A 144,179-nucleotide genomic window follows, 5' to 3' on the forward strand; every position below is an offset into this window, starting at 1 on the left:
AGTGGCTGGTCCTCACAGGGTCCAATGACACCATTGTAGGCACCCCTCAGGATCACCAGACACATGCTGCAGTAGCCATGGTGGTGCCCTTCCCGGCGGCTCCCCCGAAGTAGGGAGACTGCCACAGCTAGCAGTCTGCCTGTCCTCAATTCTTGTTTTGTTAAAAAATTAGTTATGGTAAGAACTTACCTTTATTAACTCACTCTTCGAAGTCCCCAGGGAGACCTTGGCGTGTAGGTTGAATCTGGATCCCGGGCACCTCTCAGTTAAAGCTTTGCTCCCAGGATGCACTGGTCCATCCTCCCTTTAGCCTACCCCCAAGCCAGAGGCACCTCAGTTTGTAATTAGCCGGCGGAAAGAGAGAAGGAAGACTGGAACGCTCAAGAATCACATTCACAGAGGAGACTGGAAACTGGTGACCAGAAATATAGCCCATATGAAGCTAGGTGCGTCAGGGCGGGTGCCCTGTGGACCTTATGGACTTCGAAGAAAGTGTTAACCAAGGTAAGTTCTTACCATAACTCATTTTCTTCAGGGTCCATAGGCTCCACAGGGAGACCTTGGGGATGTCCCAAAGCAGTCCTTTTTAGGGTGGGGACGCTCCTGCGCCGAGAAGAATCCATTGCCCAAAGGAAGCATTCTGAGAGGCTATGGTATCAAATGCATAGAACCTTAGAAAGGTCTGAATGGAAGACCACGTGGCCGCCTTACAAAGCTGAACAGCCGAGCCGCCCACAGACTGAGTAGAATGAGCACTAACAGAAGCCGGAACAGGCAGACCTGCCTGTGTGTAAGCCTCTGAGATAGTCATATGAAGCCATCTGGCCAATGTTTGTTTATTGACTGGCCATCCCTTTCTGTGAAATCCATAGAGCACAAACAAGGAGTCCGATTTCCGAAGGGAACTGTTACGGTTCACAGAAATCCTGAGAGCGCGGACCACACCCAATGAGGCCTCACCAGCCGAGAGGTATGGTGACAGAAAGGCCAGTACTATAATATCCTGATTTATATGGAAATGAGAAACCATTTTAGGAAAAAACTCATGGCGAGTGCGAAGCACATTCCTGTCTTGATGAAATATCAGAAAGGGGGAGAGGGACGACGACAGGAGAGTGCCCCCAATTCTGACACCCTCCTAGCAAGTGCAATACCCAGAAGAAAAAAAAAAAATCTTCACTGTGAACCGCTTGAGTACTACAGAAACCAGGGGTCAAATGGAGGACCTTGGAGGTCACGAAGAACTACTGGCAAATCCCACGGAGCCACTGGAGGGACAAAGGGAGGTTGAATCCAGAGGACAGCCTGGAGGAAGGTGTGGACATCCGGCAGTGGAGCAAGTCTACGCTGGAACCAAATGGATAGAGCAGAGACATGCACTTTCAGTGAAGCCAGGTGAAGTCCAAGGTCCAATCCAGCTTAAAGGAAGGCCAGGACTCTGGAAATCCTAACACTTGAGGATCGTAGCTTCTGGTATGACACCATTGGAAATATGTACGCCACACTCTGTGGTAGATCCGAGCAGAGGCTGGCTTACACACTCTGAGCATAGTGCTGACTAGAGCAACAGAATCCTTTTGACCTCAGGAGAGATGTCTCAAGAGCCACACCGTCAAAGACAACCCATGTCCGGGTAAAGACAAGAACCTTGAGACAACAGGTCCGGATGTTGAGACAGCAGGAACGGAGTGTCCATAGAGAGACTCCGAAGATCTGAGTACCAGTGAAGTCTGGGCCACGCTGGAGTCACCAGCAGGACAGTGCCGTCATCTTTTCTGAACTGCCAAAGAACTCGAGGAAGAAGGGGGACTGCAGGGAATAGGTACGCAAACTGTAAGGGTCCACTTCACTGATGCATCTTACAAAGGTTGCCTCGGTATCTCATGTGCTGGACCCGTAAACTAGCAGCTCGTGATTGTGTGGGTAGGTCATGAGGTCCACCTCTAAGAGGCCCCATCCGTGCACTAGGAGTTGAAACGCCTCTTGGAGAAGCGACCATTACCCGGGATGCACGTTGTGACGGCTGAGGAAGTCTGCTTCCCAATTGAGAACTCCTGGAAGGAACACTGCAGAGATGGCCAGGAGGTGAACCTCGGTCCATGTTAGAATGCGTGACTTGCCATTGCTGCCCGACTTAGAGTGCCTCCTTGATGGTCGATGTAAACCACTTTTGTGGCAATGTCAACCTGAACCTGTACAGGTTTCTGTGAAGTATGTGCTGGGCCAGGTTGAGACCCTGTAGACAGCGCGAAGTTCCAATATGTTGATTGGCAGTGTTGATTCGACTGATGTCCAACGGTTCTAAAAGGAGTGCGGACCGGTCACTGCGCTCCCGCCCCGGAGACTGGCATCCGTTGTTAGGATTACCCAGTCCGGGATCCAAAAGGGGCGACTCTTGGTTAGATGAGATGTCTGTAGTCACCAAGATAGAGACAGACGCACCGCTGGAGAGAGCACCATCGTCTGCACTTTGAACCGATGGAGTAACCCCGCTCCACCTGGAGAGGCTCGGCCTTTGCAAAGGCCTGGGAATTTAACTGAGCATAATCCACCATGTTGAAGGTGGACACCATGGATCTTATAACCTGCAATGCGGAGTGGATCATCACTCGGCAACTGGAGACATCTGCGCACTCATAGTTGAAGTGTGGAGATCTTGTCTGATGTCAGAAAGATTCTCTGATCCTGGTGAATCCAGCAGGGCTCCCAGATGAATCACTCTGAGGGATTCAGGGAGGACTTTTTCCAGTTGATTAACCATCCGTGCTTGTGCAGCAAAGCAATGGTTAACTGCAGATGGCAGTGAAGCACTTCTGGGGATCCTGCTAGGAGCAGGAGGTCATACAGATATGGCAAGTCGGACACCCTGACCACGTAGGTGGGCCGCCATGATAGCCATAATTTTGGTAAACACCTATGGAGCTGTGGATAGTCCAAAGGGCAGAGCCTAAAATTGGAAGTGTTGCTATATAGCAAACTGAATATATTGCTGAAGTGAAGGCACTATAGGTACGCATCCTGAATATGCAGAGATACCATGAGGTTCCCAGGCTCCATAGCTAGGATGATGAAGCATAGTGTTTCCATCCTGAACTTGAGTACCGAGGAATTTGGTCAAGAATTTGAGGATAGGCTGATGAGACCCATTCGGCTTCTGAACTAGAAAGATTAGAACCAGTCCCTCACTGAGATAGTGGGACTGGCACAATTCCCCCTGCTTGCAGCAAGTACTGTATTGTAAGGCATTGTTCAGGTCTGGAGGATCTGTGTAGAAAAACTGATGGGGAGGCAGTCTGAGAAATGGGAGGGCAAACCTGTGAGAGACCACTTCCCTTACCCAAGCATTCGTGGTGGTTCGACACCAGCACTGGGCAAACTGAAGAAGACTGTCTCCCACTCTGGGTTTTGAAGCAGGGCATCTAGTGTTCCTTTTTAAGCTTTCCTTGAGGACGAAAGGACTTAAATGTAGTCCGAGGCCTAATACGTACCCTGACGAAACCGCCATCACCCGCAGCGGAGAAACACGCAAGGCAGTGAGTCCCAACCTCGGTCCTCAAGGCACACTAACAGTCCTGGTTTTATTGATATCCATGATTGTGCACAGATGGTTAAATCAAAATAACTGAGGTACTAATTAAGTCACCTATGCTCAAGTATGGCTATCCCTAAAACCTGGACTGTTAGTGTGCCTTGAGGACTTTGGTTGGGAACCCCTGACATACTACAAGCTGGTCTTTTTTATTCTGCCAAATAATGAGTGTTCTAGTTAAGCACCGGGGGTCTATGCATGAGACCATCTAAACCAGCCTGTTAAGGCAGAGCAGCATCGCAAGTGACGACTGTGGAGCTCCGTCTGATTCCAACTGACAGATCAGGATACTCTCTGTAACAGCCGGTCGGCGGTAAGATATTACCATTGAGACCGATTTATGAGAACCAGTCTCTAACTCATGCACATGGACAGTGATATACTGTAGATCATTGGGGCCAGAATGTGTCAAGGAACACCAAAATAGGTTATACTGATTACCTGCTACAAATTCTTGACACGAATTGATGTTTTGATACCAAGTACCAACTTCAAAGACAGCATACTAATACATCCTGAAGTGTGTGATTATAAGCCACAGTATTACTGGCGATCTAATTAAATTATTTACCTGGATGACAGACTATATTGTGGAACCTTATTTATTGATGGCACATCTATGAGACACCTTCTGCAGGGGTGTATCTAATATGCTCATCTAAGCGTTATCTATGCTATTTAGAACCAGCCTGTATTGTATGTTTATTACCCTTTTTTAGTTTAATGTGTCTTATATTATGTAATAAATTGTTACTTTTATGCCTAGCGCTCCTTGTCTGGTTTAGTCAGAATCACAAGCAATATTGTTGGTTAACCAGGACATATCCATTCCATTTACTGACTAGACCCAGGCTTTTTTCATTTAATTAAGGTGCATAGTACAGGTACATCACGTTTAGGAGCAGCTTTTTTCTAAGACATGTTTTTTTAAGTAAAACATTCCATGTGCGCCTGAATATTATATGTGAACATATATATACATTTTATTGTATCTGCCTAATAGTAGTTGCTGAAGGCAGAAATTTAGTTGCTGATGCTGCCAACATGGTTACAAACTTGTCAGGATCTGAGCCAAACAAGATCTCCCCATTGTAGGGTAACCATTCTAGGCCTTTCTTGGAATCCGCATCTGCCTTCCATGAGCGTAAGCCACAGGGTACGGCGGGTAGACACAGACACAACTCTGGAGGTTAGGAGGCTTCTCCAATATAGGAAGCTGCATCTTGAATGTGAGCAACAAAAGATGTCTGAATCCTAGAAGCATCTGAAGGGGGAACAAAAAAAAAAAAAAAAGTCTTCAAGTGAGTCAGCCCAGCTCTCTATAGCTTTAGCCACCCACGCAATAGCCATGGTTGGACGGGCAACATCCCCTGAAAGAGTATATCGATTTCAGGCAAGCTTCCACTTTCCTTCCCGTAGGATCCCTCAAGGAAGTAACCCTGGGAATAGGCAACTTACTGCTTTTAATTAAACGCGTAACATATGAATCCACCGCAGGGGTGTTTCCCATTTTGCACAATGAGCCACAGGAAGAGAGTAACGTGAGGTTAGTATGAAACCTCTTACCAGGCTGCAGCCATGAGTTCAGCTAGATGACCCGATAAAGGGAATTCTGCTGAAGCTACTTTGTCGTTTAAACAGAGGGTGCTTGGATTTAGGGGCTGGCTCGACACCTATTAATAAGAAGGATCTGACAGCTCGCACCAAAGGCAGGAATAACAATTTCTGACCGACTCATCCTCATCCGGAGGGGAGTCAGGGTTAGAAAGATCAGCATCTGTGACGATAACACAGGACGTGTAAAGGATTTACTGGGTAGAGGTTTCCCACCTTGCAACATGGTTTGATGTAGCCATCAGAATCTGTACCGAGTTAGAGAGCAAGTCTACCCATGGTGGGGGTACAGGAGATACCTGTATCTCCTGAACCTGATGTGACAACACCAAAGGGGGCATTACGACCTGCTGTGATAACTCCCTCGGGGGAATTACAGCCGGATCCGCTAGGCAGTCCAAAATAGTGGCCAGTACATGAACAAAGGAGCCCAGGATATAGGGGTGCTATATATATATATTCACCCCCATCAAATCCTCCTCACTTAAGCCTGCAGCCCATAACCTGCCTGATAGCTGTATGGGGACAGATGCCTGTTAAAACTCCTGCCTTTGCTAGACATAGCTGCAGAGTAAATGGCACACAATATGGCACTGGGTATAATGCAACCACTGTGTATGTAAGATACTAGTAGGAAGCAATATACTGGTCCTGTCTTATGCCTGGGTAAGCTGCAGGAGCACACAGCCCAAATATGGCACAGTGCAACGAATGTATGTGACAAAACCTCACAAACACTTAATCCGGTTTTCCTGTGCCTCACATTTATACAACTATTACCTGTGTGTTAAGGTAATAGTCCGAGAAAAAAAACACTGGTCCTGACTTGATGCTTGGATAAGCTGCAGGAGCCCACTGTCTATGTATGCTACACACTGGTCCTGTCTGACACTTTGGTAAGCTGTCCTTTGCCTAAATATGGCACAGTGCAGCACATAACAGTATGTGTCTGACCTAACAATTATTATCTTTTATATATGTGAGGTAAAAGAACCAACTTAATTACACCTGTATTAGGGCAGAATAAGAGGCAAAGTTTACATATATGCTGACAGTTAGGAAACAAAGACACAGAAAGGCAGTGCTAGCATAAGACACATACAATGCAGAAAGTATACTGCAAAGTAGCATTACAATCACCTGCCCAGATTCAGTGTCTGGGAAAGGCTATAGTGCTGCATACATCAACCCAAGGGAGAGGTATGCAGGGGGCAGGGGGACTGGACCACACGCTGGCCTGAGAGATCTGCGTTTAACCACCAGAGAAAATGGCCATCGGAGACCTCAGAGGGGGAGTGGCCACAGGAGGAAACGGCTCAGCAAAGCCAGAACGCAGTGGAAAGGCGTGCTGAGCTGTGGAGCCGCTACAACAGGGAAGTCTGACTCTGGCTGAATATTAACCCCTGGGACGCTGGCTTCCCGCGCCGATACTATCCCTGTTGGTCTAGTGGAAGTGCAGGGTTTGGGAGCCTGCGTCCACTTAAGCGCCTCCGGTCTGTCCCGAGACCGGAGGCAATGACTCGCCTTATCATAAACTAAAATAGCTTTGGGGCTACTAAGTAGCCCCTCTGCGTTAACAGTGATTCGACTCTGGCCGGGCACCAACTCAAACTGAGATGCCTCTGGCTCGGGGTAGAGGGAGGATGGACCAGTGCATCCTGGGAGCAAAGCTTTGACTGCGTGGTGCCCGGGATCCAGATCCAACCTACATCCCAAGGTCTCCCTGTGGAGTCTATGGACACTGAAGAAGAAAAATACAAATGAAAAAATATATGAAAAAGGCTGGAGACAGCCTGATGTGCTACTGGCTCTCTCTACATTATCTACATTATCTACACTGGGGCTGATGGGGCATAGAGAGGGAGGAGCCAGTCATACTTCTAAATTATTTAAAGTGCCAGGCTCTACACCAATGTCTTGAGCCCCAGTGTCCCCTAATGGATGAAGGAGAAAAATAAACGCTTCTGGCTCCAAGTGCCCAGCGCACATCCTGCTCTGGGGACTGTGGCAGGTGGGGAGTTTGACTGGGGCGGTACACCTGTCAAACTGTAATGCAGGCGTCCTAAGGCAAACTCAGGGAGGACAGAAACCTCTCGTGGAGCAGAAGGGCAAAGAATGGAAATATAGAAAGGAAAAATGGTAGGATAATTTAAACTATGTAATACAATTAGAGAAACTGACAGATGAGTAAGGAGGGCAGGAAGAATGGGATGACTGCTGAAGAGAGAGAAGGAAACAGACAGGAGCGAGAAAACCCAAGGCAGCATCTAGTATGCAGTAGGCTGCTGGATTAAGGCTGACCTGCTCTATGGTTATAGAGCAGTAGATAGAACTGCTATGCAAATGTATTCTGCAAAATATGCTGCCTTATAAAAAGTAGAATGTAATAAGTAGGTAGGGCTTTATTTTGACAGGTAAAGAAAGATGCAAGTGATCATTTATTTATAAGTAATTTATTGTTTCAACTACAGTTTGAGAAAGAAAAATAGTCCTTTTACATGAAAGCGAATACCAGAGCAATGACGCCCAGTTTCAGAAAGAGCTTGCGCTTAATGAACCTCAGATTAATCACAGGCCAATTACTTTTTTCACCTTGATGGCAGATCAGGAGCTTTCACAATGGCAAGAAGCCCATCATCCAGGATTAGCTACACTGCAGCTGAGCATTACACAGCCTGCATCTTAGCAAACTACACTAGTGTCATACACTGCTTTATGTACAACATTCTGCCCTATAATCTAGGAGGCTGAAACCAGAACTCATCGAGACCAGTTCCACCACTGGCAAAGAAACCAAAGGGGGGAAATAAAATAAAAATTAAATCATCTTCAACCATAAATACTGCAGATAGTGATACAAAGCAATGTGTGCACAATATGGAGAGGCAGGTGTGATTAGACAGCTCTGCTCATTTTGTGTGAACCATAGAGGTACTAAACAGTAGTTTCTGCTGCTTCTTCTTCCTCTTCCCGCCTTTTTCACCTTGGGGAAAAAATAAAATGAAAGTGAGGTACAGGAAGCCAAGGCTACTGCATACACAAATCCCGAGCGGACCCCCTACCTGACGGAGGAGGAGTAGGAAGTGCTGTGTCCAGCTTCAGAAAGGCCACTTCCATGGCTTCACTAAAGGAGTTCTGAAAGCTCGGTACTGGGACTCTCTCAGAGCAGTCACTCTCCCCATCACTGTCCACAGGTGCTGTGCTCTGAACAGGATTTTCTGTAGAGGAACATAAACTTCAATACCGTGCCTGTCTGGGAGAAGACAGACAGACACACACACACACACCATATTTACCTTTCTGTACTGCAGCTTTGGGTCGTGATTCTGCCTTTGCTTTGCCAACTCTTAGCATCTATAAAACAGAAACCAATTAGAGGAACCATTTAAAGATGTTCAAAATGGACTAAAATGACAAGATTGGCAATTTCAGTAAAATTTACTATACAGTACGATGTTATGTGTACAAGTGCTTTGCACTCACTTCCTGAGCATGGAGGCAGCTGTGACTAATTAGAGCACCAGTAGTCTGCAGCAGTACGAATGTGACTGTAGTGACTAATTAGAGCACCAGTAGTCTGCAGCAGTACGAATGTGACTGTAGTGACTAATTAGAGCACCAGTAGTCTGCAGCAGTATGAATGTGACTGTAGTGACTAATTAGAGCACCAATAGTCTGCAGCACTACGGATGTGACTGTATGACTAATTAGAGCACCAGTAGCCTGCAGCAGTACGAATGTGACTGTAGTGACTAATTAGAGCACCAGTAGCCTGCAGCAGTACGAATGTGACTGTAGTGACTAATTAGAGCACCAGTAGCCTGCAGCAGTACGAATGTGACTGTAGTGACTAATTAGAGCACCAGTAGTCTGCAGCAGTACGAATGTGACTGTAGTGACTAATTAGAGCACCAGTAGTCTGCAGCAGTACGAATGTGACTGTAGTGACTAATTAGAGCACCAGTAGCCTGCAGCAGTATGAATGTGACTGTAGTGACTAATTAGAGCACCAATAGTCTGCAGCACTACGAATGTGACTGTAGTGACTAATTAGAGCACCAGTAGTCTGCAGCAGTATGAATGTGACTGTAGTGAGTAATTAGAGCACCAGTAGCCTGCAGCAGTACGAATGTGACTGTAGTGACTAATTAGAGCACCAATAGTCTGCAGCAGTACGAATGTGACTGTAGTGACTAATTAGAGCACCAATAGTCTGCAGCAGTACGAATGTGACTGTAGTGACTAATTCTGTACCTGTGAAATCTTACTTTAAAGAGCACCTGTCACTTACAGCGCCGAGTCTTCCATTGTGTGCAAAGAGACATCTATAAGAACTCAGCTCATCAATTCGTTAGGAATACAAGACATTACAGAGACATGACATTCATGAAGCAATAGTAGGGTTATTTACATGTACAGCTGCACTCACTGTAGAATAGTGTTAATATACTAACAGGCTGGTGTCCAGTGTACCAGACAAGCCTCTTTACTGCATATGTTCCACACTGCTTATCCACACTGGGAGAGGGTGGGAGGCACCAAAACATATTTCTCTATTTTCTATATTAGGCTTTCAATAAAATAATCAGATTAGTTTCACATCAGTTTACTGGTGTTAAACTATCACATTCTGATGATCTAAGCTCCCACCCACATAACCATTTTCACCGTGTAATGCCATGCCCTCTTTAAGGATCAAGACAAACCACTATTCCTCATAACTTATATCCTCTACATTAACCTCATTCATGAACCAATGAGAAAATCAAGAGAACTAACCTGAGCAAATGAGGGAAATCTGGTGTCGTCCTCTAGTGGGGTTTCAATTGGGCTTTCTGCACCATGACTAATAATTGATCCTATGCAAAGTAAGAGTGACATTAGACAGGAAGTTCCAGCACTATGCTCCAGTACTTATCAGACCAGTATAAGCAATACTCACCAGCCTGAGACGCTGGGCTGCAGCTCAGAGGAGATGGTGATGAGCTTTGTGCATCTGCAGCAGACATGAAAGAAAGGGAACCAGGAAATGTTGGCTCTGTGGTGGTGGAACTGACTGCAGGAAACTGCTGAAAGTTTTCCAGTGCAATATGCACTTCAGGGTCTGTGGATGGTGTTTAAATGAAAGGATAATGGTAAGTAAACAGTCGATCAAGTGACACACACAAAAGATGACCTAAAGCAATGTGCATGGAGAGCAGCACCGTGTTTTATTTAGCTGGTCACTATGTAGCAAATTTACATTTCTCATATGTATGAAGGTTTCCACAGGAGGCGTTGGTGGTGGCTTTTACAACATTGCCCGGCAATGGGGTCCACATGACCTATGACGCTCAGACTTGGCACAGAGTAATTGGTTTTAATTAACTTTTCGTCTGCAACATTTGTTCATTTTGTATTGTAGCCAATTTATATATAATTAGTGTGTGGATGTGACAGAAGACAGAACACTTGAACCAAGATGTGTGTGTGACTGATGCCTGATCTTACATTTTCCCTGCTTTTTGTTCTCCTCTATCTCAATCCTTTTCTCCCTGCGACGCTCATCTCGAGCCTTCCTCTGACGCAGCCTTTTTCTCTTCTCCACTTCATCTGAAGTTTTAAAATATATACAGGCATACATGAAAAGCAAAGTGACAAGTGGTAGAGTTCAAAGTAACACCATCTCTTTTAGGGGGAGATGTATCAAGCATTAGAGAGAAATTGGAGACGTTACACAAGGCAACCAATCAGCTTCTAGCTGGCAATTTCAAATACTGTGCCAGATTAATGGCAGTTAGACGCGGATTGGTTGCTTTAGCTCTCTCCAAGGCTTGATACATCTCCCCCTTAAGGCGGGTATCCACTAGGCGATTTTGACAGGCGACTGCACGATAACGACGTCGTTATCGTGCAATCGCTCTCAAATCGGGCATGTAAATTACAAAAACGACCAGCGATGCACGTGCCCGTTGGTTGTTTTAGCCATCTATCATCACCCGTACATGCTGGTCAACCTGATGATCCCGTCAGGTTCAGCATGTACGGGGATGATGGATGTGCCTGGACTGAACGTTCAGACTAGGCACATCACTAGACATACAAACGACAGCACGATTGCAAGGTCGTAATCGTGCTCTCATTTCTAGGTCTACGATACGCAGCATTAGTCTGACACACACACATTAAAATTACACAAATATAGACCCTTAAAAAAGCATAATAAAAAAAAACCCACATAACTTCACTGGAGCTGGCAAGGTTTGTGAAGCTGGGTACACACTAGGTGATATCGGCCCGATAGGTCATTTCCGGTCGAATCAGACCGACATATCGACCAGATCGGCGTCTGTGTACGGGCAATCTGCAGGCACCCGCATGCGCTATAGTCCGGTCGGCCATGCTGCACGGTCGACATCGCATGGGGCGCCGTGCAAGGTAATGAAAGACAAAACGTTCCAATGTTCATTACATCGTCCTGACGTGTACCCGCGGTAACGATGGTCCAGCCTGTTGCCCACCATATTTTCTGGCTACACATCGCTTAGTGTGTACTCAGCACTAGGGTCCAAGGAGTGGGCGCTTTTTTTTTTTTTTAATAAATTGCTCGGTCCATCATCAAGGCCTCTCTCTCCAAGCATCCAACTGAGAAGCTCACAGGCAATGGGCATTGACAATTTTCTTATTTGGCACTATATACAAACCCACCAGAAACTTTTGAGTGTAATTTTAAAAAAGCTCAATGTGATTATTATACACATAAAGGAAGACATTCACAGTTGGTGGGGGAGGGTAAGTTAGAATATGCTTTGCTATCGGTGAGGCCAGAGCTGTGCTACAGTCTTATATAAATAGGTACAAATTGTGTTGCGCGATTCAGGGCAGGTTACTTAACAGACAGCAAAATGCATCTACGTAGTGACAAAGCAATTTTGGAAAATAACACCATCTGCTTTCATTTATTAGATACAAAGGATGTCTAGTATAGATATTTAGCTTTTTATTCAATGGATCCTAAACCCAGTGACATTAGACAGTGCAGTGGGACAGTATACAGCGTAGCTCCCGTTTGTCTATATTGAAGCTGTGGTCACACTTGTTAGTAGAGTGTAGCCAAAGACATGAAGTAATATTTAAGAAATAAAAATCCCCTTTAGGACCATAGGGAATAATATTCCCAAAAAGTGAATAAATCCTGTAAGCAGCACTATCGACACTGCACCACCTACACAATTATAGCAAACGTACATATTTTAACTGAATTTTCAGTTCGATTGGCAATTGCCTATATAAACAGAAAGTTTAATCATTCTAACTCACCAGCAAAATATTCCAGAGTTTCCACTGACACCGCAGGTGGTCCAAGTGCCATCTCACAGATGCTGAATTCACATGTAAGAGGCAGATGGCATAGGTAACGATGACGTCTGCGCACGTCCTGCAAAACCAAAAATCACTACATCATTCTGACAAAAATCAAAGGTCTTATTTTTCTGCCATCTGTATAAACATTAACTCACTTCAGACACTGTGAAGCCATCAATTTCTACCACTGTAGCAGTGATGGTTTCTGGACAGCGCTCAAGACTGCCATATTCATGGACCAAGCAGCGCACATTCACTGGGTGTAGGTACACGTGCTGCCCATCCACAGCTGTAAGCAGAAGAGCACGAGTTATATTCAATTATAGACAACAAAAAGATTTCCATACTAAGAAACCAGCACACACATGCACCTTGGTAGAAGTAGTAGTAATGAGGATTTGTAAGTGGCCCACAGTTTGGCGGTACAGGCTCCTGTTGACTGTGTGAAGCACAGATGGCAGCTTCTTCTGGTGCTGAATCACTACCTTCAGCAGTCACAGGTTCCACACTTGATGGACTTACTGCTGGACACAACCCTTCAGCTGGCAAATCAATGACCTCATCATCAAAAGCTGAGAGGTACTGTACAACCTAATAGAATTGAAAGGGCTGTAGTTAGCCGTATGATGTACATGGCATAGAACTGATCTACCGTGTTCTAGTTTCAAAGTGGTGATTTCATAGCTGCAATTAATATAAATAAAGAGTCTGTTATTAAAATGCTGGTCAGTATCAGTGGGTACAACAAAATAAATTAAGACCCAAAATAGCAGCTACAAAGTATGACATCCCAATGGAGAGTATTCACTGGCATTGCATTTGAGTTTGAAACTCGCATGAAGGAACATCAGCAATATCTTTCCTTGTGTTGAGAGGGCCCTTGGAGGTAATATTAAATGGAGAAGTCTATTTGAATAACTACAAATATAACTTCACAAGTGGGTATGAGATAACTGGGAAACAACAGTTTCCATTTTCAGGATTAATAAACAAATTGTACTATAAAAGCACAAAATTGATTCTAGTGCCTATTGAACATATAAAATACTGGCGCTTACATTACGGTCCAATCCCGGAATGCTCTCTTCAAAATTTGTCTCCAACTTTAAAGCCTCTATAGATCCTGCAACTGCTGCAACATCTTTCTTACAGGGCACTTGGAGGCTATCCTGGCGATCCTGTGAATGCAGAACATGTGAAACTCAGACTTTTACAGTAAAAACAACAAAACTCACATTGCCAATAGTTTCAATAGACTCAAATAAGTGAGGCTGTGTGTCACAAAGTAGCAATAGACTCACCGCTGCAAATAAGTGAGGCTGTGTCACAAAGTAGCAATAGACTCACCGCTGCAAATAAGTGAGGCTGTGTGTCACAAAGTAGCAATAGACTCACCACTGCAAATAAGTGAGGCTGTGTGTCACAAAGTAGCAATAGACTCACCACTGCAAATAAGTGAGGCTGTGTGTCACAAAGTAGCAATAGACTCACAGCTGCAAATAAGTGAGGCTGTGTGTCACAAAGTAGCAATAGACTCACCACTGCAAATAAGTGAGGCTGTGTCACAAAGTAGCAATAGACTCACCGCTGCAAATAAGTGAGGCTGTGTGTCACAAAGTAGCAATAGACTCACCGCTGCAAATAAGTGAGGCTGTGTGTCACAAAGTAGCAATAGACTCGCTGATGTTTGTTCGCAGCCCCATATGGCTGAGCACAAATATCAGCAAATCAGGGGTAAAACCAGGCTGCCACTGAAAGGCAATTTGCCCTCTCACAGCTAAGTGAAATGACACCTCCCAGTTTACATCACATCCTAATGACTCTACAGCCAATGTAAACCTCTGGTACAATTACAGCACTCACAGCTCTGGCAAACACAGTAATTACACTTTCCCTATAGAACACAATGTTAGGACTATCTTGCATTTTGCCAACCTTCAATTCCTGGATAGCTGCTTCTATGAAACAGGCCTCAGGTGATTCCCCTTCCACACTGTATTGCTCCAGCAGTGCTGCTTTCTCTTTAACAATCACTTGTTTCAAGATCTGGTCTCTGGAAGCCAGAAGAAGCTTGGAGAACAAAGTATGTTCCTCATCTACAAAAACACAATTATATAAACTCATCAATGTCAAATATAAACATTCCCTGTAATGTATGCAAATGATTTGCGCAATAGCCGCTGTTTGGTGACAGCCACAATTGCAGTCACTGAAGCTGGGTACACACAGACGATGTCTGCACGATCTGTCGTTTCCAGCCGAATTCGGGACATATCGGTCGCATTGCTCAGTGTGTACGGCCAATATGCACGCTCCCGCGGACGCTTGTGCGTCGTCCGTTCAGTCGTGCTGCACTCCCAACCGGACATTTTTGCAAGCGGCCCCATTGCAGGTAATGAAGGACGGAACAAGGTATTGTTCCATCGTTCATTACCTCATTCTCATGTGTACCCAGTATTAGATATGTCGACCCGTCATATAGGCTGGATACACATCGCTCAGTGTGTACCCAGCTTTAGACTTATGGGCAAACTAAACAATCTTAGGCCTGGATAACCAGAAGAAGCATTCTCTCCAAACACCTTAATATTGCTTAAAGAAACATTTAGGGAGACATTCAGCAAAAGACCAAAATAACCATGGAACATATACAGAATATTGTGGAGGCCTTGGGGGAATCCAGAGACCTAATAACTGGAAGGTTGATTTGAGTTGTTATCGCTGTGTAATAAATGGCTGTCATTGGGGATTGTATGTACCCCCATCCAGCACCACCCACCACAAGAGAGGATAACAAGAGATATGGTAAGAACTTACCTTTGTTATCTCTGTTTCTACGAAGTCCATAGGGTCCACAGGGTTGACCTTGGGGTATAGGTTGGGAACCAAATCCAGGCACCATGCAGCTAAAGCTTTTAGCTCCCAGGATGCACTTGGGTCCACTCTCCCTATAACCCCACCCCCAAGCCAGAGGCACCTCAGTTTGTAAGTAGCCAAAGGCCGGATGAGGAGAAAAAAAGAGAGAGAAAACTGGAACACTCGATAACCATACTCACAGAAATGGGAGACGGAAAACCGGTGACCAGCCACACAGCCCATTTGAAGCCAGGTGCGTCAGGGCGGGCGCCCTGTGGACCCTATGGACTTCGTAGAAACAGAGATAACAAAGGTAAGTTCTTACCATATCTCTTGTTTTCTACTTCAGGGTCCATAGGGGGTCCACAGGGTTGACCTTGGGGATGTCCCAAAGCAGTTCAACCAAGGGAGGGGACGCTCCTGTGCTGAGAGGAGAATCCGCCGCCAAAAAGGAAGCATCCGCAGAGGCAAAGAAAACCAATGCCTAGAACCTTAAAAAGGTGTGGACAGAAGACCACGTGGCCATCTAGCAAGGCAAAACAGCCAAGGCGCCACAGCGAGCCACCCACGAGGGTTACATGGCCCGAGAAAAAACAAGCATGAACAACAGAAAGGCCTACCCAAGGGTAGGCCCCTGAAGAAGACATACGAGGCCGTCCAGCCAACATTTGGCCATAGGCCGGCCATCCTTTCCTGTTAAAACCAGAAATCTCAGACCACCAATAAGGAGTCTGATTTCCGTCAGGAACTTGAACGGATCACATAAATCCACAGAGGCCGGACCACAGTCAATGAGGCCACACCAGCCGAGAGGACTGGGGACTGAATGGCCTCACCATAAGTTCCAGAATAATATGGAACCTAAAAATCACTAAGAAGAAACACAGGGTGAGAGCAACTCACACCCTGACAAGATGCCCTCCAGAAGAGGGAGCCACATGAGAACGCTCCCAATTCCGACACTCACCTGGGTGATATAAACTCCCTGAGAGAAAGAGAGAAAGCCAAAGCAATAGACCATGTAATGGCTATCACAACCAGCGGTTCCATTAACTTTCCCCGGAGTCAACGAAGAACCACTACTAACTCCCAAGGAGCCCCTAGGGAGGATAAATGGAAGCATAATCCAGAAAAACACTCCTGATGAACTGGATACCAGAGTGGAGCAATTCCATATCTTAATCATACTGACAGTGTAGAGATCTGCACTGTCAGGAAGGCCAGGCCGAGGGTGAAACCCAAGCCAGCCGGAAGGAATGCCAGAATATCTGGAAATCCTGGACACCAGAGGATCGTATCGACAGGTATAATACCATAAGAATTATGGCTGCCACAGTTTGGGGTAGGTCCCAGCAAAAGCTGATCCATGTGCTCTAATCATTCCAACGATGACAAAGCCAGGGAAGCCGTAAGACCACTGTAGGGACACAGTCAAAGACAAACGACCCAGGTCCAAGGCAAACCCCAGGACCCTGAGACAACAGGTCTGGGCAGTGAAGCATCAGGAATGGAGTATCGATGGAGAGACTCCGAAAAACCAAGTACCCCTGACATCTGGGGCAATTAGGAGCCACCAGCAGGAAATCATCTCTGTCTCGATTGAAACACTTCCCTCGAGGAAGAATGGAGACTGGAGAACACAGGTACGCAAATTGGAAGAACCACTTCACCGACAGAGTGTCACTGAAGGTTGCTTCAGAATCCCAAGAGTTGGACTGTAACACCATAGTGTGATAGAGTCAGAAGGCCATGAGTGTCACCTCAGGAGGGCCCCCCCCCCCCTGCTCACCAGGAGATGAAACCTCTCTTGGGGAAGAGACTAGTCCCCGGGATGCACGTCGTGACGGCTGAGGACTCCCGCTTCCCAATGGATAGCACCTGAAATGAACACTGTCGAGATGGTCGGGAGGAGACCCTCAGACAATTTCCGAATATATGACATACCTGACATTGGCACCCAACGAACAGTATTGCTAAAAAGGAAGCCACTGTTCTGACCCTGTCGGACTGAACTTTTTCAGGTTCACCGGGAAACAAGGGCTATGCCAGAGTGAAGGCCCAAGACAGGCTAAAGTTCCAACAAGTTAATTGACAGGGTGGAATCGACAGACATCCAACTGCACTGAAACGGATGCGAACCAGACACTGTCCTTAGCAAAGAATACCCTGGACGAGATGGTCATAGTCACCCGAAAAGGGACCGACTTGCCTCCGGGGAGAGCATTATCGTTTGAATAGTGATCAGACAGAAAAAAAACTTGTTCCATCTGGAGATAAGCCAATTATGGAAAGGCCTGGAATGGAACTAAGCCCATTCCACCCTTCCAAAGGCAGACACTGAATAGTGGACCATGCATCCCAGAGTGTAAAGACATATGTCGACTGCGCAGACATCCATGTACTCCTAATGGAAGAGTGGAGATGCCGTCTTACGCCAGAAGAATTCTCAGATTCTGAGAATCCAGCAGGGCTCCTAGGTGAAGAATACCCAGAGCGGGATGCAGGAAGGACTTTTTCCCCATTGATTAAACGTCTGCACCCTGAAGAAGCCACGGTCATCCTGACCTGGCTGTAGAGAACCCCGGCGATCCTGCTAAGAGCAGGAGGCCGTCCAGGTACAGGAGCATTGGGATATACTGAACAGAAGAACTGTCAGAAAATCCAAAACGCTGGTAAACCCCCGTGGGGCTGAGAACAGTCCCAACAGGCAGAGCCCGAAAAACCATAAGTGCTGTGATACAGCAAACCTCAGTCCATGCTAAGGCAAGGTCTCTGTAAGTACCCGTAGGCACGCGTCCTGTATATCCAGTGATACCATAAAGTCCCCAATTCCAAACATAGTATGATGGAGCATAGGGATTGCCTCCTGAGCCCAGGTAGCTTTAGGAACTGGTTCAGGGAATTGAGACAGAGAATAGGCCAAAGAGGACCATTCAGCCACCGCACCAGAAAGAAAGCAGAACAACCAGTCCCTCGCTGAGAAAGTGGGGATGGCCCAATTAGCTCCGCTTACCGCAACAACTGTATAGCTTTCTGGATTCGTAAGGCCCTGTTCCGAATAAGGGCCTGCGTACCATCACATGGAAATAGGCCGCCTGAGCAAAGAGAGGGCGGACCCTCCTACCCACGTAGCCGCGGCAACTAGACACTAGTACCGGGCAAACTGAGAAATCGCCATCTCCCAGTGGTAGGCCTGTCTCGTCAGGCTGACGATATATCCGTAGGTTCAGAAGCAGGATCGGCTGGCAGTCCAGGCCTGCTCGGAACTGGATATGTCGGCCCTTGTAAAGGCCGACAGTCTATGAAGAAACAGACCTTTAGGCTGACCCAGAGGACAAAAAGACTTAATAGTCTGAGGCCCCGTAGTGAGCATAGCTGACGGCGGGAAATTTGTACTGCCACTGTCAAGGTCAGGACCCAACAAGATCTACCCTATAGATGGTATCTGCACCTCTGCATTCCCAGAGCGCAGCCATAGGGTATTACGGAGGATACCGTCGCAGCCGGAACTCTGAAAGTTAGGAGACTGGTATCCAATATAGGCATTTCCACCTATGACAACTGCATATATTACGTGAGCGACCAAATACATTTGAACCCCAGACGTGTTGGAGGGGAAAAAACATTACAAATGCATCAGCTCAGTATGCAATAGTATTAACCAACCATGCTATAGCCATGGTAGGATGGGTAACAACCCCTGAAAGCGAGTATACTGATTTCAGGCAGAGCTACCACCTACGGATCAGAAGAATCCGACCACGCAGGAATGGGATGCGTAGTAACGTCTGTAATCCGACGAGTAACACGCCCATCCACCCCAGGAGGGGCTCATGATGACCCTCAGGGAATTTGGGACAGGAGACCAAACACTATTGTAATACCTCATATCTGGCAACATGCGATCCACCCGCTAGTCAGCAACAGGGGACCCAGAAGGCACGTAATACTGAGGGTGTATGATACAGGTGCAGAATGGACCTGCTACCAGCCCTAAAAACAGGGATAATAATACTTGAGATAGGCTTCCCCCCGTGTAAGAGGGAAAGAGCCCAAAACAGTATCCAGTTCACGGTAGAGCCAAGTGGGAAGTAACCACAGGGCGTCAACCACGCCAATTTGCGTTTCATAGAAAAACGACATCCACCCAGGGTGGCTGTTGTGGTAATCCCTGCAAGGGGCATGACAGACTATTGTGGCACCAGGGGGAATTCATATACTCGAAAAACCCCTGTAGGGAGCGGTAGTCTGTGTCACAGGCGAAGAGTGCAAGAAACTGCGAGATACCCTGAGATGAAAAAGGGCAGTATGGTGAAGTAACCCCAAGTGAGGTACAACAATGGGGCCCGCCCGGCGATCCGCAATTAAGAGGATCCCGAGAAAACAAACCGCCCAAGGGGGTCGTGAAAGGGGCCGGCACCCGATGACGCCACATACAGAACCCTTTAAGAGTTAAATCCTCCGCACTAACACCTGCAGCACATGGCTTGCAGGATAGTAAAAATGGGTGCAGTATAACGCTCTCTCCTGGTCAGACATATCTGACCAAGCCTTGTGATCAAGCAGCGCTATACTGGTCCTGACTGATACTAAAAATTAGCTGCAGGGACCCATTTTCAGCGTATGCAACACACAGTTCCACTCAAAATATGGCAACGTGCAGCACGCAACAGTATGTGACAAACCTCACAAATATTAACAAGTATATAAATGTGAGGTCTCAGAACCACCCCAAGTACAGCCGTATTAGGGCAGATAAGGAAAGGGATAGATATACACTGACAGGTGAGAGAATAAAGTACAGTCAGCACTAGCATAAGTCACATACCATGCAGATATACACATATATACATAAACATGTCATATAATATACTGCACTATTACACTGCATGCAACTTACCCAGATTCAGTGTCTGGGAAGGCTACAGCGCTGTGTACACTGACCTGATGGTGAGGTACGCAGGGGGACTGGACCAACTGCCATCTCCAGAGATTTCTGCTGCACCACAGAGAAAATGGCCGCTGGAGACCTCAGAAGAAGCGTGGCCCGCGGAGGAAGCAGCTCAGCGACGCCAGACTATAGATACTGAAAGGCGCGCTGAGCTGAGGGGAGGAGCCGCTGTAACAGGGAAGGCTGTCTCCCCTGGCCGGCTATTAACCCCCGGGACGCCGGCTCCCTGCACCGAACACTAAGTCCCTGGTGGTCTAGTGGACACACGGGGTATGAGGGGCCCGCCGCCACTGCCGGCGCCTCCGGTCTGTCCCCAGAGACCGGAGGCACAGGACTGCATTTCAAATGCGTGGATCACCGCAAGCGGTGACCCGCGCCTTACCTGCTCCCCGTGGACGGCAGCAGTTCTGGGCGCCCGCAGAGTCCGGCTAGTACAGACTCTGGGGTCCCGCTGAGATCCCCAGATCTGTACTGGCGTCTCAGCGCCAGCGGGGTGACGGAGCAGCAGCTTAGACGTCCTATGGACAGTCTGATGCTGCCGCTCTGAAGAATCCAAAAGGAAAAATAAAAAAACTGTCCTTTAGAAAAAATAAAGCTTAGGGGCTGCTAATCAGCTCCCCACTGCACTAAACGGTGACCCGATTCCGGCCGGGCACCAACTTAAACTGAGGTGCCTCTGGCTTGGGGGTGGGGTTATAGGGAGAGTGGACCCAAGTGCATCCTGGGAGCTAAAAGCTTTAGCTGCGTGGTGCCCGGATTTGGTTCCCAACCTATACCCCAAGGTCAACCCTGTGGACCCCCTATGGACCCTGAAGTAGAAAAACCTTTATCGTCACAGCCTAGGATCATGAATGGTGATCATTTAAGGTGTTATATAATGCTGTTTATTTTATGTATATATGGTTTGGAAGGAGCACAGGCATGCCTAAAATAAATCTAGTTCGAAGTAAATTAACCCCAACAGTACGACTCTGGGCTGCGAGAGGAAACCAAAAACACTCAAACCCACATAACAGTAAGAACATTCCAAGGAGACACATTGTCTCTTGGGTGACAATCATGTCCATTAACTTTGATGACCGCCATATACATAACACTAATAAGCCATGAATTGAGCAAATCACTGTCATAGTATTGTATAAACAACTCTTGCAAGCACTTGCTGTTACCTCCTAGATGAATAGGCTCATCCAGCTTCATCCACTTAGATTTGGGCATAGCCACAAGCACACCCTTCTCTCTCCTCATTAGCTGCATTGTGATTGTATCACCCACGGCATAAAGACATCTTTCTGTGGCAATAACACTGCAATCAAAAGAAAATCAGAACCTGAAGCCTATCATTTACCATGGTAAAAACTTCTATATAGAATATAGCAGAAATGTATTTACAGTAAATTTAGCATCTTTATTGGACACTTGGGAATATATTTTCAGCTTACATTTACAGTAATGTCTTTATAGAAAATTACCTTTTAAGGTCTTTTTTTATAATGGAGCTGTAGCAAATTGGACACCTACTCCAGTCCTTTTCACTTAGTGACAAGTAGTGCAAGATACACGGCCAGCAATATATATGCCCACAGCGAGTGATCTTTGCAGCGACCGGAGGGTACAGACAGATAGGACATGAGGGTACTTCGTGACTGCAGATTCGCTGTGGAAACAAAAGCATCAAGTATTAAAGGACATCAATAAGCCATACACTATTAAACAGATGATATAACCATTTATGTGAGCAACCAAAAACAGATGCCAGCAGTTAATGCAACTGATGAGAAAGCAATAATGCCAGACATAAGGGAGGCATGAAAGTAGGATATTTGCCAATAATGGAACAGGAAATGGGTCTAGAAGAATGCAAAGCTAAAATACAATGTAAACGGCACTGATTGGAGGAAGCTTTGGTTCCCCTTTATTCTGCTAGAGTAACAATAATCAGGTCCCCAACAAAGAACAACTCAATTTGCCAGTTGGCTGCAGAAAAACACTGTTCCCCTTGTAATTAGGGACCCTGACAGTTCCATAAAAGGGGGTAACAGGAGGAACGGTCACATTTAAAGCAAGGGTTTGATAGGGACTACTCCAGTTAATTTATATTTTAAATACAGAAAATAATTCACCTTTAATACTTGGAGGGGAAATATGCATCACAAGGAGTGTTTATCGTAATTAATATTTTAATGTACACACAACCATAGTATTACAGAAAGTCTAACTTCAAAACCCACTTCTATATAATGTAAGATGGAGAACCAGCGGTCATTATTTGCATTACCCACAATCAGCAATGAGATAGTAACTCAGCCATCCTAACCTGGTGTGGCCATGAGGATTAACAGAAGGCACCATGCCTGTGGCTCCATATTAGCCTGAGTAGCAGGCTGACTACCAGACAGCGCCATCAGATATTAAAATGGCTGCATGTGACAGTCACCAGCTCTTCAGTGATGGAAGCTGTATGTTACTATCTGCAGTCTCTCACCTGTTCTATCTTACATGTTACATATCTTTTCTAATCTGTACATTGCTAGAAAACTTAATATATCACTACAGTAATCTATATAGCTAAAGACTAAGGTGTATGACCGGGGAAATTAAGAGGATTACTGACCACTTGCTCAACAAGATCCCAGCTGACAAGAGTGTCTGGATCAGTGAAGTGTACACTGTAGTCATGATCATCTGACACCACAAACTGGCAGCTAAAAAAAAAAAAAAAAAAAAAGATTAGTAACCATCATTCTGTATTTACATTTATTAAAGTGGCCCCCAAAAAAAGGGTATACATGGAGGGGTGTCCTCTTCTGGGCAGCGACGCTTAGGCCTTACTAGCAAATAGATGGGAAACCAATCATTTCAGAAACCAGGAGCTGGACCGCAGAGCTTATGAAGAGGAAACTTCTGCAGTTTACATAGAACAATCTGTAATTTGTTTTTTACTGACTTGGCATGGATTGTCCTGCTTTCTACAATGCAGACTAACCCAGTTCCAGGTAAAAGTAGAGTTCCCATGGGTCAATAGAATGGACATCCCCTTTAAAGATATATTCCAAAAACCAACAGTCTTTATAAATGCTAATGTGTGACAGTGACTCAGGAGAAAACTCACTTAGCTTGCAAAAACAACTCCTTGTTAAATGGTTTGTGGCCCCACTTGTTTCTCCTTCCCCAGTTCCCAGGTCCATCTCTATGAGCCCCAGGGTGACCACGTGGCTCATATGTAAAGTTCAATAGGTGGTTCAAGCTGATTTTCTTGGGTCCTGAATACTGTGCTGGGCTGAACTCTGCCCGTTGAGTCTCTGCTACCTGCAAACAAGAAGCTCTATCAGTTATGTGGGCACTTCCAACAAGTTATTTTCGGAGAGATTTATTAAAGCTTGGTGAGAAAAAGTACCTACCAATCAGCTGCTGTTATTTTTCAAACACAGGGAGAGAAGCAATAAGCCTTGGAGAATGGTAAAGTACCTACCAATCAGCTCTTGTCATTTTTCAAACACAGCCTGTACAGTGACAGTTAGGAGCTGATTGGCTGGTACATAACCACTCTCCAAGGCTTAGAACGTCTACCTTACAGCCTGTAAAATCAGTTAGAAGCAAAGAGTTTGGTACATTAGCTCTCTCCAAGCTTTGCTAAAGCTCCCTCTTAATGTCAATCTTCACTGACAGTTTAAAAATAAAAATACCCACACGCGCACATTTTGGTGTAAAAGTTCTGCTTTTATTGCAGAGTGGTATACATGGTCTCAGATGTGACTTAATATTAAAAATGCTGCATTCTTGGGGGAGAATTCACTTGTTTTCAGCCGTACAGGCGCTAAAGAGGAATTCAATTATTGCTCCAATCGGGAGTGAATGCCACGACATGTGCGAAAAGGCATAAGCGCCCAATTGAATATCGCCCCCCGATCTCCCATCACTTTAGACAAGATACGAAAAAACAATTAAATTCCTCCCATAGTCCCTTAACAGCAATAATGAAGCTCTAGCAAGAGTTATTCCTCACCTCTTCTCTTCTCCCATATGTGTACTGTTTTGTACCTCCTCTCTGAGGTGGAACCTTGTTAAAAGTTTTGCTTTTCTGTGGAACGGAGCGCCGGGTCTGACCGGCAAAGCCCTCATTTTTGGGTTGAGGATTTTCACGTTTGCGGCTATAGCGTTGCTTTGAGCTACTGCCTCCTTTTCCATCTGAAACAGACATGTTTGTTAATAATTTGCTACCCAGCTCCCCCTACATAATTAAAAAAAAAAGTTAATGGGAAAAACTTTATTAAGCACAATAAAAACAAGAGATATGGTAAGAACTTACCTTTGTTATCTCTGTTTCTACGAAGTCCATAGGGTCCACAGGGTTGACTTTGGGGTATAGGTTGGGAACCAAATCCGGGCACCACGCAGTTAAAGCTTTTAGCTCCCAGGATGCACTTGGGTCCACTCTCCCTATAACCCCACCCCCAAGCCAGAGGCACCTCAGTTTGTAAGTAGCCAAAGGCCGGAGGAGGAGAAAAAAAGAGAGAGAAAACTGGAACACTCGATAACCATACTCACAGAAATGGGAGACGGAAAACCGGTGACCAGCCACACAGCCCATTTGAAGCCAGGTGCGTCAGGGCGGGCGCCCTGTGGACCCTATGGACTTCGTAGAAACAGAGATAACAAAGGTAAGTTCTTACCATATCTCTTGTTTTCTACTTCAGGGTCCATAGGGGGTCCACAGGGTTGACCTTGGGGGTGTCCCAAAGCAGTTCAACCAAGGGAGGGGACGCTCCTGTGCTGAGAGGAGAATCCGCCGCCAAAAAGGAAGCATCCGGAGAGGCAAAGGAAACCAATGCCTAGAACCTTAAAAAGGTGTGGGCAGAAGACCACGTGGCCATCTAGCAAGGCTAAACAGCCAAGGCGCCACAGCGAGCCACCCACGAGGGTTACATGGCCCGAGAAAAAACAAGCATCAACAACAGAAAGGCCTACCCATGGGTAGGCCCCTGAAGAAGACATACGAGGCCGTCCAGCCAACATTTGGCCATAGGCCGGCCATCCTTTCCTGTTAAAACCAGAAATCTCAGACCACCAATAAGGAGTCCGATTTCCGTCAGGAACTTGAACGGATCACATAAATCCACAGAGGCCGGACCACAGTCAATGAGGCCACACCAGCCGAGAGGACTGGGGACTGAATGGCCTCACCATAAGTTCCAGAATAATATGGAACCTAAAATCACTAAGAAGAAACACAGGGTGAGAGCAACTCACACCCTGACAAGATGCCCTCCAGAAGAGGGAGCCACATGAGAACGCTCCCAATTCCGACACTCACCTGGGTGATATAAACTCCCTGAGAGAAAGAGAGAAAGCCAAAGCAATAGACCATGTAATGGCAATCACAACCAGCGGTTCCATTAACTTTCCCCGGAGTCAACGAAGAACCACTACTAACTCCCAAGGAGTCCCTAGGGAGGACAAATGGAGGCATAATCCAGAAAACACTCCAAAGGATGAACTGGATACCAGAGCGGAGCAATTCCATATCTTAATCATACTGACAGTGTAGAGATCCGCACTGTCAGGAAGGCCAGGCCGAGGGTGAAACCCAAGCCAGCCGGAAGGAATGCCAGAATATCTGGAAATCCTGGACACCAGAGGATCATATCGACAGGTATAATACCATAAGAATTATGGCTACCACAGTTTGTGGTAGGTCCCAGCAAAAACTGATCCATGTGCTCTAATCATTCCAACGATGACAAAGCCAGGGAAGCCGTAAGACCACTGTAGGGACGCAGTCAAAGACAAACGACCCAGGTCCAAGACAATCCCCAGGACCCTGAGACAACAGGTCTGGGCAGTGAAGCATCAGGAATGGAGTATCGATGGAGAGACTCCGAAAAACCAAGTACCCCTGACATCTGGGGCAATCAGGAGCCACCAGCAGGAAAGCATCTCCGTCTCGATTGAAACACTTCCCTCGAGGAAGAATGGAGACCGGAGAACACAGGTACGCAAATTGGAAGAACTACTTCACTGACAAAGAGTCACTGAAGGTTGCTTCAGAATCCCCAGAGTTGGACTGTAACACCATAGTGTGATAGAGTCAGAAGGCCATGAGGGTCACCTCAGGAGGACCCCCCCACCCCTGCTCACCAGGAGATGAAACCTCTCTTGGGGAAGAGACTAGTCCCCTGGATGCACGTCGTGACGGCTGAGGACTCCCGCTTACCAATGGAGAGCACCTGAAATGAACACTGTCGAGATGGTCGGGAGGAGACCCTCAGACAATGTCCGAATGTATGACATACCTGACATTGCCACCCAACGAACAGTATTGCTAAAAAGGAAGCCACTGTTCTGACCCTGTCGGACTGAACTTTTTCAGGTTCACCGGGAAACAAGGGTTATGCCAGAGTGAAGGCCCAAGACAGGCTAAAGTTCCAACCAGTTAATTGACAGGGTGGAATCGACAGACATCCAACTGCACTGAAATGGATGCGAACCAGACACTGTCCTTAGCAAAGAATACCCTGGACGAGATGGCCATAGTCACCCGAAAAGGGACCGACTTGCCTCCGGGGAGAGCATCATCGTTTGAACAGTGATCAGACAGAAATAACTTGTTCCATCTGGAGATAAGCCAATTATGGAAAGGCCTGGAATGGAACTAAGCCCATTCCACCCTTCCAAAGGCAGACACTGAATAGTGGACCATGCATCCCAGAGTGTAAAGACATATGTCGACTGCGCAGACATCCATGTACTCCTAATGGAAGAGTGGAGATGCCGTCTTATGCCAGAAGAATTCTCAGATTCTGAGAATCCAGCAGGGCTCCTAGGTGAAGAATACCCAGAGAGGGATGCAGGGAGGACTTTTTCCCCATTGATTAAACGTCTGCAGTCAACCCCCCTGTCAGTCAGTCAGACCCGGCTGTAAAGTACCCCGGTGATCCTGCTAAGAGCAGGAGGCCATCCAGGTACAGGAGCATTGGGATATACTGAACAGAAGAACTGTCAGAAAATCCAAAACGCTGGTAAACCCCTGTGGGGCTGAGAGCAGTCCCAACAGGCAGAGCCCGAAAAATCGTAAGTGCTGTGATACAGCAAACCTCAGTCCATGCTGAGGTAAGGTCTCTGTAAGTACCCGTAGGCACGCGTCCTGTATATCCAGTGATACCATAAAGTCCCCAGGTTCCAAACATAGTATGATGGAGCATAGGGATTGCTTCCTGAGCCCAGGTAGCTTTAGGAACTGGTTCGGGGAATTGAGACAGAGAATAGGCCAAAGAAGACCATTCAGCCACCGCACCAGAAAGAAAGCAGAACAACCAGTCCCTCGCTGAGAAAGTGGGGATGGCCCAATTAGCTCCGCTTACCGCAACAACTGTATAGCTTTCTGGATTTGTAAGGCCCTGTTCCGAATAAGGGCCTGCGTACCATCACATGGAAATAGGCCGCCTGAGCAAAGAGAGTGCGTACCCTCCTACCCACGTAGCCGCGGCAACTAGACACTAGTACCGGGCAAACTGAGAAATCGCCATCTCCCAGTGGTAGGCCTGTCTCGTCAGGCTGACGATATATCCGTAGGTTCAGAAGCAGGATCGGCTGGCAGTCCAGGTCTGCTCGGAACTGGATATGTCGGCCCTTGTAAAGGCCGACAGTCTATGAAGAAACAGACCTTTAGGCTGACCCAGAGGACAAAAAGACTTAATAGTCTGAGGCCCCGTAGTGAGCATAGCTGACGGCGGGAAATTTGTACTGCCACTGTCAAGGTCAGGACCCAACAAGATATACCCTATAGATGGTATCTGCACCTCTGCATTCCCAGAGCGCAGCCATAGGGTATTACGGAGGATACCGTCGCAGCCGTAACTCTGAAAATTAGGAGCTGGTATCCAATATAGGCATGTCCACCTATGACAACTGCATATATTACGTGAGCAACCAAATACATTTGAACCCCAGACGTGTTGGAGGGGAAAAAACATTACAAATGCATCAGCTCAGTATGCAATAGTATTAACCAACCATGCTATCGCCATGGTAGGATGGGTAACAACCCCTGAAAGCGAGTATACTGATTTCAGGCAGAGTTACCACCTACGGATCAGAAGAATCCGACCACGCAGGAATGGGATGCGTAGTAACGTCTGTAATCCGACGAGTAACACGCCCATCCACCCCAGGAGGGGCTCATGATGACCCTCAGGGAATTTGGGACAGGAGACCAAACACTGTTGTAATACCTCATATCTGGCAACAGCCAGAGTCCCGCCATGCGATCCACCCGCTAGTCAGCAACAGGGACCCAAAAGGCACGTAATACTGAGGGTGTATGATACAGGTGCAGAATGGACCTGCTACCAGCCCTAAAACAGGGATAATAATACTTGAGATAGGCTTCCCCCCGTGTAAGAGGGAAAGAGCCCAAAACAGTATCCAGTTCACGGTAGAGCCAAGTGGGAAGTAACCACAGGGCGTCAACCACGCCAATTTGCGTTTCATAGAAAAACGACATCCACCCAGGGTGGCTGTTGTGGTAATCCCTGCAAGGGGCATGACAGACTATTGTGGCACCAGGGGGAATTCATATACTCGAAAAACCCCTGTAGGGAGCGGTAGTCTGTGTCACAGGCGAAGAGTGCAAGAAACTGCGAGATACCCTGAGATGAAAAAGGGCAGTATGGTGAAGTAACCCCAAGTGAGGTACAACAATGGGGCCCGCCCGGCGATCCGCAATTAAGAGGATCCCGAGAAAACAAACCGCCCAAGGGGGTCGTGAAAGGGGCCGGCACCCGATGACGCCACATACAGAACCCTTTAAGAGTTAAATCCTCCGCACTAACACCTGCAGCACATGGCTTGCAGGATAGTAAAAATGGGTGCAGTATAACGCTCTCTCCTGGTCAGACATATCTGACCAAGCCTTGTGATCAAGCAGCGCTATACTGGTCCTGACTGAAACTAAAAATTAGCTGCAGGGACCCATTTTCAGCGTATGCAACACACAGTTCCACTCAAAATATGGCAACGTGCAGCACGCAACAGTATGTGACAAACCTCACAAATATTAACAAGTATATAAATGTGAGGTCTCAGAACCACCCCAAGTACAGCTGTATTAGGGCAGATAAGGAAAGGGATAGATATACACTGACAGGTGAGAGAATAAAGTACAGTCAGCACTAGCATAAGTCACATACAATGCAGATATATACATATATACATAAACATGTCATATAATATATTGCACTATTACACTGCATTCAACTGCCCAGATTCAGTGTCTGGGAAGGCTACAGCGCTGTGTACACTGACCTGATGGTGAGGTACGCAGGGGGACTGGACCAACTGCCATCTCCAGAGATTTCTGCTGCACCACAGAGAAAATGGCCGCTGGAGACCTCAGAAGAAGCGTGGCCCGCGGAGGAAGCAGCTCAGCGACGCCAGACTATAGATACTGAAAGGCGCGCTGAGCTGAGGGGAGGAGCCTCTGTAACAGGGAAGGCTGTCTCCCCTGGCCGGCTATTAACCCCCGGGACGCCGGCTCCCTGCACCGAACACTAAGTCCCTGGTGGTCTAGTGGACACACGGGGTATGGGGGGCCCGCCGCCACTGCCGGCGCCTCCGGTCTGTCCCCAGAGACCGGAGGCACAGGACTGCATTTCAAATGCGTGGATCACCGCAAGCGGTGACCCGCGCCTTACCTGCCCCCCGTGGATCCGGCAGCAGTCCTGGGCGCCCGCAGAGTCCGGCTAGTACAGACTCTGGGGTCCCGCTGAGATCCCCAGATCTGTACTGGCGTCTCAGCGCCAGCGGGGTGACGGAGCGGCAGCTTAGACGTCCTATGGACAGTCTGACGCTGCCGCTCTGAAGAATCCAAAGGAAAAATAAAAAACTCTGTCCTTTAGAAAAAATAAAGCTTAGGGGCTGCTAATCAGCTCCCCACTGCACTAAACGGTGACCCGATTCCGGCCGGGCACCAACTTAAACTGAGGTGCCTCTGGCTTGGGGGTGGGGTTATAGGGAGAGTGGACCCAAGTGCATCCTGGGAGCTAAAAGCTTTAACTGCGTGGTGCCCGGATTTGGTTCCCAACCTATACCCCAAGGTCAACCCTGTGGACCCCCTATGGACCCTGAAGTAGAAAATGGTATTTTGTTTCATAAGTTTTAGGAGGACTGAACAGCTGCAACAGTCTGTAAGGGCGCCCAGTTTTGCAATTCAATTGGTCTGGACGCTCATTATTATTAGACCAGGTTTAGCCGTGTAAAATGGCTAAACCAGTCTAAAGTCCTGGTTAGGGCACCATAACTGCAGTTAGGGCGCCGTAATCACGGCTTTCTCACAACCCACTGTTTTCAATGACACCATACTTAAGACACATTTCTACTAGCATTCACTTTGTGTTTCTCTCATATGCAGGTAATGTGGCCCATACACGGTGCGATTTCGAAAACGTACGACATCCCAGTAAGTTTTCAAATTCAGCCCGATGCATAGTTTATCATTCACAACAGCATGCGATGCATCTTACAAGATGCTTTATTTACCCATTTAACAGCATGACGGATCGCAGGTCTTATTGTTTTTCCATAAAATCTACGATGTCGATGTACAACAGCGGGGACGCGCATCGCTGTCGTACAGCATGCCAAACCACACACGATATACACAATTGATCGTTGCGATCGATCGAAATCGTGCATACAATCGCCCTGTGTATGGGGCGCTTTAAACACATTCGTGGTATAGTCCCACATAAAATATCATCAAGAGTAAGGGTGCACATCCACTTGCCGATTTCTATGAGCGATATCGTTCAATCGCTCATGAATTATGCACATTAATGTCGGAAATGACCAGTGATGCGCGCTCCCGCTGGTCATTTCCGATATCAATCATCGCCCGAACATGCTGGTCAACCTGAAATTAACGTCAGGTTGAGCATGTTAGGGGATGATTGATGCCTACACTGAACGACTGATCGTTCAGTATAGGCACAGCACAGACTCACAAACGACTGCACGATTACAATGTCGAAATCAAAGTCTGCAAGTGGATGTGCCCCTTTAGTGGAATGATAGATATATATAAAATAGAAATATAGTGCATGAAAAATATATAAAGAGAAAAGGAGATTAAAATAGCTGCCATTACTCAAGAACAAGTACATGTTAATTTTACGTGGATAAGTCGATATTGAAAAGTGCTATGCTCTTCTCGCAGGTTCCACTTCTTATATACTGTAGTCGTATACTCCAGGAGACACACTGACCCTCAGTAGTGCTGTGGGAACACCTATTAGATGTTGTGATGCATAAAGTACATGCAAATCTTTATATCCAAGTACGTTTCCATTAGTTTATTAGTCATCTGCTCGTATATCAGTGTAGGTGTGTAATGTCCGTGTAGTACATGGTCGTTCTAAATAAATCTGGTATTAACTCTATTGTGCCTCCAGAGATCAATTTCCTTGTGATATCTATGGGCACCAGAAAGGGGATGCGGTCAATATGCTGACCACAGGGGATCTCTGTGGACAGAATGTCAACGTAGAAATACGGAATGTAACAGGGTTGGGGGGAGAGTTAGGCGTTCGAGGGTGAGGTTAGGTTCAGGCAACGGGGAGGGAGGGTTATGGTAGGGAGAGAGTTAGGATACCTACCGACAGGTGTCGGTATCCTACCCCTGTTGGGTTGCCGGCGTCTGGAGTCTGACCGTCAGGATCCCAAGCGCCGGCATCCCGTACCCATCTCGATAGAAGAACCCTAGATGGGTTTGTGGGATTGTGTTTTAGGACATACAGTGCTTCAGTTGGAGTTGCATAATTTAGCAAATCCACTGAAATTGATGTATTAACTATATGCCAGGACAAAGGCTCTAGCAGTGTCCTTCCAAGGAGAAAGATCGTTAGTACTGCTACCCACCCAAATAGTGAGCTGGTGTCTTGGGCGACTGATATAGGTCGATATAGATTGGACTCTATTAAAACTTTGCATCAATCCTCACGTAATTAACAGATGCACCATGTAAGTAGCAGTATTGTTGTTGTAGAATATGCAGATGTCCAAGTCCAGTTGTATACCCAGTAATACAGCAACAGTTAGAGAAGGATCTGACATAATAGCAAACGACAGCTGCATATAAAGAGAAACCTGAACGAACAGCACAACAAGTTGCAATATTGAGTTATCTACAGAAAAACAACATCAGTAAATGCGTAATGGCAGCTATTTTTAATCACATTTTCTTTATCATTCATTATCTTTCTTTCACCAACTCTTAATTTTCTATGTGGGATAACTTTAATTATCAAAGTTATATAAAAGGAAAAAAAAATAAAAATAAATAAAGATTACCTGGGTAATAACTAACCAAAACAAAGTACTCTTAGGGGTATATTTACTAAAGTGCAGGTTTTTAGAAGTGGGGTTGTTGCCCTTAGCAACCAATTGAATATGCCATTTTGAATTTACTGAGTTAAACAAGTCGCACACTTTCTCTTATATTGGTAGGCATACACTCTACTTGTTCAAATGCAAGGAAATAGGGCTATGGCCAAATTGATATTGTTGCTTAGGCTCCTATTTACTACAATCCAGATTTAAAAATGTGGTTGTAGTTTGAATTTTTCAACTAAATTTACATTGCGAATTTAGGAAACATCATATGAATGTACTAACATCCGCATGCTGAGCAGAAGTTGGGGAACAAGGAGAAAACAGGGATAAGGCCATCTCCAGGTGACGTTATCACAGACCTTCCCCTGGTATTTTTTCCACAATATATTTTTAGTAAATATGGGCAGATCACATGTCCCATTACAAGTATGGAAAATGCAATCGGCTTACTAAAAATAAGTGAATTGAAAAGATTGGAATAATTTCTCATGAAAACTACTCAAATTGCCCTTTAATAAATGTATTAATGCTAAAATAATGTGAAAAGGGTGTGAAAACACCCATTTTCACATTAATTTTGTAAAAATGTTAATATACCACTTACGTCCGTATTCAATTAGCTGTGAACGTCAGCAAATTTTGCCTCCGTACTTTTCGCCTATATCACGTTTTGGCCGCGAAAACTTACCGACACGCCCCGCTATTCGCGTATTCAATTCAAGAGGACGTGAAAAACGCCTTCCGGCAATACTCAAACAGGCAAAAACTGCTGTAAGAAATGGGGAAATCAGTCTGACTCCCCCCAAAAGATGCACTAACATTGGGCATCAGTATAGATGTCCCCGAATAGCCCTACTGAAGGTATTTTGGGTACTTAAGTGCTGTCAATTGCCTCTAATTAGCGTCTTTGCACAAGTGGCGAAGAATAGCATTAAGCAGTTTTTTGGGGCAAAAATAAGTAATCCAGTCAAATTTGGGGTACATGAAAATACATTTAAAGTCACTAATTTGAAATTTAAAAAAAAAACTTAACACACCATCAGCAAGCACCTGCAATCATAAAAACACCTCCCCCATACTTGCAGACCCCTCAAAAGTCAATTTCGCTAGTTTAAAAGTTTGTACCCCCACTTTGCACTTTTTCACCCTTTTTTTTCAAATTGATCTTTGGGGGTGTTCCACACTTGTTTATTTTGATGCAGTTATCCTTTGGGGGGCTGTCCCAAGGGTGCTGAGTGGTTTCCGCACCTTTGCACCCCAAAAACTCCAATTCTGCACTTTTTTACGCCTATTACATTGCGTTGACTTTCAGTCTTCGGAATTGAATAGGGCGAAAAGTTTCTGCCTGGCGAAATGACGTCACCCGCGATATTTTTCTGCAGAAAACGGATTTTCGCGTCTAATTGAATACGGTCCAAAAAAGTTAGCAGAGACCTAAAACTTTAGTAAAAACCAAGCTTCACGTATTTTCAGTCTCATTTTTCACGCTAAACATAAAACAATAATAGAAATACTCCAATGTGCTCCAGGCCTAACAGCAAACACCAGAAGCCATGTAACAGATTAGACGGGGTGGTGACATTATCTGTCCCAGCATAACTGGGTGGGGTAATGTTTCTGCAGACACTTCCCAATGAGCCAGATCAGATAGTAATGGCAATAAACCAAAACAGTCCAAGGTGCAGCCCATCTGATCTTACTTTTTGACAAAACAAAATAAAGCTCCGTGATAACACAAACTTCTATACTATGCCCGAGAACCAGTGTACCCAGCATAAGTGATCTGTTAGTGACAAGTGCCTATGGTGAGGTATAGGAGCAATGTGCTGCCAGCCAGGCACTAGTGACCAGCTGTCTGTACAGGATGGCATCGTACCTGCCCGATCACTGCGGCAGAGCTAACATACATTAGTACTCATCTGAGCGGCCACCCCCGGCTTTAGGCACTACACATATGGTCATTACCATTCTTAGGCTTAGAGTCCCCGGCAGGCCCCGTTGAGCCAGAACGATTCTGGGCTTTGCTGGTGTTGTTGGGTCCGGGATCCATATCTGCGGAGGAGCTCAGCGGCATAGACCGCGGGGAGAGCGGGGCTGGCACGGTGCAGGGGGCGGCTTGGAGCCAGGAGCATGGCGTTCAGCAGCGGCGCGTAACGGACACAGGGATTCATGGCGACATCTTGATCTATAACCAGGAAAGGAAAAAAAAAATACACGAGCTGGCGGGAGAGGAGAATGTGAGATGTCGGGATGCGGGAGCGGAGGGCCCCACTGGAGAGATGCGCGGATCCGGGAGCGGAGGGCCCCACGGGGAACGTGCGGGGATCCGGGAACGGCTGGCCCCACGGAAGTGGGACGGACCCAGGCGGTGTGAGTCCTGAGAGGACTCACTTGGGCAGATGGATCGGTGATAATCTGCTCCCGAAGAGGAGCAGACAACAGTCCCACGTCTGTAATGGCGACTGACCGCCTGACGGTGCCAGACACCCGGATGACGCGGTTATATAAAGGGGGTGTGACCGATTCGCAGGGCTTCTGGGAGTTGTAGTTTCCATGGCCTAACCCAGTGAGCGCTGGTCCTGTAATGAAAGGTCAGTAGTGCTTGAGCTTGTATGTTAAGATGGCGGCGCCCATAAGAAGAGTCTCCCGCTGCTGTTTGCCTTCTGCTCTGTCCTCATGGAAGAGAGGCAGGTCTGGGTGCCAGCACTTTCATTACACACAGAGCTCCGGCAAGGAGACTCATTTCGGCTTCCAGACTGTGTCTGAAGAGGAGAAGGGAGAGAGAGGTAAAGAACTGATGTATGACAGTGATATGTCCTTATGTTATGAGCTGAGTGGTTAAGCTTATATTATTTTAAACTAATTTATTTTCACACAGCATTATTTCCTTGGTTTGTTTCTTCTGCTTAATGATTTATATTACAGCACAGTCATGTGCTTACCATGGTAGCCACAGTCACATGAAGTGCACAGAGGTGCTTTGGAAAATGCTCCTCTGAGTCTGTGCTTTATTTGCTCTGTGCAATTTGTACAATCTTCCCTTTCCTCCTCCCCTCTCTGCCATCACATGACATGTTGAGAGGTGTGTCTGCCTGCCTGTCTGTCTACCATAGTTTGTGAGTCTCCAGAAAGATTCTGAAAAGAAGATTATGGGAGAGATGTACTAAACTCTGGAAAGTGATACATTAGAGAATGATAATCTACCATCCACTCAGCTCCTGTCATGTTACAGGCTGTGTTTGAAAAATGACAGCAAGGAGCTGATTGGTTGGCAGTTTATCACTCTCAAATGTATCACTTTATAAAGCATGGTACATCTGTCCCAATGATTTGTATGAGGGCAGTTAAGAAAAATGACAGTCATATCAAATCATAGCTGGATTAAAACCTCAGAGGACCATAGGCAAGTTATTACTTGGGTATTGCAGTTAGGCTGGGTACACTAGACTGTAAATTGGACGATTTGTAGTGTTGAGCTGAATTTAAATGCCAAATCTTCCACATCGTCTAATGTGTACGCACTATTGCGCGCTCCCTTGCAATGTTCCCCACATCTTCTGATCTGTACATGCATGGCAGATGAGAAGATATCTTTAGCGATTTTGTTCAAATCGTGAAATGTGTATGCTCAACTGGACGACCAGGGGCTATGATAACATTGTATCTTATCGATCTAACAGCAAAACGATGCAAGATATGTCGTTTGGAGGAGTGCACAGTGTGCACACTTTATATAGTTCTGGGGATGAAGGGAAATCTGGACGATCATCACGTAGTTAGCACATAATCTAATGTTTACCCAGCCTTATGGTGTGTTTTTTTTTTTTTTTTTTTTAAATAGGCTTCTTTGCATGTGCAGTTTGCACCTACAACTTTCATTGTCCCTGGGGGGGCGGGGGGGGTATTGAGATATACACACTGGGGGAGAAGGAAGGAACACGTGCAGTTAAACAGTGCGTGAACTAAAGGAGGCAAGCGGCAGAGCAGAAGTGCTCAGTAACTGAGCACTCGGTGGAGTCGGAGCACTGGTTAGGGGGCGCAGCATGTGCACCGGAAGGGCTGCACCCCGTGCGGAAACAAGCAGTCCTAATATACTGCATGCATATAGCATAGGTAGAATTCTGGCAGTTGTGAATGGGGACCCTCCCCCTGGCGTCCCAATCAGTTTTTTGCCATCTACTGATAACAATAGACAAATTATGGAAGTGATAACTGGGTCTTATTTCATAAAATCCTATTAATATCTAATAAAATAAGTTGCAATAATTACTATATGCACAAAGTATACATATTGTTGATTTGGTACGATCATTTGTTTTGGCTACATAGATAGATGATGTTCAGCCTATGAGCATCATAATCTTATGCTATGCAGAGCAGTGGAGCTGAGTTCTCCCTTAACCTTCCCCGGGGGTGGGATGGCAGTTGGGGGGAGGGGGGTATGGTTTAAAAAGGAAGTTGGAATATTTGTGAATAAGAAAGTAGTCACTGATTGTAGTATACAACATATGAGTAGAGGCCCCAGCCCCATGGGACTTCGCTTCTTTGGCTGGCAGAACTACTTCAAATACGTCACTCCATTCCACTGGTCTGCTACAGGCTGGATCTTAATAGCATACTGGCAGTCATAGAACCATATGGGCACTCTGCTCCCACTCTGCCCACAAAATGTCCCTCTTAGAGGCACCACTGGCCACATCTTTATGCTCTGGTATTAATCACACACCCCACCCCATGCCTGTATATTTTGACATTTGTAAGATGACATGGAAGATTTTTATTATTGCTTCTTATTCTCTTTTAAATGAGAATCCTATAATGACTTTGTTGGATAGCAGTAAATGTGTGACATAAGTATAAAGGTTCATATTCTAATTATGTCTTTCTATTATTTTTTTTAGTGTATCGTGTATTTGAGAGTGTTGCTCAGAAATATGATGTAATGAATGACTCCATGAGCCTAGGAGTGCATCGGCTGTGGAAGGACTGGCTGGTACGCCTCATGAACCCAACACCGGGTACTCAGCTACTAGATGTAGCAGGAGGAACAGGTAGCTGGTTGTTTTTCCAAGTACTTAGTTTTACAATGAGGTAACACTTACTGTATCAATTCATATAACATCCTATTTGAATCAAGTGTTCATTTAAAGGCACAGTTACCCTATTTTCTGTTCCGCTTTGCACCTATTTGATGTAAATATTTATTTAAATAAAATAAGTGTTAGTAAAGGTGGCTACACACCTGGTAGATCTCTCTGCCGACCCGCCGTTGTGCTGACAGTGTGGCTGATCAGGTAAGATATACAAACTTACCTATCGGCCGCTCGACCTGTCAGTGCTAACGTCACAACTGGGCGGACATTTGAATTTGCCTGCCCAGCTGAGATGTCAATCACGTGCAGTCCCTGCAGCAAGTGTACGGGCGATCGGCCGATCGCCCATACACACAACAAGATGCGCCAATATATCTGAAGATATATCGGCCATCTGCAGATATATCGGGAGTACACACCCGCCAACGCGCTCCCAATATATCGGCAGTTCGACTGAACGGCTGATCTAGCGCCCAGTGTGTACCCAGCTTAAGTCTGATGGCAGAGCTAGATGCCAGTAGGGGTGTGGCCAGGTCCATAATGGAATTCCACATTTTTGGTGAATTATCCTTTTTTTAAAATTAATTAATTACTCTAAATTAGTAGCTATGAACTTTACCATTTCTCCTACTGTGCTCACTGGTTTGCAACAGGCCTTCCCATTTAATGGCATCTCTCACATTTCAAATATTTAGGCATTCATCTTCCCAGATACCTTTCTAAGGTGTACTTACTTAGCTTTGTTCCTATCCTTGCAAAAATCCGACAGGACCTTATCTCATGGGCAAGCAGGGGCATCTTTTTGTTTGGGAGGATTAATGTAATTAAAAGAAATATCTTGCCCCATGTACTTTATCTATTGCAAAATTTACCAGTGCCGATCCCATATAGCTGGATTACAGATCTTCATAGTGTGGTTAGAAAATTTGTGTGGGGTGGGTTTAAACATGATGTTTTGTTTAGAAGATGCCACCTAGGTGGATTCCAACTCCCTCATTTTAGTACTTATTATGAAGCGGTTATGCTTAGTAGAAATTTAAATTGGTCTAGGGCAGGATCAACTAAACAATGGGTGACTATTGAGGGTTCTTCTCTACATCCCCCTTATTTGTTTTGCCTTGGCTATCGCGTTTGCCTACCATTTCTCATCCGACTTTGGGCCCCACATCAATGGTATGGAAGCGAATTAGGGGTTTGGAATGTGTTTCCTCAACTTATTCCCCTTTAACTCCGTTACTTGATAATCCTGCATTCTCTCTGGGTAATTCGAGTCGGCCTTTCAAATATTGATCACAAGCAGGCATTTCACGAGAGGGCCAGTTGTATGGTCCTCTTGTTGTGATGTTTTTTTACTGATATTCAAGCTAATTGGAGCTTGTCTAATATTGAGATTTGGCGTTATCTCCAAATAAAACACTTCCTTCAATCAAGAGAACTTGTCTCTGCAGAGTCTCGTAGCTTGTTGCTCTTTGAGCAACTGGTTATGTTGCAGTCTTTTCCCTCTCATGTACTATCTATCATTTATAAAGTCTTAATTGAGAACCGCTTTTTAACATTACCAGGATTTACTAAAAAATGGGAGAGAGATCTCGGTTTGGACATTAGAGACAACCAATGGCACTCTATCTTTGAAAAGTCTTGGAGTAGTTCCACCAGTATATTAACCATTGAGACTAATTTTAAAGGTATTTCTAGATGGTATCGCTGTCTGTCCATGTTGTCTAATGGTGCATACACACGGTCAGATTTTTCCTTCAGATATGAACGATAACGATTTAAAAATCGTTCAGTCGTTCATATCTGAAGGAAAATCTGACATATCTGACATGCCTGAACGATGGACGATCAACGATGCGCGTTCCCGTTTGTCAGATAACGATATTTGACATCTGATGGGTTTGCAGTCAGACTTGGACGATTCCATTCATTTTAATGCAGTCAAAAATCGTTCAATCGTTCAAAACTTTGGAAAAATCGTTCAAATCGTTCAATCGTTCAGTCGTTCATCTGACAAATCTGACAAGTCTGACAAATCTGACCATGTGTACGCTCCATTAGATGTATCCTGGAGTGTTAGAGATCTGGTACAGACATGGGAACTCTCCTTCACATATGGTGGTTCTGTCCGGTCTTGAAGATGTTCTGGGATGGGGTGATTTCGGTCGCACATGAAATAGTGATGTCCTAGATAAACCTGAAGTTTGGCTTTTGAACCTACTTTATAGACCTTTATCTGTATACAAAAAGTCACTTTTGAAATATTTTAACGGTGCGGCTAAGGCTGTGATTCCTGTGTGGTGGAAATCTATCTCCCCTACCCTTGTTGACTGGTTTCAGAGGATAGAACTATATAGGACAATGGATGATATTATTATGGTCTCTCTTGATAAGTATAAAATATATTCAGCAATTTGGTTTTATTGATGGGAATTTTGTGAGTCCAACTGATATAAATTTCTTGCATGTCTGTCATAGATCCTATCTTCCTCTAGGAGGTTTGCTTCTAGGCTATTGATTTAATGGGGCCCCCTTCCCTCTTTCCTTTCTCTCTATTTCCTGTCAGTTTCTTTCTTTGTTTCTCCTTGTTTCCTTTTCCCTTTGTTATTCTTTGATTGTTTTTACTTTTGTTTATATTTCATTGTATTTTTCATTTTGCTAATTAGCCATGTGTCATATTGTTATATTACCGTATATACTCGAGTATAAGTCGACCCGAATATAAGCCGAGGTACCTAATTTTACCACAAAAAACTGGGAAAACTTATTGACTAGGGTGGGAAATGCAGCAGCTACTGGTAGGAATCCCCCCTCTGGTACTGTCCCGAGTAGTAATCCCCCCCTGGTAGTGCCCCCAGTAGTAATCCCCCCCTGGTAGTGCCCCCAGTAGTAATCTCCCCCCCTCGTAGTGCCCCCAGTAGCAATATCCCCCCCTGGTAGTGCCCCCAGTAGCAATATCCCCCCCTGGTAGTGCCCCCAGTAGCAATATCCCCCCCTGGTAGTGCCCCCAGTATTCCCCCCCTCCCTGGTAGTGCCCCCAGTAGCAACATCCCCCCCTGGTAGTTCCCCCATTATTAATCCCCCCCTCTGGTAGTGCCCCCAGTAGCGATATCCCCCCCTGGTAGTACCCCCCGGTAGTAGCCCCCCCAGTAGAAAGAAATGTAAAAAAAAAACACTTACCTGTAACCCCGCTCCTGGTCCCGACGCTGCTACAGACGCCTCCGCCGCTTTGCATAATGGGAGAGACGTCGTCATGACGACGTCTCTCCCATTACCCACTGCGGGAGCCGGAAGATGGCTCCCGCAGTGGGAGCAGCAGTAGCCGCCGAGAGTCTGACAGACTCTCAGCGGCTGCTGATTACACCAAACACATAGCTGCCGTGTTTAGCAGTGTGTAGTGCTGACCGAACTCCGTCCGGTCAGCGCTACACACGCGGTGCAGGCTGTGTCACAGTGACACAGTCTGCACCGCGGCCCGCATGGTACGCTACTCAGCAGCGTACCATGCGGGCATGACTCGAGTATAAGCCGAGGGGGTGATTTTTCAGCACAAAAAATGTGCTGAAAAACTCGGCTTATACTCGAGTATATACGGTATATATTTTAATAGATATCTATATGACTATTGTTAGATTTTGTTTAGATTTATCTATATTGGATATTTTTTACAGTGTAAGGGTGTATTGTATTTTCTATGTGTCTGTCAATTGAAAATTTTATAAAATTTCACTTGCAAAAAAAATAAAATCCTCTGGTGTACATTGGTACTTTTTTTTTTTTTTTTTTTTTAAATCAAATATAGTAAGTTCAAATAAATTTTATTAAAGGAGCACTGTTGGTAAACTTAGCCCCTCGTTCCCACAGCTATTAGAACTGTCCCCCCCATTACACACTCTATGACAGAGGTGAATAATGCATTTTAAGTTCATTTACATTAATTGCTTACACTTGATAAACACATTTTGTTTTACAGGAGACGTTGCTTTTCGCTTTGTTAATTATATCGGTGCACAGAGGGAAAAATTAATTCGTAATGAACTGAAATGGCAGCAAAATCTGTCTTGGTCAGACATCGCAAGGTCTTACAGCCAGGAGCAGCAAGGATCATTGATGGGTTCTAAGGCTGTTGTATGTGATATAAATAAGGAGATGCTGAAGGTTGGGAAGCAGAGGTCATCACGGCTGGGTTATTCTGAAGGTGAGCATTAATTAAATGGAAAATGCTGCTTTTTTTTTTTTTGTAATAAAAACAGTCAACATAGCCATTCCTAATCTGCCATGTTTGACCTCCCAGAGATGTCCCCCCCCCCCCCCAGCCTCTGACTGCCGACCCAGGGCGTTGTAGAAGGGCGTTTTAGCAATTAATATAGACTCGTATTTAGTCTATCTATACAATACAAATACGCACAGCATCTATTATACTCCTGCTTGCCTGCTACTCTGCTATGCAGAGCTGCGGTTTTTGCTCCCCCCAACGGGTGGAACAGTCCCAGAAAAATGGGACTGCCCCGTTGAATGTCGGACAGTTGGGAGGTATGTGTGGGTGTGAGAGCAGAGCAAGAGTGCAGGGTGAGGGTATGAGAGCAGAGAGAGGATGTGAGAGCGGGAGTCCACCACAGGAATATCTGTATATGAAGTGGAATCCCTCGCAACGTCTCCTGCCGTCCGAGCAGTACTTCACCAACATGCGATAGCGGCTGTAGGTAGCTTCTCATTTGCCGTTGCTGCTTTCTCCCTCTCCGGCTGCTCTCTTCCCAACACAGCCTCCCCTGCTGGCAGGCGGTTGCCGTACTCCTGCTCCTGCTCCAGACATGCCACTCACACGGACAGAGAGAGGGGCCTAGGTGGCAGCAGGCATTTTGAATTCTGCGCCGGGCACGAGTCAATCAGGAGCTGCCGCTGCAACTGCTCCTGACTGGCTGCTGGTCCGCGAGCTATGACTGGCTTGTGGCCAGCACCAACTTGAAAATGCAGGCAGTGCTTATGCTCTCCACTGCCACCCAGGCCTCCTTTCTGCCCGGGACTATAGTCCCGGCAGTCCCCCCCCCCCCCCCCCCCCCCCCCGATGGTGGCCCTCAGTGCATTAAGGTTCAATGCATTGACGCTGGTAGATCACCGTTATGTAAGTGAACAAAAACTAGATCTCAGGTCACAAAGGTGCGGCCACCCCTGATGTAGAAGGTACTGAGTCAGTCCTTGCTGTCCTCTCTACTAGCCTGCAGCAGTACATTACATAGCTTAGACCACTGCAGCAAGGAGGATCTAAGAATTACAACTAGTTTACATACAGTCTAAGCTTGCTACATATAAGTTGTGCAGTGTGTAAGTATTGGGGTATTGAGAAAAGACGCTAGTTAGCGTTGTGCGACTACGTGTTTTGTGGAGTACACCGTGGTACGTGTTTTGCAGGGTTGATCATATTATATGTTTTAGTAACTGTATCTGTATTTATATAATGAGGACTTTTAACATCTTTCTATTGCGTGGGAATCGCATGACGCTAAATAATAGCATCGCCGTATCTACTTATAATGGGTGAGATTTGCTAAAATGGCGCTAGGCGGCCAGTCGCAAAATGGCGTCGTGCAGATTTAATTTTAAACAGATTCTGTCCAATTATCCGACTTCGACAAGGTACCTACACACTAGATGCTATTATGCACGTTTTGGCAGATTCCGACGCATCAGAACGACAGATTGTGCAAAAGCATCATTGGGACGCATGCGCAGTGTGGCTCGGACATATGCACAGCGTGCGTCATCAACAATGCATGCACCTCTGAATCAGGTCCAGAGTATTTTAAATACAGGGGTGGATTTACCTGAAAGCTACTTTCTTCTTCAGAGCCCATAGGCTCCACAGGGATGTAGGTGATGGAACTGAATTCGGGCAGCTTTCAGCTCCCAGGATGCACTGGGTCCACTCTCCCTACACCCCGCCCCCGAGCCAGAGGCACCTCAGTTTCGTTGGTACCCGGCTGGAGTCAGTCACCATTACCCGGGGGGCTGCTTCAGCAGCCCTAAAGCTTTTTATTTTATGATTTAATTTTTTTTCTTAATAACTTAGAGTGCGCAGCAGCAGACTGTCCGTGGGACGTCAGCACTGCCACTCCGTCACCTCTCCGGTGCTGCGACGCCAGTACAGATCTGGAGAACTCGGCGAGCATCCCGGGGTCCCTGCTAGCCGGCTCTGTGGACGGACCCAGACTGCAACCCGGACGCCAGAGGACAGGTAAGAGCTTGTTATCGCTTGAGGTCACCTGCGCTGCAGCAGTCATACCTCCGGTCTCGGGACAGACCGGAGGTGCAGAGTGTGGACGCAGGCTCCAGCCACCATGACCCACCGTACCACCAGGGTACACATGGTGCGGGAACCAGCGTCCCGGTAGGTAAAAAATCGGCAAGGGGAGGTCAGCTTCCCCATTAAAGCGGCCCCTCCCCTCAGCTCAGGGTGCCATTCCACAGAGGTCTCGCTTCCTTGAGCTACTCTTCTCCTCTGACCACGCTACCTCCGAGGTCTCCGGCGGCCATTTTCTCTAAGGCACAGCCACAGCACTCACAGGTACATGCAGGATCCGGTCCCCCTACATACCTCTCCCTGGTGTCAGCGTATGTAGCGCTATAGCCTACCAGATACTGAGTCTGTGTAGTTGACTGTAGTGCCAATTTGCAGTTATATGTTATTTCTGCATTGTATGTGACTAATGCTAGCGGTGCCTGTCTGTTTTCTATTCTACTGTCAGCATATATCTTTCCCTTTTTTCTGACTTTACCCTAACATAAAGGTGTATTCAGGGGTTATCCTGTACCTCACATATATAGAACTAAGGACCTGATTCAGACCTGATCGCTCGTTGCTGGCGATGTTTACAAATGTGCCCATGTGTATAGTTCGCAGTGCGCAAACTAGTACGAGCGATCGGGATGCGCTCGCTCGCCTGTAAAGACAACGCAGAGGAATGAGTGACTGGAGAGGCTGATTGTGGGTGGTGGCACTGCAGTAGTAACGGGACTTGAGTTGCGGACGCAGGCATGCCTCAGTGTTTAAACGCCGTTTCAGAGGCGTACATAATTGACCGGCAGCATCATAGTACACGTCACCTGGTTAAATTATACACTGAAGTGCTCGCAGTGCTTGCGGTAGGGTACAGTTAACCACAAGCGCTGCGGTCAGATCCGATGGAACCCGATGTACCGATGGATGTATATTCTTTCTGGAGATGACGTCCGCTAGTGGGCGGCTAAAGACAGGCTGGTGGGTGTCTGAAAACACAAAGTGATCGCTCGCCAAGACATAGTGGGTGTGCTTATGCCTTGCCGTGCGAGCACCTGCCTCGACGTCACTTATCTGAATTTCCATAAGCTGGGAGCAAGCGGCCGCATCTAGCGAGCGGGCCTGAAGGCCCTAAGTATTTGTGAGATTTGTCACATACAATTGGTCGTTGCACTGTGCCATATTTGGGCTGCGTGCACCTGCAGCTTACCCAAGCATAAGACAGGACCAGTATATTGCATTCCTACTAGTATCCTACAAACACGGTAGTTGCATTATACCCAGTGCTATATTGTGTGCCACATTACTCTGCAGCTATGTCTAGCAAAGGCAGGAGTAACAATCGGGCATATGCACCCATACTGCTATCAGGCAAATGATGTGCTGTAGGCTTAAGTGAGGAGGATTTGATACTAGATGGGTTATATAGTATATGTTATACTCCATCAGGCCCATCAGACAACCCAGTGCCTGTACTAGAGCCCCCCTGGGATTAATTTTTTCAGGTTCTGGCCACTATTGCGCACCGCCTAGCGGTTCTGGCTGTCATTCCCCCTTTGGGGTTGCCACACCAGGGCGATACAGGTACCTCCTGTGCCCTCACCATGGGTAGACATACTCTCTAACTCTGTGCGGAGTCTAATGGCTACATCTAATGCCTTTCAAACCATGTTGCAAGGTGAAAACCCCTTACCCAGTAAGCCCTCTAAGCGTCTCCGGTTTGCTATACTACCGCAAGACTTCCAATTTCAGGCTCTGCCCTTTGGACTATCCACAGCTCCATGGGTGTTTACCAAAATTATGGCTGTCATGGAGGCCCACCTACGTGGTCAGGGTGTCCGACTGTTACCATATCTGGACTACCTCCTGCTCCTAGCAGGATCCCCAGAAGTGCTTCACCGCCATCTGTAGTTAACCATTGCTTTCCTGCACAAGCACTGATGGTTAATTAACTGGAAAAAGTCCTCCCTGAATCCCTCACAAAGAATGATTCATCTGGGAGCCCTGCTGGATTCTCCGGATCAGAGAATCTTTCTGACATCAGACAAGATCTCCAAACTTCAACTACGAGTGTGCAGATGTCTCCACAGTCGCAGAGTGTCGATCCACTCAGCATTTCAGATTCTGGGATCCATGGTGTCCACCTTCGACATGGTGGAATTTGCTTAGTTCCATTCCAGGCCTTTGCAAAGGCTGATCCGCTCCAGGTGGAACGGGGTACCCAATCGGATCAAAGTTCAGATGATGGTGCTCTCTCCAGAGGTGCGTCTGTCTCTTTCTTGGTTGCTACAGACATCTCATCTAACCAAGGGTTGCCCCTTTTGGATCCTGGACTGGGAATTCCTAACAACGGACGCCAGTCTCCAGGACTGGGGCGCAATGATCGGTTCGCACTCCTTTCCGGACCGTTGGACATCGGTTGAATCAACCTTGCCAATCAACATATTGGAACTTCGAGCTGTCTACAGTGCCCTCAACATGGCCCAGCACATACTTCACGGAAGACCTGTACAGGTTCAGTCCGACAATGCCACAACAGTGGCTTACATCAACCATCAAGGAGGTACTCGAAGTCAGGCAGCAATGACAGAAGTGTCACGCATTCTGACATGGGCAGAATGTCACCTCCCGGCCATTTCATCAGTGTTCATTCTGGGAGTTCTCAATTGGGAAGCAGACTTCCTCAGCCATCACGACGTGCATCCAGGGGAATGGTCTCTTCACCAAGAGGTATTTCAACTCCTAGTGAACAAATGGGGCCTCCCGACACAATCACAATTTACCAGTGTACGGGTCCGGAACAAGAGATGCTCTGTCAGTGAAGTGGACCTTCCAGTTTGCGTACCTGTTTCCTCCAGTCTCCCTTTTCCTCGAGTTCTTCAGAAGTTCAAAGAAGACGGAGGCACAGTCCTGCTGTTGGCTCTGGCCTGACCCAGGCAACATTGGTACTCAGATCTTTGGAGTCTCTCCATCGACACTCCGTTCCTATTGACTCAACGTCTGGACCTGTTGTCTCAGAGTCCTTGCCTTTACCAGGACCTGGATCGTCTGTCTTTGACGGCGTGGCTCTTGAGACATCCCTCCTAAGTCAACACGATGCTTAATGTGGTACATCCTAGCAGAAGCCGGCTTACGCACTGAGTGTGGCATGTTTCCAGTGGTGTCGTCCTAGAAATTACGACCCCCAGGTGTTTAGGATATCCAGAGTCCTGACCTTCCTTCAAGCGGATGGGGTATGCGCCCTCAGGATCTATGTAGACCGTACCAGTTCCCTTCGGAAATCAGACTCCTTATTTGTGCTCTATGGATTTCACAAGAAGGGATGGCCAGCCAATAAACAAACTTTAGCTAGATGGCTTTGTATGAATCTCAGTGGCTTACACGCAGCTTGGCCTGCCTGTTCCGGCTTCTGTTAATGCTTATTCTACTCGGTCCGTGGGTCCCATGTGAGCCACTCGCCATGGCGTCTCGGCTGTTCAGCTGTGTAAGGCAGCCACTTTGTCTTCTGACCAGACCTTTCTAAGGTTCTATGCCTTTGATACCTTCGCCTCTCAGGATACTTCCTTTGGGCGCCGGATTCTCATCTCAGCGCAGGAGTGTCGCCACCCTTTAAAAGGACTGCTTTGAGACATCACCAAGGTCTCCATGTGGAGCCTATGGACCCTGAAGAAAAAAATGAGTTATGGTAAGAACTTACTTTTGTTAACTCTCATTCTTCAAAGTCTATAGAGTCCACAGGGCACTCGCCCTGACGCACCTGGCTTCATATGGGCTATGTTGCTGGTCACCAGTTTTCCGTCTCCTTCTGTGTGAGAATGTGATTCTTGAGTGTACCCAGTCTTCCTTCTCTCTTATCCTCCTCTGGCCTTTGACTTATTACGAACTGAGGTGGTTTGGGGGCGGGGTATAGTGAGAGTGGACCCAGTGCATTCTGGGAGCTGAAAGCATTAACTGCGTGGTGCCCAGATTCATGTCAGGGTTCAGCCTAGGATCGGCCTCTCTCACCTCCTTGCCGGCTTCCCCTGACTTCCTTGCGGTCAGACGTCTGGTGCAATGATGGATGTGGGGCTGAATATTCTGCCCTGGGTGCTTTTTGCGAGCTTCCATGATCGGCTGTGTGTGCTGGGGATCGGAGTTCCCATCATGGGTGCCGCCATGACAGTTCTTCTCATGTGACAGTACTCCTAACCTATGGTAGCATGATTTCAGTCAGCTGATGCTGTGCTCCAGTAATCTGCTACCCCTGGGTATAAATCCGCCTCCAGAACTCCAGGAAGTTGCTGTTCAACTTCTTCTTCTCTGTTCCAGTGATACCAGCGTTGCTCTGTGCTAATCTTTCAGAGAGTTACTTCAGCCTGTTCACAGTTCTCCAGTTTTCAGTATTAGCTTCCAAGCTATTCTTAGTCTGAGAGTAGTTCTCTCCCAGTATCCAGACTGTTTTGTTTTCTATGTCTGTGTGTCTTTGTATATGTGCTGCTAGTATTGCAGCTTCCTTGTGTCACTGAGGTGTCAGATTACATGCTGGTATTAATTAGCCCACAGTTGGACCTCCCAGCACATATCTGTGTCAATCTGCCCTGTGTCTTGTCAGTGCAAATCTGCACTTGCATTTAGCACTCTCCTAGTGTATGCCTGACTTCTCTTTGTGTCTTGTCTCTGCCAATCATTTCCAGCATTTCCATATATTCCCTGAGTCCACTCTGCTCTTGTCTGTGCAATCTCCAGTATATGTCTGTGTTCTTTGCTCAGCGTCTTGTCTCTGGTAATCAGCTCCAATCATTTCTAGCATTCCCATATATTCACTGAGTCCTCTCTGCTCTTGCCTTTGCAATCCCCAGTATATCATATATTGGGGATGGTCAGTGCACAGGTATGTTCACAAAATTTTTTTTAATGAAAAGACGTTTTTAGTAACCAATAATATGAGTCAATTGTGGTAAATTAATAGCAATCAAGCCCTTATTTCATACCTATTTAATATGTAGATTCGGCGGTGCTCCCCATAAGTCAGAAGATATCATATGTGAAACAAAAGAAAGTAAAGAAGACTCTTTGTTTGGGGGCACCCTTATTCTAATGTTTTAAATTAAAACATAAATTTTAATACACCTCTATCCTAAAAAATAAATTTGAAATACATATATTAAAAAGATAATTAAACACTAAACCGCATTCCAGTCCTCACCGAGCTCAGAAAGGATATTCATATATTGCATAATGACAGACTATAATAGTAAATCTCCTAATTTGTGCATGAAAATAGCTAGGATTTGATATGCAGAATCTTACTTAGAACAAATCAAAATATTCATCAACAAAAACATACATGGGATAAATAAACGGGACTATTCTAAAACATTTAGCAGGGAACTGCAGTAATATTAATGAACAAGCCCTGCATGTCTCACTTGTTCCAAAAGATTAGCATATAGTCAGTCATGAAAAGCACATGTATGAAATAGGGATCTGCTTCTGATTATTTGTCCGTCGACATTGAATAATCAGTGAGAGTCCTGTACTCCAATATATGTGATAGATTAGTACCCTGTATCTGCTGTCCGCTCCAAGACACGGAGCTGATGAGAGTACAGAAAGAAAAGTACAGTAATAGTGATGGTAACAATAAGATATGAATTCAATCCTATCCTGGAATGAGTTTTATAGAGAATAATCTCCCTAATGGAGACCTAAAATCTGGGTGATGATAATAAATAAACGATAATTAATTTATAGCCATATATATTTCCATACCATTTAACAGTTGTTCATTACTTCTTTTGTAATTGTTACATACCTCTTTATAATTATTGAGATGAAAAGAAGATTGATGTTATATACAAAAAAAGTGACGAGATGAAAAGGAAAAAGGAAAAGGAAACTCCTCTGTTCCAGTCCTCTATGACCCTGACTAGGTATTTGCCCATAGGCAGTGAATACCTCAGAAAAAGTGTCTAGAAGGAGGTACTTGGAGGGAAAGTCTATAACTCCTCTAAATGAAGTATGGGGAATTGATTCCCTTGGTGAGGATAACCCTCACTACCTCTAGGGAGAAATAGAGAAAAAAGTAAGGTAAAGGTAAATACCTGTTTCTTCTATTAATGGTGGTTAGCTATATTACTAAGGAACCGGGTTGCGCAAAAGCCGGAATCCCTGTGGACCAACGCGCGTTTCACCCCTTAGGCTTGGTCACGGTCACCCAGATTTTAGGTCTCCATTAGGGAGATTATTCTCTATAAAACTCATTCCAGGATAGGATTGAATTCATATCTTATTGTTACCATCACTATTACTGTACTTTTCTTTCTGTACTCTCATCAGCTCCGCGTCTTGGAGCTGACAGCAGATACAGGGTACTAATCTATCACATATATTGGAGTACTGGACTCTCACTGATTCAATGTCGACGGACAAATAATCAGAAGCAGATCCCTATTCCTATTTCATACATGTGCTTTTCATGACTGACTATATGCTAATCTTTTGGAACAAGTGAGACATGCAGGGCTTGTTCATTAATATTACTGCAGTTCCCTGCTAAATGTTTTAGAATAGTCCCGTTTATTTATCCCATGTATGTTTTTGTTGATGAATATTTTGATTTGTTCTAAGTAAGATTCTGCATATCAAATCCTAGCTATTTTCATGCACAAATTAGGAGATTTACTATTATAGTCTGTCATTATGCAATATATGAATATCGTGTCTGAGCTCGGTGAGGACTGGAATGCGGTTTAGTGTTTAATTATCTTTTTAATATATGTATTTCAAATTTATTTTTTAGGATAGAGGTGTATTAAAAGTTATGTTTTAATTTAAAACATTAGAATAAGTGTGCCCCCAAACAAAGAGTCTTCTTTACTTTCTTTTGTTTCACATATGAAATCCCCAGTATATGTCTGTGTTCTTTGCTCAGTGTCTTGTCTCTGGTAATCAGCTCCAATCATTTCTAGCATTCCCATATATTCCCTGAGTCCTCTCTGCTCTTGCCTTTGCAATCCCCAGTATATGTCTGTGTTTTTCTGCATACTTAACTGTTTCCAGTCATTGCCTGTGTTATAGCATTCAGTTCCATTTCCAGAGTTCATTCATTCCATTCACCTCCAGTCATATTGCATTCATTATAGTTTCCGGTCTTCTGCCATTCCCAGGTACCTGTCCAGAGGGCCGCGACCTGCTCACTTGGTGCAGCTGAAAACCAAATCCCAATTGGAGGGGTCACTGGAGCAAACCACCAAGTGAGTTAGACTCCGCGCCTCTGGGCAGGTCTAGCCAAACCTGGGTTTGGCCGCAACTAGGAGACCTAGTCTAGTCACTCCCCTAGTCACCCAAACCCCTCGGCTCACCGTCCTCCACAGAGGAATTCTTGCACTGGATCATGACAATTCAGTTCCATCACCTACACCCCAATGTCTCCCTGTGGACCCTATGGACTTCGAAGAAAGAGAGTTAACAAAGGTAAGTTCTTACCATAACTCTCATTGTGTATATGGTTTTCATATATTTCCTACCCGCTAGGGCCAAGCTGCCTCCATGGGGTTGTTGAGAAATGTCTCATGTGGTGGCAGAAAGGAAGTCGATCACAGACTGACTATGCAACTTCTTTCTCTTTTTGTCTATATGCACATTTCAACTTCTCTCTCTTTCTCCTTGTGCACAGTGTAATTCCTCTCTCTATTTGTGTGCACAATTCTCTCTTCCTGTGCACGGTACAACTTTCCTCTCTTTGTGCACAGTGCAAATTCCGTGTGAGTAGGGGGGAACATTACTGATCTTGTCATAGGTCTTTCAAGAAAAGAGACAGAAGAAATGTGTTTTTCTGGAATTCTTGGAAGTGTTAGGTAACAGCCGTGGGTGTCCTACTGATACTCTATGTATAGAAAAAGTTTACAAGCAAGCAATATGGGTTATCACTGGATCTAGAGATTGCCAAAGGCAAAAGCATAAACCTTTTTGGAGCACTCTTATGTTAATTAGTTGTAATGAACTTTTAATATTACTGTGCATGCCTAGAATAAGAAATAAATATATATATATATATATATATATATATATATATATATATATATATATATATATATATATATATACATATATATAATATTTACATTGTTAATTTTGAAAGGTGATTTGAAGGTTATTTTTATTTATTTTTTTTCATCATTAATTTTTATTGAATTTTCACAAAAACATAAAAAGGAAGAGAGACAGAAAGGACACACAATTTTTCATTACTGAAACAATTAACAAAATTGTTGTGTAGGTGAGTCCTTTAAGTGGTGTTTTTATCATACTAAGGGCTATCCTGGGTAGCCGGCGATGCAGAAGAGTTGCCCTTTGCTGATGAGAAATTCGATTTTTATACCATTGCCTTTGGAATCCGAAATGTAACCCATATAGACAAGGTGAGTAGTTACAAAAAGTAGTGGTGCACTCTGAATGCTTTTGAAATTCTGTATCTGTTGCTTCTGTTTGTATGATGGCTGTTTTATTTGTTTTGGGTTTTTTTTGTCCACAAGCAACATGTAAGAAATACACCTTAAGTATGTATATATCAGTGGCAGGATTTTGAAAGGGGGGTTTCCAAATACAGAACCAATGAAAAAACTTCTAACCACAATAATATATGGTCGCTGAACTTTTTTATGACTTATAGTATCCCCCCGCCAGCACACATTAACCTCAATAGGAAAAAAATAAACACAAATGCCCCCACAAGAAAAAAACACACACATTGGTCCCCACAGAATAAAAACAAACACATTGGCCCCTACAGAAAACACCACTTTGGCCCCCACAGGAAAAAAAACATATTGGCCACAATGGTAAAAAACAAAACAGGAATGCACAGGAAAATAATAAAATTCATTGACCCCCACAGGAAAAAAAATAAAACCTGGGAGGGGGTATGGTGGGCAGTGTATGTCCCTGGGGGTGGGGGGGTACTGTGTCTAGGTAGCCAAAAGATAGGGTGGGGAGTGTATGCCCCTAGGGCCAATGGGTAGTTTAGGTCTATGGGGCCTATAGATATAGCAGAATGTGAAAGATATAGAAGAGGAGGATAGTGTGTAACAAAGGGTGATAGATGTAGCAGAAGAGGATAGTGTGTAACAGAGTGATGTAGCAGAGGAGGATAGTGTGTAACAAACGGTGATAGATGTAGCAGAGGAGGATAGTGTGTAACAGAGTGATGTAGCAGAGGAGGATAGTGTGTAACAGAGGGTAATAGATGTAGCAGAGGAGGATAGTGTGTAACAGAGGGTATTGTAGCAGAGGATAGTGTGTAACAGATGGTGATAGCTATAGTAGAGGAGGATAATGTGTAGTAGAGGGTGATAGATGTAGCAGAGCAGGACGTAGCTGAGTTGAGTGTGTTGTAATCACATTTACTAAAGTGCTCCTGACCAGAAGACTTGCATAAAAAGGGCTGTGCATATCAGGTCATCTCCTTTTGTGTAGTGAGATTGGCAGCTCCCTGACACTTCTTCCTGTTACAGCATGTGCCAGCTCTTGCAAGCTGCCGAGTCCCGGAGCATACTGGGAAAAAGAGTTTCCCAAACCACATTATAGCACTCCATGGAATAAAAAGAACACTACAACTCCCATGAGGCACTGTGCATATGCTGAGCCAGGCAGGCTGCTCTGCTCCCGGAGCAGATGAGCAGCTTCCAGTTTGCGTTCCAAAGCGAAAGCAAATCCGGGAAGCTTTGCAGCCGGCCCGGACGATTTATGAATCAGTCAGGGATAGGTGAGACGGCCCTGAAGAGGCGAGATTGAGACCAGCCCAGCGGGAAGTCTCCCGCTTTCCTGGCAGTCCAATCAGCTCCTGCCTGTCTGAGCTCCGGTCTTTGATACGCATCGATGGAATGGCAGGCAGTGGGGGTTTCTGGGTACTCTGGACCACACCCCACCTGCGTGCGCGTATGTATTATTGATACCGTTTGAACAGCATCGATATTGGAGAGATTTGATTGCACAGACCAGATTGCCCATACCTCCCATTTCAATATAAAATAACTTTGTCACACAGAAACAGTTTGCGGTTCCAACACACACAAAGGTACTATATTGTAAAAAGGGTATATCAGCCTTAATCTATACAATGCAGCTATATACAGGATAAAGACAAAGATACAATTACCAATATTTTGCCATGCAGTCTGGATCCTAAACTAACAGCTGTCCATCAGGATTGCTGTGTGTTTCTTTAGGGTCAGGCAGGGAAAAAGGAAGCAAAGAAAAGGGCTTGGGATCCAGACTGCATAGGAATTTATAGGTGTACAATTACCTTTGAACATAAGCTGAATACTCAAAGGGGTTCCCTATTGGCCCTTTATTACTGAGTCACAATGGTTGTTGCTATTCATTGGTTAGTAGATGGTTGACGTCACTGGAGGTTGAACTGTGTTAGAAAATCCCTTTGTCCTAACATTTGGCATGCAACTCTACAGGGGATGTGTACAGTGATTTTTACAGTATAGAGTATAATTCTTGGCAGGTCTTCATAACTCGATAGTGATCCCTTCCATATTCATTCTGTTGGTTTCATATTCCTGTTGAGACAGAGGGAAATCGGTAGATACTACTCATGACCCATTTATCTTATTCCTAATCCCAGATTTCATATAACTGCTATTTAACATGTAACATTCACTGTATACCTTTAAAACACATAGCATTGTGCGTATCTCAGTCAGTTTAGGGTTAAATGGGATATAAGTTTACTGTAAGGAAAGGCTGCTGTCCGTCGGGGTAAGGTTTCCGACAATAATACTTAAAAGCTGGTTATGCGATTGAAACGCAAAACAGTATTTAAACAGTATTGCTGTACTAACTTTGTTATGTGTTTATGTAATGTAAAATGGCACTTAACCGTTGTGAGCACAGAAGCATGGCTCGCCATTCACAATATGGCGAGTTGCGGGGGCATGGGATGCGTGTGCATGTATAGCGAGCATGTGCAATTGCGCGTGCGCGAATGAGGCGGGAGCGCGTGTTCACATAAAATGGCCGTGGACGATCAAATCGTCCAATGGATGTCGTGTTGCGATTCGTGCGCAATTAAGCGATCGCAACCAATTTATACGGTTTCGACAGTCCACCCTTTGATAGCAATTACGCATCACCATACGCAAGCAACAATTAATAATTGGTTATCTGATTAGCCATACTATAAGACATTAGTTAATGTTATTGTTATGGGATGGCATGAGTTGTTAATTTACCCATCAATGAAGCGCTCTTGGGGGAAGGGACATAAAACTAGCCTTATGTGCACACCACAGGCCAGACTGAAGAGGTCGTGACCATATGTTAGATGTGGGAATGCACCTAACCCCATAAGGATAATTTTGAATTGTGTAGAGACTTCATTTTAAGATGTTTTGAAATAGCATTAATAACACTTTTATGCACTGCTAAACAAATCCAAATCACATCATTACAAGGTGCATGTTCTTATGGGACTTCTACTATCATTCGGATCTTATTTCATGTGGACACTGTATTATAAAGTATTGTTCAATGTTCTTAACGATATGACTCCATGTGGTCATTTGAATCGTTGAATAATGCGCCCCTGGGGACATAAAGTAGCCCCTCGTAAGCATACCACGTGGACTCTAAGTCGAGGACCAATGGGGAGCTAGTGTGGGAAAGCACCACTCCATGGAGAGGACAACCTTGGAAGAAAGGGGAGATGAAGACTACATTTAAACCTGGGTGTTCTAAAGAAACATTGACAATACTTTATTATACATGGCAATATGCAAGCAAACATTAGATCGTACTCTCTACTCAGGGTTAAAATGTAGGGTATTAGTTACATTAGTATTCACAGCATCATGGGTAACTACCATCATTATTTCATTTTCCTGGTTTCCATTGGAACAACCTTTTGCACACTTCATAGCCGCTGGAAGACATCTGATACATATGCCAATTATTAGGATGACCACCAACACTAGGATCAGGAGTTTCCCTGTACTCGCAATCAGTCCTTGGACCCACTCTCCTAGACCCGAGAACCATTTCATAGGGTTCAACCAGGAGAACCACTCTTCGACCTGTTCCTCCACTTCAGCGATTGAAGCATTATGGTTCTTCCGAAATTCCCATTTCAACTGCAGAATTTCATCCATTTTCCGGTCTATCACCTCCTTGGGGTCACTAGTGCTATTGGTGATATAAGTACAACATTTAACACCAAACTGGGTGGCTAGGGTTACGCAATACCCTCCAGTGACAGCAGTTAAATAATTCAGCACTAAACGATGTTGGACCAGCTCTTTCTTGTACGCTTGCAACTACTTACCAGTGTACCTAAAGGTGTCATCATATAGCTCGGTGATATTATCTATTAATTTTGCGAGATCTTGAATATACCTAAAATTTAGAGATCCCCGAGCAATCCTGGTGGGATCAAGTGCAACTAAAATCTGGAAGCCAGTCGTCTCACTTATCATTTGAGTGGCTTTATGCACATCACCAGGAATCATGTTTCTCTTATTTCTGTGTTCATAATGCGTATGAAGGTATGGAGAAGGTATGTTCCTATGGACATCAATCATTTCATTATGTGCAAGAGTCATGACTTCAGGGAGTGCCTTTCCCAAATGGCATAGTCCACTGGAACTTGGAGAGAGCCATTTATACGCTTTTCTACCACAAATATAATATACATCATCTGGGAGGATGAATGGGATGGAATGTTTCATGATACCGGTACACATCTTTTCTATGAATGATCCCATCCCTATCTCCTCCATTTGGCTAATACAAGTATCAGGTTGTATGATCTTCGCACAGTACCCGGGTGGTACTCTTCCAACCATCACTTTAACATTACTCCGCGTATACCTGTACCTATAGAATTTCCCACTTGTAACAATGTTGTATAAAAGTGCTGAGTCTATAGATACATTATCGGCTCTCAGTGAGAAGGTCATTGTCTGATTAATTCCTGTGACTTCCCAATTCCCAGGTTTGTTGGGATTGGTGAAGTTGAAACATAACAGGGATTTATCTACTTGATATTGGTGGAGCTTCAAATTAGGGGAATCTGATATGTTAAATTTTCTGTCCACCGGTTTGCCTCCCTGTAAGTCAATGACTTCAGAGACCTTTAAGGGGAATGGGACTAACCCTACATTATGCTGTCCTTGAGGAACCTGGGAGCATACCCAACATTCGGTTTGGTTCAAAACCTTACCTACTAGGGAATGGTAGTCCTCTAACGGATGCTCGCCCAAGTATAAATTGCTCTGGGTCTGACATCGTAGGATGCATTTATCATTGACTACAGGCCCACAATTTGCGCATATACAATACTCTTCAGACAATAAACCTTCACACTGCCTCCGAGATTCCAAGAGAGCAGATCTTTTAACCACTACAGTGCTAATATTGGTCAGGTACTGGCCTTGTTTTTGCAGCTCTTTCTCTCCCAGCTCCTCTCCACTGACGCCACTACCGATCTCTCTCTCCATCCTCCGACCACCAGCACAGAACCAGGACATCCCGAAACACAACAGTATGATATGAACTCTGGCAGGATACACAAAAGCAGTTACAACCTGAAACCCCATCACCATACCAGGTCTTACCAGCCTTGTTCAAGTGCTACTGATACAATTAGTAGCTTCACGGAACAGGCTTGCAATCGACAGGTCCAGGTTCTCTGTCTCTCCCCTGGTCTGGTTCTCCTCAGGATTTTTGACCTTCCGACAATGGCTGGAATGGACCCAGGTGTCTCTCTCAGCTACTTTCACGGATGTTGTACTTGTCAGTAGCACTTGGTATGGTCCTTCCCAACGGTCAGTCAAACAACCTGAACGTAAAAAGTTTCGGATCATAACATACTCTCCAGGTTCAACATCATGACCGTTCATTTCAGGCATATCAGGTGATAACAGTTTTAGTTTCTGCTGCTGCTGTTGGAGCTGCTTACTCATCCCTATAAGGTACCTCACAGTAACCTCGTTGTTACTTTTCAAATCTTCCTGAGGACTTATAATTAAATGAGGTTGCCTCCCGAACAGTATTTCGAATGGGGAAAGATTAAGAGGGGATCTAGGGGTGGTCCTGATACTATGGAGCACAAGAGGCAGAGCTTCTGGCCATCCCAAACCAGTTTCAGCCATGATTTTACTCAGCATGTTTTTAATAGTACCATTTACCCTCTCCACCTTGGCACTGGCCTGCGGTCGATATGGGGTGTGAAGCTTACTATTAATACCCATCAACTTACACATACATTGAAAAACATCTCCGGTAAAATGGGTACCCCTATCACTTTCAATTACTCTAGGGATACCATACCTACATACAAACTCCTGAACTATTTTCTTTGCCGTGAATGCAGCAGTGTTGGTAGCAGCTGGGTATGCCTCTACCCAATTAGAGAATACGTCTATGCAAACCAAAACATACTTCAAGTTCCTGCAGGGTGGTAACTGGATGAAGTCAATTTGTATGACCTGGAAAGGGCCGTCTGCTGGAGGGATGTGAGATGGTTCGGTGGGTACAGTTTTTCCTATATTCTTCCTTAAGCAGGTCAAACAGGACATTGCCCTCTTCTCTGCTTGGGAAGAAAAGCCAGGTGCATACCAGTATGCCTTCACTAACTTACACATACCCTGCTTACCCAGATGGGTCAGACCATGTGCTGCTTCTGCTAAGCTTGGGTAGTATGCCTTAGGAGCTACTGGCTTCCCTTGTCCATTTCTCCAGAGCCCAGAGGACTCTTGCTCACATCCCTTGGATCTCCAGCTTGCCTTTTCCTGATGGGTACACACACCTTGCATTTCAACCAGTTTCTGCATGTCAACCGTTTCAAATACCAACACTTTATCCATTTGATTAAGTTTTAAACCTGCTGCCCATTTGGCAGCTTCATCAGCCCTGTTGTTACCCATTGATACTGGATCATCTTCGCAGGTGTGGGCTTTACACTTAATGACAGCTACTGTCTTGGGTAGCTGTATTGCCGTCAACAGTCGTTTTATGTGATGTGCATGTGCGATTGGTGTGCCTGCTGCCGTTAGAAAATTTCTTAGACGCCATAGGGCCCCAAAATCGTGCACCACCCCAAAAGCGTACCTGGAGTCTGTGTAAATATTGGCCGTTTTTCCTTCGGCCAACTCGCACGCTCTCCTTAGTGCCACGAGTTCCGCCACCTGCGCTGAATGGGGTGGACCGAGTGGTTCGGCCGCTATAACGTCCTTGTCATCAACCACAGCATAACCTGTACATAACTCTCCTGTATCAGTCTGTCTATGGCAACTCCCATCCGTGTAAAACGTTAAGTCTGCATTTTCTAACGGTGTGTCATGAATGTCAGGCCTAGCTGTAAAATTTTGATTTAAATACTCCATACAGTCATGCCTATTAATTCCTGTACCAAACTCACCTTCTACCACTGGTAACGATTCACCTTTACCTTCCACCCTTTGTGCATCATGAGGCACACTTGGTAAATACGTAGCAGGGTTTAAAGTATTACACCTCTTTATAGTAATGTTGGTCGGTGCAATTAACGCTAGTTCCCATTTAGTGAACCTAGCGGAGGAAACGTGTCTGGTCTGGGCCGAATTTAACAGGGCAGAAACAGCATGTGGTGTATGTACAGTCATCTCATGGCCTAACACTACATCCTCACTCTTTTCCACTAAGAGTGCGGTTGCAGCTACGCTCCTTAAACACGTTGGGAGTGCTCTTGCCACAGCGTCCAACTGGGCACTGTAGTGTGCTACTGGTCTATTGGCATCACCATGTTTTTGTGTGAGAACTCCTGCCGCACAACCAGCAGCCTCCGTACAAAATAAATCAAAGGGTTTCCCATAGTCTGGAATCCCCAATGCAGGTGCTCTTATCAGACTGTCCTTAAGATTAAGGAAGGCTTGCTCTGACTCTTCAGAGTGCAAGACACGGTCTGGTTTTGTGGAAGATACTAACTCCTGCAGTGGTAAAGCCAGAATGGAAAAACCGGGTATCCATGACCTGCAATGCCCACACATGCCCAAGAAGGTACGGATCTGGTGCTGGTTCTGCGGTAGTGTCATGGTCTGTATGGCGTGGATTCTGTCCGCTGTCAGATGTCGGAGGCCTTGGGTAAGACAGTGTCGCAAGTATTTAACCCTGGTCTGGCACGGCTGTAACTTGTCCTTAGCAACCTTATGCCCTGTGTGCGAGAGGTGAAGCAACAAAAGTTTAGTATCATTTAAACATGACATAAACGAATCAGAGCATAACAACAAATCATCTACATATTGGATTAGTACCGATCCATTGGCAGGTTGAAAAGACTGTAAACAATCATGTAAGGCCTGGGAGAAGATACTGGGGCTGTCAATGAAGCCCTGGGGTAGTCGTATCCATGTGTACTGTACGCCTTTGTATGTGAAGGCAAATAGGTATTGGCAATCAGGATGAAGGGGGACGGAGAAGAAAGCGGAGCATAAATCGATTACCGTGAAATGGGTTGCGGTTGATGGGATTTGCATAAGGATGTCAGCTGGGTTAGGCACTACGGGAAATTGTCTTTCTACCACCTTATTAACCCCTCTAAGGTCCCGTACCAGCCTGTACCCCCTCCCACCACTCTTTTTCACAGGGAAGATGGGACTGTTGGCTACACTGGCTGTACGGACTAAAATTCCCTGCTGTAGTAAACGCTCAATTATGGGGTGAACCCCTAACTCCACTTCTGGCTTTAATGGGTATTGGGGAATTTTAGGAGCGTGTCTACCGTTTTTCAGGTTTACCATGACGGGAGCTACATTTGCCATTAACCCAGTGTCCTGTCCATCCTTAGTCCAAAGGAAACTAGGTATTTGTTCTAACATGTCATCTACCTGAGCTGAACCCTTGTCTGATGTTATGGTGTGCAGCATTAACCTTTGGGGAGTGTCTAGCACATCCCTTACCTCGTGTGCAAACCTTCCTGGGACTTCCATAAATATCCCGTCGGGGGTACAATAGATCATACATCCCATTTTGCACAATAAATCTCTTCCCAAGAGATTAGTAGGGGCTGTTGCTGCCAGGAGGAAAGAATGCCTGGCATGCAAAGGCCCAATGGTAACCTCCATGGGTTTGGTTAAAGGGTAATGCTGTACGCTACCTGTTACACCTATTGCTGGTACTGTCTGGTTTGTTATCTGTAGATTTTCAAGAGATTTTAAAACAGACCTGGTCGCCCCTGTGTCTACTAGGAAGGAACGTTCAGTACCAGCTACATTAACCTTTATTACCGGCTCTTCCCTAGTACCTCCCGTTATCCTGACTGCCTGCAGACTACAGGTATGACCTAACCCCTATAGTTGGCTATCTTCCCCCAGCAAGGCATTTGCAGCAACTATGTGGGCAGGATTTATCTGGTAGTTCTTATGGTTACGAGATGCATCAATACGTTGCTGCATGTGGGGTTCCTGAATTATGACTCTACAATCCTTCCTAAAGTGTCCTACTTGGTTACAGTTAAAACATTTCTTAGCTGATCTGTTGGGGAAATTTTGTTGAAGTCCGGGAGGAGGGGATTTTGAGTGTGGGTATGATGGTTTTGGGTGTGTGTGAAGAGTGTGTTGTGGTCTGGTGTGGTATGTGTGAGGGAATTGTATGGGTTGGGCCTGCGCAGGATGGTAGGTGTTTAAGACTTGTAACTGCGCAGGTGGATATGTGTTTGTTGGCTGTAAGTGCATATCTTCTAGAGCTCGAATGCTAACAGCCATCAATTTCCTCGATCTGAGCTTCATGTTTCCTTGTGATATTCTTGTCATGGTCTATTGCAGTTTCCCTGAGCGCGTCAACTGTTATCCCTCTCCAACCAGGGTGTGAGGTCTGAACTCTGTCTTTCAAACTGTCTTTTAGACCGTCCATTAGAACAGTGATGACCATTCCCCGGTAGTGCGTGCTATCCTTAATGTTTTCGATCCCAGTGTACTGAGTGATCGTCTGCAGCCCACGATTAAAGTAATCTTCTGCAGGTTCACATTCCTTTTGTTTAATGGAGAAGATTTTACTCCAATTAACAACTAACGGGAAAAATATGGCTAGTTGGGCAACTATACGGGCAATGCAATCCTGATTACCTTGATCAGTTAAGGGGATGTCTGCATCCAGAGTACATGCTGTGATAAACTTTTTCACATCTGTACCTTCTGGGAGACATGCTCTTAACACCACTCGCCAATCCTTGTTGGTTGGCTCATGGGCATTGCCTAGATCCTTTATGAAACGCTGACATTTTGCCAGATGTTTCTTGGGGTCAGGAAATTCAGACATAATGGAATGTAGTTCCGCCCGTGTCCAAGGACAGTGCATTGCTACTTCCCTTGTGGGTACGACACCATTCGCATCTGCGTTCCCATTAGGGACAATAATTGTCCTTACAGGGTGGATGCCTCCCACCTCTATACCTTTTAAGCCTATTACTGCAGCGAACGGTATTAGTAACCTCCGCTATTGAAGCAGTTGGTTCTAATACTTCCTGCACCCTTATTAAAGGAGCCTCCCACACCATGGGTTCTACTAGGGCCTCCCCCCTATGAGCTAAGGATCCCTCCCCCCCTCTTGATGCCATAGGGGCAGCTACTTGTACTTGCTGGTAAGGGACATTTAATAACTGCACAGCATGGGATACAGCAGACATCGCTACAGGATCACTTTCTGCATCATAGACATTTTACAACTTACTTGGTTCAGTTACAAAATTTTTATAGTCTTTGGTATGTGGTAATGTATCATCACCGCCCACCACATAAGGTGGCGGGGATGCGCAAGCGCGATTCGCAATACCTTTGGCAACGCTACCGTGCCGCAAGTTTCCATTTCCCTGTGATGCGTACGCTACGCTGTGTAGCGTTGCGTGCGCATCACCCCTAGGCATGCACGTGGCTCCACGGGGTGCCCCATGCACGCCATTAACCCATGTGCGACTCATTCAGCCAAAGTTTCAAAGAATCATCATACTCCACTCTTTTCTTTAGGGATTTCACTCTACATATGTGATCCCTAAGGTTATTTAAAATCTCCATATTAAAGCTTCCAATCTTTGGGAAAGGTTTCTCACTCTTACTCGTCATCTTAACCCACACAGTACAGTGCGTCGTTGCGTACGCACCATATTTAGTGTACATTATATGAAGAGCCGACCCGGTCGGACCTTGCATACACAGCGCATCGTCTACCATCCCTGTTGACTGTTTTGCGCCCATTTTGCGAAAAAAAACAACAACAATGATGAGACCGGTGGAAGAATTAACCGATAGGCTGCCTCCACGCACCTATTCTACAGTTAGCTAATATCTAAAAATAGGGAACACAGCAATACCTACTAAGGCAAGCACAGTAACCACCTATAATAGGGAACACAGGAGTTATCTAGCTATAGATAAAACCACAGTAACCACCTATTGTCCTTTTGTCCCCGCAACCAGCCTCAGTCAGAGATGCCACACTCGTATGGTCCGGTCGCAACACTCAAAGGCCCTAACTGACCGATGAATATTACAACTACACTGGAAGCTATATTTTATCGTTAACTCTCTTTAACGATAGGAAACCAGGAGGATCCCCTCTGCCAGTATACCTGTTATGTATACCCTATATTTATTACCTAAAATAGGGACCACAAAGGCACAACCTATTTCACAATCTCAATCATACACCTTACACACTTCTATATTGTGGCCAAATAACAAAAATAAAAAAAATACCTTTCTTTTGATTTAATAGCCTTTTGGAGATTACAGCCCTATCAATATGACGTATTTCAGTCTTGATGATTTATTTGAATTCTAACAGAAATGCTAGTCACATGCTTCACTTGCTATTGTGCGCTCGGTTACAAACAATTAGATGTAATCACTACACATGGCAGGAAGTGGCCGTACATCCGGTCGCACACACTATGCTGCGACTGTTTGCACGTGTTGTACACTAAAACCTTTGTGGCGTTATTGTGCGATCGGTTGCGCATGCAATGCGCGGCCGTTCTACAACAACGTGGGCAAGCACAAATCTCTCTCCACTATCTCAGATTCTAATCAGCCCTCTCTGAATTCGCAAACTGCGAGTCTCCGTCTCTGAACAAAAATAGGAACGCAGGAAAAAAGTCTGCGGGCGCCTTTCCAGTCTTTGTTCCAAGACGAGGGGAGCAGTTCAAAAACACAGTGATGGGTGATATCCAACTCGGTGAGCCCCCATTTATTGATACCGTTTGAACAGCATCGATATTAGAGAGATTTGATTGCACAGACCAGATTGCCCATACCTCCCATTTCAATATAAAATAACTTTGTCACACAGAAACAGTTTGCGGTTCCAACACACACAAAGGTACTATATTGTAAAAAGGGTATAATCATCCTTAATCTATACAATGCAGCTATATACAGGATAAAGACAAAGATACAATTACCAATATTTTGCCATGCGGTCTGGATCCTAGACTAACAGCTGTCCATCAGGATTGCTGTGTGTTTCTTTAGGGTCAGGCAGGGAAAAAGGAAGCAAAGAAAAGGGCTTGGGATCCAGACTGCATAGGAATTTATAGGTGTACAATTAACTTTGAACATAAGCTGAATACTCAAAGGGGTTCCCTATTGGTCCTTTATTACTGAGTCACAATGGTTGTTGCTATTCATTGGTTAGTAGATGGTTGACGTCACTGGAGGTTGAACTGTGTTAGAAAACCCTTTGTCCTAACATTTGGCATGCAACTCTACAGGGGATGTGTACAGTGATTTTTACAGTATAGAGTATAATTCTTGGCAGGTCTTCATAACTCGATAGTGATCCCTTCCATATTCATTCTGTTGGTTTCATATTCCTGTTGAGACAGAGGGAAATCGGTAGATACTACTCATGACCCATTTATCTTATTCCTAATCCCAGATTTCATATAACTGCTATTTAACATGTAACATTCACTGTATACCTTTAAAACACATAGCATTGTGCGTATCTCAGTCAGTTTAGGGTTAAATGGGATATAAGTTTATTGTAAGGAAAGGCTGCTGTCCGTCGGGGTAAGGTTTCCGACAATAATACTTAAAAGCTGGCTATGCGATTGAAACGCAAAACAGTATTTAAACAGTATTGCTGTACTAACTTTGTTATGTGTTTATGTAATGTAAAATGGCGCTTAACCGTTGTGAGCACAGAAGCATGGCTCGCCATTCACAATATGGCGAGTTGCGGGGGCATGGGATGCGTGTGCATGTATAGCGAGCAAGGTGCAATTGCGCGTGCGCAAGTGCGTGCGCGAATGCGGCGGGAGCGTGTGTTCACATAAAATGGCCGTGGACGATCAAATCGTCCAATGGATGTCGTGTTGCGATTCGTGCGCAATTAAGCGATCGCAACCAATTTATACGGTTTCGACAGTATATACATATATGTGTGCACAAACACTTGTTGTTTCCAACCAATTGCCAGTTTTGATCATGTCCTGACTACCTCCAATAGGGGTGGCTATTAGCACATTTCCTCACGTGATTATCTGCCATTACATTACTGTTACATGCATCCCTACTGTTTAATGTATATTGGCATGAACCTTCTATGGGCTTCTGTCTTTGAATTATATGTTCTCTCTGTAAGCCTGCGGTTAGTTTGGAATTTTCAGGTTCCTCTTCATACGAACAGCAAGGATAAAAGACCTCTGTATAAATCTCAGAAAAACAAGTGTTGTTGTTCCTCAGCCTAGAATAAGTAAAGTTATTTACAAATGGAAGAGATTGAAGACAGATGTCAGGACTGGGCTTCTCCTTAAATTCACCAAAAGATTATACTGTAGGATGTACTGAGCCCTGAAAGCTTCACCCAGGGTTCTACAGGCCTCTGTATATTAAAGTTCAGTCTTTTCTCATTTTAGACTCCTGAATAAGAATCCCTTCCATAGAAGGGTGGCTGGGAAAAAAACATTCTCTTAAAAAATACACAGCAGCACAACTTTGGTGTGCAAATGGATTCTGAACAAAACACAAGACTTTAGTAACATTGTCGTTTGGACATTAGGTGTGTATTTACTAAAGTGAGGGTTTTTAGAAGTGGAGATGTCGCCCATAGCAACCAATCAGATTCTACATAACATTTATCACCTTCTAGAAGATAATAGCTAGAATCTGATTGGTTGCTATGCGCAACATCTCCACTTCTAAAAACCCGCACTTTAGTAAATTTACCCCTAGAGTTGTTTGATCTTAATGCACAACGTCCGTTTTTGGTGAAATGTGATAACTGTATGACCACAAAAATCACATAACTATCAAGCACTGTGGTGGTCTTTATACCAGAATATACTAGAGTAAAATGTGAGGACATCTGAATCTAGTCCGAATCTGAATCATTCAACATTTTGGCTTCAGGGTGTCGTTCCAGGCACCCTGCTAGCCAGATGCAGGGACCGTGCAGTCTCTAGTTTAAGTAGAGCCTTGACGAGGTCATATAGCATCATTATGTTGGAGCGATTGAGGCGGAACATCTATATGACCTCGACAGTAGACCATGCATTGAGATTTAACCTCGTACATAAGAACCTATGCCTGTGTAGGCTCTGTGGTACTTCAATAAGCTGTTTTTCTTCTTATTCAGGGGTCTGGGTCCGCTCAGTCAGGTGGTGATGTGCATACTGCAGGAAAGTGCAGTGCGGATAATAGGCTTCTATTTCCATTTTTCCTACAGCCACAGTGCAACACGTGGCTGTGTCCCTTTTTTTAGGCATCATAATGAAGTTTGACCTAGAAGAGCTGATTTAGAAGTCAAACATATAGATTGTAAGCTTGCAAGCAGGGCCCAATTGTAAGCGCAACGGAATATGCTGCGCTATATAATAAACTGTTAATAAATAAAATAAATAAATAAAACACATCAGTCAGTTAAAAGTCTATTTTGAGGTCTATTTTCAAACCGACCTATAGTTAATCTCCGGTTTCTATAGTAGTCAATGTAAAAGTATCGATGTTTGTTCTAACTTGTTTGGAAGTCTATTTTGAGGCCGATTTTGACTTCAGTAAATATCTGATTCTACAGAAAATTGACCAAAAATTTGTCAACCTTTAGTACATTTTGCCCAAGGTTTTGGAACAGCCAAATTAAACCCCCATCTCCTCCATCTGCAGGTATATCTAAAACCAACTCTGATGCCAGTTTATTCTGATGTTTGCAATAATCTACTGATTACTAGGTATATCAATCTAAATTCTGTCATTGCTGCAGAATGTCTCATTCTAAACTATCGGCACAGTGTATTGATAACTAGACCAAGTTCCTCTTAGCTTTGTGGTATTCCTTGTTTGTTTGTGTTAAGAATTTTATTACTAGCCATTTTAGTGGGAGGGTATTGAGGGTTGATTGTGATCACTGCATACACATGCCAGCATTCACTATTTAAGTTTCATTGGAAGGCTGCAGGCCATGGCAGCTGGTGCATAATATTAATAAGTGCATAATTTTACAAGTGCACTTTAACCAAATTTTGGCGTTAAACAGAAGGAGACCACTCTAACCTCAACTCATCCAAAAACCAGAACATTTGGACAAAGTACAAACAAGATATGTAAATTTACAATCTCTTCTCTACAAGCAACTGCTGTCTGCCTAACCTGGACATTAATCACTGGACTCTTTGCTCACTATAAGAACTTAACACTTTTTACTTGCTAATATTTGTGCTGGCTCTCTGATTTCACAAATATTTCTAAGCATAATGTACTGTATCTGTGCCAATTTCAGTTTAGCTCTTTAGAAATAATTTCTTTCTACCTTAATTATTTGCTAAGCCTGTCATCTGTCTTCTAATACAGTTTACTTTACTTTAATATTCCATTTCTTCCCCACTAAATCTCCATATTTCCTTCACTCAATTATAACCTTTTATCATTGCACAGATACACCTTCTTCCACTGTACTTTCACTTGCTTCTCTGCAAATCTCCTGCACTTTCTCTCACAATCATACTTTATTTCTACAATTAGATTTTCTCCCCAAACTCAACCCAGCCACACCATGTCCATGTTTTCATCTAATTCCTCCTCCACTCAGTGTCTACCTGATCCTCTGCTTTGCCCCCTTCTTTCACCTTTATCATTTCCCCCTTATCTCCTCCACCTCCTCCTTCCTTTATCTCCCCTCCTCTGTCTGCCTTCTTCCCTCTCCTCTCCCATTACTCCACATTTGTTCTCTTCTACCCCACCTGAGTCCTACTACCCCACCGCTAATCCTTCCTCCAAGCCTCCTCTCCACGCCATGCCACCCCACCTCCACCCACATCTCATTAAACTCCCTCCCTGCCCACCACCTTCAGGTTCCCTTCCCAACACTGGTGCCAGCACAATCTCTCCACTACATTCATCTTGGTCACCCAAATAAATCTCAACCTTCTCGTCACAGCAACCCTGATAATCTCATTCACATCTCTCCCATAAAACTGTCCCTCTATCTTGTGCCCCCTGGAATGCCAGATCAGTCTGTAATAAACTGGTTCCCATGACCTTTTAATTTCCAAAAACTTGCATCTCCTAGCCATTACTGAAACCTGGATTTCACCCTCTGACACTACTTCCCCTGCAGCTCTCTCTTCTGGGGCCCTCACCTTCTCTCATATCCCTCGCTATGGTGGTGGTGTGGGGGTCCTTCTATCCCCAGGTTACTCCTACCCTCTGAACCATCCCTTACATTATCTACATTTGAGATTCATGCTATATGCCTCTTCCAACCAGTACACCTGCGAGTAGCTGTCATTTACCGTCCCCCTGGCCCTCCCTCTTAAGTTCCTTGACAACTTTGCTTCCTGGCTCCTTCACTTTATCTCCTCTAACCTCCCCTCCATTATCCTTGGTGACTTCAATATTCCAAATGATATCCCCACAGAATCCTCTGCCTCCAAACTCCTTACCCTCACACCTTTAATTTGGTCTCTCCCAATGGACCTCCTCACCCTCACATGTGAGTGGGCACTAACTTGATTTAGTCTTCACTCACAGTTGTAATATTTCTGATTATTTTAACTCCTCATTCCCCCTCTCTGTCCATCACCTTCGCTCTTTTAACCTATCTCTCTCTCCTCTATCTCCTAAGGCCACCATCACTAAGCGTAACATTGAGGCTATCAATGCTGTTTCTCAGACTCTGACATCCTTCTCACCCGTATCTGGAGAGGAAGTCATGGCTCTCATCCGGTCCACCTCCCCCCTTGGCCCTATCCCTTCACATCTCCTCCGCTACCTCTCTCCTTGGGCCTGTTCCCATCTTGCCCACCTCCTCAATTTCTCACTATCTGGCACTGTCCCTTCTGCATTCAAACATGCGATAGTCTCCCCCATTCTTAAAAAACCTACCCTTGATCCTAACACTCTCTTCAACTACCGTCCCATCTCTCTACTCCCTTTTGCCTCCAAGCTCTTTGAGCATATTGTCTACAACCGCCTTACCACCTTTCTTTCCTCCCACTCCCTCCTTGATCCTTTTCAGTCTGGCTTCCGTTCTCTCCACTCCACTGAAACTGCCCTCACAAAAGTCAGCAATGACCTCCTTGCTGCCAAATCCAAGGGCCACTACTATCTGCTTATTCTCCTTGACCTCTCTGCTGCCTTCAATACTGTTAACCACCCTCTCCTGCTGCAAATCCTTCACTCCCTTGGTCTACGTGACACTGCTCTCTCTTAGCTGTCCTCCTACCTCTGACTGGTCCTTCTCTGTCTCTTCTCATGACTCCTCTTCCCCACCACAGCCTCTTACAGTAGGTGTTCCCCAAGGTTCCGTTCTTGGACCTCTACTATTCTCCCTCTATACGTCCTCTCTAGGTGAACTCATCAGCTCTTTTGACCTCTATTATCATCTCTATGCTGATGATACTCAGATCTACCTTTCCTCTCCTGACCTCTCCCTCTCTCTCCTCACTCGTATCTCCAACTGTCTCTCTGCTATTTCTTCCTGGATATCCCAGCGATTTCTTAAACGTAATATGTCTAAGACTGAGCTGATCATTTTCCCATCTTCCAACATAACCTCACTTCCCACTATTTCTTTAACAATTGATGGCACAACTATCTCTTCTAGCCCCAAAGTGCGCTTTCTTGGAGTTATCCTGGACTCCTCCCTCTCCTACAAACCACATATCCAGAGCCTCTCACAGTCCTGTCATTTCCATCTCAAAAATATTTCCAAGATTAGACCCTTTCTCACCCAGGATGCCACCAAAACCCTCATACACTCACTGGTCCTATCTGGCCTTCCCAACTCCCATCTCTCTCCTCTCCAGTCTGTCTTCAATGCTGCTGCTCGACTCATCTTCCCCTCCAAATGCTCTACATCTGCCTCCCCTCTCCTACAAGCCCTCCACTGGCTCCCCTTTCCTTTTAGAACCCAATTCAAGGTTCCCACACTCGCTTACAAAGCCCTCACCCATTCCTCTCCCATTTACATCTCTGACCTTATCTCCCTCCACTCTCCTGTCTGCCCCCTTCGCTCAACTAATGCACGCTGCCTCCTCATGCCAACAGATTACTTCCTCCCACTCCTGTATCCAAGATTTTGCCCGTGCTGCTCCCGACCTTTGGAACTCTCTCCCTCTCCGTATCAGACTCTCCACCTCTTTACAATCCTTCAAACGGGCTCTCAAGACCCACTACTTCATCAAAGCCTTCCAACTCCCATCCTAACTTGCTGCAACCTTCTCCTTCCTCCCTGTTTACCCCATCTGTGTCACACCTGTTTGTCTGCCTCTCCCCTTCAGAATGTAAGCTCTTACAAGCAGGGCGTTTACCCTCTTGTGCGTCTCCTTACTTGACTTTCATCTACTTCTTATACCCCACCAGGGCACCAAACACTTGGTTGCTTATGCTCTGTTGCATATCTAGGTGGTATGGTCACCTAATGTAGCAATGTATATTATCCATGTCCTTGTCCTATATTGTACTGTAAGTCACTTGTCAAATTTTTTGTTTATGTACTTTGTAAGGCGCTGCGGAACACCATATAAATAAAGGGTAATCATAATACTGTGGTAAATCCTGATTGGGAGTATTCATCTATTGGTGATGTATGGCTGCACACCTCACCTATAATTAGGGTACAGTAACATTGTGGATTTTCCTACGATGTTGGTGGTCGCAAGGTGCCGGAGAAATGGTCAGAACATTGGCACCTCGCATCTTTTGCCAGTAATTGACAACTTCTCTAAGAGAGCTGTGTATAAATAAATTCCTTCACACATTAAAGAATAATATGTTGTAAGGAGCAATGGGCCAAATGATCATGGTGGTCTCCTAGAATCTGAAACCGATTACTTCAATTTAATCTTGCTGAAGGTGATTCTACAAGCTACCGAATCATTGGATTTACTTACTTTTATTACACACATCTTTTCCATGTATTCATTTAGCTGACAATCTGGAACTACACATCTCAGCATGCCCTGCTAGAGTTTTGCTAATTGGGATGCTGAAACTGTGGCAGGGCATGCTGGGATGTGTAAGTACACAGCAGCTGGAGGGCCGCATGTTGACAGGTTTAAATATACCAAGGGGATATCCCGCACCAAAATCAATTCTTGACTAAATATAAACCACAGGGATCTTCCAATCCTAAACAAAAGGGAGAGGAAACTGTAAATCTTAGGGCCATATTCAATTAGCAACGATAAGCCGTTTTCGCTGGTGACGTAATTTTGCCAGGCATAAACTTATCCCTGTATTCAATTCCAAAGACTTTTCGCCAGTGCGGAAAGTCAATGCATTGGAATAAGCGAAAAAGATACACCTAAGAAACTCGGCGGAAAAAAGTGCAGAATTGGGGTTTTGGGGTGCAAACTTACAGGAACCACCCTGCACTCTTGGGACAGCCCCCCAAAGGTAAACTGTGTCAAAATAAGTTTAAAAAAAAAACAAAACTTGAGAACACCCCAAAAAAGTAGTTTCATTTTGGGGGCGAAAAATACCAAAGTTGGGGGACAAACTAAAAACTAGCGAAATAGACTCCAGGGGGGTCCTCAAGTATGCCCCAGGTGTTTTTAAGATTGCAGGTGGTTGCGGCAGGTGGATTTCTAAAGTTGTTTTTTAAAACTTCAATTTAGCAACATTAAAATATGCTAGCGCCCATTTTCATGTACCCCAAATTTGCTGGGACTAGTTATTTTCAGCAAAAAAAACCTGCTAAATGCTGTTCTTCACCACTTATGTAAAGACGCTAATTAGCAGCTATTGAGAGCATTTAAGTACCCCAAATACCTTCAGCAGGCCTATTTGGGGGTATCTAGAGTGATCCCCAATGTCAGTGCATCTTTTGGGGGGTGTCAGGCTGATTTCCCCAAATCTGACAGGACTTTTCGCTGGTTTCTAATTTGCCGGGTTTCGTTTTCGGTGATTTGGAATTAAATACGGGGTTAAGCGGGGATGAGCGCAATACTTTTTCGCTTGCAAAACCAGCGATGTCGGCGAAAAGTCCAGCATGTGAAAAAGTCCAGGTCTTTTCACGGCTAATTGAATATGCCCCTTAATGTTAATTGGTGGTGCTACCTACTGACTTAAATAAGCATATACAGATAAAGAGAACAAGAAGTCAGTTCACAAAGTGTATACTCATGTCCCTTAATAACAACAAAACTTTTTTTGTGTATTTAATTATTTATTTATAACCAAATTTTAATAGATATATTTAAAAGTAGATGTCAAAACCAGTAATTTTTCATTTAGTATTGCTATATTACCCAATGCATAATGCATTTGGCAATTTAGCAATACTAATTGAGAATTACTGGTTTTGACATCTATTTTAAATATATCTATTAAAATTTGGTTATAAATAAATACACACATTTTGTTTGTTTGTTATTAAGGGACATGAGTGCACCCTTAGTGAACTGACTTCTTGTTCTCTTTTGTATATGTTGACAGGTTTTGTCATTTGGCACCAGATTAAATTCATAACATTTTTGCTGCTTGTTAATTCTGTCCTGATATGTGAAAACGCCACGCTCCCCTTACACCGGTAGCTTTTGTTACCAGTCACGTGACCCACTGTGTGCAGTTGTAGTGGGGCTCCTACATTTCTATTCAGTTTCTCAACGATTCAGGTAATGTACAAGATGCCCAGAAAAATGACTGACAATGGCTCCCAACACACAATAAAGCACTTGCTGGGATATAAGATGAATATACAAATTATTTAGAGAGAGGTCAATGGACAGGGGACCTGATTCAGACCCGGTCGCTAAGTTGCGCTCGCTCTGAGCGATTTTCGCCCGTCTGCGCATGCGTATAATTCGCAGTGCACGTGCGCAAGCCAGTCTTTGCGATCTGTTTTTGGTTGCTCGTAAGCCACTATCAGGTCTCTACTTTGAGTGACAGATAATGCCATTTGTGGGCGGTAACTGGGGAAGGTGCTTGTAAACAGGGGAGTGCTGTTGCGGATGCAGGCATGTCAGGCCGCTAAAATGCCGTTTAAAGGGCGTGCATAATTAGCAAAGTAGCGTCATTGTACACGACACCTGCATGTATTTCAGCCCGCACTGAACGCTGTGCTTGCGGAGGGTTAAGGCAACCTCAAGGGCTGCGAGCAGCTCCAAGTGGCTCTCGATGGTCCCGATTAATCCTACATTTCCCGGATTGCGAGTGACAAGGGGGCGTCTTTATACACTTGCGAGCGCACTTTGCCGTAGCTCGCTAAAACATAGTGGGCGTCCTTACGCGACGCAGTGCGAGCACTTCATTTAAATATCCGGCCCCTTTTTGCCAGCAAGCAGCCGCAACTTGCGATCAGGTCTGAATGAGCTCCAGGGCCCATTGCTGTATTTTTATATGTATAGAATATATATTGATCTTTAAAAGAACTCCACAGGCATTGATCAAAACAATATAGAATTATTAGTTCAAATATATTTATTGCAGTAACCTTTTCGGTTTGTGTGTGGTACACTTTATATGTTCTGCCACTTTTTCTCTAAAGGCTCTTGAAGAAGCGTATCGTGTGTTAAAGCCAGGAGGAAGATTCTTATGCCTGGAATTCAGTCAAGTCAACAACCCACTTGTATCCAGGTACTACGTTAATTATAATCATCGGCCTCTTTCTTGAAACAAAGAACCAGGTCAGAATGAGAGCCAATCTAGGCTTTGCTGTGTGTTGCAAATATAATAATACATAGAGAGTCAAATTAAATACTAGTCCTGAAGTTGAATCAGGGTGTTGGAACCATAGATTGTAAGCTCCACTGGGGCAGGGACTGATGTGAATGGCCGAATATTCTCTGTAAAAGCGCTGCGGAATATGTGTGCGCTATATAAATAACTGGTAATGATAATAATAATAATAGTCTGGGTGTTTGTGGAAGCAACTTACTTATATAACGATATTTGATTTGAAATTGGCTGAAGGCATGACACCTGGTGAGAATAAAACAGAGCTTTCTGATCACAAACATGTAGTAATTGTAGTGCAGTGACATCGTTTTATTTTAAGACTGATAAATCCAGCAGCACATTAGTAACTTGGATGGTCCTCGTCTAGGTTGTCAAGGGGCATGTCAAATGACTGAAGAGCCCTTCAATCTGTTAAACTATAACTCAAAGCACCTTTTATTTATTAGTAAATAAAAAAACATATACAGTACACAAAATTTGAGTAAAGAGTTTCAATAAATGTACATGCGTCTGTTTTCACTTTTTATAAATAAATACAATTTAGGGAGTATATGAAAAACCTTTACCATAAAAAGAGTCTACATGTTAAAAAATAAGTTATTTAGGTTCAGCAATAGTTGCGGAGCATCAGGGCCAAGGCTGGTTTGTTGCTGTGTCTGATTAATTAAAAGATGGATAAATCTATAAAAAAAATATCCTATACTAATAGTAAGGAAAATTAAATATTATATAAAAAAGTGTACCTGTAGGAATATTGGGGGTCATTCAGACCCACTCACGAGAGGCAGTACGCTCGCAAGTGGGTCGATGTTCCCCACTACGCATGCGCACGACGGAGGGAGCTCCGTCGTGCGCATGCGCGAGACCCGGCGAGCGACGGGCTTTCCATCGCTCGGGGTCTCGCACCAAAGGGGGCGTGCTGTCGATGTTGATTGACAGCACGCCCCCTTTGGTGGGCGTGCCTGCCAGACGGAGGCTTTCCCATGGGAACGCCTACCGTCTGAAGCCGGCCCCACTGACATCACTAGTGATGTCAGTGGGAGTGATTTTGGCTCTGATAGAGCCAAAATCACTCCTGGGCTTGCGGCTGGGAAACCCGACCGCAGGGTTTCCCTCGCAAGTCCGATGGTCGCGATGGTCAAGACCATCGCGACCATCTTTTTACACGCTCGTATATGCTGTGGGTGGTGACCCACAGCTATACGAGCGTCCAGGAGGACGCTCCATTTTAATGGAGGAGGGCCCTGATTCAGAGCGAGCGCTCTGGTCAGAGCGTCCGGCTCTGAATCAGGGCCATTGTGCATATATAAAATGTGTGCATATGTAATGATAAAGTTTTAATGAACTCTCATATCCATATTAAATTTTGTGTGTGTGTGTATACACGGAACAGGATTGAAATATTCAAATCCCAACAGCGGATGCCCGACAGGATCAAGATCCCGACTGGGGCAGGTAAGTACCCCAACCCTCCCTTAGTGGTGCCTAGCCCTAACCTCTCCCTGGGGGTCCCTAACCGTCCACCCTAGGGGTGACTAACCCTAATCTCCCCCCCCCCCCCCCCAACCTAACCCTGCTAGACTCCCCAACACTCTCCCCCATGGCTAACGCTGAGGACTTACCCTCGTTCGGGTTGGTGTTCCAGGGTCGGGATTGTGACCGGCGGCCTTGCGGCTGCCGGTCTCATGACTTCATCCCGTGTGTGTGTGTAATATATATACTCCCATAATGTTAAGCACATTTCAAAAGGGGTTTTCTTGAATTTATTCTAAGGGTAATATGCATATGACACATTACATGTGGACTGCATTGCATCATGTTTTATATTATCAGCCTTCATTTATAATGCACCGCAAGTGGTCAACAGCACCATACAAAGTGCATACAAAAGACCAGTGTAAACATAACCAGACAAACAAAGCAATCAAAAACTACATATCTATGCAAATATAGTCACTATATCAAGAAAACCAGCGTTGGCTTGACCTGCCCCCATTTGATGGCGCCTACTACCAAAGAGAAGGAGATGATGAGGTGTGTAAGGAAAGGAAGTGTACACAAGGGAAGAGAGCCCTGCTCATGAGTGCTTATAATCTATAGGGAACGAGCAGTCAGACACGGACAACATTAAAAATTTTATATCTGGGAGAAAAATAAGAATTTTGCTACTCGCCGTTAAATCTGTTTCTCTGAGTCCATCAGCGGGACACTGCCTCCATGGGGTTTGAGCTGAGGACACAGGAGCTGGACACCCATTAGTCCAACCCACCTCCCTGAGACCAATAATCCTGCCCCAATTATCCTAAGGTAGCACTATTAAATAAAAGACCTAAAACTGCAGTTTAGCTGTTCTATGAATTTAAATAGGCAGAAGAATGACAAAAACTTTCCTATTTAGGACATAGTGGTGCACTAACTTACTCCGTACCAAGAATTCTTTTAATAAAGATCTGTATATCCAGGTTGTGGCCTAATATTGTAGAAACACATTTTAAAAGTTACTCTGGTGGGACAGCAGATCATTAATCAGATAAGTAGTCCATTTCTAGTAAACTAAAGCATACTAAGTCATATAGAAATGTCATACTTGTAGTGGAGTTTTAATGGTGAGTTAAAAAAATATATAGATATATTTCTCCACTAAAGTATCGGTTATGGAGGAAAGATAGTAAGTGAAACAATTTTTGCAGTGGTAGTCTGTAACCTGGTTATTTGTTTTTGTGTTCATTCGCAAAACCCGGTCTTTTAAGAAATTGGTTAGTTCCAGGCAATGCTATTTTTCAACAGGAACTCTGAGCCTGATTCAGACCTGTTCGCTAGGCTGCGTTCGCACGTAGCCTGCCGATGTTTGCAATTCGTGCTTCCATATAAGACGCAATGCGCGTGCGAGAACCAGTCCATAGACGCCTCGCTAGATTGAGTGATAGGACGAGCTGTTTGTGGGTGGTAACGGGTTGGTCGAAGGAAACGGGGGAGTGGTGGTGCGAAGCAGGCGTGTCTGAGCTTCTTAACGCCGTTTCAGAGGAGAGCATAATTAAGACACAGCGTCATAATACACGTCACATGGCTGAATTACACACTGAAGCACTCGCTGTGCTTGCGGTAGGGTATGGTCAGCCACAAGTGCTGCGTATGGCTCCGATGTTACCGATTGTTGCATACACTTCCTGGAGATGACATGTATCACTGAGGGAAAGTGGGCGTCTTGAGACAAGCTAGTGGGCGTCTAAATACACACCGCAATCGCACGCCAAGACATAGTGGGCGTGCTAATGCCTTGCATTGCATATTTTGGCAGCTGACGGCTGTGTGCGAACGAATCTAGCGGGCGGGTTTGAATCAGGACCTCCAGATGCTGAACTTCTCATTAACTATGACGTAATATTTTATATAAGATCAGTTTATTTTTAAAGCCCCTTTTGAGAGAGAGAGAGAGAGAGAGAGAGAGCGTGTGTGTACATACATACATACATAGAAAACTCAGCACTCACCATTGTGAGTGTGTGTGGTTTTTCTCTTTCTCTCTATGGCTCCACCCACAGTTCCTGAACCTATTTTTCCAGAAAAATAGCAGCCCTGATTCCAGGTGTCCCAGTGTAAGCGACTTAAGTGGAGTTATAACCAGCCAAATTGTAACCAATCCGTTTCACAAACTCATTCCTCAGTGAGCACTAACAGTGCATGATTTCCATTTTTCCTAGATGGTGCTATGGCAGTGTTGGCTAACCTTGACACTCCAGCTGTTATGGAACTACATAACCCAGCATGCACTGCTACAGTTTTGCTATTAGGGCATGCTAAAACTGTGGCAGGGCATGCTGGGATATATAGTTCCACAACAGTTGGAGTGTCAAGGTTGGCCAACACTGTGCTAAGGTGTAGTCATTACTGGCTGACATTTTAAAAGAGCCACATGTGGAGCTAATTGTTTCACTTGTGATTCTGTGAGGAGACCTGAAAAACATGCAGTTAATCTTTAGCCAATTGGGACATTAGAGTTTTCACAACTCAAGTCCGCTGCAACAGTATGCGTGGATCTTGCCTCCACATTAGCACAACTTGTTCTTTCTCATCTTCTTGGCAGGCTTTATGACCTATATAGTTTCCAAGTTATACCAGTGCTTGGGGAAGTCATTGCTGGAGACTGGAAATCGTACCAATACCTAGTGGAGAGCATCAGGCGCTTCCCTCCTCAGGTAACATTCATACCCCTGTATTTATAAAATCTGCTATTAAATATATTATATATATGCAAATATGATTATAAACAAAACAATTTTGTACAGTAGGATAAAACCTGAAAGTTTTATATGAAACTTTATTTTTTCCCTTAACTCTAGGAGGAGTTTAAAGAGATGATTGAAGATGCTGGATTTTTCAAGGTCAACTATCACAACCTGACCTCCGGTGTTGTTGCAGTCCACTCAGGTTTCAAACTGTAACACAGACTGTAGTAAAGCACTTTTTTAATTATGGACAACTGCTGACCTGATCTATCAGCACATGCAGACTATTTTTTGGCAAATACATGCTGTAATTTATATTTTTATTAAAGATTTTTTTTTTTCCGTTTCAAAATATCCGTTATATTAATACACAAATAAAAATAAAGCAACTGCCACAGAGTGTGACCTGACCGGAAGTAACGTAATGGATAAAAGAGCGATACTGTATTCAGCTGCATAAAATCATATAACAGTAGTAGTTGAGGGAAACAAAAATATTTATTTTCAAAGATAAAACTTTTTTCCTAGCGTTTGTTTTTCTACTGCTGAATGTGATATAGGATTAGGTGGTAAAGGTTACATGGACATTACATTTCGGGAACATAGTGTTTCCAATTAATTCAAGGATCTATTTAGTAGAACGTTTGATGCCTTTTAATATACATATCATGTTTTGTCATCTCTGTTTACGGCAAGATGTGGAGAATGGGGTGATCAGGGTATTATACAGGAGAATTGTGGAGGTTGTGTGGTACATTGATATTGGCACACAGCAACTAATCTCTGTTCTAGGCAGCATCTGTAGAGGATATAATATTTTTGGAACTAAAACCATTTTTATCAACTTTGCCCAACCCAAAAATGAGAGCACAGCACACATCATCCGTGTATATTTCACTGCTTATCTCATGTTCAAATCATGAATATTCTTGTGTGGTTGGATCCCTATATACGTAAAAGATTTATTTGCCCAAGTAAGCGTAAACCCATTATTTCATGAGGTCTTTGTTATAGGACCCACAGATATTGTAGTCCCATAGCCTCATGTAATGTGTCCTAGACATAGTATAATGCACCCTAGAGTGGAAGGTATATGTTTTGTCTTAAGGATTGTGCATTCACTAAGTATCCAGTAAATTGTAGTCAGAAAATGGATATTATTCCATTGAGAATTGGTCTGCATGGATGAGAGTATGAATTTATTCAAGATAGGATATGAACAGTATTAAATCCCCATCTATTATAAAATTAGGAATGTCAAGTGCTAACAGGATCTGGGCCAATGTAGAATTAAGGGTGTTCGGAGCATAGACATTAAATAAAGTGAATTGCTGCCCATATATAATAACATGCAGCAAAATATACTGAATAGCAAGATCAACGGCAGAACAACCAGTTAATAATCAAGCCATTTGTGAAACAGTATGGCAACTACCTTCTTTTTAGTCTGGATTCCGAGTAACATTCCACAATCCAAGAGCTCTTCAGTGTCATACCTAGAGCTACATTACAGTGCATAGAAAGACTATGGGGGAAGCTGGGGCTGCAGCGCAACCCAAAAGTAAAAGAAGGGGAGACGCCCAAATTGCACCCCCAAATGCTGCCCAGCTGCCCCAACATAGCTGACTGGGCATTAGCAGGAAGCCACCGGGGACCAATTAGGTACGGCACACACAACAGCAGAGCAGCAATGGATCACAGGCCCTTTAGACTCCATTGCCAGCTGGTGTCCATTAGCTATCTAACTGCCCGCCCCCCATTGACAAAGACTCTGCATCACTGGGGGACGGGCAGATAGTTAGCTAGCCAATGGAAGCCGGCTGACAACAGAGTCTGTGAGGCGGGTGAATTGTTGCTGCTCTCCTGTTGTCTGCTGTCCCGGGTGGCTTCCCGGCCTGCGATGTTGGGACAGCAGGAGAATGCTTTGGGATGCAGTTTGTGTGGTTACCCCTCTTTAGTTTTTGGCTGCTACACTGTAGCCTCAGCTTCAGAACTGCTACTGATGAAATGACAGTTGGAAGCTCATTGGTTACGTTTGCATATAATTATTACTGAACTTAAATCTAGCGGCCAAAACTACCATAGACACGGCGGCTTTGAAAAAGTAGAGTTATCGTAAACTTACCTTTGTTAACTCTTTCTTCAAAGTCCACAGGGAAGACAATGGGGTGTAGGAGGTGGTTGGGACTGGGCATCAACAGCTAAAGCTTTACATGTATGCTCTGGTCCTTCCCCCCTATTCCCCGCACACAGCCTGAGGCAATTCAGTTTTGTCAACCCAAGGCAGGAGCAAGATAGGAGAGAAGGAATACTGGTACATTAAATAATCACACTCTCACGCAGCAGAGAAGGAAACCAGTGACCAAGAGAAGAAACCCATAGAAGTCAGGACGGACGTCCTGTGGACCCTATGGACTTTGAAGAAACAGAGTTAACAAAGGTAAGTCTACCATAACTCTCCTTTTCTTCTTCAGGATCCATAGAGCTCCACAGGGGAGACAAGGGGGATGTACCAAAGCAGTTAATCAAGGGCGGGGACGGTCCTGAGCTGAGAGGAGAATCCGGTGTCCAAAGGAAGCATCCTGAGAGGCAAATGTATCAAAGGCATAGAACCTAAGAAAGGTGTGGACAGAAGACCACGTGGCCGCCTTGCATAGTTGTTCGGCAGACGTGCATGCGCCCGGCATCTATTCTCCCTTTCTGCAGCGCTTGGGGGCTGCCCGGCATGTCCATAAGCGCCGGGCACGCCCCCAAGTATGACGAAAAGGTGACGCTTCTTATAGACATGCCCCCTTTTCATGACCACGCCCCCTTTTTGGGCACGCGCGTAAGGTTGCCCTCTCTAGCTCCGGCGCCCTGCCTGCCGCCGGAGCTAGAGTGAACACTAGAGTAGTATGAGCAGATATGGTGTCCGGCACAGGAAGGCCAGCCTGCATGTAAGCCGGTAAGATAGTCATTCAAAGCCATCTGGCCAGAGTCTGGTCGTTAGCTGGCCAGCCCTTCTTGTGGAATCCATATAGGACAAATAGGGAATCCCTTTTCCTGATGGAACTAGTACGGTCCACGTAGATACTAAGAACACGGACCACATCCAAGGAGACCTCACCTACCGAGAGGTATGGCGATTGGAAGGCTGGAACTACAATTTTCTCATTAAGGTGGAAACGAGAGACCACCTTTGGAAGGAAGCCAGGACGAGTTCGAAGAACAGCCCTGTCCTGATGAAAGATCAGAAATGGAGAACGACAGGAGAGCGTCCCCAAATCTGACACCCAACGGGCAGATGTGATAGTCAGACGAAAAATAGTCTTTGCAGTGAGTCATTTGACCTCTACTGATTCCAGGGGTTCAAACGTAGGCCCCTGAAGTGTGTGGAGAACCACTGACAAATCCCACTGAGCCACTGGAGGAACAAAGGGAGGTTGAATATGGAGGACACCCTGAAGGAAGGTGCGAACATCTGGCAGTGGAGAAATTCTGCGCTGGAACCAGATGGACAGAGCAGAGACATGCACTTTCAGAGAGGCCAGACGGCGTCCGAGATCCAATCCATCCTGAAGAAAGGCAAGGATTCGAGAAACCCAAAAAAACAGAGGGTCATAGCTTCTAATAGCACACCAGTGGAAGTATGAAGGCCACACCCGTTGAAAGATCCAGATAGAGGCCGGCTTACACGCTGAGCATGGTCTGGACCACAGAGCGAGTAAAAACCTTTGGACTGTAGAAGGAATGTCTCAATAGCCATACCGTCAAAGACAAACGGGCCAGGTCCGGATGTAGATAGGAACCCTGAGACAACAGGTCTGGTTGTAGAGGAAGTGGGAAAGGAGCGTCTATGGAGAGAGACTGAAGATCGGAGTACCAATGGCGTCTGGGCCAAGCCAGATCTACCACCAGGACAGTGCCCCAGTCTTTCTTGAATTTCCGAAGAACCCGACGAAGAAGGGAGACTGGAGGGAAGAGGTACGCCAGATGGAAGGTCCACTACACTGACAAGGCATCTACGAAAGCCGATTCGGGGTCCCTTGTCCTGGACCTGTACACTGGAAACTTGTGGTTGTGTCTTGAGGCCATGAGGTCCATGTCTGGTAGACTCCATTTGTCCACTACGAGCTGAAAGACTTCTGGGTGTAGAAACCACTCCCCAGCATGCACGGCGTGACGGCTGGGGAAATCCACTTCCCAATTGAGAATCCCCAGGATGAACACCACGGAAATGGCCGGGAGATGATGTTCGGCCCATGTGAGAATGCGTGCCACTTCTGCCATTGCCGACCGACTGCGAGTACCTCCCTGGCAATTGATGTAGGCCACAACCGTGGCGTTGTCGGACTGTACTTGTACTGGCCTGCCCTGAAGGATGTCTTGAGCCAGAGTGAGGGCTCTGTAGATGGCTCGCAGCTCCAGGACGTTGATTGGTAAGACCCCCATGGTGGTAGTCCAAAGGCCCTGGAAGGCGTGTTGGTCAGTCACTGTGACCCACCCGCTGAGGCTTGCATCCGTGGTGAGGAGCACCCAATCCGGCAGCCAAAAGGAGTGACCCTTGTTTAAGTGGGACGTCTGTAACCGCCAGATAAGGGAGAGGCGAACTGCCGGAGAGAGGACCATCATCTGGGATCTGATCAGATGGGGCAGCCCATTCCACCTGGAGAAGATTAGGTGTTTGTAGGGGCCTGGAGTGGAACTGCGCGAACTCCACCATGTCAACAGTGGATACCATGGACCCCAAGGTCTGCATTGGTGAGTGAATTGACACTCGGCGACTGTGGAGTAACCTGCTCTCTCGTTGCTGCAGTGCGGAGATTTTGTCTGCTGGCAGGAAGATTTTCTGAACTTGAGAATCCAGAAGGGCTCCTAGATGTACCCATCCTTTTGAGAGGGGGTCAGGGAAGACTTTTTCCAGTTGATTTAACCAGCCGTGTGTTTGTAGAAAGGCAATGGTTACTTGTAGATGGCGGTGAAGAATTCTTGGGAGCTTGCTAAGAGTAAGAGATCGTCCAAGTATGGAAGCAGTCTGATCCCCTGACGACGAAGATACTGCCATGATCTTTGTAGACCCAAGGAGCTGTAGAAAGCTTAAAAGGCAGTGCTAGAAATTTGGTAATGTTGCTGTAGGACAGCAACCCGGAGATACTGCTGATGAGAAGGCGCTGTAGGTAAGAGTCCTGAATGTCCAGAGGCGCCATAAAGTCCCCAGGCTCCATAGCCAGGACAATAGAGCGTAGGGTTTCCATACGAATCCTGGGCATCCTGATAAACGTGTTCAGTGACTTGAGGTTGAGGATAGGCCGATGAGACCTGTTGAGCTTCTGAACCAAGAAAAGGGTAGAATAATAGCCCTTTCCTCGCTGTGATGAGGGGACCGGAATTATTACTTCTGAGAGCAGTAAGGACTGAATGGCCTCTGGAGGTGCAGGGCTTTGATTGGGTCCGACGGAGGTCCTGTGCAAAAAAACTGCTGGGTGGGGGGACTGCCTCAGGAATGAGAGGGCATATCCGTGGGAGACCACTTCTTTTACTCAGGCGTCTGAGGTGGTCTGATGCCAGTACTGGGTAAACTGAAGAAGTTGGCCTCCCACCCTAGGTGCCCCCAGGGAGAGGCCCGTCCCATCAGGCTGAAGGCTTGTCCTCAGATTTGGTAGGTGGACATCTAGTAGCCCAGGTCTGTTTGGTCCTGGGCATGGAGGCCTTAGTGGATGCCGACTCCTGTGGAAAGGACTGACCTTTTAGCTTTTCCTTGGGGACGAAAGGATGATATCCGAGGCTTCGAAGTAGATGCAGAGGGCAAGAATGCTGTCTTGGAAGCTGCCAAGGCAGTCACAATTTTGTCCAATTCTGGGCCAAACGGGATCTCCCCAGAATAAGCCAGAGTCTCCAAAGCCTTTTTAGAGTCCGAATCTGCCTTTCATGAGCGAAGCCAAACAATAAGGCAGGCTACCACGGAAGTAGCAGATGCCTTGGAAGCTAGGATACCAGTATCCAAAGCTTTCTCTCCTAAATAGGAGGCTGCATCTCTAATGTGAGATATGTAGAATAGCTGTCCCTGGAAGCATCAGAGGGAAATGTATCTTCTAGGGCCTCTGTCCAACTCTCAATGGCTTTTACCACACAGACCGTAGCCCTGGCAGGACGAGTAATAGCTTATATAGATTTCAGGCAAGCTTCAATCCTTCTATCCGTAGTCTCCTTTAAGGAGGTTGCAGTATGGATAGGTAAGGTAGCGTTCTTAACTAGGCATGTCATATGGGAATCCACTGCAGGGGGAACTTCCCATTTAGTGCAATCTGTAGCTGGAAGAGGGTAAAAGGAAATCAAGCATTAGGCAGCTGTAATCTCTTACTTGGCATATTCCATGCTTCACACGTATGATCAGAGTGAGGAAACCGCTTAAATAGTGGTTCTTTTGTCTTAGGAGTGGGTTCTGCCTCTTTTATTTGAAGAATAGATTTTACAGCTCTTACAAGTGCAGGTATATGCAATGCTCCAGAGGGGGAGTCAGAGTGAGAGAGGTCTGTGTCTTCTGCCTCCCCAGATGTTAACTCAGAATCTGATAGCTGGGTGGACTGGGAAGATAACAGCACGCTTAGTAGGTTTACTAGGTAAGGGTTTTTCCTTTTGCAGCATTTGTTGAAAGGCTGTAGAGGTAGCCGCCAGACTCTGCACTGAGGTAGAAAGTACATTTACCCATGGGGAAGGCAAAGGATTCACAGGGAGTACCTGCTGTGGCTATCCCATAGGGGGTGCTACCACAGGGACCACTAGGTGGTCCACAATTTTTGCCAACACCTGTGAAAATGAAGCCCAGGGGGGTCCTGAGGAGAGGATGCAGGGGCTGATGGGCCAGGTGTCGTATAACATGATACACATAGACCATCTTGACTGAGATCCTCTGACGCTAAGAGCCATTTTCAATTTGAACGGACCCGCAATACTTTTTCGCCTCCCGTACTGTTCGCCTGTTTTGCAGGCGGAAAAGCATCGCGCACGTGCCCGCGTATCCCCGTATTCAATTTGAAAGTGGGCGAAAACGGGACCCGGCGAAACTTAAAACAAGCGGAAAGTACTGTCAGATTTGGGGAAATCAGCCTGACACCCCCAAAAAGATGCTCCGACATGGGGGTTAGCTATGGTCAGAGCCGGATTAAGGGGGGGGCACAGGGGGCGAGTACCCCCGGGCCCCCTCTCTCAGGGGGCCCCCCAGCCAGAGCTTCTCTGACCCAGCTCTGGCACTAGAGCGTCCAGACAACATTCTCTGCTTACTGCCTGGCCGTCTATCGTAGATGCAGAGGGTGCAGGCTTTCATAAAGTGCCAACCCTGCTCCCTGCACACAGCCATGCTGCACAAAGAGTTACACAGTCACAGCTACTGTAGCAGCTGTCTGGCTTGCAGGGACCACGCCTCCTACAAGCGTCACTGTAGAGAGACGGACCAGGCGGACCGGAGACTGAACATGAACAGTGAGAGAACACACACATCTGAAAGCAGCTGCACTCTGCTGATCAGACTGTAAAGCAAACTAGTCTGGAGTCTGGACTATGGAGAGGTGAGCACCCACCCCACACAGTAGTGAATGTTACAGTCTGCAGCAGCGCAGGCTGACGCAGAGCTCACTGTGGCAAGGGGGTCCATGTCCCTTATGGTGCATACACACGATCAGATTTTTCCTTCAGATATGAACGATAACGATTTAAAAATCGTTCAGTCGTTCATATCTGAAGGAAAATCATTCATATCTGACATGCCTGAACGATGGACGATCAACGATGCGCGTTCCCGTTTGTCAGATAACGATATCTGATGTGTTTGCAGTCAGACTTGGACGATTCCATTCATTTTAATGTAGTCAAAAATCGTTCAAATCGTTCAAAACTTTGGTAAAATCGTTCAATCATTCATCTGACAAGTCTGACAAATCTGACCGTGTGTACGCTCCAATACACACTGCCATGAAATGTAAAATCTCATATCCCTGTGTACAAAATGTATTTCTTTTTTTGTACTAATGTTTATGCCCCATAACACTTTAAGGCATCTTGTCACATGGAAGCAGTGATAAGTGGATGTGGGTACAGGGAATTGCTGCTTTCTTTATTCTATACTGGCTTAAAGGGAACCCCGTCAAAACATAACTATGGGCCTTACAAAGGTATTTACACCCATGGGCAGTTTAAGAGAGTAGTGGGCTGTGTGCAGCTTCTGTGCGGGCCCCCTCCCCCCCCTTCTCCAACAGCACAGTAACCCCTGCTATGTGCGAGAGTGTACTGTGCATGCTCAGGTCTCTAGGAACATGGCGTACCCACTATGTTCCTGGAGACTTCTCTATTGCTCATGCGCAAATCTCCAGGAAAATGGCTGTAGCGCATTTTTTTGATGATTTCTGTCTTCAGGGCAGGCCGACGCAGGACTCCAGAGAGGTAAGTTTAATATAATATGGGTGTGCGGTGTGGACCCACACACACAATGGGCACAGCCAGGGAACGGTGCTGACAAGAGGGGGAGGGCCCCCTGTCTTAAGTGCCCCGGGCCCCCCAAAGGCTTAATCCGGCCCTGGCTATGGTACCCCCCGATTTGGCTTGCTGAAGGTATTTGGTGTTTTTAAATGGGCTCAAGTAGCTGCTAAATAGCGTTTTTGTATAAGTGGTGCAGAATAGTATTCTGAAGGGTTTTTTTTGCAGAAAATAACTTATCCCAGCAAATTTGGGGTACTTGAAAATGGGACCCAGCATATTTTAAAGTTGTTAAAGTTAAGTTGAAAAAAAACATGAAAAATCCACCTGCCGCAAGCCCCTGCAATGAAAAAAAACACCTGGGGCATACTTGGGGACTCCCCCCCCCCCAGAGTCAAGTTCGCTAGTTTTTAACTTTGTCCCCCAACATTTTTTTTGTTCACCCCCAAATTCAAAGTGATTTTTTGGGGTGTTATTAAGTGTTTTTTGAAAAAACAATGTAACACAGTTTACCTTTGGGGGACTGTTGCAACACAAAACCCCAATTCTACACTTTTTTCCGCCTGCTATTCATAGGCGAAACTTTTTCACTTATTACATTGCATTCACTTTCCATACGGCAATACTTTTCCGCCGGGCGAAATGACGTCATCGATGAAAAGTTTCCGCCAAAAACACGCGAAAATGGCTTTTCGCCTCAAATTGAATACGGGCCTAAGCCTGCTAAACAGGACTTGCAAGACACCAGAGTGGGAGCAGCAGGCTGCTTGTTATTCTTGCCTTTGCTTGATATAGCTGCAAGGATAATATAGCACACAATCTGGCACAGTGCAGTGAGCAACCCAGATATGTACAATATTCAGTATATGATAGTCCTCACAAATATAGGTAGATGTGAGGTACAAAGAACCACCTATACCTCAGTATTCCAGGGTTATAATGAAGGAAAGGTATAAGCAGACAGTTGAGAAAAATAGACAGCAGCACTAGCACAAGTCACATACAATGCAGAGCATACAATATTACTGAAGTGGGTACTAAATTCAACTACACAGACCACCGTGGCTGGTAGGAAATAGCGCTGTATAAACTGGCTTATGGGAGAGGTATACAGGGAGGCCGAACCCAGCGTTCCCGGAGACCTGAGGCTGTTGCAGAAAATGGCTGCCATGAGTCTCTGAGGGGGCAGAGGGTGAGGGAGGAGCAGTTCATGGGCGTTAAGACCACAGTGGAATGGCACCCTGAGCTGCAGGAGGGGGCCTTCTCCCCTATGCTGACATCAACCACCGGGTCCCTGGTCTTAGCTGTCCCCTGCGTCAGTATAGGTTATACCCTGGTGGTCTAGTGGAGTCCCGGACGAACCAGTCTCCACATGAGCGCCTCCGGTCTGTCTCCTGCGAATGGAGGGAAGACTGCGCATAGACGCGGGGTCCCGCCTTACCTGCTCCCTTGAGTCCAGGCAGCAGTCTGGGGTCCACCAATAGTACCTAGCCGAGGGCTGGAGTCGCGACGACACGGAGGGGTGATGGACCAGCAATGCAGACGTCTAGAGCTGCTTGCTCTGTATGAAAATAAATCATAAAAATAACGCTAACGGTAATCCAGCTCCTAATGGACACCAGCGAAACCGTTGCCTTCGGGCTGTGGGCAGGGTATAGGGGGAAGGCCCGGAGAATCCTGGGATAGAAAAAAGCTTTGGTGTCCCGTCCTCCAAATACCACCTACACCCATTGTCTGCCTGTAGAGCCCTACGGACCCTGAAGAGGCTAATGTCTAGCCCACAGGTCCTGAAACTCGGTCTTCAGGACCCCAAACAGTGCATGTTTTCCAGGTCTCCTCACAGAATCACAAGTGAAATAATCAGTTCCACCTGTGTATCTTTTAAAATGTCAGTAAGTAATGAATACACCTGTGCTCCTGCTAGGTGACCTGTGTGGGGTTCTGAGGACAGAGTTTGAGAACCACTCGTCTAGCCTGATCCTTAAAGAAATAGATAAATCAGAACTCTTGTAGTAAGAAATTGGCTTTTGGTTAAGAGAAAGCAAATATAGTGTAAGTGAATCCACAACAGTAAAATTTAATCAAGGTATACAGCTACTATTTCTGGCAAATACAATGTTGGGAAGAGTACATTGTCCAGTCTGATACCCAAATTTGCATGGACTGAATGGTGCCAATATTTAGGTTAATGAAGGTATACTCTATGTTTGGGCATTAAAATTGACAATAGATTTTAGGGCATTTTAACTTACCATACTAAAGGGTTCGATAACTAAACTATGGTAAAATAATCCTTTGCCAGCTATTAATCCAACCTAATCAGTGAAAGATAACTGATGTCAGTGCTTTTTTTCCCTGTTTGCCTTAAGCTGGTTACACATTTTGACGACAGATTGGTCATTAGAACAATCCAATGTCAGAGCGACAGATTGGTAAGTTATACACACTTACCAGTTGGGCTGCCATCACAACTAGGCAGGCATTTCAATTTGGCCATCTAGTTGAGATGTCAGCATTGGCGGTCCCCTGCAGAAAGTGTACGGGCGGCCGGCAAGTCACCCGTACACACAGCCAGATACTCTGCAGGGCCGACCCGATATGTCTATGAACGACGTCCTGTTTGCTGCGATTTTGTGGCTGACTTAATGCTGCCTGAGCTGTTGGAAGTGAAATATTGTAGATTGAGAACCAAGAAATCATTTTATCCTCAGTTAAGCCTAGAGTTTCCCAAACTCTGCCATTACAGTCCAGGTTTTAATGATATCCATGTTTGAGCACAGGTGACAATGCCTCAGGCAGTTTTGATTAACCATCTGGACTCAAGCATGGATATTCTTAAACCTGGACTGAAATGAGTTTAACCTATAGCGATTACCATCTCTGCAATTGACAAATTCATTAGTCATGTACTTTTGTGATCCTAGAAAAACAAATGACATCTCCCTTACAAACTGATACATGCACTAAAAGACAGGTTACTTATACCCCTTTTACATCAGAATGCCAGGTCACACCCGGGATATTGTTCACAGGCCCATCCCCCCTTCAGACTGGCACCCCGACCCAGCACTGCCAGATCAATGTCACCGCCATCACATGGTGAGCCAGCTCTTCTTATACAGTTAACGGGACCCGGATCCCGTTCACACTGCACCACGAGCCAGGTTGAACACACGTTCAACCCTTCTTGTGACCAGAGTTGAAATGTTGGATCTCTCGCCCAGACTTATTTCAACCTGTCCCTTTCACACTGCACAGTAACCCAGGTTGCTGCGCATTCACATGCTTGTGGTGTGAAAGGAGTATCCAAAACAGATGAATATGCAGTTGGGTATAGCAGTGGTTCTCAAGTAATCCATTTTGCTGGGTCACTAATCATACCACCCGTTTCCACAGATGAAATCGTCCATGTACTAGTTCAAACAAAATTTGCTGTGCATATCGGCCTAAACTTACTCATTTAGAAATTATCATACTAAAATTGTGATTGGATGACGACAGCAGTCGGAATAGGGGCCAAAGGTATGCATGCATGAGCATTGAACAGCCCCGTTAACCAGAGGATACTAGACTCATTTGCAGATAGTCAGAGGAAGAAAGGTGTGGCAGCAAAGTATTATACACATTACATAAGCTGCTCACTATGGCAGGGGGGGGGGGGGGGGATGATTCAATTGTATTTTTTTTTTACACTCCACCACTAGATGGTGCCCACTGGCACCAATTAAATTGTTCTGCCGTTTGAACACCCATAGCCTCCTCAGGTGTGCTATTAAGTTCATGGTTTGGGCACCTTAACAGACTTTAGCCGCTTTGCCCAGCTCAACCTGGTGCTTTTGGGCACATTAAAAGCAATCTTCGCCCAATCAGAGAAAACATTTAATTGTTCTGACAGGCAGCCATTACTTTGAGCACCAAAAAAAAATCAAAAAAAATCCCCACTTTATTGAGTTTGTAATTTACATATATTTTTAAAGTGGAGAATTGAACATGTGTTTTACACCATGTTATTAAAGTTCACAAGTTAACCTATAGACAGAAGATCAGTGTTATTCACACTTGGTTTGAACTGGAAGCAGTTTAACCAGAGGCCCTTTAGCTACTAATGTAGCCAGAAATTGGGACATTGTTGTCTGCATTAAGATTAGGCCACAACATGCGAGTAAGGGCTACAACACAAGAAAATCACTCAGCAAATCTTTCCATATACATCAGAAGCAGTAAACCCATAACAGATAAACACCCAGAAATAAAAAACCTTATAGCATGCCAGCATCTTTTTAATAATACACCCCCCAAGTGTATATACAAATTGAGACAGCACAATGTTGGCATCACACACTGTGATACCAGAAAATTGGCCTAATATCAGATTACAAAGCTTTCCCATCTGTGCAGCTAAATACCAATCCAAGTGACAGTTGTTTGCGTATCAAACAACCCATTTAGAAAAAGGGATTATTGGCTATGCGACTATTGGAAATGTACATATTTACGTACAGTGTTGTTAAGCAAAGCAAGAATTATACATCAAAAGGAAGAATATGCATAGTTCTGGCCTCTGCAGCATTACACTTACAGGAGCATATTTTACTGTCATCACCCATATGGTTGCACAAAATATAATAAGGGCATAAATAGTCTTATTTTATATCGTAAATTTGTATAGTTCCATTTCTCTTTACTATAGAACAGAAATGCAACAAGTCTTAAAAAGAAACATTTAATGCATTTAGAAAAAGATAAATTTGAAAATAAATACAATTCAGTTCTTTTTCCAAAACTGCTTTATGACCTGTTTGTAGACAAGTCAGCCCAAGTCCCAACAACACAAATAAGGTACAGGGGATGAAGAGGGGTTGTTCCCTTAAGTCCAAATTTCTTTGAATAGTCCATGTTACAATAGGAGATTTTGCATTGATCTAGCCAGATTTAAACAGGAGAATTGCAACTTGACCCAGGTAGAAATAAATGAAGTGTTTGGTTTCGTGTGTGACATAGCTGCCAAAATTCCTGCCCACGATGCAATGCCATGTAGGATTGTACTTCTTGTCAAATTCCTGGGAGAAAAAAAAAAAAAAAAAAAAAAAGAGAAAATAGATTTTAAAGTCAAGGTGTCAGTCCAGCAGAAAGCCATCAAGTCACTGGTAATTTGTACAGAGATAATAAAGGACTATGCCTAGTTCCCATTTCTACACAGTTTACAAGGAGAAAGTCAGTATTTGAAAAGGAGATCTCGTAGGTAAATTTATACCACTTTTACACCTAAATCCTGGGTCAGACTCAGGATTTTGAACATGGGTCCATCCCGGTGTAGGCACAGCTTCAGACATCATTTACACTGCACCTCAACTCTGGTTATTCCTGGGTCAGTGCCATTTACACTGAACCCGGGTCAGCCCTTGTAAAACCTATGGGAGTGTATGCACTAAGGCACAGGTTCTCAAACTCAGTCCTCAGGACCCCCAACAGTGCATGTTTTCCAGGTATCCTCACAGAATCAAGTGAAATTAGCTCCACCTAGGGATCTTTTAAAATGTATCTGAGTAATGACTACACCTCTGCCCCTGCTAGGAGACCTACAAAAATGTGAACTGTGTGGGATCCTGAGGACAGAGTTTGAGAACCAATGCACTAAGGTGATAAAGACTGCATGAAAAACCTTTTATACAAGACAGGTGCCTATTTATTAAGCTGGGCTTCGAGAGACTCAGCAGCTTAAGCTGTAGAGATGACTGGTGAGGGCTTAGTCTGCTGCTGCGATGGCTACATGTGCTCTCTGCCCCATGACTTCGGCCAGTGCCCCAGAAGCTCCAATCAGTCTTTCAGCATTACACAGGTCACAACAGTGTCCACTGCCTCATTACCCAAGACCTACCCTGCTAGATTTCCATGTTATTATTTTGGAGTAGTTTCTACTACGCAATAACCCAAGTTTTTGCTCTGGTGTAATATTAGTGATAGAATCTGTTGTGATGGGTCATTACACTAATGCTCCCAACCCACCCTAGATAGGTCCTACACAGACAGGACTCACTGCTGTTGGGGCCATGGGTATGAAACATTCTCAGTTAAGTTGGAAAGATACCCACTGGGGCCCTTCAGTAAATTTTTACTTTAGTGATCTAACAACAACCAGCTCACTATATTAACCTGTAGTAATTTGCATATTTATAATTTTTCTATGCACCAACTATAGAGAACCACTAGAAGTGGATATGGCAACATGTCAAGTGGGTATGGCTCTCTCACAGCACTGGGGTCAGGAGTCTGCACGCGTGGGTTTTCCGCCCACACTCCAGCAACATAGTAGCTTAATTGGATGCTGACTAAAAGCTGTGTGCACAAGAGCTCCAGTGGGACAGGGGCTGATGGGAATCTGTACACTGCTGTGTAACTGGTGGTGCTACACAAGTAATTAGGTCACACACACATTGATTAGACTGATGACAGTCACTGTAGGAGGGGCATAGGCTACATGATGCAGGTGGGCACATCACCACATGCAGGTAAAGAAAGGCGATGCAGGGTGAGGGACCATGGGAGGGTGGGGGAAGACGACATCGGGGATAAGGAGGGAAGGGTAATAAGAGGAATGTGGGAGGCAGAAGACATGAGCAGCGCAGTACTGCTCACATGTCAGACAATACTCTCCCCCCTCACTAGTGACGGCTCGGCCTGATGGGCACAGACAGGACACTCACCTTTTTTATGTACGCGGCAATGTCCTTCTCTATATTATATTTCTCCAGGGCTTGGGTGGCGCACTCCACCGCGTCCTGTTGCATCTCCTCGGACATGTCAGCATTCTTGATGACGGCTTTCCTCTCAGACATGGCGGCCTGTGGGTCAAAACGAGGACACGGAACATAAACCCACTATATACATGAATGCCCCGGGGACGGCATGGGAGCATACAGGACAGCCAGGATCCTCATGGCCGTCTCACTGTACCGTACATCCACACCTGTATCCCCTCTGTACAGCGCCCAGCTCTGCCTACACAAGATCATAGATGGAGCTGTGTGTAGCAGCGGAAGCCGCCATCCCCCTGTGCTGTATACTCACTGCGTAGCGGGTCGGTCCCTGTCACAGAGTTGTCTCTTTAGCACACACGCTGACTGACTGCCTCTGTGAGCGCGCCGAAGCCTCTATTACCTACTGCCTTGCTTTCCCACGCTGCACCTGATTGGCCCGTTGCTCACCCACACGCTTTACAATTGGTCGCCTAATACGGCTTCCCGTGGCTCCTTTTTCAGCACTTTGTTTCATCCCATAATACACTATGGTTTAAGCGTTTGTTTCCATAGAAACACATGCTGCGACCGGCACTACTGTGCCTCTAGCAGCGTCTCCTAGGCAACGGAGGGTGTAGGCCTAGTGTTGCTAGGTTGCGCAGGTAGATGGCAATTATTGAGCTATGATGTTACTTTTCATTGTCAAAACTTGAGTGGTACCTAGTATAAAATGAATGGTATGAGTAAGGGGAATACTATGTATCAAAGCTGGGAGAGAGATAAAATTGTAACAAATAAATTACCAACCAATCAGCTCCTAACTATAATTTTTTAAACACAGCCTGCAAAATGTAAATGGGAAGCTGATTGGTTAGTACTTATCTCTCACAATTTTATCTCTCTCCCAGCTTTGATACATAGGCCCCAAAGTGATTGCTGATAGGATTACTGTACTTCTGGGTTCAGGACCTGGCCGCCCTACTGCACGTTCTGCTGACCACACATGTGTGAGCATAGAGTGTTGGGGATCGTTCCTAATTTTTGTGGAATGTAGCCCATAGGCTAAAATGTTTTCGCTTTCCGGAGTTTGGTAAATTTTGTATTTTCTATGGTGGCTCCTTTTACAATTGAAAATGGGAGATTGAATATCTGCTGTGGTCCCTCGTTCATACATTCAAGAGATCCTAAATATTTGGGGGTAGCCCCTGAAAGTATACGCAAAGTTTCCGGAAATATTGTTCGCTAAATATGTCCCTAAATGTCACTAATGTATTACAATGATAAATCATAGTTGCCCTCTCTCCCGAAATGTCAAGGAAACTCTCATATTACGGAGAGCCCTCCTGAGGCTCGGGATGATCATTGGAGGTTTAACCATCAATGCTGCCATCGGTATCTAGCATTGATTGCAGGAAACTATTGACTGTAAACCATCAATGGTTTCACCCACCAGTGGACATCCCTGCTTGTGCTGCACAGGGTGGCAGGCCAATCAGTGAAAGGGAAGGAGCTTAGCACGACTAAGCAGCATGTCATGTGGGTCCTAGGTCCATGCCCCCTGTGCAGTTTACAAAAAAAATGCTGACCCTCTGCCATAGATGGCTGAGAACCATCGTATCTCTGCCATTGATGGTTAAACTATCAACCATCGGTAGCAAACAATCGATGGATGTTAATAGCAATGGTCAGTCTTATTGAAATCCTCCCATAGAGCAAGTACTTCTTCAGCAAGGGTGCTTACCTGCAAGGTGGTTGAGGATGTGCCATGATAATGCAAATAACAATTTCATTCCCTGACCTGCTACTCTGCGTAAACAGTATAGAGAGAGGCTTCGGGCAACCCAGCAGCTCTGGAAGCTTCTGGACGGTATGTGTAAAAGAACGTAATGATAAAATTATCGTCATCATATGCCTTGACCCCCTGATACATTTTGATCCTAGGCCCCCCACTACTTGAGAGATGTGTTTTAAAAATGCTATATCTAACAAGCTGATTGTGCAATGATATCACTACTCAACAAAATGTAAAAAATTCTCTGCATCTGTCATGTGAATATGTGTATTCTCCTAATTTAGGGATGGTGAATTCAATGGAAAAATCAGATTTTCTCTATCACGTCACATTTATTAGATACATACAAATTACAAAAGCTGTAATAGCTAAATCTGAAAAAAGTAAGATAAGTGAATATTTCAGTTAATCTCTATAGAATTAAAATAGTCTCATCATATTAATTTTTAAAATACTAATAAAACTACAGAAATACTTAAAAACTGCAGAAACTAAACTTCAGAAACTGTTAATAATCCAAATTAGCCGTAATGTAGCTGTTAATAAAAGATAAAATGTAAAGTCATTTGCTTTAGGGAAATAGGATGTTGACACTTTCCATTTGTACAGTGTCTCATTGGTCTCTCTATGGTGGTGATTCAGGTCAGCGTAATGCTGAATAGCTCTAAGAGGGAGCTCCCAGAGCGATTCAATTCACAGCGCTGTTTGTGTAGTCAGCAAGTGGTGAAGTCGGAGAATGCCAGTTCTCGCGACTTAACCTGGGTGACCGGTATTCTCCGACGAAAGTGCCGGCCAGGCGGCTGTCATCGCCGTGCTAAGCAGTACAACAGCCGCGCAGCCGGCACTTTAGTCGGATTTCTCCTTGCATCCCCAAGGGGGTGCAAGAAGAAATCCTTAAGTCCGACCAAACAGCACAGTGAATTGAATAGCCCCGGGAGCTCCCTCCGAGAGCTATTCAGCACCGTGCTGAATTGAATCGCCCCCTAAAAAGGAACCAGCAGTAGTCCCCTATCATTGCAGGGTCCTAGTGTCCTTGGCAGCCAGGGCCGGATTATAGGGGGGGCGAACGGGGCAGTCATCCAGGGGCCCCCACACATTTGGGGGCCCCCACTCTGCCGCACATATTGTCCCAACCTGGCCAGCTCCCGGGGAAGCCAGCTGCCAGTCCGGGCAAGAGCAGCCACATTAGTGAAGGCCCATCGGCGTCGCGGCCTCTCTCCTTCACGGCTGGCTGAGGTGCAAGGTCGCATTGGCCACCACTGACAGGCTCCTGCAACACGGCCACACCTCCCGTTATTACATGAGCTAGGCGATGCGCGGCACTGCTTCAAACAGCGGCAGGCAGCAGTATGGAGCCAGGATCCAGCGCCAGCTGTCAACATGTGGTCCGGGCCCAGGACATCAGTCGCAGGAGGAGCTGTGGACTTCCACGGCGAGCTTGCGGGGGGAACCGCTGAACAGAGGTCCCGGATTTTCAAGGTAAGTAAGTTGCATACTAGTAGAGAGAGTAAGCAGGCTGTCAATTTGATTTATTGGGGGCCCCCACATCTCAGTTGCCCTGGGGCCCCCACAAGCCTTAATCCGGCCCTGTTGGCAGCGATGCCTCATTGTCAGAATGTCTAGGAGAGGGACTTTTAAAAACATTATTTTGGTTCTTTACAATCTGGTGTAAACTACTAAACAGGTTGCTATCCCTTAACATACTTGCTTGGAAACCGATTTGTGGAACTACTGGATGAGTACACTTAGTTTAATGTGAGGGACAAATTATCTAGATCCTCCATCTCATCGGTAGTAACAGTGAACAACCAAATGCTTGGTTGACGGCCACTAAAAGCGCCAGAAGTCCCTTCCTGGCAACAGTTTCTTAATAAAATGTGGTATTTCACAACTATGGTGAAAATCTTTACATATACAGATTCCACAAATATACCAGGTCAATCTGGTGTGAGGAGTTGAATTGTAATTGCTTATATCTTCAACAATATTCATCCCTGGGCTTCTCAGATATTTTATTGTAGATGCATTAATATATGCTACTTAATCTTAGCTATCTGCCATGCTTAAGTTTTTTCCCTAACTTCCAATAAGCAGAGTTAAGTGCGTCTCAGTCTCTGCATCTATTTACTCTCCTTCCAATTAATTATCCTATTCCCCCCTATGGCTTTCTCTGTATCTAAGCGACATTTAGTTCTGCATTTCCTCGCCACTGCCATTTATCCATTCAAGTAGCTGACATTTTGAGCCGGCGCTTATTGTTTTTTTTTTATCATTCTACTCAAATAAGTGTCTGTCTACTTGGTGGCTTGTAACCATATTTGTTCATTTGCTACCTTTCTAGTCTGTGGCTTCTGTTATCATATAGTCAGTGGAAGCATAAATAAATGTAATAAAACAAAAAAATCCAGTATAACCTGATGGGGATTGTAGTAGCCCAAGGAGGTCCACCAAGACGGCATTACATGTGACATGCACAGTTGCACCAGCTGAAAAGCTCAGAGTCATTGGATACTGAACTTTTGTATACACATTATCATAAAACACATCTCACTAAGGCATACTTGCCTACAGTCCCGGAAGTCGCAGGAGGCTCCCGATTTTTCGGGTAGCTCCCCGCACCCCAGAAAGTGTAGGCAGATCTCCCGCATCCTGCCCACTTCCTAGCGAAGCGGGCAGGATGGGGAGATTATTGGGGAATTTGTGGCTCCGCGAGGAGGGGGCGGGACTAAACTATGTGATTGACTTAATTTAGCCCCGAAACCTCCTTGTGGGCCCGCGAATCACTGACTTTTTCCGGGAAAAGGGCGGGGCCTAATCGCATCATCTGTCCGCCCCCCAAACCGGCCTTTTGGGGCTACTCCTAGAAAGGATGTCTATAAAGTTGGTAAGTATTCACTAAGGGGCATATGTATCTATAATAAGAAAGTTGTGTCTATCTGTTTACTCCAAGTTGGCATAAAAACTATTGAAACGATTTTCATGAAAACTACTGTTTCATCTCGATCCGTCAAGCTACAGCTGAGCAATAACAAAAACAAAATATATTGACATCATCAATACAAGAGATAGGTGTGGCTCCATGCTTACGGCCATTAAGGGATGGGGGAGAGGTGCTTTGGGCCTGCATTCACTTGAATAGGATAGGCTACATAGCAGTCTGTACACAGGGCACACAATGACTTTGGTGTGAGTGGCGGGTGAAGGCGCTGCTGCCATTAGTCTGTATAGCACTGCTGGTCACGTGGGCCACTCCCGCGACAGGGCCTCTATGCAAAGCAATACAACTAGAACACCTCAAATGAAAAAAATGTTGGCAGAAGCAATTTAATTGTGGACGAAACTGTGGCCAACAGATAGTTTATAAATATTTGTGGTCTGCACATGGAAATAAAGTTTCCTCATGGCTGCAATTTGCAGCATTAAGTAATCTTTCTTTGCCTAAATGTATCATCTCTGAGTCGCTGGGACAAGATCTCCCAAAATAAAGTAAATTGGACACACATGCAATCACTTAGCTTCCTGATTCAGACCCCTTCTGCACTACTGCCAGCAGAGAGCACCTGGGTGGGATCCTTAGAATCCCACTCCTGAAAAAAAAAAAAAAAAGCGCTATCTGAAGATGGCGTTAGCTGCCACGGCTGCTCTTGTGGTCAGAAATGGAGGGTCCGTGGTAAATATCATAGGGCTGGAGTAAGGGCCACATGGGCCTGGATCTGAAAATGTTCAAGAGCCTATACTAAAAAGGGTAAGAGCTGTGACCAGTGCTATGTGGGTGTGGACAGGGGTTGGGTACGGTATGCCGGCGCTCAAGATCCCGGCGGTCAGAATCTCGACGCCAGCATCCTGACAGGGTTAGGATACCAACATTTGTTGGCAGGGCTGCCATCAGATATTGTGGGACCCGGGACTGACAAAATAGGAAGGCCCCCCTCATGGGGTGGAGCTGTGGATAATGTGGGTGGAGCTACAGGAGGGTGGGACATCAATTGGTGCATAAAACAGTTTTTTATAAAAATGACAAAGTTTGGGCTGTGGGGGTGGGTATTATTATGACATGTCAATCTATCATATAACTTATATGATACCCTAGCCTGCCTCAACAACCTCAGTATGGTACTTAAATCATACCTTCTAACTGTCCCGCTTCTGGCGGGATAGTCCCGCTATTCAGGTACTATGCCGCAGTCCCACCCGCGGGCCGCAGTATCCCACGGTGGGGGAAAGTTAGGAGAAATCAATCTCTATGCCACAGGTTCTCAAACTCGGTCCTCAGGACCCCACACAGTGCATGTTTTCCAGGTCTCATCACAGAATCAAAAGGGAAATAATTATAACCACCTGTGGATCTTTTAAAATGTGTCAGTGAGTAATGAATACACCTGTGTACCTGCTGGGTGACCTGGAAAACGTGACCTGTGTGGGGTCCTGAGGACCGAGTTTGAGAACCACTGCTCTATGCAGAGCAGCGGCTGAATAGATGCCATCACTTCACCGTGCAGTGAGGGTCTGGGGGCAGCCCAGCATCTCCGGGGATGCTGGGACCGCCATCGGAGTGATGAAAAGGGGAATGTTCTGCTAGGCCACGTTCCTTCACAGCAAGGCCACGCCCCCTTTTTGGACACGCACGCCTTTGGCGCGAGGGAGTCCCAATCATCATCTATATAAGTTGGGAGGTATGCATAAGTACCCTCATGGCAGCTCCACCTCACGCACACACACACACACCAACCATCTCCCTCTCACATATATACACAGCCCTGCCTATACACAGCCCTGCCCCAACCACCTCCCTCTCACTACATATATGCTCCTGCACCAGACACCTCCCTCTCACATACATATACCCCAGCCACCTCCCTCTCACTACATATATGCTCCTGTACCAGCCACCTCCCTCTCACTACATATATGCTCCTGCACCAGCCACCTCCCTCTCGCATACATATACCCCAGCCACCTCCCTCTCACTACATATATGCTCCTGTACCAGCCACCTCCCTCTCACTACATATATGCTCCTGTACCAGCCACCTCCCTCTCACTACATATATGCTCCTGCACCAGCCACCTCCCTCTCACATACATATACCCCAGCCACCTCCCTCTCACTACAGATATGCTCCTGCACCATACATGCCTACCCTCCAGGTTTTCGCGGGAGGCTCCCGATTTTTCAGGTAACCCCCCGCATTCTGCCCATTTCCTAGTGAAGTGGGCAGAATGAGGAGAATACCCGCAGCAATCGCGGGTCTCCGTGAAGGGTGCGGGGCTTAAGACGTGATTCTGCATGAATCACAGCATTTGGCCCCGCCCCCTATGTAAATTGTACCCAATCGCGGCAATTTTACCGCGAGGGGGCGAGGCTTAATTACGCGAATCGTCAAGCCCCGCCCCCGTCGGCCCCCTGCTGCTTCTCTTACCCGGGCATCTCCCGGGAAGAGAGTATTAAAGGTAGGCAAGTATGTCCTGCACCAGCCACCTCCCTCTCACTACATATAGATACATTAACCCCACCTCAGTATGACACACCTCTCACACACACAATCCCCAGCCTTGCTCCATCAAACTCCCTCTCACAGACATATAGTATATACATTCCTAGCCCTGCCTCACCGCTGTCAGCCGGAGTTCCCCAGTGAGCTTCCTAGCTGTTGATCCTGCAGACATAATGTTGCCTTCTCTCAAGACATCTGTTTCATTGATTCTTCTTTGTATACCTAAATATTTGTTACTCCATATTTGTGGTTCTTTGTCTACTTCCTAGCGGCGACCATTTTGTTGAGGACATTTCTATATAGTTATAGTCATTCCCTGATCCGCCGCTGCAGAGGCGGGCCCCCTCTCTGTCCGGGCTTAGGACAGGAGCACCGGCAGTCTCCCCCTGATGTCGGCCCTGCCTGTCAGTAAGTATCCTAACCCTGCCCCTAAACCTAACCCTCCCTCCTTGCACCCTAAAGTTAACCTCCCCCCTAGTGCCTAAATCTAACCCTTCCTTCCTAGTGCCTAACCCTCCCCCCTAGTGCCTAACCTTTACCCACAGTCGTAAGTAGACTTTTAGGTGCCTTGTGCCAGATAGAGCATTTGCGCTCCCGCCTTCCCCCATTTTTCAAATGAGGACATAAGATAGTGCACCTGAAAAAGGACCATGGCCTCATGGGAAAGGGCCAGGGAAGAGATAGGGGAGGCCAGGAGATTCTGGGGATAAAAGAGGAGGAAGCTACAAGTGAGAATGATAATAGACAGGAAAATGGACAGGCCCAAACAGCACCCCCTGCCCTGCAGTGCCCTGTGCCATGGCACAGGTCACACCACCCTAGTTATGGCCCTGTTGATGACAGTAGAAAGCCTGTCGTTCACCTATTATTAATTTCAATTTGTTAAGAGAAAAAAATAATATGTTAATGAAAATGGCTGCTTCTGAAGTTGTAGGAAGATGGACTTTACACAGCTCTTCTAATTTTTCCACCTCCCTGTGTGGGGCAATTTTAGTTTGCAGATGCATGTTCCAAGAGCAGGGATTATGCTGCACCTTTAATTGCACTGGGCAGAACATCTAGAAAACTGATGGAAAGCCAAGCTGTTGCGCAGTGCACATCCAGTACACTCTGTAGTTACGGCCCTGCCTTTACCCTCCCCCTAGTGCAGGGGTGGCCAACCAGGAAGAGGCAAAGAACCCAAAAATATCTGCACGTATGTCATAGGGCCGAGATCATGTGCGCGCCGAAGTCGCACATGCAAAAAGGGGTGTAGCCTTGTGCCAGCTAGGCCACGCCCCTGGTATCATGTTTGTAGGAGCATGCAAAAGTGCATACACACAATCACCGTGGAGATAACTATTAAAGAGGAAAGAAAAAACCAGAACAATATAAAAAACACTGAAAAAACAGATCCACATAAAATACACTGAAACAAGCCAGATCCACATAAAATACACTGGAAAAGCCACATCCACAAATAATACACTGAAAAAGCCACATCCACATAAAGTATATTAAAAAAAAACATTCACATAATACAATCCAGCCCACCATGTGTCACTCCAGCCCCTTCATGTGTCACTCCAGCCCTCCATGTGTCACTCCAGTCCCCCGCATGTCACTTCAACAACCCCTTATGTGTCACTTCAGAGCCCCATTTGTCACTCCAGCAACCCCCCATGTGTCACTCCAGCCCCCTGCATGTGTCACTCCAGTCCCCCTCATGTGTCACTTCAACAGCCCCTTATGTGTTACTTCAGCCCCCCATTTGTCACTCCAGCAACCCCCATGTGTCACTGCAGCAACCCACCATGTGTCACTACAGCCCCCTATTTGTCACTCCAGCAGACCCTCATGTGTCACAACAGCAGACCCTCATGTGCCATTCCAGCCCCCCCTCTCTCCTTGGGCCACTCCAGTCCAGCCTCCTTCAATCACACTCCCTCCCACTCCATGCCTCTCCAGCCACCCCACATGTCACAAATAAAATAAAAAAATAAAATAAACCCCCCCCCCACAGCTCTTACCTTATTGTGGATTGTCTGTGTCATGTAGGTAGGCTCTGGTGTCTGTGAACGCATCCTCTTCATGGATGTAGGTTCAGTCACAAGTTGAGCTCTGCCTCCTGTTTGCGGCGTGACATCACCCATACATGCCTCCAGAGCAGAGCAGACTTCTGCAACAAAGGACGAGCCTTCTCTGAACAGCTGTACGCCTATCAGAGGAGGCAGTCAGTGTCAGCCAGGGGACCCGCATCAGAACAACTGAAGAGCCACAGGTTGGCCACCGCTGCCCTAGTGCCTAACTCCTAACCATCCCCCTAATCCCAATACTTGCCATCTGGATGCCGGCTGTCGGGATGCCGGTGCCAGGATTCTGACTGGTGTCGGGATTCCGCCGCCAGCATTATGAGCGGTGGCATCCCGATAGCCGGGATTTCAACTACATCCCATGGGCAGAGCCTTGTGGGTGTGTAGAGCACTATTAGCCATGCTGTCTCCCTAAATTCATAAAATAGAAAAATTGCATGATTTTTGGGGAAAACTAGAAAAACTATTTAAATGCTTAGGATTTATGGTTGACTGTGTGGCCAGCTAGGCATCTGCTAATCATGCTTTCATGATCTTGGACCTATTTTTATGCAGATGCCTCACATTTTATGCAGGACCATTGTTAATCTGGCCCTGTTCAGTGGCGGTGGCGTATCTAGTCTTTACTTTTAGGGGGGGGTGGTTTAAGAATTAATACTGACTCCTTCCACTTACAGATCTGCCTCACCCATTTCCAACACATTTTGAAAAAAATAAAACAGAATATTCATTAACAAGAAAAATATTATTTCTTGTTAATAATATTATGCACCAGAGACAGCCCCGGTAATAACATGCTCCAGCCCCCCAATAATATGCTCCACACCCCCTCCCCCATAATATATGTTCCAGACCCCCTTGTAATACTAGGCTCCACACACACCTGCCCTTCCCGCCCAACCCACCACAGTAATAATATGCTCCAGACCCCCACCCCACAAAATTATATATTAATATGCTCCAGACCCCATTCATCCCCACATGACATAATATAATAATATGCTCCACCAGACCCCCTTTGTAATAATATGCTCCAGCCCCCCCAACAATATACTCCAGACCCCCTCCCCACAAAACTATATATTAATATGCTGCAGACCCCATTCATCCCCACATGACATAATATAATAGTATGCTCCGCCAGATCCCCTTTGTAATAATATACTCCACACACACCAGTGACCAGTTGTCGTCGCCCTCCACCCACATGTGCACTGCACCAGACCACCCCTGGCCCCCCCATAAGAATATGCTTCACTCACACAGTCAGTGACAGTCTGCAAAAAAGAGACAGGACCCACGCGCCCTACACTGCATTCGGCCAACAACCACCGCACACAAGCATACTACGTTGTTAAAGATGGCGCCAGTAGACGGACCCTGCAGCATCCTCAGAGTCCTACTACGCATTTCAGATATCTCTGACCTTGCGCATGTGCAAAGGAGACAAAGGAGGGGGGCCCGCGGAGACAACCGGCAACTCAATGAGGTAAGTGTGGGAAGAAGACAGGGGACGGAGGGCCGCGGGACACTACGCTGGGCCGGCAGCAGCGATGTGTGAGTCATCACTAGCACTGCGTGGCTGCACTGTCAGACACTGACAGTGTCAATAAGTGGACAGGGCTTCGGCTTTGTGTACGGGAGGCGATCGCCCTTATCGACCCCCCTGGATCCGACACTGGTTCAGGGGTTACTTAATGTTTGCAGGTGCCACCTGAAAACAGGTGCAAATATTCTTTAATAAATATGCCATTAATAGCTACAAAAAACAGCAAAGCAATAAACCAGGTCGATGATTTTAAAGCATCAAATTATACATCAGAGAACCAACATTGTATATCCATACAGATACAGGGTCTTATGCACAGTTGGATGAAAATCAGGTGTATAGTGCTCTTGAACTGCATGTATGGGAAAGGTGCACTCACTGAACTTTGCCTAAGGGCCTGAATCAGGGGGGGTCATTCAGACCCGGTCGTTAGCGCCGATGCGCTCGGACCGGGTCGATGGCCCCCCTCAGAGCATGCGCACGACGGCGCCGGCGCCGTCGTGCGCATGCGTGAGACCCGCTACGACCGACAGCACTGGTCTCGATCCAAAGGGGGCGAGCTGTCGATGTTCATTGACAGCTCGCCCCGTTTGTAAGGCGGGCCGGGGGGGGTGGCAGCCCAAACGGAGGCGTTCCCATGGGAGCGCCTACCATTTGGGGGCGGCCCCACTGACATCACTAGTGATGTCAGTGGAGAGCTTCCGGCTCTGACAGAGCCAGAAGCTCTCCGGGGCTTACGACAAGTGAGACCCTACCCTAGGGTCTCGTCATAGGGTCTCGTCGTCAGGATGCAAGTGACCGCCCAGTTTCTGAGCGACCGCTTGCATCCTCCGACCGCCTCTGAATGAGGCCCAGGGTATCATGGTATTGTGAAGTTATCTCAATACCACAATGATTTTTGTTCTCTGCATGTGGAGAGGTCACACTGCGCATGTGCAGATCCTGATCTGCGGTCTCGCTCGCAGTGCCCCACAGCCAGAGCATGATTGACATGCTGTGACCATTTAGGGAGCTGAGTGGGTAGGATACGGGAACCTGTCGCCCCCGTTTTCTAAGGTGCGGCCAGGCCAGGGTCTGCATCTTCCAAAGTAGATTTCCTGGCCTTAGCTAAGGAGTTCTGTCCCCATTCTGAGTAAGCTTAGACTTGCTGAGATGGGCGATGGGCGCGATGGTAATCTGTTGCTGCACCTTCGGATGCAGGCATCAGATCTGCAATGCCAGCAGGAGGCGTTTTTTTCCCTTCAGGCGTCTCCTGCAGGCATTAGAATAGTTTAGTAGTAATGGCTGCTACTGCTTACTGTGATACTCTGAATCAAGCCTTTAGTGAGAAGAACACGCCATTACAACCCAGTTATGCCTGTTCAGTCATGAGTGTAGATGTGATCAATATGCCTGAACTTGCATGTGCTCAGTTGCAGAGCATACGTAATGTAAAAACACACACTAACAGGCAACTTGACCACAGCCCCACAGTATTCACACTCTCTGATATTTTTATTTTTTTAGATATTTTTATTAGCACATATTCAAGAGTAACATATACTTTTGCATAATAAAATATAACATATCAGCATACAGTACATAATATAATATTGATGCCATGCAATTATCCAACAATATAATATATAACTCATATCACTTTCAATGCAGAAACTCAAAATTGCATATGAAATTTCAATAATTGTACCTTGCCATCATGCAGATAGAAGCCCCCCCCCTCTACATCAATATCGGCGGATCATTATCCACCATTCGTAGTTCGAAACATGATGTAGGAGAGAAACACTTGTGGAGCAGCTGCCTTGTTACTCTCTGACATTTTTTGTATTCTCATATATCATGCAATCAATGTGATTTATTAAGCAATTCTTACCATAGATGCACACTAAGGGCTTGATTCAGACCCGGACGCTATGCTGCGCTCGCTCACATTGAGCGATTTTTCGCAATCTGTTCATGCGTATGAGTCGCAATGCGCGTGCGCGAACCAGTCATTGCGATGGGAGAGTGCTCGCCCGTAGCCCGCAGTCGGGCCGCTATTTTGAGTGACAGATAGTGCCGTTTGTGGGTGGTAACTGTGGAAGGTGCTTGAAAACAGGGGTGTGGATGTGCGAACGCAGGCGTGCCCGACCGTCAGAACGGCGTTTAATGGGTGTGCATAATTGGCAAAGTAGCGTCATTACACACGTGACTGGGTTGTATTTTATCGCAATGTTCTGGTGGGAAAAGGCTACCACAAGCACTGCGAGCAGCTCCGATGGCTCTCTATGTTCCCTATTCCCTATTAATCCTACAACTGCCGGAGATGACGTGTGTTGCGAGTGGCAAAGGGGCGTCTTTATACAGGTGCGAGCGCAGAGTGCAGCTGTTCGCTATTACTAAGTGGGTGGCTTTACGCGACGCAGTGCGAGCATGATTTAAATAGCCGGCCCCTTTTAGCCAGCAAGCGGACGCAAATAGCGCCCGGGTCTGAATCAGGCCCTAAATACTCTGTAATGTCAATATGAAACAACTCTAAAGCTTTTTCTTAATGAATGACAAATGTATTTGCTAAGATACACCTTAAGGGGGTCATTCAGACCCGCTCGCGAGCGCAGGACGCTCGCAAGCAGGTCGATGGTGCCCTACTGCGCATGCGCACGACGGAAGGAGCTCCGTCGTGCGCATGCGCGAGACCCGGCTAGCGACGGCTCTCCGTCGCTCCGGGTCTCGCACCAAAGGGGGCGTGCTGTCGATGTTGATTGACAGCACGCCCCCTTTGGTGGGCGTGGCTGCCAGACGGAGGCGTTCCCATGGGAACGCCTACCGTCTGAAGCCGGCCCCACTGACATCAGTAGTGATGTCAGTGGGAGTGATTTTGGCTCTGATAGAGCCAAAATCACTCCAGGGCTTGCGGCAGCGAGACCCTACCGCAGGGTCTCCGTCGCAAGCCCGATGGTCGCGATGGTCTTGACCATCGCGACCATCATCATGGACGCTCGCTATAGCTGTGGGTGGTCACCCACAGCTATGCGAGCGTCCAAGAGGCCGCTCCATTCTCATGTAGGAGGGCCCTGATTCAGAGCGAGCGCTCTGGTCAGAGCGTCCGGCTCTGAATCAGGCCCTAAGTTTGGTATACACTATACAATGTGCATACCTAGCGATGGTATGATGCGATGGAACGATACATTGCACGATCCATACACACTGCACGATCGGTGTACGATGGCGCAATGTATTGTTACATTCTGAATGTAATCGCACCACATCTTTCATTGCATTGTCCAATCTGATGTGCATCAGGAGATCTGGGATCTGGAGTACATACGATGTGTACGATATATCATTCTTATCGGCGACGGAACGATATATCGTATAGTGTGTACCCAGCTTAAGTAAACTCTGGTACAATCAGTTGCCTTCAGAGGTAATTTTATAAACATATATCAGTTGCATCCAATTAATGTGTTTCAATGATTTCAGAATAAGTACATCTGTCAGCGGATGCTCCTACAGTTGGTACGTAATTCATAACTAACATCAAAGAATAAAACAAATCAGAGAAAAGTTTATTAAATAGCCCCACTCAGTGGAAGCAGACAACATTTCTACATTTTAATATCTTTCAGATTCTGTCAATTTCACTATAAAGAAATGGAGAAGTTATGGCACAACTGTGAATTTCTCCAGACTAGGCTATCCATTCATCATGTCAACATTCATAATGAGAATGTCGACATGATTGTAATGGTAACATGCATGTCGATATTAACCACATCAGCATTCATCATGTCAACACTGGTGAAATGTCCACATGATTAGAATGTTGATAAAATGTCCCTGGTGGTGCAGTGCTGACTTATCTGGTTTTACGGGTCCGGCGGCTCCAGCAGTGTCTTTTGGGTCTGGTGGTCAGCTGATGATGACTTTCGGTTGGTCCTGCGGCACTTCTGCTGGTGAGTATCCCTGGGTACACAATTGTCCAATTCTCAGGAGATCAGACTCCAGATCAGACTGTTTATACAATCCTTGTGCTGACCTGCTCACCTATTCTACATCCAATCTATGCATACACACTTGTCCAATTTTTCAGCAGACCTCCAATCTGCATCTGCTGAAACAGTCTGCTGAAAGGATTCTATCAACGTACACACTCTTCCAGTGGCGGGCTGGGCCGGGGGGCAGGGTGCCATGTGCCCCCCGGGCCGCAGCGCCATGCGGGCCGCGGGCAGTCTGTGTATCTGTGACACAGGCTGCACCGCGTGTGTAGCGCTGACCGGACGGAGTTCGGTCAGCGCTACACTGACTAACACACAGCCACCGGCTCCGGCAGCTGTGTGTTTGTTTTGATCAGCAGCCAATGAGAGTCTGAAAGACTCTCATTAGCTGCTGCTGCGCCCACTGAAGGAGCCGCTCCACCTTCCGGCTCCCAGGGTGGGTAATGGGAGAGGCGTCATGACATCATATGACGTCTCTCCCATAATGCAGAGTCCCGGCCCGGGAGGAATTTAGGTAAGTGGTTTTTTTTTAATCTTTTTTATTACGTGTGTCTACTGGGGGGGGTGCTGGCACTACAAGGTGGAGACCACTACTGGGGACACTACAAGGGTGGGGACTACTACTACTGGGGGCACTACAAGGGGGGGACTACTACTACTGGGGGCACTACAAGGGGGGGACTACTACTGCTGGAGGCACTACAAGGGGGGGACTACTACTACTGGGGGCACTACAAGGGGGGGACTACTACTAGGGGCACTACAAGGGGAGGGGGCTACTACTAGGGGCACTGCATAGGGGGGAGGGGACTACCACTGGGGGCACTGCATTGAGGGACCACTGCTGAGGGCTCTATATAAAGGGCAATACTGGGGGTACTGCATAGGGGGGAGACTACAACTGGGGCCACTATTTAAGGGGCACTGCATAAGGGTTACCACTATTGGGGGCACTGCATGGGGGGTGGACTGCTACTGGGGGTACTATATAAGGGGCACTGCATAGGGGGTACCACTATTGGGGCACTATATAAGGGGCTTAATACTGGGGGCAAAAGGGGCACTGCACAGGGGGGGGCCACTACTGGGGGCACTATATAAGAGGCTTACTACTTGGGGCACAAGGGGTACTGCACAGGGGGGACCACTACTGGGGGCACTGTATAAGGGGCACTGCATAGGGGGATCACTACTGGGGGCACTACTGGAGGCCTGCATAAGGGGGTCCTCTCCTGGGGCACAGGGGGGCACTGCATTTGGGCACTACGACAGGGGGCTGCCCCTAATCTTTATTTTTACTTTGCATTAATCCCATATGGACCCGCCTCCTCCCTGGAACACTTGAGGGGGGGAAGCGCTGTAGCACGAAAGTTCTTCGGGCACCCTGGCTACATGCTACTCCTCTGCCAGGGCCGCCTGCATGCATTTGCCCCCCAGGCTAAAAGTTACCAGCCAGCCCCTGCACTCTTCCAATATTTGGCAGCCCAGCTGCCACTCAAACACAAATGTACAAAATAAGGGGCAGAGCTACACTGTACAGTATGAACGGTACAATCGAGTACCATCTGACCCATATGCACAAGCCCTGACCTTACTGGGAAATAGCTCACAGCCCCGCACGCTATGAGTCCTCACACTGCATATGCACGCCCCTGAAACGGCGTTGAGACGCACTGGCAAGCCTGCGTTTGCATGACCCCCTCCCCCCGTCACCACCCACAAATGGCACTTCCTGTCAATTACTCTGCGTTGGGTCTGCATAGCCTCTGCGGTCGCAGTACCAATCGCAGCAGCTGGTTCACACACTCACACTGCGATGCATACGCATGCGCAGAATGCAACAATCTACCGACTGCGTGCGTATTAGCAACTGCGATCCTTGCTGAATCTGGCCCTGAATCAGGCCCGCAGTCTGTAAGAGATCTACTGTTGTGTGTCTTAAGTCAATAAACTAAAGCACCAGCATGTCAAGGACATGTAAAATGCTGAATGAATGAATGAATGAATGACATAATGTCATCCCTTTATTGGTTTTATTTTTCCATGCACCACCACCCTCATTACTGGCTGCCTTATAGATTTAAGTTAAACAGTCCCTATTTTATTGGCTGACAATGGAGAAGAAGGTTGGTGCCTGTTTTCACCTACAGTGATGCCATAAGCTGCTACTTCTTTGCTCAGTGACAGGCTCGGAGTGAGGTGCGGAACTCTAACATCACGCTCCAAGCCTACCACTAATACAGAGGAGCAACAGCCATTAGCTCAGCACAAGGGAAAGGTACAGGGCAGTTGATATGGCTTTTGCAAAGAAATTCTAATGCAGAAAGAGTGGTCTGTAAGCACCAGCCTTCAGGTACACACTGCAGAGAAATAGTTTTTTAGGTGCGACCATGTTGGTATAGTTCTGGTCCACCCACCTGAGGCCCTTGATCTGTTCCTATGAGGGTGTAACAGCATCACTAGCCCTTCCTCCAATTTTGCAGGGAACAACAAATATTACATTGTTCCTAGGTATTTGCAAATCTCAAATAATGTATAACACATTAATTTATTACAGAACATGTGCATTTTGCTTATTATATAATCTAAATCACTAACAGAATTTTGAGTATTATACATTAGCTGTGTATTATTCTATAACATTTCTATTAAGCAATTCCACCCTTAAAATATGTGGATACTGATACATGTGTATAGTACATGTGCGGGCTTACATCATCGCAGATGGGGAATCCGTGTCCCAGCATTTTGGATTGATATATTGATATATCCCAATGAAAATAGAATACTTTTTGTTACAATATGCGGTGATAAGGATTCTTAATTTTTGGGGGCACATCGCAAATTCTAATAAATGTACCCCTAAATTTGTGTCAGACAGGCACTTTTGTACCTACTAATCGCACATTTCATAATTGAATCGCACACTACATCGGGTATACTGTATGAATTCTGCATTGTATAATGTTGCAGTCCTAATATACAGTATACCTTCCAACTGTCCACATTTACAACAGCTATGTACCACAGATGGGAAAGGTGAATAGTATCTTCCATTCATTGCTGCTCTAAACAGCAGAGACAGGTAAACAGGTGCCACGGGCACTTACTACTGGTACACGTGGCAATATTTGGCTATTTGGAGGGGAGCAAAGGGCAGACTAGTACTTGATGGGGCCACAACGGGCTTGATTCAGATATGTATGTAAACCCAAAGGTTTACGTACATATCGGATTGTTTTGGGTTTGTGCATGTGCAGAGCAGGTCCTGCGTGAACGGTTGCAATCCCCCCTTAGCCGCAGCATGATTGACATGCTGTGGCATTTGGGGGCGGAGCGGTAGTGGCGACCTGAACCACTTTACAAAATGATGGTGTGTTGCCTCCGTGTTGTAGACATGCCAAGCCCAGGGTGTGTGTCGTCGATTGCAGGCTTCCTGGACCTGGCAGAGAGGTTCTGATGGCCAGGCTGAGTAAACTTCGGCTTACGCGGACTGGATGAGGGTAGCGTCTAAGGACGTTGCACTGGGATCGCAGATGCATGCAGGAGGCGTCTATTTCCTACAGACACTTCCTCCTGCATTTGTATTTTAGTTGTATGGTACGAGGGTTGTTCAAAAAGTAATGCCTAAATGTTCACAACTGAAATTTTATTATAGATACAGATTTGAAAATTTGCAGTAAAATACTTTGAAGTCTTAGTAACAGAATGACTCTACTCAAAATATTCACCATCTGCCCTCAAACATTTTCTACACCTCTCAACCCAAAATATTCACCATCTGCCCTCAAACATATTCTACACCTCTTAACCCAGCTGTGAATCCACTTTGGAAAAATTCCAGTGGTTGGTGTTTGACCCAGGACCGTATGACGATTTTAGCAACCTCTGTGTCTTCAAAATGTTGACCCCGGAGACAGTATTTGAGAGGGCCAAACAGATGAAAGTCAGAAGGGGCCAAATCAGGACTCTATAATGGGTGTGGCATTATTGCCCACCCCATTTTGGCAATGGCCCCAGATGTTGCCATCGAAGTGTGAGATCTGGCATTGTCGTGGTGTAAGATGACATTTGACAGTGGAATTGTTGACCTTTTTTTGCGGATGGCTTCTTTCAGCTTCTTAAGTGTAATAATGTATCGATCACTGTTGATTGATTGGTTTGGTTCCAAGTAATCAATGAGAATAACACCTCGGCAATCCCAGAAGAATGTGGCCATAACTTTGTTTATGGATCACTGTGATTTAAACTTTTTTGGCCTAGGTGAACTTGGGTGTTTCCATTGTTTTGTTTGGGCCTTTGTTTCTGAGTCATAAAGGAATACCCAGGCCTCATCTCCTGTAATGACATTTTCCAAAAACGTCTCAGGGTTGGCTTCAAAGTTGGTCAAAAGTTCATTGCACACTTCCACCCTCTGGGCCTTATGATCCCTGGTTATTTGCTTTGGAACCAATTTAACACACAATTTATGCTATCCCAAATTATTGACTTTGTATTGGTTCTCTGCTGTCACTGCAGTTGATGGTTTGCCACCACGAGGTTTGTCGCACATGGACGATTCTCCCAATTGAAAAAACTTCATCCACCTTCTGTCATTGCTATAGTCTATTGTATGCTCACCATACACTTTTTTCAGTCTTTGTGGATTTCTGTAGCACTGCAGCCTTTTTTTTCCAGAAATTCAATGATGGCTCTTTGTTTCATCCTGGATTCCATGGTATTTCTTGAACTACCTAAACAAAACTACACATATAGGCCCTCATTCAGAGCCGTTCGCTATTTGCGTTCGTTCATTCAAAAACAAGGGGTGGCTATTCAAATGATCCGTTCGCACATTGCAGTCTGTTCACACCTCTAAGTCTGAACGAGCGAGCAAAACATACGCTCGTTTATTTGTTAAAAACGCCCCCTGGCCGCTCGCACCATACGTCATGTCCGCTATTTATTAGATTAATCGAGTACATCGAACAGGATATGAACTGCTCGCTATTCTTGTTGTTGGTTTTTTCAACCGCTATTTTGCGAGCAGTTCTGATTTAAAAAAAAACAAGTGACGTGGTCAATGACGCTGCTGGATTAATTATGCACTCCCTTAAAACGCCCGTTTTGACCTTTAAGCACGCCTGCGTTCGGATCTCCACTCCCCGTTTTCAAGCACCTTCCCCTGTTACCACCCACATACGCCTCATTCTGTCACTCAAAATAGCAGGCACTCGCTATATTGCGTACAAACGATTTTCAGCCGCACTGACTGGTTCGCGCATGCGTACTAAAAACCGTACGCATGCGCAGATGTGCGAACATCGCTCGGAACGAGCGTACTGTTGCTAGCGAGTGGCTCTGAATGAGGGCCATAGTTAGCAGACATATTAAACTACAAACTGACAAAGTTTCAAATAAATGTTGCATATTATTTTAGAGTTATGAGCATTTAGGCATTACTTTTTGGACAACCCTCGTAGTACACAGCCGCTTCCCTGCGGCTGCCCAATGTCGTCCACATCAGAATCAGGCCAAATGTTTGGAGCTATGTAAATATATTATGAGGTATTTAAGATATAAATGGGCAGTATTTTATGAGGTAAACGTCAAAATGCATAAGGGGATTGTCCAAAAGTATACCATGTATAATAATATACCATGTATAATAGTATACCATTTATAAATGTACACCATGTATAATAGTACTCCATGTATAATAGTATACCATGTATAAAAGTACACCATGTATAATAGTATTCCTTGTATAAAAGTATACCATGTATAATAGTACACCATGTATAAAAGTACACCATGTATAATAGTATTCCATGTATAAAAGTATACCATGTATAATAGTATACCATGTATAAATGTACACCATGTATAATAGTATACCATGTATAAAAGTACACCATGTATAATAGTATTCCATGTATAATAGTATACCATGTATAAAAGTATACTATGTATAAAAGTATACCATGTATAAAAGTACACCATGTATAATAGTATACCATGTATAATAGTATTCCATGTATAAAAGTATACTATGTATAAAAGTATACCATGTATAAAAGTACACCATGTATAATAGTATTCCATGTATAAAAGTATACCATGTATAAAAGTATACCATGTATAAAAGTACACCATGTATAATAGTATACCATGTATAAAAGTATACCATATATAATAGTATACCTTGTATAAAGTATTTCATATATAATAGTATACCATGTATAAAAGTAGACCATGTATAATAGTAGACCATGTATAATAGTATACCATGTATAAAAGTATACCATGTATAATAGTATACCATGTATAATAGTATACCATGTATAAAAGTAGACCATGTATAATAGTATACCATGTATAATAGTATACCATGTATAATAAGTATACCATGTATAAAAGTATACCATGTATAATAGTATACCATGTATAAAAGTATACCATGTATAATAGTATACCATGTATAAAAGTACACCATGTATAATAGTATTCCATGTATAAAAGTACACCATGTATAATAGTACACCATGTATAATAGTATACCATGTATAAAAGTATACCATGTATAATAGTATACCATGTATAAAAGTATATCATGTATAATAGTATACCATGTATAAAAGTAGACCATGTATAATAGTATACCATGTATAAATGTACACCATGTATAATAGTACTCCATGTATAATAGTACACCATGTATAAAAGTACACCATGTATAATAGTATTCCATGTATAAAAGTATACCATGTATAAAAGTATACCATGTATAATAGTATACCATGTATAAAAGTACAGCATGTATAATAGTATACCATGTATAAAAGTATACCATATATAATAGTATACCATGTATAAAAGTATATCATATATAATAGTATACCATGTATAAAAGTAGACCATGTATAATAGTATACCATGTATAAAAGTACAGCATGTATAATAGTATACCATGTATAAAAGTATACCATATATAATAGTATACCATGTATAAAAGTATATCATATATAATAGTATACCATGTATAAAAGTAGACCATGTATAATAGTATACCATGTATAAAAGTATACCATGTATAATAAGTATACCATGTATAAAACTACACCATGTATAATAGTATTCCATGTATAAAAGTATACCAAGTATAATAAGTATACCATGTATGTACACTATGTATAAAAGTACACCATGTATAATAGTATACCATGTATAAAAGTATACCATGTATAAAAGTATATCATGTATAATAGTAGACCATGTATAAAAGTAGACCATGTATAAAAGTAGACCATGTATAATATTATACCATGTATAATAGTATACCATGTATAAATGTACACCATGTATAATAGTACTCCATGTATAATAGTATACCATGTATAAAAGTACACCATGTATAATAGTATTCCATGTATAAAAGTATACCATGTATAAAAGTATATCATGTATAATAGTATACCATGTATAAAAGTATATCATATATAATAGTATACCATGTATAAAAGTATATCATATATAATAGTATACCATGTATAATAGTATACCATGTATAAAAGTAGACCATGTATAATAGTATACCATGTATAATAGTATACCATGTATAATAAGTATACCATGTATAAAACTACACCATGTATAATAGTATTCCATGTATAAAAGTATACCATGTATAATAGTATACCATGTATAAAAGTATACCAAGTATAATAGTATACCATGTATGTACACTATGTATAAAAGTATACCATATATAATAGTATACCATGTATAAAAGTTTACCATATATAATAGTATATCATGTATAAAAGTATACCATGTGTAAAATTATACCATGTATAAAAGTATACCACGTATAAAAGTATACCATGTATAATAGTATTCCATGTATAATAGTATACCATGTATATTTCCATCTGGACCCGCAAACCCTCAGTGGTCACAAAGAAAGACCTTTTGTAATGGAGCACCACCCAAACAAGTAGGAGTTATGTATTTGCTAGTTGCGCATTTGCACATAGATAAATGAGACTTATTGTATGTGGATCATGTGCTTCGTGTATGAAATTCCAGTATATATTGGCAACACACACAAATTGACAAAGGTCAAATTTGAATATCATTCAAAAAATGTAGATTACAAATGCCAACATTCTACACCACTGTTTCTTTTGCCCCAATGGTATAGTGTAAAACATTAATTATATATAGTATTTAATTGTGTGTGAATTGAAAGACAATGCATTGGTCTTCGATGCTAGCCATTTGTTTCCTAACTAGAGCAGTCAGGAAATGGATCATGGGGAGCTGTATATGTGATAGAATTGATGGTGACATACTGTATAAGTGTGTTTGAACATGCGCACACAACCCAAACATTCAAAGCTCTCCTACCACACCTTAGACTCTTCATAACACATACATCACGCCCAAGATATTGTCGTAGATTTCCCTGCCCTATGGTGGGAAGAAGTATTTACGTATCAGTACGACCCTCAGTAATCTATAAATAAATGTTCTCACTGCAAAGAAAACGGGATGTTGTTAATAAGAGTCAGAAGGATATTTTTTAAAAGTATCTTTTAGCACTTTTTAATAAAGCAAATATATTAAACAGCATTAAAAAAACAATATAAAAATGCCAAACAAACATCAAGCTTGTTGAATCAGGGCCGTGCATTTTTTTTTTCAGAACGGCCTCCTGGCCACTCGCATAGCTGTGGGTGACCACCCACAGCTATAGCGAGCGGCCATGATGATGGTCGCGATGGTCAAGACCATCGTGACCATCGGGCTTGCGACGAGACTCTTGTGGTAGGGTCTCGTGGCCGCAAGCCCCAGAGAGCTTTCGGCTCTCACAGAGCCGAAAGCTCTCCCACTGACATCACTTGTGATGTCAGTGGGGCCGGCCCCAGACGGTAGGCGTTCCCATGGGAACGCCTCTGTCTGGGCAGCCATGCCCCCGGCCCGCCCACCAAAGGGGGCGTGCTGTCACTCAACATCGACAACACGCCCCCTTTGGTACGAGACCCGGACCCGGGTCTCGTGCATGCGCACGACGGAGCGCTCGCTCTGAATCAGGGCCGGTCTTTTTTTATTTTAGAACGGCCTCCTGGCCGCTCGTATAGCGGTGGGTGACCACCCACAGCTATAGCGAGCGGCCATGATGATGGTCGCGATGGTCAAGACCATCGTGACCATCGGGCTTGCGACGAGACTCTTGTGGTAGGGTCTCGTGGCCGCAAGCCCCAGAGAGCTTTCGGCTCTCACAGAGCTGAAAGCTCTCCCACTGACATCACTTGTGATGTCAGTGGGGCCGGCCCCAGACGGTAGGCGTTCCCATGGGAACGCCTCTGTCTGGGCAGCCATGCCCCCGGCCCGCCCACCAAAGGGGGCGTGCTGTCACTCAACATCGACAACACGCCCCCTTTGGTACGAGACCCGGACCCGGGTCTCGTGCATGCGCACGACGGAGCGCTCGCTCTGAATCAGGGCCGGTCTTTTTTTATTTTAGAACGGCCTCCTGGCCGCTCGTATAGCGGTGGGTGACCACCCACAGCTATAGCGAGCGGCCAGGAAGATGGTCGCGATGGTCAAGACCATCGCGACCATCAGGCTTGCGACGAGACCCTTGTCTTGTTGACGCAAGCCCCAGATCTAACAGAGCCGAAAACTCTCCCACTGACATCACTCGTGATGTCAGTGGGGCCGGCCCCAAACGGAGGCGTTCACATGGGAACGCCTGTTTGGGCAGCCACTCCCCCGGTCCGCCCACCAAAGGGGGCATACTGTCACTCAACATCGCCCCCTTTGGTACGAGACCCGGAGCGACGGATTGCCCGTCGCTATCCGTGAGCGCATGCACTCTGGGCCACCATCGACCCGGTTGCGAGCGCTCAGCGCTTGCGACCGGGTCTGAATCAGGCCCTCTGTGTGCCATTATTCCTCAGAACGTTAAATGTACCATGAACCCTCCAATATCCCTTGTGTATGACTAAAAATGTTTCACTTGGCTGCTGTGTGAATGAGGTCATCATCTTTTCATAGGAAGGAAAACATGGTCTGTTGGGTGCTAGTAAGATGTTCATTTTCTATCAAACTGAATATTGAGGGCCTGATTCAGCTTCAGATGGAATTGCAAAGCTGCTCGCAAGTATCTTAGCTATTCCGTCTGTGCTGATCTGTTAATGCAGCAGGAGGCTTCACGCCTCCTGCTGCATTACGTATCTGAGCTACGTTGTCTAACACAGCATCGGATACTTTGTGGAACATCGGCTGGCTAAGGTGACCAATGTGGTCACGCAGCCGGCTGTCGCAGATGAGATGAAGAAGCCAGGTAATCTCCATCAGCCGACGGAGATCCTGGCCTCTTCTCTCCCACCTAACGGCGGCGACATTCCTCCATTTCGGGGAACGGAGGGCATCGCCGCACCCTCCCCTCCCACAAACGACAGCAGACTGTAAATCACTGACAGTCTGCTGCCACTCTGCAAGCGGGATCTCATACCCGTTCTGCACATACGCAGAATGGGTTATGCGCCTGCGCAGATTCCAGAACCTCGGCAATATGCGCTCAGCAGTGCACAAGCATACACTGCTGAATCAGGCCCTGAGTTTCTAAATCATTTTATATCCTATTTGCAGTAAAGAAGACTAAATTGTCTGGGATATGCTTCAAAAAAAGATCAGCAGTTGCAGCGCCAGCAGGGCTCTCTGCTCCGTTGTTGCCCCCGAACACCTGATATCATACAAAGCGCGGACGCTACTCAGGAAAAGGTAGGTTGCATCACAGATAATGCTACAAAACCAGAAAGAACCCTTCTTGGGGGCACTGCTCAAGTGTTAAATATTTAAGGTGTAGCTTATACGAGAAAAATTAGAGAAATATGTACATATTAAAATTTTACTTTTATTCTGCATATATAAAATAAGTGAGAGGAAATACATTAGCAATATTTACCTACAATTGTGTAGGAAATATACAATAAAATGGCTACAAAAAGGAAAAGGATTTTTGATAAATCTCCTCGTTGTGGTATACGGCTGGGTGAAAATATTAAATAATTTTGTCTCAGTATTAGTGATAATTAATTTCTTGCTTGGAGAGTTCGCATGTCAATCATATAGGCATGATTAATCAAATCATAGTCATAAAAGCAAACAGCACAAGAAATTGATGAATTATTATAAATAGTTGAAATATGCAATGAGATTGACCTAATTTAATTACTGTATTTCTGTTAATATTGTTACAGATATATAGCACTGTAGCACAGAGTTACCCTGAATTTAATCATAAGTATCTCTATCAATACATTCATCAACACACGGGAATAGCTGAAATGATCACAATAATAGTGTAATCAGTAACATCCGTTATTCATAGATTACAACCATTATATATTAGGGATATCACAAATTTATTTGTTGTATTAGCACCTGTTAAGCTTATTAAAAGTGGGTACACACTATAGCGATATATCTGCAGATGATGATCGTTCATACACACTGAACGACCATCATCTGCATGTTCCAGCGGGTCGGGCCAGCCTGGGGGCGGGTAGGGGGTGTGGCCTAATCGTGGAAGGCGTGGACACGTCCCCTTGGGAAAATAAGAAAAATTCATCTGCGGTGCTGCACGCTGGGGAGGGGGGCGCTGTGTGCCCCTCAGCCCAGCGCACAGCCAATGGGGGCACGATCAGCGTGATCTCTCCCCCCCCTTTGGCATAGGAGACTGCTCCGTCTGCTGCTTTAGCAGCCTCGGACAGTCTCCCAGTGCAGCCCAGCACACAGCAGAGTGTGCTGGGCTGCTGTGACCTAAGAGGGAGGGGGAGCAGTGCCGGACCCCGGGTAATTAGTATCCGCTTCCCCCTCTCGGCGCCCCTGTTTACGGGCGATCGGCTGTTCGTCCGTACACACTTGCTGATGGACAGATATGTCTGCAGACATATCTGTTCATCGGCTGTGAAGCCCAGCTAGTGCGATATGTGGGCAGCACAGATGGTGTAATGGTTAGCGTTACTGCCTCACAGCACTGAGGTCGTGGGTTCGATTCCCACCACGGCCCTAACTGTGTGGAGTTTGTGTATTCTCCCTGTGCTTGCGTGGGTTTCCTCCGGGTACTCCGGTTTCCTCCCACACTCCAAAAATATACTGGTAGGTTAAAAAAATTAACCCTAGTTGTATGTGTTTGAGCATGTGATAAGGAACATAGGCCCTGATTCAGACCCGGACGCAAGTGGCCGTTCGCACGTTCGGCGTACGTGCCGAAAAATGTAAATTCAAGCGCTCGCTCGTAATTTCGTACGCAGCTAATCTTCCGCCCCATAGTCTCCCAACCCCTCCTCTAGCTAACGAGTGAGCCAAATTGCGACCGTACATCTCCAATTTTGCATGCAGGGAACGCTCGCACAAGTCCAAACCTGTCAGATTTCGATTACCTGCTCGTTCATTCTGCATACCTACTTCAATCGTATCATGCCAATCAATATATCAATTTGCTTAATTGCTCTTCACATGTTTGCAATTCTTTTTTTTTTTCTCTTTTTCAATAAACTTTACTCTTGTCCGTGTTTGTTTTTTCACGCAGAATACGTACGGTTTAAACAATGGTTTCCTTTATCCAAAATACATGTTTTAGCCAATTATCCTATTGTTTTCCGTGTTTTGTCTTACGCATATTTTACTTCTTTCATTTCTTTATTTAAATTAGCTAACGCATGTCACTGCATTAAGCCTATCATAACTCTCATTAGATTTTTTAGCCTGTAGAACACATGACTCATACACTAACCAATAGAATGGTTCCTGTTAATTTTCCAACTACATTAGCCAATCAAAACTATTATCTGGTCTTTATTAAAACTGATTTTTAAAAAAATACACCATTGCCATCATGAGAGCCTCTGCGTTCACCAGGCGGGAGCTTCTTGTACTTACGGAGGTTATGGACCGGCGGATAACCAGCCAGACTCCCCCCATCAGCAATAGAGAGAAGCGTTCCGCCTATGCGGAGGTTCGCCGCCTGCGCTCCTTCGGCTCACGCCGACAGATCGGCCAGCTGGAGCGCAGGTGGTCGGATCTGCAATGCCGCACGCCACGCTTGCTGGCATGTTTTAGACAGCGTATAGCAGAAAGTAAGTCTATTTTTTTTTGGTTTCCTGGTTTTTTTTGCGGCCCTATCTGCGTGTGCATGTTTTCATTCTTGCCCTGTTTGTTTATTTACTACATATCTGCGTGTGCATGTTTTCATTCTTGCCCTGTTTGTTTATTTACTACATATCTGCGTGTGCATGTGTTCATTCTTGCCCTGTTTGTTTATTTACTACATATCTGCGTGTGCATGTTTTCCTTTTTTTTTTTCTTTTTTTTAATTATATTTTTGGATGTTTTCAAGGATAAAAATTCAACAAAACTTAAAATTTTATCCATCATTTAGGGGCAGAGCGCAGACTACGGCCTTGTCCCCTATCCCCAACTCCCAGCCAATCCTCCTCTCCCCAACCTACCCCTAATTCACCCTCCAACCCAGCCTGGCCAGACCCGGACACCCCTCCCTCTAGGATAATTCCCATCCCTCCAAATTCCCCCTCCCCTCAACCCCCCTCTCTCTTTTCATCACCCTCCCCTCCAACCACTCCTCTCTTTAACACCCCCTCACCACCTTCAGAAATAACCCCTCCTACAACAGACCTGCATTGGCCTACCTCCGAGGAGGACGATGGTGGGGCTACAGGTCCAGGCGTCATTGTGAACGGTATATTTCCCTTTTAAACTATTTTTTTTATTTATTTTTTTTTGGTGGATGTTATCCTTTGCCTGTGCATTTTTCAAATTGTAGTTATTTCTAATGTTTGTTATATATATCTTTGTTTTAAAATGTCTATGATGTTTTCCCCTTACACATATCACACATGTCCAAACACTCATACTTGTATCTCTTGTTTACGGTACCAACAAATGTAGTTTTTGGGCGTACTTCTCCATTTTAAATTTTTTAGTTTTATGAGTCATTTTTTGTAATTTACTTTGGCAAAGATTTTTGGGTTTGAATTGTAATGTTTGTAAAAATTGTCACTTTTGGTAAAGTCGAATTTGCTTTTGAAGTGGTTTTTAAAACAAAATTAAGGTTTCATTTTATTAAGCACCTCAATTTTTAACCCACAGAGGACCAGAGGCGGCTGACCGAGGTAGCAGCATGTGTGCAGAGGCTGAGGGGCCATGTTATAGGCCTGCTGGTGGTCCTCGATCAGATGTCGGGGATCCTGCGCCACTAATTTTTTACTTTTGCAAAAAAATTGACATGTTTTCAAAAATAAAAAAAACAAGTTGTGTTTAAAGTCTCATTCCTTCTCTGTCAATATTAGATTGTTTAACCTTACATAAGTCGACTATTGCAGCAATTTTTTTAAAGTAATGTAACTTAGATTGTAGAAAGCTGAATTATGTAAGCTGGCACATGAAACACCTAACAATACCAATAGGTTTGTAGAATTAGCAGCATTTGTTGTTTAATTTTATTGGGGGGTAAGGTAAATATTAAATGAAACCTGCTTAGGCCGAGATTAGAAAACATACTGAATCACCATAATACCTTTTGGTGTTTGTTTTTAGCCACAAAGCAGGGTAAAATCCTGGAAATTTTTATTCATTACAGGATTAGCCCTTAAGCAAGTTTTCCTTTTTTGAACCAGGTTACACTTGCATGTAATTTAGAAATGAAATGTTTGTTCAAACGTACCAAAAAATATTTTAATCACAAATAAGAAACAGAAAGTGATTTTCCACAATCAATACACACAGTGAAAACACTCTCAAAAATACAGCCTACACCCAAAAAAACCCCCCAAAAAACAATCAAGAACTGTTTGACGAAGTAGCATGCCAACATGATTCCACAAATGAGGCGACAACAAATTTGGTCCAGAAGTTATATCCAATGTGTCCACATGAAGTCAATTTTTAGGATCAGGTAGTAGTCATCGTTTTTCCAAAAAATATTATGGAATAAAACACAAAAAGATTAAATTATTACATGTCTACATTGTGTCATCTAACTTCATTTGGGACAATAATTACCTAAAAAATCTGGCCACCACATCATCGCGTATGGCCCCCCCACATACTGACCAACCTCGGGGGGCCATCCTCAGGCAAGGCATCCTCTGGCTGCAATGGGACACCACTACTTATGGCGATGTTGTGAAATATCCCACACAGGACCACAATTTTCGAAACCATATACGGAAAATACATGAGTTCGCCACCAGAGCGGTGGAGGCATCTGAATCGGCCTTTTAAAAGGCCGATACAGCGCTCCACCACTTGCCTGGTGGCTGTAAGTTTGGAATTATACTCACTTTGTGCGCCTGGTGTGGCATCCAAATAAGGAGTGAGCAGCCAGGGCGTGCAAGGGTAGCCACTGTCTCCTGTGAAAAAGAAGTTACAAAATTAGGATCACTGTGTATCAAGCTTTGCATTGGTATCTAATAAAGGTCTCCACTTACCCAGAAGCCACGCATCACCAGCTTGTAGGTTGTTTAATTTATGCCAAATCCCTGATTGCCGGATGACGAATGAGTCATGTGCACTCCCGGGTAATTTTGCATTCAGGGACAGGATCTGGAGGGAGGCATCACATACCACCATTACATTCAGTGAGTGATAGTGTTTTCGGTTCTTAAAAATGGCCTCCAGCCGTGCTGGAGGCTGAAGTGGTATGTGAGTACCATCCACAACCCCTATGATGTGCGGGAAGCCAGCTATTTGGTAAAAATTGGCCTTCACCACACTAAGGGAACCCATATCCAAAGGCATTTTAATAAAATGATGGAGGTGCTTGAAAAGGGGCTCCATCACTGCCCTCAGGATCCTTGAAAAGGAGGATTGGGAGATTCCCGCAACTATTCCCACCGTGGTTTGAAAGGATCCTGAGGCACAGAAATGTAACACCGACATTAATTGCGTAAGTGGTGGTATTGCTGTAGGACTGTCAATTTGCCGCTCAAGATCACTCTCTATTAATGAGAGAGTGTCTATGATGATTTGGGGCGGAAGACGGTAGCGCCTTAACACCTCATCATCTGGCATTCCAAAAAGGGTGACACATGTTCTATATATCTGGGGCCTTGCACGCCTACGATGCCTACGCCTGGGACGAGATTGAGGTTGGTCGGCTTCCGGCAGCATGGCCAAAATAATACGACCAACATCAACCTGAAATGGTAAGTAATGTAGTTAAGGTATGTTGAAAATAAATTTAGAAAACAAATACTTATCTTTCCGTTAAAATCCAAAGATGCTTACATGCCAGAGTATTGTCATGATTTCAAAAACCTACATTTCAACGTCAAAAAATTAGTTTAGAATTTTGGGTGGTCATTTTGTTATCTTGAGAATTTAGAAAATGGGCCAAAATATAGGGGGGGAGCACACATTTCGAAAATTTGAAAACCTACATTGAGAGGACTTCCACATTTTGCCAAAAAAATCCCCCCCCAAAATCTGAGCGCTAAATAGTTCGCATTTTTACAAGGGGGAAGAAGCCAACAAAAGTGCGCTAAATAGTTCGCATTTTTACAAGGGGGAAGAAGCCAACAAAAGTGCGCTAAATAGTTTGCATTTTTACAAGGGGGAAGAAGCCAACAAAAGTGCGCTAAATAGTTCGCATTTTTACAAGGGGGAAGAAGCCAACAAAAGTGCGCTAAATAGTTCGCATTTTTAACATCCCCAAAAAAAATCAAAAAAACCTTACTGAGTCCTAAATATGCGAAGAACAATACATGAACATTTTAAAATCCAGTTATAAACAAAACTTACCAATACACGATAAATAAGTCACAGTCCAAAAATGTTGTTGGGGCACAGCCAAAAAAAAACAAAAAAAAACCATACATAATATTTTATGAAAAAAAACATCTATTTTGTAGATCCATAATTTAAACAAGGATGACTGGAAAAAACTTACTCCAAAAATAAACCACCAATAAAATAACCACACCAAAAAATGTGAACGGAAAATATGTAAAAAAAACCGCCTCGAACACTACTCCCTCCAACAATACACTCCGAACCATGCAACCTCCAACAAACAACACCCGCCACCTCGACTCGAGTCGCCAAAAACCATAAATAGTGTTTCGTTTCCCGCTCAAATTAAGGACGGATCATAGGAACGCACAATCAATGATGCGGTCGAATAATAAGGACGCATGTATAAATACGTCACGGAAAAACAAAAACGGTCTGGTGTAGTTCAAGTTTTAACAAGCAAAATGGCTACAGACCAGCCAAACAATGGCCAAGAGGCGGCCGGTAAGTATTTCTCTCATTTCTATTCAAGGATTATTTAGAACCAGAATAGAGTGAAAGATTGACATCTAAATTTCCAAACATTTAATGTAAATAGGTGTTGAGGATGACATGGAAGAGGCTGCTGGGCCCAGTATTCCGGCCAAAGCTGGCAAAAAGAAAAGGCAGCCACAATTCACAAGAAAGGAGATGGAGGTTTTGATTCAGAAGTGTGTGGACATCCTGCCACAGGCAGACAGGAATATGGGTGTAAGCCAGAAGTGGAGAATGTGGGAGGAGATAGCCAGTGATGTCAATAGGGTGGGTGATTTTGTCCGTCTAGCCCGGGATGTCAAACGCAGGTAAGTTAAAAACAAAAAAAAAGTGGATACAGGTCCAAATAATGCAGGAATAATGCCAACTTTTTCACCCACAGATGGCAAGACTTCAAATATCGGCTGAAGCAAAAAATGGCTGACAGGGCTAGGCATGCAAGGGGGACAGGTGGGGGTCCCACCCCTGTGTCATTGGAGCTGACTGATTTGGAAGAGCTGGCACAGGGGTGTGTGCAGGCTGTGGAGGTGTTTGGCGTGTCCAACATGGATACGGACATGCCAGACTTTGCGGCTCCTCATGTTGTTCCAGGTAAATGTTGTGAAGTAAACAACTCTGAAATGTTTTTGAGACAATATGTAGATTCTAATGTGACTCTTTTCTATTTTTTCACACAGAGACACAGGCGGATGAGTCTGCTCCAGAGGGGAGCCTTGGCCGCAGAATTTCGGCTGGCTCTGCAGGGGAGGAACCAGTACATCCGGCTGAGGACCCTGCAGAAGCCAGTCCAGGGCAATCCCCCTTGCAGGCAGTGGCACTCCTCACAGAACTCAATTTTAAATCGGATTACCATACGGAGATTCTGCAGAGGATGGACGCCAGTCTGCTACGGGTGGCTGAGGCCCTGGAGCAAAATGCTGCGGCCAACGTGACCATTGGTCAGGCCCTGGCTGAAAATACCACGGCCAACATCAGAATAGCCAATGCCCTGGAGCATCTAGTTCGCCAGCACATGGTGGAGCCGACCTCCCTTCCTGCCGGAACATCAGGATCCTCCACCTCTGGCCCAACAACAGCCATTCCTCCAAATGTGCCTAGCCCTGTGCCTAGTCCAGAGGCCACAACATCTGCCTCTGGACAGGCCAGCCAGAGGACATCCCGGACCCGGTCTGGCGCCCACCCTACCCCAGCCAAATGGGGAAAAAAACGATGACAGCACTGGCTACTTTTCCCACACTCCTTCTGTGCTTGCCCCATATTCCTTTAGGGCCAAAACTTCCCTCTCCTTTCTTGTGAATTGTTTTTATTGTTTTTTTTTAATTTTGCCAACACTGGCAATATTTTTGGCATAATTCTTTCCGTTATTTTTGGCTAACAATGACCAAAAACTTTATTTGCCAAATGCCCCTGAAATCTTAAAAAATGTGTTGAGGAAATAAAAAAATTGACAAATGTTCTCCATTGTATTGTGACATTATTTGAAAAATGGTTTAGAGTTAATCCTGGCCCACAAGCCAAAAACGAAATCCAAAAATAAAAAACAAAGGGTAAAAAAAAAAGGTTTCTTTAAGGAACACTTTGAAAATAAAAAAAGGATGCAAATTCGCCAGCCAAAAGCAAAATGGTAAAATACACACAAACATGATGACATTATTGTTACAATAGCACAAAACCAAAAAAATATTGAAAAGAACATTCCTAAAAATGTACGCTAATTGATTGTGTAATCTTGAAATTAGCAGCTGAGATTTTCACCTGCATACGGTTTTGTGCTAACCAAAAAAACTCTTTTCAAAACCCATTATAAGCTGGTTTGCAATTCAAAGTTGATTGTTTTTCTGCCAAGCCGTGATAAATCGATGAAACATCGAGGAGGCCCGGACCGGAGGACAAGCCCATCGCCATTGTGGTCGAGTAATCCACACTCCAAGCTGTGCGAGCAGTTAGAACGGAAAGAGGATCAGCCAGTGACGTATGACTTGGTACGAACACATTTTACGTTCGCATGAGCTAATTTATGTACACCCCAAAAACACCTCGCCACGCCTGCGTTTTCCCATCTCCACCCCCGTCAACGCCCAAAAACGGCCTGTTCTGTCAATCACATTTCACATGTCACTTCCTGTTCGCAATTTGACGAACGAGTCAAAAAAAGCTCGCAATCTGCCGTACGCACATGCGCAGTGTAATCCCGGCGCATGCGCGGTTTCACAACATCGGAACGCAACGAGCGTACTGCTGCTAACGAACGGCTCTGAATGAGGGCCATAGGGCCTGATTCAGAGCCAAACGCTCTGACCAGAGCGCTCGCTCTGAATCAGGGCCCTCCTCCATGAAAATGGAGCGGCCTCCTGGCCGCTCGCATAGCTGTGGGTGACCACCCACAGCATATGCGAGCGTCCATGATGATGGCCGCGATTGTCCTGATCATCGCGACCATCGGGCTTGCGACGGAGACCCTGCGGTAGGGTCTCGCTGCCGCAAGCCCTGGAGTGATTTTCGCTCTATCAACATCGACAGCACGCCCCCTTTGGTGCAAGACCCGGAGCGATGGAGAGCCCGTCGCTCGCCGGGTCTCGCGCATGCGTACGACGGAGCTCCCTCTGTCGTGCGCATGCGCAGTTGGGCAACATCGACCCACTTGCGAGGGTCCTGCACTCGCGAGCGGGTCTGAATGACCCCCATAGATTGTAAGCTCTACTGGGGCAGGGACTGATGTGAATGGCCAACTATTCTCTGTAAAGCGCTGCGGAATATGTGTGCGCTATATAAATAACTGGTAATAAATAAATAAATAATAAATAAATGTCTGTGAACGACATTGTTCACAGACATATCGTCTGTACACACTGGCCGACGGGGACACGATATATTGGCCGATCAATTGATCGGCCAATATATCGGCCAGTGTGTACCCAGCATTAGTCACATCAACCACAATGGTTATTCACCTTCCTGCATAAAGAAAACGGTTATGTAAGAAATTCATTCATGAGTCAGTATCACAGTCACAGTAAATTCAGTAGGAAGAGCTGAATTAACACGTCAGTATCCGAATCAAAATTTAATTCCTGTTCTGGGATATTCTTAATAAAATATAATTACACACTGTTTACAGTAGGTTTGTTGAATCAAGCAACTGCAGGTATTTATGTATGTGTTGTCTGTTTTTCTGAAACAAAAACGTTTCCGGAGACCACTATAATTAGCCAGTGTTCTTAATTGATACTGGAAACAATATAACCAAACATCACTGTGCTTAACATGTGTATTATATCAGTGTCTCATAAGAAAGAAAAAGCAGTTGCAGCTCTATAGAACAAAACCTATATTCTGCTTGTGTGCATGAATAGCAGTGAACAAGCTATATTAAGGTATGTGCTGTGAGAATTAACAAATAGGAAGGAAGAGAAGTTACCTTTGCTGTTCGTATAGTAGTTAACCTGTGTGTACCTGGCCTGTGGTAATGTAGCATTGCAGGATACTACTACAGGACCGAATGAGAGGATGACTAAATAGAAATATCAGAGGAAATACCTGTGTGTGTCATGAATGAGAAGAATCAGCCTAGCTCTCCAAGCGTTATGAGGGAGTCCCTGTCGGCGCTGGCGGGAGCCCGTGTACTGGATGCGTGTTTCACCCACGAGATAGGGCTTGTTCACCAGTAATAGCCTGTCAGGAGTAAGGGGGAACTTCCCAGATGCTCTGGGCAGCTCTACCAGGTGCGTGCCCAGAGCGTATTTGCAACGCTCCAACCAGCACTGAAGCAATGCTGTTGCCCGCAGGGTGATGTGCCAGGCACCCTGCTAGCCAGATGCAGCGTCCGTGGGGCAACAATGGTGCCACCTCCAGGGCCTGCACCCTAGCCAAAGGCACCACATGCACACCCTTCCCTACGGTCCTGAATGGTTGTTAGTGGTTCTTGACAAAGACAAACGTATGGGAGAGGGAGGGTGTTCCAGTTGCCTCAGCCCCAGCTGCTCAAATCATGACCACAATAGCAGTAATATATAAGGGATGTAGTAGGCATCCCAACAGTCAGGATGTCGAGGGTACAAAACCGACAGTGGCATCTCGACAGTCAGAATACTGACAGATTACTAAATTAAGTATTAGGATTAGGGGGAGGGTTAGGCAGTAGGGGGAGGGTTAGGCTCCAGGAGGGGAGGGTTAGGGTTAGGCAGTAGGGGGAGGGTTAGGGTTAGGCTGCGGGAGGGGAGAGTTAGAGTTAGGCTGCAGAATGGGAGGGTTAGAGTTAGGGCAAAGGGTTATAATACCTAAATCTGCCTGCATTTTGACTGTCTGGATATCGCTGTCAATATTCTGACCATCGGCATCCTGGCCGTCGGGATCCCGTTCCCAACCCGTATATAATATGATTTCTGTAGAGCTTCGGCCACATGCAGTATAAAGGACGGAACAAAGCTGCTATGCATACCCAGTGGCAGCAGCTTCTACTACCCAGGGGTAAATTCAATTAGCTGTGGTAATTTACCATGGGCTAACTGATCCCCCGGGACTATTCAATTAGCCCCTAAGGCAGCCCACAGGCTGCAGTTAATAAGCATTTTTTTACGGGTCTGATCAGACCGAAAAGAAATCCCTAAAAACAAGCGTGTTAACAGGTACCACAACCATGTTAACACATAGGTTTGTGAAATCTTCACGGATTCTGTGTGTTAATGCTGGCACCAGAATCCTGACACCAGCCAGAATCCTGACACCAACATCCCAACTGCCGGCATCCCGACAGTAAATTAAGGGGAGAGTTAGGATTAGGGATTAGTGCTAGGCACTAGGAGGAGAGTTAGGATTAGGCTGCAAGGGGGGAGGGTTAGGGTTAGGCTGCGGGGGGGGGCGAAGTTAGGTTTAGGCTGCGGAGAAGGGAGGGTTAAGTTTAGGGGTAGGTTTTGGGTACTTACCGGCAGGTGTCGCTATCCTAACCCTGTCGGGATGCCAACATTGGGATTCTGACCACCCGGATCCTGAGCATTGACATCTCGTACCCAACCCCCTTATACATGTTACACCACTCGGTAGAGCCCCTTATACACATGATGCCACATGCCATAGAACCCCTTATATACATTATGCCACACAGTAGAGCCCTTTATACGGAATCAGTATGATTTACTGCCGGTCGACAGCAGAAGCCCGGCAGGGGTGAAGATCCCGACTGCTAATTGAGGTAAGTACCACTAACCTAATTACCTACCCTAACCCTCCTTTAGGGGTTCTAACCCTAACCTCCTCACCCAGTGCCTGACCCTAACCCCCCTCTAAGTGCCTAAACCTAACCCCCCTTCCCTGCAGCCTAAACCTAAGTACCCCGGGGGGGTGCCTAACCCTAACCACCCCTCGGGGGTGACTAACCTTAACCCCCCCTTCCCCATGCCTACCCCTAACCCTCCCGGGGACCCCTAACCTAACCCTCCCCCCCGCGGCTGTCCGCGCCTGGCTTACCTTCGATTGGGATGCCGGGCTCCCGGCGTAGGTAAAATGACAGGCGTCGGGATTTCGACGCCTGTCATTAGACCCTTGCCGGGATTAGACAGTTGGGATGGTGACGGTCTGCATTTAGAGCATTGGCATCCTGACTGCAGACTGCATACCCCTTATACACATTATGCCACACAATAGTGCCCCTTATACACAATATGTCACACAGTAGTGTTCCTTATTCACATTATTCCACACAGTACTGTAGTGCCACTTATACACATGGGCCCTCATTCAGAGCCGTACGCTCTGAGCAGAGCGCACGCTCTGAATGAGGGCCGCCCTCCATAATTATGGAGCGTCCTCCTGGACGCTCGTATAGCTGTGGGTCACCCACAGCCGTAGCGAGTGACCAGGTTGATGGTTGCGGTGGTCGAGACCATCACGACCATCGGGGCATGCGACGAGACCCTTGAGGTAGGGTCTCGTCTGCCGCAAGCCCCAGAGAGCTTTCGGCTCTAATAAAGCCGGAAGCTCTCCCACTGACATCACTGGTGATGTCAGTGGGGCCGCCCACAAACGGCAAGCGTTAGCTTGGGAACGCCTCCGTCTATGAAACCACCCCCCCCACCATGCCTACAAAACGGGGCGAGTTGTCGATCAACATCGACAGTCGCCCCTTTTGTAGTGAGCCCTGGAGCGAGAGAATTTCTCTCTCGCTCCGGGGCTTGCACACGCGCAGTGCGGCCACTGCAAGTGCAAACAGCCAAACATCGACCCGCTTGCAAGCGCTCAGGCGCTTGCGAGCGGGTCTGAATGAGACCATTAGGACGCCCAGGTGCCCTAAATGCCGCCGGGATGACACAAGCAGTTGTACACAGATTTGCATACTCAGGATGCCCAGGTGCGCTAAATGTCACCGAGATGACATAAGCATTGTACACAAGATTACATACTCAGGACGCCCAGGTGCGCTAAATGCCGCCGGGATGACACATTCGGCTGTACAAAGGATTGCGTACTCTGGACGCTAGGTCGCGCACTCAGGACTCTGAGTGCGGCCTGTGCCGCCTGGATGGCACAAACGGCAAGGCAGGAATGGAGACCGTGCCGCCAAGATGACACCAACAGCAGGTAATGCAGGTGCAAACCGTGCTGCCCAGATGATACAAACGGCAGGTAGTGCAGATGCGGACTGTGCCGCCTGGATGACACAAACGGCAGGAACAATGGAGCTGGCTGGATTCTTGAACTCGACTGTGTACAGGACACCAACAGAAACCAGAAACACGTGAAATGCTATCACTGGCATGGACTGAAGGGCTGGCTGGAATTTAACAGAAACAGGGCCCTACCAGAGCAAGTCTCCTTAATGACAGACTAATGAGCACCTGGGCTGTGCACAGACAGGAGAATCAATCAGTGTGCACCTGATGCTGCACACAGACAGGCAGTAATTAGTGCAGAGGCTCAGCAGCAACCAAGACTGGAACTGCAAACAATATGCTGCTAACCTCAGATCCAAACAGGAGCAAGGAGGAGACTTCAGCGAACACTTGCCTGGCGTTCACCCCACTCAGCATTGGCAGTGCGGCAGCTTGTGACAGAAACAAAAAGTCTCTCAAAGGGTGTTAACTCTCGAGATTCTTGCGAGAGTCTAGAACCGGAGTGGAGAAAATGTCCAAAAATCTCTTTGAGGGATATCCCACTTAGTTCTAATATCGGAGAATTGTTTCACCCTTTTGGAAGTCACCAGCTGACCGACCCTGAAGAGCCCCTCAACTGCCCATCCAGAAAAATGAGAAAGGTTCAGACCAGGGGAAAAATCAGAATTGGCTAAGAAATAGGTTAAAGGGCCAAATTCCAAGGATATATAAGGTAAACGATGCAGGACTTTCCAAAAAGAAAGGGTTGGAGAAATAGTTAGGTGAGCAAAAGGAAGCTTGGGTAAGGAAGGGAGCCAGGGTAAGATCTCAGGGTATTGCTGGTTACAAACTCAATCCAGTTCCACCCACAGTTTAACGTCTCGATTCCTAGTCCAGTCCAAAATCCTACTTAAAAGAACTGCATAATAATAATTTTTAATATCAGGTAGTTGGAATCCACTGCAGCGGACACATCGTGTCAGGATGGAACGGTTAAGTCTGGGTCTGTTACGAAACTATATAAATTGTTGGATCAGGAGCTGTATGGAATGGAACCAGGAGTACGGGACATAAAGCAATTTGGGGAAGGTGTTCATCTTAACAATGTTAACCCTTCCCAGCCAAGAAAGTTGTTTAAAATGTCATCCACTATAATCTGCACACATTACTTGAAGGAGCGATTGAAAATTTAAAGGGACCAGTTGGGTCAGGTCTCGGGGTAATTTCACACCTATGTGTGAACCCTGCCATAAAAAGGGGAAAGAACATTTGAGCCTGGTTATAGTCAAAGGAGGAGTTGAGATACTGAGGGTACATGATTTGGACATATTGATCTTAAAGTTGGAAAGTTCTCCGAATGTGTCCAATTCACGCATAAGATGAGGGAGAGAGATGTCAGGGTATGAGATCATGGCCAGTAGGTCGTCGGCAAACATAGCTAATTTATATTCCTCATCGCCCACAGAGAGGCCAAAGATACAATTGTTAGCCCTAATTGATCTAGCCAGAGCTTCAATGCATAGGACAAAAATTAGCGGGGATAATGGGCATCCCTGTCTCGTCCCATTTCCTATAGAGAAAGGGTCGGAAAGAGAACCATTTACTCGGACTCTAGCAGTGGGCAGTCTGTAAAGGTCCATGATCCTGTGGAATGCCTGAGGACCCAACCCGATGTGCTCAAACACCGACTTCATAAAGGTCCAGCTAACTGTGTCGAACACTTTGTCGGCGTCAGTAGAGAGCAAAATAGTAGTAATCTGACCCCTGGAAGCCAGATGGATCAGGTTCAAAACCTTAGCGGTGTTGTCCTTCGCTTCGGGACCAGGGACAAATCCCACCTGATCATTGTGTATTAGGGAAGGAAGCAGACCATTCATCCTGTTCGCCATTATCTTTGCAAACAGCTTGAGATGTACGTTCAACAAGGATATAGGTCTATAGCTAGAGCACACCGAGGGGTCCTTTCCCTGTTTAGGGATCACTGATATGTGTGCCTCCAAGGATTGGGAAGAGAAATGGGTGTCAGCTGAAACACAGTTAAAGACCTGGTGGAGTCTAGGGGCCAACATGTCTCTAAATGTCTTGTAGTAAACAATAGTGAAGCCATCTGGGCCAGGGCTCTTGCCCAATGGCATGGAGGAGATGGCAAGTTCCAGTTCCTGTAAAGTGAAAGGCTTCTCCAAAGCTTCACGATCATAAAGTGGGAGTGTAGAATTTGCTACAGCTGTCAAATATTCTTTAGCCTGTAATATGCAAGAAGAGGGGTTTGCGTCGGTAGGAGCTTTATTCAAATTATACAAAGTTGAATAATAGCTTTTGAAACAATATGCAATTTCAAGAGTTTTAAAACAAAGAGAGCCTGTTTCGTCATTCACGGAGCTAATAAACAAGGTCACAATCTGGGCTCTGAGTGCCTGCGCAAGTAAATGATCTGGCTTGTAACCACATTGGTAATATTTACGACTACATCTATGGATGGAAAGCTGGACACTGTCAGAAAGTAGTTTTTTCAACTGCGCTCGAGCCTCTCCCAGCTCCACATATGTCGCCCCGGGCAGCGAGGCCTTGTGAGAGGACTCTAAGGAATGAATTAGCTGGAACAAACTTGCAATGAGAGCCAAGCTGTATAATCTTGCCTCGCAAAACGCACTTATAGGCTTCCCATAAAGTTATTTTAGAGATCTCATCAGAGTCATTAATGGAAAAATAGTCAGGCAGAGTTTCGGAAATTTCATTCCTGCAACAGGCATCCTGCAACAGGGATTCATTTAGGCGCCATGTCCATTGGTCGGGAGTCTGAGGCGGAACCGACAGAGTCATCGACACACCGGGGTATGATCAGACCAAGTGATCGAGCCGACAGATGCGTCCAAGAGGAGTAGGAGGTGTCTATGGCTTAAAAATAATTAATCCAGTCATGTGTATACTTGATGGGGGTGGGAATAGAATGAATAATCACGTCCTGTCGGGTGGAGAACCCTCCAAGAATCGGCCAGCTGGAGATCATGGAATAACTTCTTAACGTTTGTTATAATATCTGGGGAGATTAACAGAAGTATTGAGGGATGGATCTAGGGCCCAGTTAAGGTCCTCCTCTAACACGATGATTCCGGTAAGTAGAGAATCAAAATGCAAAAAGTGGGAGTGAAAGAAGGAGGCCTGATCGTGATTAGGGGCATAAACTACAATGAAAGTATACATTTTGTTAGTAAACTTATAGTTTAAAAGGAGTTCCCTACCAGGGACAGGTTTATGTACAGAAATTTCAGAGACCTGCAAATTTTTGGAAAATAATATCGCTACTCCTTTAGATTTACTGTCTGGGATGTTACAATAATAAGCAAGGGGACAACGGCTATTGTAAGGGATGGACTATGAATGTAAACTTTGAAATGTGTCTCCTGAACCAATGCAACATCCACCCTATCAGCCCATAGTGATCTAAGCAAATCAAACCTTATCTCAGGGACACTAAGGCCCCTTGCATTAATCGAAGATATTTTAAGTTTACCGTAAAAAGTCATGGTTGCCATAAAATAATTGAGTGTACATCGACTCCCAAGGTGGTCAGAAAAGAGAAAAGAAAAAGAAAAATGAGGAAGAGGACAGGGAAAGACAAGGTATAGAAGAAAATACCATAACAACAACACAAAACCTGCTGTTAGGAAACTGGTACATCGGGGGACCACAATCCCAATGGGCATTATAGCCAAGGGCGGGTGTGGGGTGAGGGAGTCACCATGAAGGGGCCCAGTTAAAGATATACATTATAAAATAAGCAAACAAAAGAAGAAACACTGCAAAACGTAGCATAATAGAAAAAAACACACCTAATATTACATATTTGTAAAAGGTAACAAAATCTTGAAAAAACATTTCTGTCTAGATAAAGCAAGAGGTAGAGACTGGGAGATTCAACAATCAATATGTGTACAGTATAGTTGACAAGGGAGAAACCCAAACCCCAAGGGAAATAGAATCAGTCAAGTAGGATCCACGACTGGAGAGGTCGGTGAAGTGTGGAATCTCTTCTTGGAGCCACGAACTTCCTGCCAGGGGGAATTACGTTCAGCCCATTGAGGGTAATTGCAACGCAGATAAATCAAACTCCCAATTAGGTATCTCAATCTTTGGTAGGCCAAGTCCAGAACAGAATGAGGGAAGATCAGAAAACAAGGTCAGGGAGTGTAGCTACCCAGAAGAAGAAACCTGGAGGTTGTAGGGGAAGCCCCATCTATACTTCAATTGACGCATACGTAGTTCATCCATAACAGGTCTGAGGGACATCCGCTGCTGGAGAGTATGCCAAGATAAATCATGGTAAATAGGGATCTCCATGCCATTGAAATCAACTCCATCTAACTGTCGAGCCTTGCGTATAATGTTCTATTTCTGTGAATAATAGTGTAAACGACAGATGACATCATGTGGGCGGTCAGCAGGAAGTCCTCTCAGTTTAAGTGCATGATGAGCCCTGTCAAAGGTGATGAGGTCATTAGGGTTGTTTCCCAGGATTTCATTAAATAGTTTTGTGAGGGCACCCACCAGTCCTGTTTGGGGGACATCTTCAGGGAGGCCCTTAATGCGTATGTTGTTTCTCCTTCCCCTGTTATCAATGTCCATCATCCTCAAGAGTATTGAACAAATTTCTTTTGTTTGAGCTGAATTTATATCCTTCAAAGAGGCCAGGTATACGTCCGTCGTGTCTTGATGGTCTTCTAAAGAGGTCACGTGGTCAGATATCTGCGATTTATCTCATTTGACGGTGGCCAGTTCTTGGTGGATAGTATCTTGTAGATCTTGTTTCGTGGGTAGGGTTTTCATGAAAGATTACATTTCCTGGAGGTCTTTATCTTTCTTAGAGGACAGATGGGACAAGTCCTCATTATAAGGGGACATCGGGGAGATCGGAGGCGAGGAGGAAGGGCTAGAAGCTGAAGGATCTTCCATAGGTCTGGCTGGGGTGGGTTGCAGAAATGGCCACATATCTGCCTGAGAGAGGGACTCTTTCGGAAGAGGTGTGTTACCTTTTAGAAAGGGTTTTATATTCTTGACCATAATGTAACGAAAGAAAAAAATCAGCAGACAACAGCATAGGTCACAGTTGGTGACATCAGGTCATAAACATGCTACAGCAGTGAGGACACAACAAATGGCAACTCCTGGTCACCTGGCATTAGAAAAACATCAGGTCATAAAGAACAACATATTTAAGAACAGTCACATAGTCTCCTCCTTGATCCACATAGGGAGTGAGATGATGTAAAAGCATAGATATATGATTATTTCTCCCTGACAGATGTTTGTGGTGTAGAAGACCAACTTCAATAAATAAAAGTGGAGCTGACTTCCTTAGTTAGGTAATGAAAATGGGTTTGACAGGGATCTCACAATCTGCTAAGTGTTACAGAAGTTGAGAAGGAATGTCAGGATGTCATTCAGACTGTATCTGCTACAAGTGTGGGGGGGAGGGCATCCCAGATAGGTCAGCTTGTAAACTCACTTTAGCAGGGCACAGAGGCAGATGACCAGTGAGGTATCCTCCAGGGGTCCTGAAGGCCAAAAGGTGTTGCAGGGGGTTAGCATTCCAATGTGCACCTGATGGGTGAGTGCCTTGAAAGATGGCCACCACCAGAGGTCTCAGTGCCGATCTGCAGCTGGCAGCAGTGACACCCCTAGCATGGGCAGGCACCGCTGTATAGATGGGCAGCATCTGGGGACTCCAAGACCTCCCCGGGTGGCAATGGTGCGGTCTGCGGGTTCCCCCGTGCAGGTCTGGAAGCAGCCGCCAGGCCGATGCAGAAATTGAGGCCCCGGATATTGGAGGAGGTAAGGCGGCAACCCACGGGAGCGAAAAAAATCACTCCCCGGCTCCACAGCGTGATCCTCCCAGTAGCCAGCAAGGTGAGTAGGAGAAGGGAAGTGTCCGGGTATAATTGGTGCCCGGGAAGCCACCCCATGGCACCAACAATCTGTGCTAGATCGGGAGCTCGGTATTGGCGTGTCTTGTTCCCTCCGCCGCCAGGCCACACCCCCCCTTATACACATTATTCCACACAGTAGTGTCCCTTATACACACATAGTGGGCCTGATTCAGAGCTCTGACAGAGTGGGCTCTGACAAGAGCGCTCGCTCTGAATCAGGGCCCTCCTACCTAAAATTGGAGCGGCCTCCTGGCCGCTCGCATAGCTGTGGGTGACCACCCACAGCTTATGCGAGCGGCCAAAAAGATGGTCGCAATGGTCAAGACCATCGCGACCATTGGGCTTGCGATGAGACCCTGCGGTAGGGTCTCACTGCCGCTAGCCCAGGAGTGCTTTTGGCTCTATCAGAGCCAAAAGCACTCCCACTGACATCACTAGTGATGTCAGTGGGACTGGCCCCAGATGGTAGGCGTTCCCATGGGAACGCCTCCGTCTGGGCAGCAACGCCCCCGGCACGCCCGCCAAAGGGGGCGTGCTGTCACTCACCATCGACAGCACGCCCCCTTTGGTGCGAGACCCATAGCGACGGCCACCCTCCGTCGTGCACATGTGCACTAGGGCACCATCGAACCGCTTGTGAGCGCTCAGCGATCGCAAGCGGGTCTGAATCAGACCCAGTGTCCCTTATACACATTATGCCACACAGTGCCCCTTATACACATGTCATACAGTAGTGCCCCTTATTCACATTACACTACACCATAGTACCCCTTAAAAACATTATGCCACATAGAAGTGCCCTTTACACATTATGCCCACACAGTAGTAGTGCTCTGTGGGGATTCTCATATATTTAATTCATAATCTGAGATTGAATATCCCCCCATCAACCCTTCCGCCTCCCAACCCCCCATATGCACGCACAGTGAATAGTTTGCAGCTGGAGCACTAGAACAGCGCCACTAACTGAGTTACTCTGACTGCTGGGGATCAAACACTCTTCCCACTGACACTGTCACACACCTGCTGCGGCAGTAAATGGGAAACTGCTGGTGCTGGTCGCCACCACCGGACCTCACATTGTCTGAGATTGACCTGCTGCAGACAGTGCTCACTGATGGACACTGCGCTGCTGTCGCCGCTGCCTATCATACTGCACCTGATGGCGACTCACCCTAGGAACTGTGGGAGCGGAGGAGAGATGTCAAGACGTCTCTCCCGTCCCAAGAGGTAGTGCACAGCGTGATCGGGTTAGAAATTGTGGTGGCCGTCCAGTTTCGCCCTCAGGGATGTGGCTCTCTGTGCAGCGGCACCGGCCATACCACCCTAGTTACAGCGCTGAGCATATGGCTGGAGTTTGCTAGTGTGTACAAATTGATCTGTCGACAGACAACACTATTCATGAAATAGGCATTTCTGGGTGGTAACTGGGAGGTGATCATGCGATTGCACAGAACTGATCCGTATCATGAAAGTGTCGTTGGCATGTCGGATGACTTCTGTGCTTATTCTTAGTATGCGTAGCATGCCAATTTTTTAAAGGGGCAATCATTTAAAAGGGAACACCAACCTAATTCAGCCTTTAAAATGATCGCCTCCTAAAATGTCGGGCAGACTCTCCGGGATCACGCCGATGCCTACAAGTCGCAATTTATTACATTAACCCAACTGCCTTCATCCCTGCTTTATTCATTATTACCACAACAAAATATTGGATGCCATTGCATGGAATGCCGAAGCAAATGCAAAATTCGACAGAACTCAGTGAAACACTCTGTTCTGCCACAGAACTCAATTCACATGTTATTTTGACACAATTTCCAATTCAGACTACATGAATTAAGTTAGGCAGTGGCAGTGCCATGGGAAGAAGAACACTCAAGGTCAGTAACCAAGAGGTAAGTAATCCTGGCAGAGAGGAGTGGTGCTTTATTATGAAGTTTATAGCCATAATCTTCGCAACAACAGAATCGCTTATGTTGATTAATACCAGTGTAATTAAAAAAAAAGGTTATACCAAGATGTGAAATTGTATACAAACTCCTCTCACTTTACACTACTCCAGAAGCATCCAGAAGCGATTTCCTATCCTTTGCTGTAGTCTGCATCTACCCAACTAGAGGTTATTTTTGCTGGCATACATATAGAAAGAAAGCCTTTAATACAAAAAGGCAGTCTGTGGGTTTGACAGAGCCTCCTCCGCTTTTTGGAACACACACACACAATGTGTAATGAGTCGCTGAATTATCTCCTCACTGTAAATGTTATGTAAAAATATTCTATTTAGTGAGAAAGACAATTGGGACAAATATATTTGTATTTTGCATTACCTGATGTTTAAAAGGGGACAGTGTTTTAATTCACCGCATGTACCGTTTGTGACAGATATTAGGGAAATAGGCACCTAAATGTACAAATAGAAACATAAGAGTCAACACAATTAGTCAGATATGGTTGTGAATTCATAGTTCTTTAAAGACACGCTTTCAATCAGTTTTTCTGGTGTCTATACAATCAGTTCTGTTTTTCCTTTTGGATAGTAGGTTTGTGCTTACTGTTTGTTTATTACCTGTCATGGACACCTCGCACATAGTATTGAGAGACAATTATTGGATGTTATGAGAATATTGTAGGTGGATCAGATGAGACGTGGGAGTATTGCTGCACGAATTCATTTAACACCTACTTGTTTTTCTTCCAGTTTCAATTTGAATTGAGCATACTCTTTATGTATTAAATTAATTATAATGCTCTTTGTCTCACCCTTGTGATGGCTCTGCAGATGTGGCCCCATACACACTGTAAAATTACATAACTTGACAGACTTGGTAAATAGAATAATCAAGTAGATTTTTTAAAGGGGGGTAGGAATAGAAAGATCCAGGGCGGGTTACTGTATGAAAATAAGGATCACCATATATATGACAGGAGATTGCAGCACAAAATTGATTTAGCAATTTCAATGTAGATAGCAATACAGTAGTGAATAGGCAATTGGCAATAATGCTTATCAATAATTAAACAGGTTTCTTTATCTTTGCTCTTTGGTTATAACTAGGGAAAATGCTATTTCTTGGTTGTCTAAATATACTATACCTTAACCACTCAATTAACCTTTGCAAGACATGGATATACAGTAATAGCAACACGGATTATTATGCAGCAGAATTAGCAAACACCTCAGTTATTCAGAACTATTGACTCTAAAGGGCACACAAAGTTCTGTTGTTGGAGTACTGTGTTACTGGACGATTACTAACCAATTACATGCATGTATTTGTAAACCACAATTGGTAATAGAAATAAACTTAGCATCTAATACTGTTCTTTCCTGATTCCTGGGAGCAATAGCATTGGCTTACCAGTTATAAGGCTTGCAATTCACACCTGATGGCATTTGCAATTGCCTGTGGTTTCACTAATACTGGAGAAGAGGATTGTAAACCCTGGGTGTTTCAGGGTGGAGACTGGTAGGTGACCTAAAATGAATGCATGGGCATGCTATGGGAGTGTCACAGGCAATGATGTGACTGATGTTGCATTGGAGTGTTTACAATCTCCATCGCAATTGCACAGAACAAAGAGGCTGAAAGTGGATGTCTCAGCGCTCCCGCACACTATTGCACAGTGGAGCACAAAGGGAAGGCTGAGATTAGCATTTGAATATTCCTGCAACCACTATTAACAGAGCTGCTGCGATCACAGCTGCATTACCAACCATCTCTGAATTAGGCCCTCAGTCCCAAAGTGGGGCTCCATTTACTAATGAGCGAAAATACCAGCGGTAATTTTTGTTTAGTATCACTGTGATACAAATGAAATGGCACAAGTATTTATTAATACTTACCCCTCCAGCGAGGTCTCGTGAAGTCCAGCGAAGTCCTTGTCAACATCCTCCGCTGGGCTGCTGGCAGCCTATAGCTGCCAGCAACGGGGCTCCAGTGTTATGCACATGCGCGACGGTCCGTCTGCGCATGTGTATGACATGGGAACCCGGCAGTGCCTGGAAGGCTTTGCTGAAGCCAGAAAGGCACCGCTGGGTCTCCATTGCTGGCAATGGGGACCACATTGTGCTCGCCATCTAAAAAATAGCGAGAGTGATTCTGTGAAAACAGCATCAGATTACCGCTGTTTATTAAATGCAGAAAGGTGGCATAACCCCTTTAGCGAGCGCTAAAGGAGTTATGTTTCGTTAGTAAATGGAGCAAATTCTCTTTAACTCAGCTTAGTATTCATACAAAATAGCTGCCGCTCTTTACACTTGTAAACTCAGGTACTGTTTCTCTAGTAGCTCAAACAAGATTAATATCACACTGTTTACTCAAATTTAGGGCCTGATTCAGCAGTGCACATTCGGGAATATGCACAGGCGCATGACCTGTTCTGCGTATGTGCAGAACGGGTCTGCGATCCCTCTCGCAGACTGACAGCAGGCTGTCAGACAGTGATTGACCGGTCTGCTGCCATTTGTGGGTGGGAAGGGGGTGGCAATGCCCTCCATTCCCCAAAATGGAGGCGTGTTACCACCGTTGTGGGGGAGGGAAGAAGCCAGGAACTTTGTCGGCTGATGTAGATTTCCTGGCTTCTTCATCTCAACTGCGGCGGCCAGCTGCGTGACCCCATGGGTCACCTTAGAAGGCCGATGTCACGCAAAGTATCCAATGCTATCAGCACAGATGGAATTGCCTGCTGCTTGCGAGCAGTTTTGCAATTCCGTCTGAAGCTGAATCAGGCCCATAGTCTCTTGCACAAGTAAAGATTAAATGGGTCAGAAGAAAAAGAAGACTCTTTTTGGAGGGCACTGCTGGTTTGAATTGTTATGACATTAAAAATTAACTTTTAATTTTATACTTCTAAAATATAGTTGGACATACAAAACACAAAAGAAAAACTTACCATTATAAAAGGAACAACATGTAGTGAAATCCTCCAATATGAGATCCATGCCCTGCTGCGACATTACAATTTTTGATAGCAGGTTTATCAAAGCGGAATTCCAATTAGATAGATTTTCAATTATTAGGCATTTACAGCATGATAACATATTGAAAAAAAAACACAAAAACACACTGCACATGCAATTAATCCAGCTAATTCAATGGTTAATGCAATTGTAAATAGTAAATCTTACAGTGGGCTGGGCGTGGCCTAATCGTTGAAGGCATGGCCACGCCCCCTTCACAGTAGCTGATTACCCTGTTTCTGCTGTCACATTGTCGTGTTCCAGACGACGAGTGATGAGAGAACCGGGCAAGGTTGCTGAGACATAAAGAAGAGGAGAGCGCTTCTGCTGTCAGCGCTAGTCTGCCACAGTTCCCCTGTTGTATAAAACATAGCAGGGTAGTTCTGGGTGCAGCGCTGATGAGAGAGTGCAGAAAATAGTATGAACAAAAACAGGACAAGGTTGCGAATCACAACTTAACTTGTGCTGGGTTGTTGGTAAGTGCAGCTTAATCGTGCTGCTGCTCAATGCAGCGGTTGTGTGTGTTTGTAAAAATGGCTAAATACTCCCGTAAATGCAAAATCAGACCAGTACACGATGCTTAGTAAATTTAACCCACAGTGTAAGAAAATGCCAACACCAGTGTCCTTCAACGGGGGCGATTCAATTCAGCGTGGTGTGAATAGCGCCGGGAAGGAGTTCACAGAGCTATTCAATTGACTGCGCTGTTTAGTCCGACTAAAAGCACTTAAGTCAAGGGATGCAGGTTACTGCGCCTAAAGCTGGGTGTTTAACCGGCATTCTCCAACTAAAGTGCCGGCTGCAAGGCTGTTACCACTGCGCTGTGCTGGAAAACT

At 45.4% G+C, this 144,179-nt stretch overlaps 3 protein-coding genes across 3 annotated transcripts; 1 reads left to right on the forward strand and 2 right to left on the reverse strand.

Annotated features, from left to right (window-relative positions):
- Nucleotides 1-7,640: 7,640 nt before the first annotated feature.
- RNF10 (ring finger protein 10) lies at nucleotides 7,641-35,239 on the reverse strand. Its single transcript, XM_088465128.1, has 17 exons — nucleotides 34,707-35,239; nucleotides 24,361-24,542; nucleotides 23,467-23,663; nucleotides 22,969-23,059; nucleotides 21,827-22,011; nucleotides 21,524-21,660; nucleotides 14,483-14,643; nucleotides 13,606-13,725; nucleotides 12,919-13,138; nucleotides 12,703-12,836; nucleotides 12,503-12,620; nucleotides 10,694-10,795; nucleotides 10,146-10,307; nucleotides 9,983-10,062; nucleotides 8,500-8,557; nucleotides 8,266-8,421; nucleotides 7,641-8,186 (listed from the first exon to the last, which is right to left on the reverse strand). Exons 1-17 carry the CDS (start codon nucleotides 34,813-34,815, stop codon nucleotides 8,113-8,115), a joined length of 2,286 nt encoding a protein of 761 aa, XP_088321254.1. The 5' UTR covers nucleotides 34,816-35,239; the 3' UTR covers nucleotides 7,641-8,112.
- An 80-nt stretch (nucleotides 35,240-35,319) lies between these two features.
- On the forward strand, nucleotides 35,320-79,075 carry COQ5 (coenzyme Q5, methyltransferase). Its single transcript, XM_088465138.1, has 7 exons — nucleotides 35,320-35,527; nucleotides 37,643-37,792; nucleotides 41,805-42,029; nucleotides 52,401-52,507; nucleotides 74,049-74,137; nucleotides 78,324-78,435; nucleotides 78,580-79,075. The coding sequence occupies exons 1-7, from the start codon at nucleotides 35,362-35,364 to the stop codon at nucleotides 78,679-78,681; spliced, it is 951 nt and encodes a 316-aa protein (XP_088321264.1). The 5' UTR covers nucleotides 35,320-35,361; the 3' UTR covers nucleotides 78,682-79,075.
- A 12,547-nt stretch (nucleotides 79,076-91,622) lies between these two features.
- Nucleotides 91,623-94,097, reverse strand: DYNLL1 (dynein light chain LC8-type 1). The gene is made up of 3 exons (XM_088465151.1): nucleotides 93,982-94,097; nucleotides 93,618-93,755; nucleotides 91,623-91,973 (listed from the first exon to the last, which is right to left on the reverse strand). The coding sequence occupies exons 2-3, from the start codon at nucleotides 93,747-93,749 to the stop codon at nucleotides 91,836-91,838; spliced, it is 270 nt and encodes an 89-aa protein (XP_088321277.1). The 5' UTR covers nucleotides 93,750-93,755; nucleotides 93,982-94,097; the 3' UTR covers nucleotides 91,623-91,835.
- Nucleotides 94,098-144,179: the final 50,082 nt, after the last annotated feature.

Source organism: Taudactylus pleione, unplaced genomic scaffold (assembly GCF_031769625.1).
Source record: "Taudactylus pleione unplaced genomic scaffold, aTauple2 ptg000062l, whole genome shotgun sequence".
NCBI lineage: Eukaryota > Metazoa > Chordata > Amphibia > Anura > Myobatrachidae > Taudactylus > Taudactylus pleione.

What these genes read in the sequence shown, in the direction of transcription:
- RNF10 (XM_088465128.1), bottom strand. Translation starts at nt 34,815, where the DNA reads ATGCCGCTGAGCTCCTCCGCAGATATGGATCCCGGACCCAACAACACC. An exon ending in TTACTACTACTTCTACCAAG is followed by an intron (nt 12,837 to 12,918) that starts GTGCATGTGTGT and finishes TTCTGCTTACAG; the next exon opens with CTGTGGATGGGCAGCACGTG. An exon ending in TCCTACTCCTCCTCCGTCAG is followed by an intron (nt 8,187 to 8,265) that starts GTAGGGGGTCCG and finishes TTTTTCCCCAAG; the next exon opens with GTGAAAAAGGCGGGAAGAGG.
- COQ5 (XM_088465138.1), top strand. Translation starts at nt 35,362, where the DNA reads ATGGCGGCGCCCATAAGAAGAGTCTCCCGCTGCTGTTTGCCTTCTGCT. An exon ending in AGATGTAGCAGGAGGAACAG is followed by an intron (nt 37,793 to 41,804) that starts GTAGCTGGTTGT and finishes TTTGTTTTACAG; the next exon opens with GAGACGTTGCTTTTCGCTTT. An exon ending in ACGGCTGGGTTATTCTGAAG is followed by an intron (nt 42,030 to 52,400) that starts GTGAGCATTAAT and finishes TATCATACTAAG; the next exon opens with GGCTATCCTGGGTAGCCGGC.
- DYNLL1 (XM_088465151.1), bottom strand. Translation starts at nt 93,749, where the DNA reads ATGTCTGAGAGGAAAGCCGTCATCAAGAATGCTGACATGTCCGAGGAG. An exon ending in TTGCCGCGTACATAAAAAAG is followed by an intron (nt 91,974 to 93,617) that starts GTGAGTGTCCTG and finishes TTTTTCTCCCAG; the next exon opens with GAATTTGACAAGAAGTACAA.